The 119661-nt window shown below is 42.4% G+C and overlaps 11 protein-coding genes and 8 non-coding genes across 22 annotated transcripts; 8 read left to right on the plus strand and 11 right to left on the minus strand.

Moving 5' to 3' along the window:
* Positions 1 to 14756: 14756 nt before the first annotated feature.
* si:dkey-185m8.2 (trichohyalin) lies at positions 14757 to 22461 on the minus strand. Its single transcript, XM_068728334.1, has 3 exons — positions 22374 to 22461; positions 21265 to 22089; positions 14757 to 20708 (listed from the first exon to the last, which is right to left on the minus strand). The coding sequence occupies exons 1-3, from the start codon at positions 22420 to 22422 to the stop codon at positions 15469 to 15471; spliced, it is 6114 nt and encodes a 2037-aa protein (XP_068584435.1). The 5' UTR covers positions 22423 to 22461; the 3' UTR covers positions 14757 to 15468.
* Positions 22462 to 25817: 3356 nt separating this feature from the next.
* Positions 25818 to 35190, plus strand: f13a1b (coagulation factor XIII, A1 polypeptide b). Its single transcript, XM_068728335.1, has 15 exons — positions 25818 to 26025; positions 28903 to 29162; positions 29891 to 30079; positions 30195 to 30443; positions 30527 to 30645; positions 30722 to 30829; positions 31016 to 31190; positions 31451 to 31589; positions 32015 to 32118; positions 32241 to 32329; positions 32437 to 32590; positions 32766 to 33041; positions 33202 to 33362; positions 33471 to 33607; positions 34380 to 35190. The coding sequence occupies exons 2-15, from the start codon at positions 28940 to 28942 to the stop codon at positions 34519 to 34521; spliced, it is 2265 nt and encodes a 754-aa protein (XP_068584436.1). The 5' UTR covers positions 25818 to 26025; positions 28903 to 28939; the 3' UTR covers positions 34522 to 35190.
* A 209-nt stretch (positions 35191 to 35399) lies between these two features.
* LOC137885968 (protein mono-ADP-ribosyltransferase PARP15) lies at positions 35400 to 37330 on the minus strand. Its single transcript, XM_068728336.1, has 4 exons — positions 37246 to 37330; positions 36997 to 37133; positions 36665 to 36845; positions 35400 to 35881 (listed from the first exon to the last, which is right to left on the minus strand). Exons 1-4 carry the CDS (start codon positions 37307 to 37309, stop codon positions 35595 to 35597), a joined length of 669 nt encoding a protein of 222 aa, XP_068584437.1. The 5' UTR covers positions 37310 to 37330; the 3' UTR covers positions 35400 to 35594.
* Positions 37331 to 37350: 20 nt separating this feature from the next.
* LOC137885838 (uncharacterized) lies at positions 37351 to 42626 on the minus strand. The gene is made up of 12 exons (XM_068728143.1): positions 42400 to 42626; positions 42173 to 42297; positions 40339 to 41925; positions 40015 to 40251; positions 39529 to 39753; positions 39383 to 39437; positions 39144 to 39290; positions 38510 to 38572; positions 38249 to 38425; positions 37987 to 38169; positions 37448 to 37869; positions 37351 to 37359 (listed from the first exon to the last, which is right to left on the minus strand). The coding sequence occupies exons 1-12, from the start codon at positions 42569 to 42571 to the stop codon at positions 37351 to 37353; spliced, it is 3402 nt and encodes a 1133-aa protein (XP_068584244.1). The 5' UTR covers positions 42572 to 42626.
* Positions 42627 to 45241: 2615 nt separating this feature from the next.
* On the minus strand, positions 45242 to 55150 carry LOC137885961 (protein mono-ADP-ribosyltransferase PARP14-like). Its single transcript, XM_068728328.1, has 14 exons — positions 54916 to 55150; positions 54690 to 54814; positions 52814 to 54442; positions 52489 to 52725; positions 52003 to 52227; positions 51857 to 51911; positions 51546 to 51692; positions 51057 to 51119; positions 50796 to 50972; positions 50520 to 50702; positions 49778 to 50401; positions 49529 to 49665; positions 49197 to 49377; positions 45242 to 46261 (listed from the first exon to the last, which is right to left on the minus strand). The coding sequence occupies exons 1-14, from the start codon at positions 55085 to 55087 to the stop codon at positions 45975 to 45977; spliced, it is 4242 nt and encodes a 1413-aa protein (XP_068584429.1). The 5' UTR covers positions 55088 to 55150; the 3' UTR covers positions 45242 to 45974.
* A 3435-nt stretch (positions 55151 to 58585) lies between these two features.
* On the plus strand, positions 58586 to 60478 carry LOC137885922 (interleukin-8-like). Its single transcript, XM_068728272.1, has 4 exons — positions 58586 to 58830; positions 59025 to 59133; positions 59241 to 59321; positions 59755 to 60478. The coding sequence occupies exons 1-4, from the start codon at positions 58770 to 58772 to the stop codon at positions 59852 to 59854; spliced, it is 351 nt and encodes a 116-aa protein (XP_068584373.1). The 5' UTR covers positions 58586 to 58769; the 3' UTR covers positions 59855 to 60478.
* Positions 60479 to 62873: 2395 nt separating this feature from the next.
* cxcl19 (chemokine (C-X-C motif) ligand 19) lies at positions 62874 to 65322 on the plus strand. Its single transcript, XM_068728254.1, has 3 exons — positions 62874 to 63056; positions 64397 to 64532; positions 64717 to 65322. The coding sequence occupies exons 1-3, from the start codon at positions 63005 to 63007 to the stop codon at positions 64844 to 64846; spliced, it is 318 nt and encodes a 105-aa protein (XP_068584355.1). The 5' UTR covers positions 62874 to 63004; the 3' UTR covers positions 64847 to 65322.
* A 1357-nt stretch (positions 65323 to 66679) lies between these two features.
* trmt10b (tRNA methyltransferase 10B) lies at positions 66680 to 70365 on the minus strand. Of its 2 annotated transcripts, none has more exons than XM_068728239.1 (9): positions 70324 to 70365; positions 69997 to 70177; positions 69421 to 69529; positions 69148 to 69281; positions 68876 to 69028; positions 68554 to 68632; positions 68022 to 68089; positions 67702 to 67825; positions 66680 to 67614 (listed from the first exon to the last, which is right to left on the minus strand). In XM_068728239.1, the coding sequence occupies exons 2-9, from the start codon at positions 70126 to 70128 to the stop codon at positions 67478 to 67480; spliced, it is 936 nt and encodes a 311-aa protein (XP_068584340.1). In that variant the 5' UTR covers positions 70129 to 70177; positions 70324 to 70365; the 3' UTR covers positions 66680 to 67477. The 2 variants fall into 2 exon arrangements, with proteins under 2 accessions (XP_068584340.1, XP_068584341.1); XM_068728240.1 differs by having other exon boundaries at positions 70304 to 70341.
* A 2604-nt stretch (positions 70366 to 72969) lies between these two features.
* On the plus strand, positions 72970 to 73186 carry LOC137886027 (small nucleolar RNA U3). Its single transcript, XR_011104937.1, has one exon. It is a non-coding gene; the product is annotated as a small nucleolar RNA U3 (small nucleolar RNA).
* A 1224-nt stretch (positions 73187 to 74410) lies between these two features.
* On the plus strand, positions 74411 to 74627 carry LOC137886026 (small nucleolar RNA U3). The gene has a single exon (XR_011104936.1). It is a non-coding gene; the product is annotated as a small nucleolar RNA U3 (small nucleolar RNA).
* A 361-nt stretch (positions 74628 to 74988) lies between these two features.
* intu (inturned planar cell polarity protein) lies at positions 74989 to 107310 on the plus strand. 2 transcript variants are annotated; one of them, XM_068728128.1, is made up of 17 exons: positions 74989 to 75245; positions 76645 to 77264; positions 77807 to 77892; positions 80281 to 80502; positions 82939 to 83057; positions 84027 to 84116; positions 84747 to 84824; positions 85027 to 85213; positions 85561 to 85614; positions 86114 to 86176; positions 86624 to 86842; positions 86943 to 87035; positions 87726 to 88157; positions 90084 to 90178; positions 90274 to 90463; positions 106983 to 107125; positions 107199 to 107310. In XM_068728128.1, the coding sequence occupies exons 1-17, from the start codon at positions 75160 to 75162 to the stop codon at positions 107308 to 107310; spliced, it is 2889 nt and encodes a 962-aa protein (XP_068584229.1). In that variant the 5' UTR covers positions 74989 to 75159. The 2 variants fall into 2 exon arrangements, with proteins under 2 accessions (XP_068584229.1, XP_068584228.1); XM_068728127.1 differs by having other exon boundaries at positions 106983 to 107249.
* trnan-guu (transfer RNA asparagine (anticodon GUU)) lies at positions 81044 to 81117 on the plus strand. The gene has a single exon. It is a non-coding gene; the product is annotated as a tRNA-Asn (tRNA).
* Positions 87211 to 87282, minus strand: trnad-guc (transfer RNA aspartic acid (anticodon GUC)). Its single transcript has one exon. It is a non-coding gene; the product is annotated as a tRNA-Asp (tRNA).
* trnad-guc (transfer RNA aspartic acid (anticodon GUC)) lies at positions 90624 to 90695 on the minus strand. Its single transcript has one exon. It is a non-coding gene; the product is annotated as a tRNA-Asp (tRNA).
* trnad-guc (transfer RNA aspartic acid (anticodon GUC)) lies at positions 90960 to 91031 on the minus strand. The gene has a single exon. It is a non-coding gene; the product is annotated as a tRNA-Asp (tRNA).
* trnad-guc (transfer RNA aspartic acid (anticodon GUC)) lies at positions 91554 to 91625 on the minus strand. Its single transcript has one exon. It is a non-coding gene; the product is annotated as a tRNA-Asp (tRNA).
* trnad-guc (transfer RNA aspartic acid (anticodon GUC)) lies at positions 92545 to 92616 on the minus strand. Its single transcript has one exon. It is a non-coding gene; the product is annotated as a tRNA-Asp (tRNA).
* A 416-nt stretch (positions 107311 to 107726) lies between the features above and the next one.
* Positions 107727 to 111372, minus strand: ino80b (INO80 complex subunit B). 2 transcript variants are annotated; one of them, XM_068728135.1, is made up of 5 exons: positions 110570 to 111372; positions 109827 to 110001; positions 109573 to 109727; positions 108682 to 108818; positions 107727 to 108592 (listed from the first exon to the last, which is right to left on the minus strand). In XM_068728135.1, the coding sequence occupies exons 1-5, from the start codon at positions 110607 to 110609 to the stop codon at positions 108137 to 108139; spliced, it is 963 nt and encodes a 320-aa protein (XP_068584236.1). In that variant the 5' UTR covers positions 110610 to 111372; the 3' UTR covers positions 107727 to 108136. The 2 variants fall into 2 exon arrangements, with proteins under 2 accessions (XP_068584236.1, XP_068584235.1); XM_068728134.1 differs by having other exon boundaries at positions 108682 to 108854.
* Positions 111272 to 116985, plus strand: aadat (aminoadipate aminotransferase). Its single transcript, XM_068728133.1, is given in 16 exon segments — positions 111272 to 111292; positions 111606 to 111677; positions 112094 to 112262; positions 112650 to 112758; positions 112922 to 112996; positions 113146 to 113355; positions 113515 to 113580; positions 113658 to 113740; positions 113874 to 113970; positions 114586 to 114647; positions 114761 to 114825; positions 115233 to 115281; positions 115283 to 115337; positions 116429 to 116507; positions 116510 to 116529; positions 116660 to 116985. Coding segments are annotated over 15 exon segments (1269 nt in total). The 5' UTR covers positions 111272 to 111292; positions 111606 to 111610; the 3' UTR covers positions 116723 to 116985.
* The last annotated feature ends 2676 nt before the right edge of the window (positions 116986 to 119661 follow it).

Raw genomic sequence — 119661 nt, forward strand, 5'->3', positions numbered from 1 at the left:
TGTGTGTGTGTGAGAGAGAGAGAGTTTTTTTGTATCTGTTACAGCGGCAGATGTGTTTTTCTAACACATCCATCCAGTTGTGTGTTTCTCTGATGTCACACACATACTGTATATACATCATCAATCGCCACATGGGGTGTTGAGCCATATGGCTCAGATACTCTGTGTCAAATGTACTTTTAATCATGTGTGTGTGTGTGTGATCTTCACTCCCCTATATGATCTTATTTAATCTAATTTGAAAATGTGCGGACACGATACACGTGCGTCCTCATGCGTTCACATCTGTCTGGCGTTAAAGTGTGCAGGCCTTCGTGTGCACTATTATTATTATTATGAATACTGTGTGTGTGTGTGTGTGTGTGTGTGTGTGTGCGTGTGCACTCCCTCGGGGAGGGGGGATGTGATCCGTACAGCATGCTCGGTGTTGCCTCCCCCGAGTTGGGTGAGGGTACGTCTCCACATGCTTGACCCCGGGGGTCGCCTTCACAATTTGCGATCGAAGTGCGAAAAGAAGTCCCGGGCATGAGGAATCGGGGGTTAAATCACACCCCGGACCGGAGTCTGGCTCCTCTGGTTCCCAGGTGTCCTCTCACCTCAGAGAATGCAAATGTGCAGAGAAGAAAAAACCCCCGATTTTGAAAGGATCCTGGTTGTTGTCGTAACAGGAAAGGATAAAGAGATGGTGTTAAAGGGCACCATTGTTCTCATGTACCATCCCCCTGGAGCCTGGCCTGAGGCACCGTAGAGAATAAGCTGGACAGCATCTGCATGAAGATGCAGAAGGGGAAACACCTGCGCAGATGCAGAATATGAATATACTCGCGGAATATTGAGCTTGATGCACTTCATGACAACATTTTGCAAACAATGTTTCCTTCGGGTGAAGGAGCAACTCTGTTGGGGCTGTGGTCAGAACTGCGCTCTGATGCGCCTGACAACACAGCAACGGTGATGTCACGGCAACAAGGGGAGAAGCTGAACCCGGTAACAGCTGGTAAAAAAAAAAAAAAAAAAGCAGTTTTTAAGCTGCTGTTAAATTTCTCTTTATGGTTTCAGTTGACCACAGTAACCAAATTGGAATTATTGGGTAATGTTACGTTTTTGAAATTGTTCCGATAAAACGAGGGGAAGAAAACTCGATCTGATAGTGACGATGGGTCACAAGTAGACATTGTTTCATTTGATTGGTTACAGGAAAAAAAAACTTTTATGCGAAAGCTTTTATTATTAAATGCAAAGAAAAGACGTACTTGCTTGAAAACTGCTGTTTTGAATACAGTTGGTGTTGTGAACTGAGTCCCCGTCAATAACATTGGTCAAGAACCAATGTTTTGCACCTTCGTCCTCCTCCTCCTCCTCCTCCTCCTCCTCCTCCTCCTCCTCCTCCTCGTCTACCTGCCGCCCGTCAGCTGCTGCTGAGGCGCTGCGTGCTTTTATATCACTGCGACGGCGCTCTCAGGCAGTGAGAGGAAATGACATCTCACCTCAGCCACACAGCCAACACAGGCTTTTAAAACCCTCTGCGGTCCGTTCCCTCAGCCAATATTACACCGCCAGCCTAAGAGCTGCGCTCCCTGCTCTGCTCTGACCTAATGGGCTGTGAAGCAGCGAGGGGGGGAGAGGGGGGAAGGGGGGGGGAGGGGAGGCGACTGACTACCTCTCACCTCCATCTGTCTTCATCTGTGCCTCTTTTCCTATTTTTGGGTTTGATTTCTATAGTTTGTTCTCTAAAAATAACAAAAACCTGTATTAATTTTGGTGTTATCTGGGATTCTCGCTCTATTAATGCAATATTCTTTCAGATTGGAAAGCTGAAAGACTATGAGGGCGTAAAGGAGGGATTCAACCCCCCTAATGATTTAACAATGACTTTCCTTCAGATTTGTGTGTGCATGCAGTAACATACAGTAAAATGGTGCAATGGGTACGAAAACGCAGTAAAAATCAGTATTTATTTTGGTTTTGATTTGTTTTTCTTACTGACTTGGATCGGTCTTGATCTTGCTCACATTGAACTGAGGAAACATGATGGCTTTTGGCAACTTTTGGGCAATGATTTGCAATTTTTCTATTTTTATGTGCTGATTGTACGGGTGCTGTAGGAGGACTGATAGATGGCAGATCAGCGTTGGACATAGAACCACATCTCATGCTTACAAACTCCTTATTGATCGTCCACACACTGATTATTGACTATTTGAACTTTTGATGAGTCGTAGTCTCGACTTGCTTTCAACCCTCATCAAGCTTCATCTCCACTGTAAAGGTGCTCTGTGATGACCTGCCGGTTAGGTCAGATAAGCACAAGCTTTGATACGACAGCTGTACGTCACAGTCATGGGTTTGAGAGGTTTTATATTTTGCACAACCGCAATCCATAAAGCGGAAGAGCAGGGAGAAGCTCTTTTTAGTGGCCTCGAAATCAAACCGCATTTATAGAGAGGCAGCCTCTCCCCTCTGTGCTTCCCGCTGGCTGGGCAGAGTGGCGTCATTAGACCACTCCGTTAAGCCCAAGACATCCAGAAAGAGATCTCATGATGGACGATATAGTGGGCCTGAAAGCTCAGGCCTCGGGGATGTTTGCCCGCAGGACACGAAACGGCAGCGCCTCAGGAGCCGGTCCGGTCCGGTCCGGGGGTGGGGGGGGGGGGGGTCAGAGTTCAAGGGCCAAACGTCGCCCTGTTCTGAGAGACATCTGGGGGCTGAAATGACCTGACGGCACTTGATGCACTTGCTGCCACATAAGCGATGTGGAAAAACTGCGGAGCTGTTTTTTTTTTTTCTGCTGATGCTAATTTGCTCTGTGTTAGGGCCCCGGTTCACAGCTCGGTCAGCCTTCCCTGATACTATATTCCCGTTTGTTTCAGTAAAGGTTCTCCCGTCACATCGCATTTAGGTCGAGATGCCTGTGAACTGTGAATGCACCGCACACAGGGACCCGGCTCACGCTGAGGATTCTGGGTCCCTGAGTCCGTCGATTTCAGGGAGGATCTCCCCACGTTGAGGGGGTTGTCAGTGTTTCTGTATGATGAAGGTGATGATTAAGAGTGGGAGGTCTTTTTTTTTTAAAAAAAATTTCTTTCTTTTTCGTGTGCATGTGAAGGAAAATTAAAAATTTTAAATCCCACTTGATTAAATTGCTTCTAAAAAGGTTTACATTTTTTTTTTTTGCAATTAATAAAATATGAACAAATAACATGCAATGAAATATGGAATTTTGACAAATTTAATATTTTCTACAATTTTTTTCAAAGCAAATTAAGGTATTTTTCAACATATTATTTTCATATATAAAAATGTAATAATACCATTGTAAATCAGCTGTTTTTAAGATAAAAAAAATATTTTTATTCAGAAAAATACAATGCAAAAATACAGAAGATGCTAATGGTGTCAGTGTAAGTTAGATCTGTTAGATATTTAAGAGTAGAAGGTACCTGGTTTGAGCAGCTGTGTCCACCAAGCAGCAGCAGGCTGACTGTGTGTCGTCTCAGGAAGGCAGCAGTGACTCCTGTCTTTAAACCAATCCCTCCTCACTGGGCAAGCTGATCCCTTCATCCTCCTTCTTGTTAACTCTGATTTCATGAATAATTCATCGCGCAATCACAACCGCAAAATGAGCACGTTAATTGGTGCCTTTTTTTTTTTTTTATCATCATCATCATCATCATCATTATTATTGTTATTATTCCAATCTCCAGTGCGTACGATTAAACATGCAATTAAATTAATGTGATGGTGAGAAAAATGTTTTTCCAATAGACCTGCATTAACGCTCTTGTTAATTTGAAAACAGATTTAGGGAAATTCATTTTAAATTTGAACGCAGTTTGTGAGGGCAAGAAAAAAAAAAGGAAAAAAACCCCCCCTCCAAACAAGCTAATTTAAGTATTAATTTGTGTAATAGCTCAATTTGTTTGCCAGTGGAGATATGCTGATATTTCTTTTCAAACGAGTCGAGAGGAGAAGAGATTCAACAGAGTTTAGAAATAACATGAATACAACTAGATGCGCTATGATGATGTGTGTATGCAGGGGTCTCATCAGGCCTATAGCAGAGTTGTTACATCATCCCCTCTTCAGTACTCTCTGATTTATGTCCAGTGGGTTATTCTTTCATTAAATTGGCTTTCCAGTGGTGCATACATAACAATAACCCTTTCGGCTGCATTAGCTGTGTGTGTGTGTGTGTGTTCCCCTTTAAGCAGCCAGAAGGTGAGTGTGTGTGTGTGTGTGTGTGTGTGTGTGTGTGTGTGTGTGTGTGCGCCTTACAGTGAAGCGGTTAAACGGAGGTTAACACGTGTTGAGGCAGAATACAAACATTATTAGGTCGCATTAAGTTCATGACTTAGTGAGTATATTTCCTATGTGTGTATGTGTGTAAGGTTTGAATCGAGGTCAAAGGATGTTGAAATAGAAAAAGAAGGCTTTGAAGTTGCATTTAAAATTGATGTAACAACTGTACTCACTGCATCCTGCTGAAGGATCTCTCGTTCACTTCTTCTTCGCTCTACATGCACAGATAAGCCTCACTAGCTTCATGCATCTCTTAGTATGTTGAGGGAATGCAATGAGTTTCTTATTTTCCATTAATGCTGCCTGTTTTGTGTATAAATAAATGGTCCTGCATCATCGCTGCATCGCCTAAATACTATAGCAAGTTAAGGAATTATTCGAGAGAGTATTCGGGAATGTAATTGTTTCTGTGTTTCTCTGCAGAGCATGTGCGAGAATGACGTCTCTGAATTCTATATTTTCATTCTATCGCAACGTCAACCAACCTGCAGCCGAACTGCGTTACGCCAACGTTTGCGTCAGTCGGACGGCGCACCGACACGTGCAAAACTGACGGCAGAAGTGACTCGTAGAGCGTCACAGTTACTATCGCTGAACGAGCTACGAACGTTTGCCGCTAGCACACTAACATGTCCGTTACTTGTACATAACAATTAACCTAAATGTAAACAAAACGGGTCGAAAACTAGTACAAAAAACCACAACTCTGTACAGCTAACCTTGGCTGTTATAACCAATGATAATGGGTCAGAATAGCTCAGGTTACGTTGGCTACCTTACATGCAGTTGAGTCATACCATGTATGTATACATGCTTATGGACGTCGTAATGTTTGCCACTTGTTCTGTAAATTGCATTGATCAGCTGTTTTTGATTCGTGTTACATTTGCTGAACACAGGCTATATTGTGATATATATATATATATATATATATATATATATATATATATATAATCTATCTCTTGCTATTCAGATATAAAATGACCCAATCGCCCAGCGCTATTGTAGAATATCCTTGAATGCTGCAATCACAAATGAATACATTTCTTGAGCATTAGCATAATAACACTATTCTGTGGTTCCATAATGTACACCTCTGCACACCTCTTTCCCCTCCTGGAGCAGGGGAATGAGATGCGCTCCGATGTGTTGGAAAACCACTTGTAATAGTCCGGTTGTGTGAGAGGATTAAGGACCCGAGACCCGCAGTGCTCCTGAAAAGTGGGCGTCGCTGCTCTTCAGTTGGCGTCAAAACGCATTAAAATGCACCTGCAGCAATAAAAAAAAAAGTCTCTCTCTCTCTCTCTCTCTCTCTCTCTCTCTCTCTCTCTCTCTCTCTCTCTCTCTCTCTCTCTCTCTCTCTCTCTCTCTCTCCTCCTCTCTACATCTGTCAGGCAGCAGCAGCCAGTTGCCATGGCAACAGAAGCAGATGTTGAGGGGCTTCTCCTGTGTGATGTGATGTGAACTATTGACCTCGGCCTTTAAAAAAAAAAAAAAAAAAAAATAGAGATGGCAGTAATGGATATGGATTTGTGTGTGTGTGTGTGTGTGTGTGTGTGTGTGTGTGTGTGTGTGGGCTGTAGCTACACTGCCTCTAACTTAGCTTGGCACACCATATGCCGCTGTATGCATTTTTTATGATGTGGGCCTACTTACTTGCAGAGGTTGAACGATTTACCTCGCTCTCGGGCTCTGGGGGCTTTGCAGCAGAACACTCACACACACGCACACACACACACACACACACACACACACACACACACACACACACACACACACACACACACACACACGCACGCCGTGTGTTGAAACTATACAGGATGAACTGTGTCTTCACCTCCCTCTGTATATAGACGTGAGGACAATAGGCGGTTGTGCAACTTTTTATAAGCAACAGGTTCTACCACCAAGACAAATCTGTGTGTGTGTGTGTGTGTGTGTGTGTAAGATGTAAATTAAAAGTATATTGAAGCGAATATAGTACAGCTCCGGCTTACATGTGAATGAAATCGACTAATCTGGTACATGTGACTCACACACACACAGCTAAACTAATTTGACAGATTAGAATGTGCATATGCATTAATGGCTTTGGGCACAATGTGAGTCAGAGCAATGCTGCGGCGACCACAAGGGTCTTCTTCTTCTGCAGGCTTCACGTAAACAAAGACGTACTTAACCGGCTGCTGTTGCGTCGACTGTCTCTTTTTGTTGACCGTTTCTGTCGCTCTTCCTGCAGCAGGCCGATCTTGAATGCTGTCACGGAGCGCTGCGTCCTTGGTACCAAACATGTTTTTTTTTAATACTTTATTGAATCTATGAAGAGGGAGAGTAAACAAACAAGTAGAGCCGGCTACTTAACGAGTAGTTAAAATACATAAAAGATATTATAACACAGCATACTTTCTCTTCAAAGAACTAATACGAGGTTTGTGTCCATTCAATCGGACGTTTAAAGGTCCACAATTAAAGTGAGCTGAAGTGAGCTGCTGAAATATTTCGTTTTAAATGTGTCATTCTTGTGGTTGGAGGTAGGATGGGTGCGTAGCGAACCTCCCTTTTAACCTCCCCCAGTGGAGAGTAGCAGAAAATACAGGATAGGCCAAGTTCCTTTCAGTTTAAACTTGGAGGTTCAGGGTTCTGTTTTGAAATTCTTTCAGCTCATGCAGAGGAGCAACGTGACCAAATGTTGAAGCTGTGATATTGACGTTACGGGATTGCTTCTTTTATCATGAGGTCGTGTTAAATGTGACTTGTCGTGCCCTCCTTACAGTGGCCTTGTACGGATCCAAATATGAAGAAAGGGTTTTATTTAAAATGAGAGAATTTAGTGTTTATTTGAAGAAGAAAAAAAAAGTGGATTGAATGGAACATATTTTCTATTTACAAAATAGAAAATGACACAAACTGCTTTCAATGTTGTTTCAAGTCATCATGAAAGGGTCATTGTCGAAGTGTAAACAAAAATATGGAGTATGAATTAATTTCAGTACTAAACAACAACCAATAACTTTTTACCAAGTAATTAGAGCACCAATAGAGTTATAGGAACAAGCCAACAATAAGATAACAATAAGCCCCTGATGAGGACTACAGTGAGGTCGCTGTTTTGCCCCAAAGAAAAAAACGGATTAAATCCTACTTGGTATGCTGTAATTCAAGTCATGAACTTTGTGGAGTTGAACATTAGACCTTTCTGCTAGAAGAAAAGCCTCCTGGTCTTTGAGGAATAAAGAAAAGTGCGTTTTTTATCTGGTGGTGAGGTCTGGAGACGGTGGAAGACGGTTCACTTCATTCTGGCAGCCTTGTATAGAGGCCTGCTCATGTCGGACTGCAGCAACGGCACAAGGGAAAGAGGCAAAATGTTCTCCATGCTGTGTTGTGACCACGCAGAGAAATCATCTGACCCCGAGGCCTCCTTTGGCGCTCTGCAGGTAGAACCTGGTGTTGATGTGGGATATAAAAAAAAAAAAAAAAAGGATGACAAAACAGCTAATCAGATCATCTTTCTGTATCGTCAGTGTTCACAGGTTTCCAGTTTTTGCTGCAGAGGTTGTGATTCAGGTCGTGGCCTTGAAATCAAGACGGAGTAAAGCCGTTGAATCAAGAGAAAAGACACTTTATCTTTTTTTTTTTTTTTTTATTGAAAACTAGCAGAAAGTATTTCATCAAACTACAGCAGATCTTTTCACATGATCTCTTCCTTCATTCCTCCTTTCCTTCCTTCTTTCCTCCCTTCATTCCTTCTCTACAAGTTAAGAACCAGCGACTTGCCTCATTTGACTTCTATTATTTGCCACGTTTTATGTTAATAAAATGCCTCGTTCAAAGCTAAAACGATGCATTCAATCAAGCTGTAAAGTCCTTCTGGGTGTTTTGGCTAACCCTTTGTATATTTATTTCTCCAGACACGACACTATTGACCTAAGCAGAAGTAAACACTTCTTCCAAGATTGACTTCATTATACACACACACACACACACACACACACACACACACACACACACACAATTAATCTTTAATCTGCTCCTCACCTCCATCTGGAGCTGTGACTCCCGCTCTCTGCCGGCCCATCAAACTTTCATAAGGGTAATCGAGATAAACCTGAAATGGAACAACCGCTCCGGTCATATAATCCCAGAGGAAAGGTGAAAGAAAACAGTTACGAGGTGCCAGACGGCTCTCTGATTTACCTTTTTCCACCCAAAGCTGCAGCCCGGACGGCCAGCGACTGGGTAGAGTGTAAGTGTATTCCGATAGAATATATTCCGTGTGTGTGTGTGTGTGTGTGTGTCCGGATGTTTGAGATTAGGTCTATGATGCATAAACTTGGGAAGTTTTTTTTCCTAAAACATTAGAGCTGTTGGTCGTTTCTATCAAGAGATTATGAAGGTAGGGAGTTCAGACGAGGTTCAATTGTGGCAGTTGTCACAATCGAGCTAGAGAGAGTGTGTTGTTGTTGTTGTGTGTCTTGTGTGTGCGTAATACGTTTGTACAGCTAGTTTGTCTTTTTTCTTCTTCTTCGCAGTCTTATATAATGTAGCTCAGATAAGGTGATCTAGGATCTGCTGGGAGCTTCCGTACTTCTGTGGATGAAGCAAAGAGCAGGGGGGCGGAAAAAAAAAAAAATCATACATGTAAAGAATTAAGGCATGATGCAAAACACAGGACAATAAACATGGCCCGAGGGTGTGCGTTCACGCATGTGTGCGTCTGTACAGAGTTTACATCTGCATGCGTTAAATAATGAGCAGAGCGCAGGACGCGCTGCACAGATGGGACGCCGCTAGAGAGCGCTCGTCCTCCCGTGAACTTTTCACCCCTGCTGCTGGACCACCATCTCGTCTGTTATTATGCGATCCAGCTCTGATTAATTAGGCGACTCAAACGGCACACACTCGACTCTGTGACCGTCCAAATGATGGGGAACGCCTGACGTCGGACATTTTCGAAGGGGCAAAGCAAACGGAGCTTGACGTGAACGGGAGGGAGAGAGGGGGAGGGATGGGAGAGAGGAGGGAGAGGGGAGCTGACAGCGGTGGTCATGGATGCGAGTGTGTTCCGCTCGATGTACTTCGACACTCAAAGACATGTTGCTCCGACGGTGCGGATTCAAAATACGCCGCAGCTTTCTTGTCTCTCACAGCGGACCCCAGATCTGCACCATCCTGCAAGTCGGTAGCATCAACGTGTTCCTCTTTCTTTATTTCTTTATTGTTGAACGGGCTGTGTGGTCATCGAAGGGTTGATTTTCTTCATCAAAGTTAGACCAGAAGCGACTCCAGAGGGACGCAAGACGAACACAAAGACACGCAAATTGTCAACAGAGACACACAAGTGACCTCAAAGAGACACCAAACAACCACAAAGACGCACAGAGCGACTACAAACAGACGCAGCCAAGTCATTTAGTGTCTCCTTCAGTGTGGATGTCTTGCTCCTGTGTAAAAGGGGTTGGAGGCCTTTTACATGTCCATGCCCAGGGACAAATTGTCCTAGAATCCATCCGGGCTTTCTACCCCACATCCTGAGGTCACATCTTCTACTTCCCTCCTGGTTGTAGCCATACCCTCTTCCTCCTCTCTCTTTTTTTTTTTTTTTCTGCCCTTCTTCAGCCTTCAGGCATCTGCCACCATGAGCTGATCAGAGGACGCTTACTTCCGACCTGAAATGGTCTCCCTTCCCCTTTTTGCATCCTGACCTGCAGATGAACTCGCCTCACAGCTCCGAGGACGCCGCTGAGGCAGAGAAGCAAAATGTCAAAGATGGGGTGAAAAAGCGGCTGGTTCGGCTTTTTCCACATCCGTTTTTTTTTCTCGACTGTGGTACTTTTCTAATGTCTTGAACTTGCCTTGCAGCTTGTCCTCCTTCGGGCAGAGTAGTATTTCAGATACAAGTCCCCCGATTATATAAACATTTAAAACATCGGTCACAGCTCATGAATATGTTCCTCTCTGCACTAAATGTCCAGATTGGGTCACGGACAGTTTATCCCGGTCAAAGTGCAACTAAAATATTTGTAGAACATTCCAGATGAGAGGTTCTGCCTTTTGCTCTCAGTAAAAAATACTATATTTTATTTATGCTGCAAGATACACAACATGTCGCATTCATTGTCAAAGGCCCTCCTCAGATATCTCACTGAATAAATAACATCTACTGTATATGTTATTTATTTTTTTTTCGGGGAGGGGAAGTAAGCTGTCGTGTCTTTAGTTGATGCGTTTCACTTTCATGAGAAACTGAAGGAGGGAATGAATCCCGGAAAGATGATTCCCTGTAGATGCGTCGTAACTTATTCAGCCATAAAAGGGAAGCTTTAAATATGAAAGATGAAATATAGTAAACCTGCTGTGGATACAAATTTGGTGTATTAAATTGCATCAGATACAGTACGAGTAATCATTCTTTATTTAAAAAAGTAAAGGAAAAAAAGAAACCATGCGCACAGAAAAGATTAAAGTAATTTTTTTTTTTTAAATCTTCAGATTCAACCTGTGTTTTTTTAAAATATAATTTAGCAAATGTTAGCTTGAGTATACATTTCACTCCGCTCATTTAGCTTCTTTACTGTGTGCCACGCCGGATAAGAACACTGAGAGCTTTGATTTGCAACACGCTCTGACAGCTGCTTGCACAGGACTCCGTCAGCCAATTGTCTCGTCCGCTGCCAGCCTCTCGGCCAATAGGACGCAGCGGGGCCCTCGGGGGGGTGTGTCTCATTAGCTAGATTCCAGGACCTGGCTCCGGCCCACTGGATGCACTCGGCTGGAAAGAATGCAGTCCAGAGGGGGATTCATCATCTGCAGCCTCGCCTCCTCTTCCTCGCTCTTTCTCCCCTCCCTCTTTTGGGGGAGGAGTGGGCAGGGGGAGGCGAGGAAGTAGAGCACACAGAGGAGTACGAAAAAAATGACAGAATCAAGTATTTTTTGTTTAAAATCTTCAACACTCGGTTATTTGAAAAACTCAAATTTGAAGTTTAAGCGTTTGTTCTCGCAGACATCCGGCCACGTCTTTACCACAGCAGGAACATTTTGTGCTCTTGTGGCCCTCCCTCGCGCAAAAACTATTTTGGGTACAGATTTCAGAAGGCCTGTGTGGGGCCACGGGTGGTTTACGTAACTGGTCAGAGCGAGCTATCTAATTCTGAAAGGCTAACGTTTTCTAAATGTACCCCCTGGGAGGAGGCCGAGGTGGGGCCAGAGCTGGAACTCCGCGTGGTCCATCAGGTTCAATATAAATCCTCGCCCTCGAGGGGACCAGCGTTGACCTTTACAGCCACGATCATGCAGATACCTACCTGTCCAACACACTTCGGGCTTTGCCTGCCGTTTCCTGAGCGGTGACTTCTGCAAAAAAAAGGAATTGTTAAATGGTAATGTTCTAAATTCATCAGGAAGTCCCTTAAAATGGACTATTTGACCACATCTGAACAAAGCACATTTATCAAAGACTTATTTACATGAAGTCATACTGTAAAGTGGTCAAATTAGTCCATTTTAGGGGACTTGTTGCTGAGTTGAACAGATGGCTGAAAAGACAGTAACTATATTACTTACAGATTATAAACCCCTTATGAGCTGTACTGTAACAGGAAGTGAAAACTACAAAGAAACTTTAAAAATTTAAGACAGAATTGCCATAAAAGATCAAAATCAACACAGTTTCATCCAAAGCGAAATACACTTTGATTAAAACACGAGTCATTCTGAAACGCAGTGAACTAAATAATTATGTATTTAATGACAAAATGATTCTTGTTTTGTTTTTTTAAAGTGCTGACTTCTAGGTATTCCTTCCTCACAATAGCTTTGCAGTTTTTTTGTTGTTGTAATGAGACCAACACCTTTTTTTTCCGGCAACATCCAAACGCACAATCAGAACATGATTTATCATTAACTAGCACCGCTGCCACGCTAATTATGGCGTGTCAGAAATAAACCTCGAGTATTAAAGCCACTTGAATATTAATGGAGGTGTTAAAGCGGAATCACATTTATTTCCCTCCTGGGTCAAGTACTGAAAAGAAAAAACAATGTCGGAAGCACCATTATTCAAATGAGAGTGCACAGACCTTAATAGAAATATCAGTCCAACCATTAACTTCTGTTTTAACACAGCCCAGTAATTTTGTTTCCAACATTTGTGGACATGATTGACTGCGCTGTTCCTGTCTATTGTAGAGCATGTTAATGTGCTCCCATCCATATTTCCCAAAAAGCCTCATTCAGGACCTTAAAAGGCTCCAAATAAAGATAAATTAGGGTTACCATGTTGCCTTAATCTGAACTAATGCCGGCTAAAACCGAAATGAGTGCCCAAGAGTGGTTTCATCATTCACTGTCTGCTGATGTGGAGCAAGGATTCACCTCTGAACTCACAGATACGGTGGTGGTTTTTGTTTCCTGAATGGCCTTGAATGATGGCTGTTGGGATCAAAGTTTACCTTAAAAACAAAAACCAACAACACATTTTACATGCGTATACTTGTTAATTCCTCGCGCCTAAACCTCTCTGACCTCGGTGTTAATAAACTTTTTTGATATTCAGTTCATTCAGCTCAGGTTAAGGAATGTGTTTTTATTAAATAGACACGGCGGTGCTTAAAATAAAAAAAAAAAGAAAACATCCGCATAACCTGTAATTTCTTGTTCCAACAACAAGCAAAACATTCAAAACATTAGGACACCATGTATTTTTAGGCGACACTCGTGAAATAGAAAAGTACTATATCCTGAGTGACTAATGCATGATTATAAAGACATCTTTTTAGGAAAATACTCTTATACAGCCAGCGAACATAGCCACTGGTTTAACCACTGTTGTTGTGCAGAATGAGATATGTGTGTATCATTGGGCCTCAGAGTTGCTGTTTTTTTTTGTTACTTTCGACAGAATCATGCTAGCTGTTTACCTCCGTTTCCCAATCTTGTATGCTAGGCTATGCTAACCGGCTGCATGGCTTCACATTTAGCTAACGCACAAGAGTGGTATCAATCTAATCCAACTCTCGGCAAGAAAACTAGTAAGTATATTTTCCAAAAATGTCCAACTATTTGTTTGATACCACTCTCAAAACAGGCCCATTAGTTAAACGTGAATCTACAGCCAGCAGCCTGTTAGCCTAGCTTAGCACAAAGACTGAATATGGGGAAACGGCAATATTGCTCTGTCCAAAGGAAACAAAATGCAGCGCCTCTAAAGCTCACTAATTAACATTTATATATTGGTTGTTTAATCTGTATAAAAACCATCGGGTAAGAACAAAGATCTATGGTTTAACAGAGGTCCCTTTGCTAAGCTACGCTAACCTGCTGCTCGCTGTAGCTTCATATTTGCTGTACAGACATGAGACATAAGCATGAACTAGATTTCCCAAAATGGCCAACTGTAGCCCAATATTTAGCAAACGAGATATTTGGTATTTTTGATAACATTGTAGTCTCTACGATATAGAATAAAGCCTTCTTTGCTCATTATTCTATCTCAGGACTGGGTATCTACCGGTCTGTCATTTGGCTGTGCAACATGCATTTATAATGATGCACTCAAAAAGTTTTTTGTCTTGCAGCGTTGCCGAGGTTAAAACTTCAAACAGCCTAAAACATTTAAAACTGAACCACTAATAACCATGTCTTTGAATTTAGCAGAAAACCATCATGCACTCTGTAATCAATCCAAGCTTATAATCAATAAATCAAGTGTTGTGATACTATAAATGAGCTATGCGAAGTCTAAGGATTTAGAAATGAAAACGGGCGTCGCCTAATACATTTTGTGTTGGATATGTTTAAAACATTATGCTAAAATGTACGAAAATTATGTCTGCGTCAACTGCAATTTGACAACTTTTTTTCTTTTTTTTTTCCCCCCCTTCTTAATTTCTCCCCAGACGCTTTGAAAACAGTCACACCCTGCAGGGATAATCAAAGAAGCAGGGGATCCATCTTGACACAACACCTTCTCATCTCGCCTCTAAAGGCAGCTCGCATTGAAAGGACAGATTAAAAAAACATTGCTGCCATGTTAGATACAGACCAGCACTCACACTCCATAATTATTAGCCTGATGATTGCACACGAGTGTTTTCGGCTGTTGCATCTGGCCCCGCGGATGATGGAAGTTGTTGTATGTATCCACCCGCATTTTTCCCCGGCTGTCAAAAATTGCATTCTGAGAAAGCCGTACTCCTCTCATCAAGAGTCATAATTTACTTGTCAAAGCAGGGGTCCTCTCAGCGTGCGGGAGGCTCCCCGGGGTTATAATTGCGAGACGGTTTGGTTCTCCTGAAATGCCTCCAGTCAGGATGGAGCGCGGGACCGCTAGTCAGGCTTTGTGTACGCTTTCCTTTTAAAAGTAGCCATTTACACAGAAAATTGTAAAACGCGGTTAAACCCCCCCACCGCCACCACCACCACCACCACCACCAACACTTGACTAGCTTCACTATACTTTCACCATCAACTCCTTGTCATCATTGACTTTCAACTACTGTGGTGCTCAGAGAGTCGTCTCTACGCCGACACGAGGTCCCCATCTTGTGGAAAGAGGATGGAAGTCTTTTTTTCCCCGAGTTCAGGTCAGCTGAGGTCCGCTGCAGATATCAGGCTGGGTTTTGCAGCTCATGCAGAATTTTGTATGATTTTTTTTTTTTTTAAAGCATTGAATAAGTGATTTATATGAATCATTCAGAAAGCAGGATATTAAATTCAGTTATTCTAATGTACTGTACGCAAGTACTATTTTTAAGTACTTGGAGTATTTCCATTTTCTGTTGCTTTATACTTCTACTCTACTACGTTTCAGAGGGAATTATTGTACTTTTCACTCTACTACATTCATTTGACAACTGGTTACTTTTCAGATTAAGATTACACATAAAAAAAACACATGATGCGCCTAAACATTTCAACAAAAAAAAGTGAAAATTAGAAAAAAATACAGATACAGATTTGTGTTGCAGAAATGTTCTCTTCTGCTCCATTAATCATCTAAAAACCAGATTTACTCGAACAACTCTCCTTAAATCAAAACATTTTCTTTGTGATATTTGTAGTTTGACAGACTGTAAATAAAGAATCGGAGTACTTCTTGCACCACATTTTTTAATTTATTCAAATATATTCACACAAACAAAATTAGACACTATTCTTGCATGATAAAATTCATCACAGTTCTCCGCTGTTCAAAGCCACCACATCCTCCATCTTTTCTAACAACCCCTCGATCGAAGCGTCGCTTCTCTTGTTGCTCAGCACATGGTACCGGCCCCCGCATCGCTCCACCAGCCCCGTCAGCTCCCCGTTCCTCAGGACGTGCTGCTCGGCGCGCTCCCCTAACGTCTCCCCCCACGTGAACAGCACCAGCGTGCGCCGCCAAACGCCTTCCCCGAGCAAGCCCACGTGCTCCTCCGCTGCTCTCCTGTACCTCCGCGTGCAGGTCAGGAAGGCCGGCATGAGCAGGAGGACCACGTGTGGTCCCGGGCGACACCAGGAGACGCTGTCCAGGACGCTTGTCCTCTGCGCCGCGTCGGTCGGGTCCGGTCCGTCTCGCCACCTCAGGCCCAGCGGTTCCGCGACGGCTAGTCGGCGTCCGGCGACCTGACCTCTCCAGGGCCTGAACGTAGACGCGTCCGGTTCTGACGCCTCCCCGCACAGGAGGGTGACTCCGGCGGGGCAGCGGGACGACCAGGACTCCCCTAACACCACCACCCTCAAGTCCGACCCAGGAAGGTTTGAGCTTCTGTGACCCTGACTTGCTGATAAAAAGGTGAAATCTTGAATGACTTCTCTGGCCTTTTGCCTCCTCGTCCCTCCTCCTCCCCCTCTCCTCCCTTCCTTTCCCTCAGCCGTCTCTATCTCCTTTAGTGTTTCAAGGTGACAGTTATTTCTCTCTGCAGCTGACGATGCCGTTTCCATCCTCTGATCCTCCCTTTCCTTGTCTCCTCTGTCTGACTCTCTTCCTCTTCCCGTTTCCCTCCTCTCGCTGACCTCCCGGTACATTAAGGCCAAGTCGTGCTCTGAGCTCTCGACTGCAGCCGTCTGATGGAAGGGATCCCTCTCGTCGTCTCCCACATTGTCGTCGACCTCACGCCGTCCATTCTCCAAACCCCCCCTCTCTCTTTTGTGCAACCCTTCCTCCCGTTCTTTGAGATCCCGTTCCCACTTGCCCAGTTTCCTCAGCGACACCTTTAGGTTTCTCTCCTTGTTGTGAAGCTCTTCCTTCAGCAGAGCCAGGTCCCTCCCCATCTCATCCAGCTGCTGCGTCGTGGAGTTCACGCGCTCGTTCTGCATCTGCAACTCTGACTTCCAGCTGAGCAGCTCCTGCTCTTCACTTCTTAAGTAGTGCTCCCTGTCTTTCAGCTCCTTCCCGTGGTCTTTCAGCCCTCTCACCTTCTCCTGAAGATCCTGCCCGTGATAATTCAGTTCTTTCTGTCGGCCCTCCAGAGCTCCGAGCAAGCTCTCTAGCTCCCTTTCCCTTTTCTCTATATGTTGTGCTCTCATGCTCACTTCTTGCTCGTATTTGTCCGTTTCCTCCTGCTCTTTTTGTTGCCTTTCTAGACTTGCTTCCCATTTGCCGAGTTCCTCTTCCTTATTTTCTAACTTAACCTCTTTTTCAACCAGCTCTGTCTCTCTGGCATCAAGTTCATGTCCTCTTCTGCTCAGAAGCTGCTCCCTTTCTCCTATTTTGTTTTCTCTTTTCAAGAATTCCTCATCCTTTGCTGTGAGCTCACTTTGTTTCTGGAAACACTCTCTCATTTCATTGAACTGCCTTTCTGCCTCACCCTGCCCCTCTCTCATCCTCTCTATCTCTACTTGCAGTTTGTTATTTTCCTCCTTTAATCCCTCGACCTCCACGTCTCTCTCTTTAAGAATACCTTGCGCCTGCTCTTCATACCCCCTGAGATGTTTCCTAACTTCTTCTTCTCCCTCCCTCTTCAGCTCCTCGCACTTTACTTCGAGGCGTTCCGTCTCCTTTCTCATCTTCTCGTTTTGCTCCTGCAGCTCCTCGACTCTCCTCCGGCTTTCCTCATATTTGTCCGAGGCTTCCTCCGAGCGACTTGTCGCGCGATCCCTCTCCTTCGCGACGGATTCCGCGCTCTCGTTGCTTCTCGCGATCTCCCTTTCGTACTCCCGGATCATGCTCGTCATCTCCTTCTCCATCTTGTCCGTGAGCTCCTTCAGCTCGGACTTCGTCTGCTCGATTATCAGCCTCAGCTGGATGACCTCTCTCTCGTTTTCTCCGTCTCTGAGCCTCAGCTCTTCTTCTTTCTCCTGAAGTTTTTCCATCATTTCCGCATCTTTTTTCCTCTCCTGCTCTGTGTGATGCTGCTTCATCTCCATGATGCTGGACGTCAGCTCTTCAACTTCTTTTAAGTAGTTTGCACATGTCTTTTTTGCCTCATCAATCTCACCGTCTCTGTCCAGAAGAAGACATTGTGCTTGTGTTATTTCCTTTGTGTTCTTGTCAATGATCTCTAACAGTCGGTTTAACTCGTCTTCTCCCGTCTCGTCCTTCTTCCTCTGCTCTTCCCTCCATCTTCTCTCCCTGGAGTCGGCCTGCTGTTTGACACTTTCAATCTCGCTTTCCTTTTCTTTCAGTTTTCTCTCCGCGTCGTTTAAAAGCTCGAGCTTCATCTCCTCCATCTCTCGTTCTCTGTCCTGCAGTCGCTGCTCCGCCTCTTTCTTTTGATTCAGAATAATTTCTCCTCTCTCTTCGTCTTTCCTCTGCAGGATTTCGTCGATGTCCTTTATATGCTGATTCAAGTTTTCTACCACTCGTTTGTGTTGTTTGAGTTTTTGCTCCATCTGTTTCTTGTGATTTAAATGATCTCTTTCTCTTTCCTCCTCTGTCTGCCGCAATTGTTGCTTGAGTTCTTTTGAATGTGCTTTCATCACTTCTGTTTCTCTCTCCCTCTCCTCCAGTCTTTGCTCCACGTCTTGCTTGAAATTTAAATGATCTATTTCTTTCTCTTCCTTTTGTTGCAGCTTCTCCTTCATTCCTCTCACGTTCAGTTTCATCTCCTCTGTTTCTTTTTCCTTTTCCTCCAGTCTGTGCTCCATCTCTTTCTTGAGATTCATAACCAGCCTTTCCTTTTCCTGGTCGCTCTCTTGCATTAGTTCTTTCATTTCATTCATGTGCCGACATTTTAACTCCTCTATTCTCTCTTCTGTTTGGGCTGCGTGCTTTTGCTCCAACTCTCTTCTCTCTCTTTCTCTTTCCTGCAATTGTTTCTCAATTTCTTCTGCAAACTGTTGTTTCAGCTCTTGAATCTCTCCTTGTCTTTCTTGCTCCATGTCCCTTATTTTATCAGCGGACTGTTGTTGGGCCCTTTCCACAGCTTCCTCCTTCTCTTTCACTGTTCTATCTATTTCCTCCTGGTGCACAGCACTCCTCGTCTCCATTACTTCTTCCGTTTCTTTCATTTTTCTTGCCATTTCTTCCTGATGCTGCAGTTTTAACACTTCTAGCTCTTTTTCTCTCTCTTGCATCTTCTGTGCCATGTCTTTTTTGTAATCGAGATGAATCCTTTCCTTCTCCTTTTCATTTTCCAGCGTTTGGACGAGATACCTTTGCTCTAACTCTGCTATCTCTCTCTTTTTTGCCTGCTTTTGTTCCTCTGTTTCTTTTTCAAACTGCTCTTTCAGCTCAGCAATCTCTCTGAGTTGTTCTTGTTGTGTGTCCTGTATTTCATTGTGATGCTGTTGTTTGACTCTTTCTATATCTTCTTTATTGTCTTTCAACCTCTGATCAATTTCTTCTTGATGTCGAACTTTCATTGTCTCCACCATTTTTCCGATTTCACAGATTCTTCTGGCCGTCTCTTCCTGATGTTGCAGTTTTATGCCTTTTATCTCCGTCTCGTGCATTTGTCTCTCCATCTCTTTATGATGTTGTAACTTCATTTCTTCAACTTTCCTCTGCATATCTTTTTCATATTGCTTTGCGTTGTCGAGAGTTATCTGCTTTTCCTCTGATGCCTTCTCTCTCATTTCTTCTCTCTCTTTATCTTTTTCAAGTAGTTTTATTTCCATCTCTCGTTTTAGTTTTTCTTCCATCTCTGCCATCTTCCTGTTTTTTTCTTCTTCTTTTCTCTCGAGAATATCATCGTGGCGTCTTTTCGTCTCGTCCATTTCTGTTTTTAAACAAGCAACTTTTTCCATCCACTCTGCTTTCTCTTTTCCCTGCAACTCTATGTTTTCTTCCAATTTCTTAACCTCACTCATCCACTCTTGTTTCTTCGCTTTAATGGTGTCTTCCCTCTGTTTTCTCTCGTGTTCATTTTCTACGACGGCACGTTCAAGGTCGAGCAGCTTCAGTTGCTGCTCGTCAATTCTTTCCGTCAGTTCCTCGATCTCTCTCTCTTTTCGCTCCAGGTTGAGCGTCGCCTTGTGCGTTTCTCCTCGTCTCTGGTTTAGCGCCGCGCCGATTCTCTCATTTTCTATGCTCAGATCCTGAATTTCTCTCTCCTTATCCTCGGTCAGCCATCGCATCCTCTCCTCTAGCTCCCCGATATCATTCTTCCTTTCGCCCATCCTCCTCTCCTCCTCCTCCTCTTCCCTTTGAACGTCGGCCTTCCCGGGTGACTTCACCTTTTTCTTCCTGTCAAAAAACCACCTGATTCTTTTCATCTCCCTGTCTCGCATATTTTTCAACTCGTCCTCCTGACGAAGCATTTTGTCTCCCATGTCCTTCAGGCGCTGGTTGAACTTCTCGTTCCTGTGCCGGCTCAGATCCCTGACCTCCTGCACCAGGCCGGAGAAAGCCTCGCACCTGTTCATCGCTGCCGTCTTTTCCACCTTCTGCAGGAGCTCCGTCACCTCGCCGGAGCCTCCGTTTCCCCTTCCTCCTCCGTCTGCGCTGCTGATGACGTGGTACCGGCCCCTGCACTTGTCCAGCAGCCACTGGAGGTCCCTGCCCCCGCCCTGGACGTGCCGCTCGATGTCCACCCCCTCTCGAAGCTGATCCCCGTGGGTGAACAGCAGTATCGTGTGTCTCCACACACCATCTCCGAGGAGCTCCAGATGTTCCCTCACGTGCGCGGCCCGCACCAGTGTGTCCACCCTCAGGGTCAGCAGGAGGGCGTGGGGCCCCGGAGGACACAAGGCCACGCTGCTGACTATCTCCCTCTTGACCCTCTCGGGCGTGGCACCCGCTACGCCTCCCTCCCAGCCCGGAGTGTCCACCACCGTCACCAGCCGCATGCCCACCTCCGCTTGCTGACGGACGCACTCCTCCGTCACCGCCCCGGCCTGGAAGAAGACCATTTCGCCCAGGATGGTGTTTCCCGCAGAGCTCTTTCCTGTCTCACGCTCGCCCAGGAGAACCAGTCTGACCTCCGGTAGACGTCGGGGAGCCCTGGAGAACGACTGGTGGGCGTCTAACTCGGAGCCCTGGAGACCCTCGCCTGGAAGGGAGAAAGGTACAGATTCGTGAGGAAACATGTTTTGTGTTTGCTCATACAAATTAAATATGAAAGAAGTTTGGCAGCTCGGGGCCAGAAAAACATGAAAACAAGCCAACAGACACACAGCCGCTACTAGCTTCTTGGCTTTATAAGTTGTATTTGCTAATGTGTTGGCAAACAAGTTACCTACACATTACTTTCGGACCTAATATTCATTGCAAACTGATGAATTCTGGTCCAATAGTCACTCTACTTTTAGCATTTGTTCTCCACCAACTCCTGAGGGAAATATCTGTCTGTTTAGCTGCTAACAGCTGCCTGCTGGAAATGACCCTGAACCCAAACTATGAATTAAACCTTAAATACCTTAAAACTCGTTATAGAGCTGAGAGTTGGATGGTAATTATTTCTCGGTTTGACACATTTCACACCCAGTCATTTGATCCACAAATAAAACTTATTAGTGATTTATATTGTTTCAATAAGAATACATTCAGCAGGTTTTTAGTGTCTGCGATGTGATCTTGTGTATTTAAGAGGACTTTTAAAAACTCACTCGTTAGGGCAGCTTTGATGGTCCCTCTCTGCATCTGCGCCTCCATCTGCCTCTGTTTCTTCCTCCTCTCCCTCGCTCTCCTCTTCCCGTCTGCCTCCAGACCCGCCAGCGCCGCATTCTCCATCTCTAAATGTCCGCTTCCGTCCTTCTTGCCCTCCACCATCTCCTCCAGCTTCCTCATCAGCTCTGCGACCTGCGTCCCATCTCCTTTGCTCCAGTTGTTCACGACGTGGTATCTGTTCCCGCACTTCTGGAGGAGTCTCTGGAGTCCCGGGCCGCTCGTCAAGATGCGCTGCTCCATGGACACCAGGCCCAGCTCGTCCCCCCTGGTGAACAGCAGCATGGTGTGCTCCCAGACTCCTTTCCCCAGCGGCTCCAGGTGCTCCTCGATCTCACTGATGTAGTCCTCCGTTATTGAGGAGCAGGATCGCACCACCAGGAGCACGGCGTGGGGTCCGGAAGGGCAAAGCGTCACACTCCGTAAAGTCTCTCTCCTCACCCAGTTGGGGGTGCTGTTGAGCGGGTAGTACCACTCCCAACCCGGCGTGTCCACCACCGTGACTCTCCTCCCCGCCACATCGGCTCGCCGTTTCACGCACTCCTCCGTGGGCTTGCCGCTCTCGAAGCCTCCCGCTGGCCCCAGGATGGTGTTGCCTGCAGCGCTCTTCCCGGCTCCTTTCCTGCCCAGGAGGACCAGCCTGAGCTCCGGGAGAGCCGGGGGGACGCCGCGCGAGTCGGGGGGGAGCTGCGAGTCCATGGCGGCCTGCTGACTCTCATCTGTGATGAAAGGGAGAAGCACTTCCTCTGTGCACCGTACCGGATAAGCTGAGTGACACAAAGCACAGAAGTGTGACATTGATCAGTCATCTAGTCTCTGCTTTACACTTCAAACTGCACTTTAAACCACATTTTCACTCTTTGACTTCAACCATAATGAGATTGTGTACTTGCAAATGAATCTTATTCAACCATCATAAAATACATAAACATTAAACTGCATTTGCTGTCAGAAAGTATATATTTGTATTATTCACTTCACACACTATCACACAAGCTTATTTAAACATTATAATACTGAAGCAGACAAAGAGTGTAAGAGCTCCACTCACCACCATTCGTGACGATGACTGGACCGCAGTTCTCATCTGTCCTGTCCATCACCACTACGTTTGCGCTCTTCCTCTTGTCCTTCCTCTTCCTCTTTTCACAGGAAGCGTTTATTCACCGTCATTGTGTGAAAGAAAACGCGAACACCCTCGTAGCGAGTTGATAAAGATACCGACTGAACTCAGAAACTGGAAGACTTGTCGTGTCACGTGAACAACATGTGGTTTTGTAACGCGCTCTCGTTCAAGACGACAGGAAGTCAAACAACGGCTTCTCTGACACATTGGAGTGCGCATGCTGGCATGACGCGCACCGATGCACAGGTGCACACAGTTGAAGAAGATGAATTTGTGTATATGCACATAGAGAACATGTGTATGCATGCTGAGGAACACATGCAGGCTTCACAATGAGAGCTGCAGAGCTCATTACCGTGAGACGCTGCTCTGTTGTAAATGTGTGGCACTTCTGTTTCCTTTACCCTGCAGAGTGAGGCGGAGCTCACTCTGCCTCGAATTAGGAAAAATTTATGTGAAGGACAAGAGTGAGCAAACAAGTTACTCAATACAAAGTGAGAATTATGAAATTTATGAAAGATTGTTTTTATCAAATCTTTAGTTTCAACATGCAGAACTACTTTTTTTTTTGTCACAAATAAACTGAAAGTAACAGCAACACTTCAGAGCATCTAAATATACTGTACTGTCTGTTTCATTTTAAAATGAAGCCAGTTACCAGTTCCTTATATTTACATTACACAAATATTATTGTATAAAAAGTATATTCTTGAACTTGGAAACAGGAGTTGACACAATAATCTCACCACAAGCTCCGTTTAGCAATTGTTCTGAAGCGTTCAATCAAACTTCAAACCATTATAAATTCATATAAAATGCCAAATAAGCGGTTAAAGTAAAGTGCTACTTATCACTTTTGATTTTCCAAAATCTGCATCTCCTTTCAGAGTTTGTGTCTTTATGCAAACATTAGATATGTTTATCCACTATAAGTGTAAGGGAGTAAAACCTAAATGAACACTGGTTCATATAAGATCAGGACAGCCAATGATTGATCGGCGTTTTGTGTGACGTACCTTTTCATCCCGTCTGCCTGCTGTCACTGCAGCTTTGGCTGTGCGCTGTGTTCCCTGGCTGCATACATGGTACAACATGTTCTCATGTCCGGCCCCATGAAAACGCACAACGCACATTAGATCACGTCCCTTTTTATGATTCACACTTTCCCTCAGCACTGGTCTGGGTTGATAAAAACAAACCCTGTTTATGGAACATGGACTGAATCAGCCGTATTGATTTGGCTCCATTAACCCCAGTAGAGTTGTTTTGAGGTCTGTAAAGTGTTGGGTGAATATTACCATGATGGATGTCTTTTCACATGTGTGCTGCTTTTTGTGAATGTCAAATGAATTACTTTTTATTGGCCTCCCTGCAGCAGCAGCAGCAGCAGCAGCAGCAGCAGCAGCAGCAGCAGCAGCAGCAGCTCTTCCCTCCAAATATGAGCCGTCTAAAAGACTCCATATCATGAATAAAAAACAGCCCCAAAGCCTCACAGTGGTTCTCATTTGCATTGGTATTTGCTGATTAGTTTGCCCCTGGAATTTACTGGTCAATCAAGAAGATAAGTGGTGGAAATGGGAAACACGGAAACACACAGTACAGTGTTTCCTCTGTAATTTTATTCTGTGGGTATTTTTTTTTTTTTTAGCTGTGCTTCCACATCTGCCGCTGACTTCGAATCAGTTTTAAAGTAAAGCTTGTGCATCCAATCATTTCAAGACATCAGAAGCGTGCATCTTTTGTGCTTTTAGATGGAAATTAAACTTTATTGTATGCTAATGTTTTGGGTAGTACTGATGGAAAGTCTGTCTCAGGGTAGCGGCAGATGGTTTAAATGAACGAATGAAAAGGACGTCTTGTGCACAGTGCGGCGGCTCAGTTCTTCCTCTTTAATACACTTCAACACGTGTGTCAGCGTGGAAAACTGAAAGCAGAACACGTTCTTAGAAGTAAAGTATCAGAGGAAGTACAACAGTGATGTAGCAGCAGCAGCAGCAGTGAGAGGAGGTGATATACGGGGTAGTACTAGCATCAGTAATAGTAGTAGTAGTAACGGTGAAAGAGTTAATACAACAGTAAGCAGTAGTTGTTGCAGTTTAACACCTGCAGACAGATTTGAGCCGATTGGTGTTGGCACATCTGGCTGTGTTCCGGCACCAGAAGACAAACTGTGAGCCAACAACTACATCAGAGTTTTGGACCACTGGTAGTACTATGGAGTAATGTTTGGCCCTGTTCTTTTTTTTTTTCTTTTTTTAAAAATTAGATCCACAGTTTGCAGCCAAGAAAAAAAACGGGCCAAGAAATTCAGGCGGAACTAAAACTAGGCAGTGCAGAAGAAGCAAGCAAACATGTAAACAAAAAAGGTTTTAAACTCTTCCAAACATTGACTTTGCAAATTAATGAAATGTATAAATCAAGTCTATTAGGCCTCAATAAGCTAAGCTAGCCAAATTTCGGTTAAGGTTGGTCTTGAACCAGAGAGGTGCACTCGTGTCAATTCAGTCCTTCATCACAAGTCAGGCACGAGTTCAGTAAACAGGCACTTATTAGTGAAATTCCAAGTCGCATACCAGGAATTACCAACTGAACAGTCGGTGTGGCTTAACTTCCAAAAATCCCGCCCTCTTTATTTAGAACAGAGGAAGAGGAGAGGGAGGTACACAGGTAGGATACCTGTGTGAAGAGAACCAACACCCCAGATAAAAGCATCACCCCACAAACCATCAAAAGAGAGTGGACTCCCAGCACACCGACCACACACTGGAGGCTGGAAACAAGAGGGACAGAATTCAAATATTTCAATCAAACCCCGAAATAAGCAAGATCAGCAATTTTTAAAATAGAGCAGTCGGAGTTTTTTTTGTGAGATAAACATGAATTATTAGCAACACAAAATAAAGACATTACATATCAGGTAACCGTCAATTTTCTTTCTTCAGCTTCTCAACCTTGTGTAAAAGTCATGGACGACTCTTGTAAAGTAGTAATGAAGGCTGTGTTAAGCTATTGCAACTCGTCCTCTGGGGACCATGAATGTGCAAAATGTCTTGGCAATCCATGCGGTACCGCTGGCATGGCTAACGAAAATGCAACAAATCGAAACAAAATAAAGACGCGTGTCCTCTTTATCATCGGTAATATGATGGAGATAGTCGTCTTTGTCACGTTAAACCTTTGTTTATATCAAACGGTGACCAATCAGAAGGCTGCAGAGCTCAAACATCAGAGTGACTTCATCTGTCATCCAGCTGTGGTTTGGACAGAGATGGTAGATTCCACATCCTGCTCCGAAGTTGGACTGACTGTTACACCCTCGACGGGCACTATTTCCCCTGCAGAGGTCTTACACACACACACACACACACACACACACACACACACACACACACACACACACACACACACACACACACACACACACACACACACACACAGTTTCACACTCATGGATGGCTCTTCCTTTCCCTGTAGGGTATAAAAGCAGAAGCAGAAGTTTCCCAAGACGGAGCAGCAGCAGCAGCAGCAGCAGCAGCAGACCGACTCCAACCAACGTCAGCTTCTCTCTTCATCTCAGGTGAGTCCACTCTGTACCTAAACTTAGTTTACAGACGCAAAGTTCGCATTCATTTTTAAGAACTTCGCTGGGGTGCAACAAATTTAATCGTACCGACACATTCCTCAGCAGCTTGGTCATTTTGTTTTGTTTTATACCTTCCAGATGTGAGGATGCACATAAATGATGCCACATGTGAAAGTCATTTAAAACATTCCGCGTTTGTTGTTGTGCAATCTTTGAAACTGTTCCGGTTAAACAAACTCAAACAAAGCCTATTGTGCATTATGATTATTTTAATATTGATGCACTTTTCTGTCATGTAAATTTGATGGAATGGCTGCTTTAGGTCAATCCAGATGTTACTACCTGAATACTAGCAGTACTAACAATGCCAGTGGACTGAAGAATCAAGAGGCTTTTACCTGAATATTATAGTTACTGTAGTAGTAACACTAACCATAAAACAAAAAAGGTTTATGTCCAAAAAGTTTATGATACACGCAAAACCTGGTTCATTAACTCTTTTGCTGGGGAAAGTACGGTCTTGGCAGAGAGTTTAATGGTGAGCAGAAAAAGGCTCAGTCTGTGTGCGGATGTTTCTCAGCATTTGCCACAGTGTTAAAAACATGTGTGTGCATGTTTATGAAACGTGTCTCAGAACTGGTTAAGTGATGTTATTTCATTTCATTTAATCACCGGAGTATTTCTTCCACCAATGCACATACGTTTGACTTTATTTAACGTGGATCTTGTAGGTTATCCAGGACTTGCATGGTTCTGTGAAACCAGCAATTACTAAACTTTGGACTTTTTATGTGATGTAACCGTGGTGGAAGAAGTACTTTACAGAAGTAAAAGTACTTGTGACCCCTGTGACTTATACCATTATTATATTGTAGATTCCGATTAATCAATTTATAAGTAACATTTAACTTTTTTGGAGCGAGTTTGAACTGCTTAAACAATATTTAGGTTGTTTATTCCAGTGAGTATCTGATAAGATAATTAAGTTATTTTGGTTTTACCTCTTTGGGCCCTAAAGTATTTACTTTAATGAAACCATCTGAAAATCCCTGGTAACACCTCATACACACCTGGAATGTGACAATGAGCTTTAATAGTATGTTACATCTTAATATAAGCTCATCATGTGTTTTCATGTAAAATCCTAATCTGAGAAGTAACCAGAGCTGACAAAAAGATGTGGTCGATTTAAAAAAAAAAACCACAATATTTTCCTCTGGAGTTAAAGTGAAGTACAAGTACCTGAAAGTCGTGTCTTTTCCACCACTGTGCCGTCTGTCTGTCTGCAGAAGGTAAGCATGTGTCTCTGTGCCACCGGTGCTTGAGGTGAAAACAGAGCTTTCTCTGTGCTAAACGGTGACTCACGCAGCCAAGCGTCGTCCCGAACGTCTCTCCTCCACCAGCACACGGCTGCATTGTGCGACAGTGAGCCTCCTTCTCAGGCAGGTGTCTGGAACAGAAACCCGACGTTCCGTGTGCACTTTCTGCTCGCACCTTCTGAAACCAGCTGTTGTGTATTTAATGGTTACGTCATGCTTACATAACCGTCAAGGCAGTGACTTTAAGCTGCTGGGTGTCGTATGTGGGCTGAAGGGTTGATGTCATCTCGAGTTCTGTTTGGTGGATTTAATGAGTCATCCTGAGTGAACTGAGGTTCTTTGTTTACATCGGTTTGATGCGTTCACACCCAAGGTTTACCCTGCTACAGTGGTCAGATTGTTGATCGTTTTCAACTTTCTTTGGTTTTAGAAATAAATAGTTTGGGAGGCTTTAACAATCTTCTTTTTACCTGCTAGTATCACTTGTGCTGTAGAAGTACTGTCAGCAGCGAGGCTTGTGTTTTTAATCAATAGTACATTAACACTTCTAGGGCCGCGCCTCACCGTTATTTTCATTATCGAGCAAAACATACAAATAAATAAATAAATGTTTAAAATAAAAAAAATACCAAATAAGAAATAGGAAGACATGTACGCACTATTGTTTACATGCAAATCATTCATACTGTGTTTCTCAACTAAGTGGTGAATTGTTTGGTCTTGTATGTCAAGTAATATCCTTTTTTTCGTCCAATCAACAGCCCAAAACCCCAAAGATATTCAATTAATTATCTTAAAGGGACTAATAAACCACCACATATTCATTCTAGGCCACAAACAGTATAATAAGAATATGAGTAATGTCTTTATTTTGATACATACTGTGAAGATTTCCTGTTGGTACAAGTTCTCTCGCCGCTACCAATAATACAACTTTGATCATTGTTAGTAATACTTTTAATTAGATTACCTCTACTGCTAGTTCTACCATCAGTAGGTCCATAATAATGTCCCACAGAGGACCCGCTGTGGTTTCCCTTCAGGGTTTCCCGCGTTCCTTTAAAAGACATGATTAATGTTTCTCTCTCTGTGACCACAAAAATATACAAACACCATATTTGTGAAATGAAAATAAATCACCAAACACTAAAAGTGTCTTTCTTTACCAGCATCGTACATGAAGAGGAGTGACTGTAAACTCCCCTCAAAACACACACATGGGAACCACATGTGATCCAAAAGTACTATTATCTCATTATTCACAAGCTTTAATATTTTCATGCACTTTGCTTTAATGGCCTTTCCAATATTAAAATATGTCCTCCTTGAATAAAAGGTCAGGAGTGTTTGCAGTTTTTCCACAGATGCAAAGCAGATGAGTTTTAAAACCGTCCATGCGAGACGAACGGAGCATGATGGCCTTAAAAAAAACATGAAGACACTAACTAGTGGCATATTAAAAATGTGAACTCAGATTTATTGCAAACATACAAAAAGTCAGAGTCAGAGTTTAAAAAAAAATGTGTGTTTTCCATCCCTTCTCCTCTTCCAGTCCTGCGACGGATCCTCCACCCTGAACTATCGCCATCATGTCCGATCAAGGTGGCGCCCCCATCTCCTCTCTGCCCCCCCCTGCTCCCAGCGGACCCATCTCCTCTCTGCCCCCCCCTGCTCCCAGCGGACCCCCCCCCAAGGTGACGAACCGCGGCCGCAGCGCAGATCCCCTCCCCAGCTCCAACTCTGAGTCGACGGACATCCCGGAGTTTGAGCCCTTTGGTCTGCCGGGCCCGAGAGGATTCCCACCCATGACTGGTGAGGAAGAGCGCAGTACAACTTGATGAGTGGAGTCATTCAAGCGAATAGTTTGAAACCATTAACTAATAGATGTCACAATGAAACTTTCCCAGTTCATTACTGACATTAAGACAGCTATTTCTTTGTATTACAAGTGTTGTGAAATTGTATGTTTAAGTATAAAGAATTTGTATTATTGTTTTCTTTCCACTCGACTGAAAGAAGACGCAAAATAGCCCAAAATCGCAAAATTGACCATAAATGATGTTGGGTTTTTTTTGCCTGGGGTGTCTTCTCCTTTTAAGGGCAGAAGACAGATGTCATCTCTTGGTCTTTTTCTCGACATTGCCACAGTTTCCTGTAGTTTCTCCACATGATTGACACATGATTGACTCATGATCGATGTCCAAATAGGATACATTCTGCTCACTTCCTGCAGCTTGTCACTACTCTCCACCCTGTGTTATTGTCAGAAAGCTGCTCAGTGAGAGATATCCACATGTGACAGGAGTTTATGAATGCAGTGACTGGAATTTTGTGATATGTCTGCAAACAATCACAAATGAGTGTTTATAGGGATACACGTCACCGTGGTGAACTGATGAAACCCCCAACTGCTGACACATTTCTAGAGCATCGGAAGATAGGATTTAACAAAAGGTCTCATTCTACCACTGGGCTAGAAAGCAATGATTTCCATGTTTTTGAGACGCTCTGTCTCTGTCTTCCTCTCTGTGTCCATTCAGAGTATCTGGACATTGTGGAAGTGGACATGATGAAGAGGCCGGATGAGAGCAACAGGATGCAGCACCACACCATGTTGTTCAACTCCAATAATCTCATCGTCCGTCGAGGACAAGAGTTCCAGGTCAAGATCGGGTTCAACCGTCCCTACAATCCTGCTTCAGACAAGTTCGCTGTGGAGTTTGTCATCGGTGAGCTGAGCATACTGTAATTAGAATAGCTTTAAAAGTGGTATTTTACACCCAGCGTTTATAAACTCTGGACCTTGTGGTCTGTCCGGTTCACATTCTCTCCCTGTTCTTTCAGGCTCCAGCCCTCAGTACAGCAAGGGCACCTATATGCCCGTCTTCACCAGCAAGGAGCGCCAAAGCTCCTGGGAAGGCCGCATCACAGCCACCGCCGACAACGCGGTCACCATGGGCGTCACCCCCGCGGCAAACTGCATCGTGGGGAAGTACCACATGTACGTCGCCGTGATGACGCCCTTCGGCATCCGCAGAACCAGACGGGACAACAGCCGAGACCTCTACATCCTCTTCAATCCCTGGGCGTCGGGTCGGTTTACGCTTCTCGACCACGATTTATTTTTTGCCATTTTATTGGCTTTTGTCTCACTTTCCGCTCCGTGAAATTCTCAGATGATGCTGTGTTTCTGGATGATGAGACCGAGAGGCAGGAGTGTGTGATGACTGAGATGGGGATCATCTACCACGGCACCAACGACGACGTCGCTGAGAGAAACTGGAACTATGGACAGGTAGAAGAAAACAAAAAACACTTCAAGAAGAGTTCAGGACTGAATCTCCTAACGGTTTTTATTCTTGTTTTCCTAGTTTAACTACGGAGTCCTGGATGCCTGTCTGTACATCATGGACCGGGCTGACATGCCCATCCCCAACAGAGGAGACCCCATCAGGGTGACCAGAAAGGCTTCTGCTATGGTGAGAAACTATTCATGGACATCCACTAAAAATATATTTTTATTTCCTGAATATTTAACTGCAAATGTAATAAAAATGTATTATTTCTTGTGATTTTAAGGCAAGTGGAAAAACATCTTAAATATAGTGGTTTTCAAAGGGGACCTTTTCCATAAATGTCTAAAATCTGCTCGCTGTCGCACTCAGCTGAACTCTCGTGATGACGAGGGCGTGCTGGTGGGGAACTGGAGCGGCGACTACACCTACGGAGTGGCGCCCACTTCCTGGACCGGCAGCACAGACATCCTGCTCACCTACGCCAGCAGCAAGATGCCCGTCTGCTACGCTCAGTGCTGGGTCTACGCCGCCGTCTTCAACACCTGTGAGACCTTTACTGGATCCAAGTAGCAAAAAAAAAAAAAAAAAGTGTATATTTATCTTCTCCAGTCCGATTCCAAGTGTTTTCTTGCCCTCAATGGAGAATGTTGTAAGAAGATGAAAACAGGGCAACCATGTTGCTTTAAATTAACGTACGCCAGGAGATAGGAAAGGAAAGAAAGAGACACATTTACAGTCGCCCCAGATGTACTCTAATCATGACTTCTGTTTTCCGTCTTTGCTCGTTAAATGTGTTGCCTCCAGTCCTGCGCTGTCTGGGAATCCCATCGCGGATCGTCACCAACTTCTTCTCGGCTCACGACAACGATGGAAACCTGAGGACCGACATCATCCTGGACGACAACGGCAGGATTGACCGCGGCCGCACCAAAGACTCTGTCTGGTAAAACATCTTCAATGTAGCTCGCCATAATGCCGAGATCTTGACTTTTGGTGAGACTTAGACTGCCATAACGTTTGTTATGAACATGCATGGTCCCCAGAGGATGAATCCTCATGGTTTTGGTGACTCCCTGACTTTTTCTTTAACGTCAGCATCGGGCCGAAATTTCCACGTGCTTAAAGGGAATATAAAAAACGTTCACCAGTTTGCTATGGGATTTTTTTTTCCAGCATGTTCGTGCTCCTCAGAAGATGAACCCCTTACATGCTGAGCACTCCACTTTTAGTGCCATCCGCAGAGCATTTTTTCTGTTTTCCTTTCTATTTAAGGTCCTCCACTAGTAACACACACGTTTAGACAATAACAAACCAGGACTTGTTTAATACTGAAGTCTATAATGATATTTGAAATAATGTTTTCATCAGGAACTATCACTGCTGGAATGAGTGCTTCATGTCCAGACCAGACCTCCCAACTGGCTTTGGAGGCTGGCAGATTGTGGATGCAACACCACAGGAGACCAGCGACGGTAAGTAATAATAATAAAATAAAATAATTGCAGGCTTTATAATAACAGGTTATGGGTTATTAAGAATCCAATTATTCCCAGAAATCACAGAATATTAATCTTATTCTCCATTATCCATAAAGGCATGTACAGATGTGGCCCTGCATCAGTCCAGGCCATAAAACACGGGCAGATATGCTTCCCGTTTGATGCTGCCTTTGTGTTTGCAGAGGTGAGTCTTTATATTACGTTGTTTCAGTGGGAGTCTCTGTAAAAAGAGTTTCTTATTTATGTCTGTAGTTGCTGAGAGCCAGTGTGTGTCTGTGTGTCTCCCGACAGGTCAACAGCGATGTGGTGTTTTACACCCGGAGTAAAGACGGGGCCTTGGAGCCAGTCAAGGTGAACCGGACTCATGTCGGCCGCAAGGTTTTGACCAAGAATCCGGGAGACATGAACCGTCGAGACATTACCAACCAATACAAGTTCCCTGAAGGTCAGAGACAAATCAGTGTTTTGAGACTGCAGCCTCGGCTACCAGATATCTCCAAATACGCTGACATTTTTCAGATAACCAGGATGGCAAAACCTGTTGATAAATACATTGATACTTTCCTTTTAAATTAAAGAAATGTGCAAACAAACAAATGTGTTTCAATCCTTCATTCTAGGCAGCGCAGAGGAGCGGACCGTCCTGGAAAAAGCGGAGGAGTACGGCTGTCAACGAGAGAAGTCCGACCTTCCCGTGGCTGACGTGGACCTGGTCCTGCCCACCCTGGAGGTCAGCGTGGGCGACGACTTCGAGCTGAGCCTGGAGTTCATAAACAGCAGCGACCAGAGCCGCACCGTGGACGCCTACATCAGCGGGAGCGTGGTGTACTACACCGGAGTCACCAGCTCCGAGTTCCTGTTCAGGAATCCCACGGTGACCATTGAACCCAACAAAAGTGAGAAGACGGACGAGATCAAATAGATGATCAAGAATATGTAGGCAGTAAAAGTGTCACGATTGAACACATGAAAGCACTCAGTAGAGTTCAGTTATAATAAAGACAAACATTAAAGGTCAATGCAGAGAGACCAGAGTTGTATTTTCGTGTTCTCCAGGTGTGAAGGAGTCGGTGACGGTGGACTCCAAGAAATACATGAAGAACCTCGTGGAACAGGCCAACCTCCACTTCATCGCCACCGGGAAGGTCAAGGAGACCGGCCAGATCGTCACCGCCATGAAAGTGGTCACCCTGCACAATCCCAAACTCACCGTCACGGTCTGTTGCTTTCATTCTGTCTCGTGCAAAAAGTTTATTTCTACAAGTTTCTACTTTCTTTCCGCTTTAAGACCTTTTTTGTAAGCGGATTTTGTTTTTTTCCTTCAGGTGTCCGACGGCGGTAAAGTGAATGAAGAGATGACGGCGACTGTGGAGTTTACGAACCCCTTCACCTTCAGCCTGGAGGGCGTCTACATTCGCATGGAGGGACCCGGGATCATGCTGCCCATGTCCAAGTATTACGGGTGAGTTCAGCGCAGAAGAAACAGGCGTAATCTCTGTCTTTTTTACTCATTTGTTGTGTTAGCCACACAAACCTGCAGCTGAAGTGAAAATCACTCAGTTTCACATAAAAACATCTTTTTTTTTTAAATGTCACAGCCTTCATTCATCTGTTCAAATATATGCGTGGGTTCTGTAGCACAACATTTTGCACGATAGGCTGCAGAGATTCTTACAAATGCGCATTTTAAAAGAAATCCACCGCCTGAATTGAAACTCCATTGTGCCGCAAACCATTACTGTTCTGATATTCAAATTACAAAAACTTCTAAAATAGTATTTGTTATAAAAAATTATTATTTTCTGTTTAAAATGTGAGCCTAGATGTGTTGAATTATAACCAACCGACTGTGTTCATTTGCCCCAAAAGAAGAAATGTTTGATTCTTGGGTAACACTTTACAATAAGGAGCTCAGTGTATAGATAACTTATGAATCACTAATAATGATTTTAAAGCATCAATGAATACAGGATGTGTCATGAATTCCTGTTTTTCGCTATTAAGAAATATTCAGTTGTCTTGTGTCTGAAACGCCCTTTTCTATGAAACAAATTCCAGATAATTTGGCAGCATATAAATGAATGTATGAAGCAACTTAACTTTCATTCATTGATGATAAGTCAATGTTGTGTTCACAAGACCAAAGAAATCAGTTATTGCAGGTTTAAGCATTATTTTTGTACCCTTATAATAAAGTCTTACTGGCCTCTAACTCTTAACCCTGCTGGTTTCAGTCTGATCACAGGAGGCTCCTCTCTGACCTGGTCCGAGTTTTTCATCCCGCAGAGGGCCGGCAGCAGCAGGTTGATCGCTTCTCTGGACTGTCCTGCTCTCAGGCAGGTCTACGGCACGGCGTCCGTCACCATCGAGCCCTGAAGGATCACTGTAGGATCACTGACGCCAGACGATATTCAACTCACTTACAACATATAAACCTATAACATAGTTACGTAACGGTAGGTTTACAACAGCTTAACAGGTGTAGCTTCAGCATTTATGATGAGAATGGGGATAAGTTTTAGTCATAAGAAAAAAAGATCTTTGATCTACAAAATACAGCAAGCATATTGAATATTTTGACAGTTAAAAGGAACAGTGTGTAGCATTTAAGGGGCTCTATTGGCATTTTTTCTTTAGTGTATAATCAGAAGAGAAGTTTCAGTTGCTAGATGTCGCCAAATACTGCAAAGAATCAATCCAAAAGCTTAATTGATATTCTCTTTATTTGTGGTTGAAAAAAGTACATATTAAGTCAAAACTACACCAGTATGCTGTGAGTACAGCTGTCTCTGACATCACTCCCTCATTTAATCATTCAATACTCTTGATAAGGACAATGAATACCATCCATACTTTACTCTAGAGTGAAGTGGTAAACAGAGATTTATGACAATAATAAATGATCCAAGATGTACTCCCACTATGTAACTATTAAAGCTCTTTACACCTTTTTAATATCAAGCTTTAAATTCTGTTTCTTCACATTTTTCTTTGTACCAGAACATATGCAAATATCAACCAAATAAAAGATGAATAACCGCATAATTTTGTGACAATATATTCCCCAGAAGTGTGTCTATGTGAGTCAGTGCTCATAATTGGTTGGCATCATTCCATCTTTACTTCATGAGCAACAAAGACTAAGATTATACAATAAAAGAGCAACCATCAATGAATCTGAATTATATCAATCTTATCACTAAAGCAATGATTTCCAAAAACAAATTCAAAACTGTCTACAAAGCATAGAAGTAGCATAGAAAACAAAAGTGCAAAAGTAAAACATCCTCATTCCTGGAGAAATACTAACCCTCAAACATACTCTGTGGAACCATAACTTGAATTAAACATACACAAAAACATCTCAAAATCAAAGCTTATCTTTTACTTCATTCTGCGGACACTTATCTAACTTGCACAGTGTAAAATGCATACATTTTCCCTCATAGTCACTTGAAGGTGATGAGGTACTCTGGGTACGCTTGGTTATCATGGAACACTACGTACATGCTGGGGTTGGCTATGTTATCCACCACACTGTCGTAGCGGTCGCTGGACTGCTGGTCACTGCGAGCAGGAGGAGTCTTCAGGTTGCTGTGACCCAGAGTGGAGACGCCGGTCAGGACTCGCACCACAAACATTAACTGGGAACCGTCAGCAGCTGGCTTGGAGTAGGTAGGGTGGGCTGAGTAGCTGGCGTCCACGGCAAAGTAGCTTCCGTGACCGTATGAGGTCGCTGAAAATAAGAGGAAATAGACAATTAACAAGTCCTCATACCTAAAAAAAAAAAGTGCCACATCTATAGATAAAAGGTTTGGTTTAGGCAACTAAAACTAGTTGGTTAGGGAAAGATTATCATGGTTTAAGAAACTGTTGCTGGACGGGATGCAAACGTCATTTTGACCAGTAAACCTTAAGAGCTATAGCTGGTCAGGAAAATGTAAGCATTAAAAGGTAATTTTAAGCCTTTCAATAAATGACTGATACTAATATTTTTCTGGTGAGGACAGTCTCTGAATGACCGTTTCAGAGGAGAACTTTGTCACAGAGGTAAGTGTCACTATAGCTGCTTTGAGAAAATTCCAACCGTATACCAAAAGAAAAGTCTGTACAACTTTAAAATTCAATTTTCTGTCATCTTCTATTTCCCTACCTGAAAGTCCTTTTTGTGTTGGCCTAAAGTTAGTTTTATTTATTTATTTGAATATAAAATAAGTACCTAGTGTGTAAGTTTCAGCTGTACAATGTAAAACCCAAGATCCCCCGAATTCAAGATATCAGAGTCGTCAATGTTTCCTACGACCCTACTCTCTGTCACCAACTAGTAATTAGTCCATAGGTTAACGAACATGTTCTCCTTTAAACTTCTATTAACAGGTCCGCTGCGTCATCGGTAGGAAGCGATGCTTTTTAAAAAAAAAAAAAAAAAGGCAACAGCAGCTCTGAATGAATAAAAAGAAGTGAAGGACCACATTCTGAATCTACTCTGCTGAAGCAAAGACGACAAGCAGATCTTTACCGTTCTGCCCAGAAAAGCTCCTGTTGAACCCAGTTTTCATGATGGAGTCACAATTGTCCCGAGTCGTCCCGTGGTACAGAAGTTTTTCACCCGCTCCACCCGGGTGTTTGTTCTTATCAGAGATGTGTTGCTTCTGCGCTTCATAGACGCGTCGCAGATGGACATCCTGCAAGCGCTCGATCTGTTAAAAACAAGAAAATAATGAGTTGCAAAATTTACCTTGGAAGGATGTAAATAACTTTTCAAATGCATTGTGTTCATTATACTATATGGAAATAACATTTTTAAGTAAAAGCTTCATTCATATAGCTGAAAGCTGTTAAGCTGCCCACCTTCATCACAGTCTTCTGGACCGTTCGTTTGAAGGCCTCCTTCACTGTTCGGTACTCTGCGGAGGACGGCTGCAGTGCAACCTTCTTGAAAGCTTCACCGGCGGCCATGTTGTCCCAGTTCAGAGGGAAGGTGAAGTCTGACAAAATAGTTAGAAAAATGATCAGAGTAAATGTGCTTTGTTTCTTTAAATACATTTGTAACACTACAACATGTTCTCAGTTGCAATGAAATCAAAAGGAATATCTCACCTGAGAGATGCTCCAGTCGTTTCAGCTTCGCCGTCTGTCCAGGTAATCGCCTTGTGGCCTCCATCCTCTGTAGATCCACGGACCACTGGACGCTTTGTGCGTCTACTATCCCTCCTACCACATCATTGTTTTCCAGGTTGTGATTGGCTGTCTTGGGGAGTCTCTCCCAGTTACCGCCATGTCCCAGGATGCACCAAGCCACACGGGCGAACAGATCCTCCTCCTCCCTGACTCTCACCTCTCTTCTGAGGCTGCCATGAAGGGAGGCGTTAATCATCTGCACCGCCATGTTGACCCCATCTTTTAATCCGCTCACTGTTAAGGTGCCCCGGCCGGACTGGTTCTTCTGCATGTACAGACCCTCGGTGTCCACCAGCTGCTTCAGATCCTTCATGTTGTTCTGGGTGAGGCCTGCCAGCTCCTCCTTCTCGAAGGTTTTAGTGGAGCACTGAGCGTGATACAGATCCATCAGCTTTGTCATGGCATCCTCAACATCCTTTCTGGAGAGACCCAGGAACCAGAAGACAGACTGCTGACTTGCAGAGCTGGTGAAGAGGATGCTTGGATCTGCTCTCTCAGACAAAGGAGGTTGTTGTTGTACACGAGGCAACTGAGGTACTGACACTGCAGGGTGGGTCAAACAATAGCAATCAGTGGAAATCCCAATAAAATGATATAATCTTGATTAAAAAAGACAGATTTCTAAGCAACCACAAAAGAAGAACGCTGTTTGTGAATCACCTCTGTTGACTACAGCAATGGGAAACATTTGCATTGCTTCCTCTTTAAAGGCCAAGAAGACTTTAATTTGAATCAGGACAATGCGGATGTTAGTGAGACAATGAAGAGGAGTGGACGAAGTGGCTCCCATGACCCCTCGGAGGATGGCACCTGCCACGACACCAGGGTCCAATCCACCAACTCCTGCAAAAGAATTACATTTTTAAAACTTAAACTTTTTTTTTTTTAATTAAACATCTATAACGTCTTACAAAATACTCACCAGCACAGATGGCAGGAATGGCGACAGACTTGAAGTTACGCGTTTCACACCGATCAACGATGCGACACACCAGTTGTTCAATGAGGAGAACATCCTTTTCACCACAGACATGAAAAATGGCTGAACAGGGGAACGATCCAGACTGGGAAACAAAGACTTCTCCTCGGATCTGTTTTGCTACACAAGACACAACAGACGAGATGAGTAAGAAGCTGTAAGTGTGTGTTGCTTGTAAATGTCTAGCTGGTCCTCTTTTCTCACCTGCTCTGAGTTCAGCCTCCACCGCTGGTCCAGCTACGGTTAGGATGTCTTTGCACACACCATCTGTAGGATAAAGATCATATTTATAATTAGTGGTGGAATGTAACTTAACCACAATGTAAACTTAATTTACTCAAGTTGCAGGTAGCTATCCCAATATTATGTAAGTAAGCTAACTTTAAGTGACAAAAATCTAACATTGCCAAAGCCCTTCTTGGCAAAGCGCTATATTAAAAGACAAATGTTGAAATATGTGTGTCGAAATATTTTTCTGCTGCTGGTGACACTAGATGAAATGGCAGGGCATTACCAAAGTCATCCTCAGCTGTGGCTGGGCCATATGGAAAGAAATAATATTGTAGGGTTGACAATTGGTACATTTACAATTTACACAATGAGATGTTTGATAATCATCAGTAATGTGGATATAATGACTTAGTGGGTAAAGAACAGCTACGGTCTATCAAGTACAGATAATAACATAAATTTACTGTATTGCAGCTTTTAAAACCCGTAAATGAAAACAGTTCTGTCATTTTACCATATCCAACATCTAAGACGATATTTGGTCTGATATCACAATATCAATATAATGTTGATATACTGCCCAGCCTTGTCCTCGGCTCTCACGCACCGTCCTGAAAATGAATGAAGTCGGTCGTGTTCACCACAGCATCTGTAGTCTCATTAGTGATGTCACCGAACACCAGCTGCAGTTTAACCCCGCTTCCCACTGTCATTGTGATGTCATCGAGGTCACTGGTGAGGGACCTGAAGATCGCTACGAGAAAGAAAGGTCACAATATATTCCATATATGTCTGATATTTAAACTGTAAATGTAAATGGTGGAATTAGTATTCTAAGCAGTTTACCTTGGCCTCCCTGGTTCATATTGAAGCTGAGGTGCCTGTAGACCTCATGGTAGCACTGTAAATAAAAGCATCAGCATTAAGCACTTCAATCAATAAATCATACATGCACGCAAAGTACGAACCAGTTGTTGAGTGTTGATAGTCACCTCCTCAGAGTCAGGGTTGTCTGGTTTGATGACGATGTGGATGGTGGAGAGAGACCCAGAGGATGCAGTTAATCCAAACTGGCGAATGTTGTCAGTCAGCACTTGAATGGCTTCTCTCAGCGGGTATTTCAAAACAATTCCAGGTCCGATAACAGGGAAGGCCACTGAGCACAAGCCCTGCTTTACACAAAGGTCCAAACACCTCTTCAGCCCATCGTTAAGGACCTGGAAATCAAAAATCAGACATTTCAGACAGTGTTTTCAAAAGTTACACCTGCATTGTAAGTTGCTTTCTAAAATGTGTGAAGTAAGCAAACATAGAGAAGATTTCAGTTTTGTAGAGTTAAAGTTCAACTAAAAGTAAAGTTTTTAAGCCACTCATTGGATTTTAACATCTCCCATCGGTTTTAAGGGAACCTTGAATTAGAACTCATCTTTTGCCCTCACCCATAGTGTGTTCAAAACTTCTGATGTATTTCACTTTACCTGCACACTCCGCCCTCTGCCTCCATCCCACGGCAAGCACTCAACGAAGAAGAGCTTGATGCAGCCCAGAGATGGAGGCGCACCGACCTGCAGAACATCACCAGGGACAAGAGTACCATTCGCTGCCGTCGAGTCAAACTTTGACTTGATCGCATTCCCGGCTTTCTTCAACAGGCATTTACCAATTTTAGTAGAAGTTAGCTGCCCGTTGAGCATGGGCACCACTAACACATTCACCTGCGGAAAGAAGGTGGAAAAAAGCAATGTGAGTGACTGCATCGCTCCTGTATGATTCAATGTAAAGTAGAACAGAAATTGTTGGACCTGCTCATCCACCAAACTGCCAAGCCGGATCTCCAGACTTGTCTGGTTTACTGGAATACTCCCAACAGTGCTGCTGCGCAATCTGGAGATAGGTTGGGGTGCTAAGCTCATGGTGCTGCTGGGGAAGTGGCTGGTGCTGCTGGGAAAGAGGCTGGTGCTGCTGGCAAAGCTGCTGGTGCTCTTGATGCTTCGTGTTTTAGTTTCCACAATTGGAGAGTACACACTTTGCTGTTCCTTGATTAGAACCTGACAGGAGCTCTCTACCAGCTCCTTGCCCACTCTACCCTCTGCTTGGAAGTACCGTTGAGCCCCTGGTCCATCTAGAATCAATGTGTCTGACATCAGACTCGCTAGAGCTGAGATTAGGGCCTGCTTTATCTCCTGGACCAGACAACGGGGACCAGACATGAGCACACATGGGTGTGGGAGTCGGGAGGTCTTTAAGGTCACTTTGGTCTGCTTCATGCCAATCAGGCTTAAAAATTTATGAAAACAGTCAAGCAGTTCAGGATGCAGTAGGCTCAGCATCTCTTGTGTCTCGACTTGGTTCATCTGGTAGTCATGCAGAACCTCTTTGAGCTTGTTCACATTTTCACTGTAGCCCACCAGTCGTACTTTGGCGGTTGCGGTTCCACCAACTTCTGGGATGAAGCTGACATCCACTCTGAGCTCTGGAGAGTTGGCCTTGTTCTTGGCTTTGTTGAGGATGTCCTTCACGATGTCTAGGTCTGGAGGTACAGCTGCAGATCCCTGCAGCGGCACATCGTCCACAGTAAGGTCTCTCTGCAGTGCTGCCTTGGCCTCGTCCAGGGCATCAGAGGACAAGCTGGACAGGACCAGGTCGGACCCTGCCTCTAGGGAAACGGGACTTCTGAGGCTCTGCTGGAAGCGAGCCTCGTACTTGGAGATGACATCACTGGACGTTATAAAGTCCATTAAAGCGGTGGAGAGTTTAACTCTCTTTTCCTTTACCTTTTTGATTAGTTCATCAAGTTTCGTAGCTCCTGACTGCACCTCTATGTCAGGGCCCTCCAAGGTGATCATAGCGCGTCCTTTGAGGATTTTTACTTTTGGGTAATGCTCACGTATTTCTCGACAGAACTCTTCTTCCACCAGTTTGAACTGCTTCTCCGCAATTGGTAATTCCTTCCGGGTTGGCAGGCTGTTTTCCAGGATTGAAATCCTCTCATTCACAGCCTCAACCTCTCCCACAACCACAACATAACCGCTCTCTCTGTACACTTTGATATCGTCTGTAACAAAGGAGAGGTCCTGCAGTAGGATTTTGACTTTTTTTGGCTCAACCACAGTGTAGCAGAGGTAGCTCTCGGTAAGACTGATGAAGACCCGATCCACCTGGATCTCCCATTTCTCTGCTGCACCAAAAGCTCCTCCAGGGCCCTTCTCAATATCCCCCCTAACCACTGCCTCCTCTTTGACAAAATCCAACTCCACCGTGCAGCCAATAGAAGAGAGTTGCTTCTGTAAGACTTTATTTGCTTTCTGGTTGTCTCTCAGGAAATACAGGAGGTAAATATCTAGCTTGAAAATCTTCTCAAGGCCTTTTGTGCTTGCTTTTGTGAATGTCTGTCGAAGAAAAGCAATATCAAACAAATCAATTAATTTGTAGTAATGTAAGTGATAAAAACATAGATGATATTTTATAATGTATAAAAATGTATCATTAAAAATAGTCAACTTTCTTTCATTAGATGTTGACTCTGCTCAAAAATTCCCCCAAACTGGTCTATCCAGATTATTGGTCTGTGACGTTTGTGTTTCCTGAAATCATGAATGATTCAGTTAAAGTGTCCAGAGAGCAATATTACATCACCTGTGAGTGACTAGAGGATGGCTGATCGGTGGTCTGTGGTGAAATGGTTCGGCTCACTGTCAGACCTATTTCCCCACAAGGAAGGGAGACGGTGTGAAACTTCCTCTGCAAAACCCTTTCCTGGTCTGTAAAAAACAAAGTTGAAGGTCTCAACAAAATTCTAGATTTAAATTTACTGAAAAGTATATTCTAACTATAATTCCTTTGAAGTAAATGAGATTCCTTACCTTCTTTTTCCTTGAAACAGATTTTATAGGTGTTGCCTTCTGCTTTTTCAATCATTCCACAATCACCTCCACCTGAATCTCTTTTCTTCTGAAAGTGCCTCCTGACTTTCTCCTTCTCTCTGTCTGTCAGATCTTTCGCTTCAAAGAACAGCGGATGTTGGTATTCACCCATTTTAGGTAAATTCTGATCTTAAAAAGTTCATAAGTAAAGCACTAATTTGTATGCAACCGTGCCTTGTCGGGCACTGGTGAATCTGGTTTCACTTTCACCTGTCTTCAGTTCTCATGTTTCAGTATTTTCATTTGTCACGCCCAAATAGTAACAGTTCCGGTAATTGTGATGATGGCACCATTTCACACATTTTGGTTTCTCATGAAGATAAAAAATAAATCCACAGGAGTTAATAATAGAAGACTGAAGCAAAACAATAAATAAGCCATAATACAGAAAAAAAATCTGAGCTGAAAGTGGCCAAAAAGCTGCTGCAGAGTTGAGCGATACATGTTTGTGTGTTCTTCATTGGATTCAGTGTTACATTTTTAGTCATACAAAAACATTGAGTAGTGCTTTAATCTATACAAACTTATAAAATTGGGTGCCAATATTCATCCATTTTACTTCCAAAGTCTTAATTTCTAGTATGGCAGCTGTCACTCAGCTCCTCATTGAAATATGAACTCTGAAGGGAAAATATCTGTCAATAGTTTCTGTGTTGTGATTTCACGTCACAGTAAAATGGAAAAAACAAAAAAGAGACTACAGGAAGTAGCACAGACATACTGCGGCATTACCAGTTCAAACCCTTAGATGTCCTACTTAGACTAAAAACTATACTGGTGCACTGACTACAACGCAGCAGCAGCTGTCAGCCTGCCAACGAAGTGAACCTTTACAAACTCATATAGTGACTTTTTTTATTTATTTTTATTTTGTTAAACTATATTTATCCCGTTAAGGGGGGAATTTTTCTCTGCATTTGACCCATCCCTGTACCAGGGAGCAGTGGGCTGCCCATGACAGGCAGCCCAGTAAAATTTGTACAGACGATGATGAACCTATTATATACAGCAGTGGTGGGCCGTCAGGGCCAGCAAAGCCTTCTCTGCTGGCCGAAACAGAATCACAAAGTTATAGCTATTTTATAATTTAATATTGTTTCATGTATTATATATGTTTTTTTTAATATTTTCCCCATTTTCTTATTTTCTCATTGCACAGCTACTGTCTTCCTCTGTTGCTCGGCTTCCAGCACAGCTTGTTTTAAGAGCTTTTATCTAATCAGATTTCACCTCTATGCTGTCTCTAGGTAAAAAGAGAGGCCCGAGGCCTTCAGACTCACAAGTGAATGCTTCTACAGTTTAAGTAAATGGGAACGATATTGTTGATTGTCATCTTCTTCAACCAATCAGATCTTTAGTTTGACATGTTGGGCGTATTCTTTGACGTGCCAGAGCCTGCTAGCTGGCCTACAAGTACGTCAGCATTAACGTGCAGCTCAGTATTAAGGTCAGCGCTGCAGTAAGGAGCAGCGTGCGCTGTGATTGATCAGTGGGCGAGCACGTGACTATTGTGAAATGAAACTTAAGGTAGCCACCAGAGCTTAGTTGGAGTAGAAGAGTTCAAATTGAAAGATATGGAAGAAATTATGACATTTTTAGGGTTTTGCTTGGTGTAGATCCTTTTTTTTTTTTTTAACCTAGCTTTGTTTTTTTATCACTCAATGGCTGAAGGAGGATTTGGGAGTTACTGACTTTGTTAACAAACAAAGGAGGATGGACTTTGTCTTTAAGTGAAGGCAGCTTTGGTAAGTGAACTGCTTTTGTTTTTTTACATCTGCAGTAGCATTACTACTGTGTTAATTTGTCTATCGTGTCGTTTTTATGAATAATAGGAATGGCTCGTGCTCTAGCGCTGCAGCGTTACTGGGTTGATTTGTTATGCTTTGTTGTTTTAAGCCTGCCCGTTTTATTCATAACCAACCGACTGTGTTCATTTGCCCCAAAAGAAGAAATGTTTGATTCTTGGGTAACACTTTACAATAAGGAGCTCAATGTATAAATAACTTATGAATCACTAATAATGATTTTAAAGCATCAATAAGTACAGGATGTGTCATGAATTCCTGTTTTTCACTATTAAGAAATATTCAGTTGTCTTGTGTCTGAAACGCCCTTTTCTATGAAACAAATTCCAGATAATTTGGCAGCATATAAATGAATGTATGAAGCAACTTAACTTTCATTCATTGATGATAAGTCAATGTTGTGTTCACAAGACCAAAGAAATCAGTTATTGCAGGTTTAAGCATTATTTTTGTACCCTTATAATAAAGTCTTACTGGCCTCTAACTCTTAACCCTGCTGGTTTCAGTCTGATCACAGGAGGCTCCTCTCTGACCTGGTCCGAGTTTTTCATCCCGCAGAGGGCCGGCAGCAGCAGGTTGATCGCTTCTCTGGACTGTCCTGCTCTCAGGCAGGTCTACGGCACGGCGTCCGTCACCATCGAGCCCTGAAGGATCACTGTAGGATCACTGACGCCAGACGATATTCAACTCACTTACAACATATAAACCTATAACATAGTTATGTAACGGTAGGTTTACAACAGCTTAACAGGTGTAGCTTCAGCATTTATGATGAGAATGGGGATAAGTTTTAGTCATAAGAAAAAAAGATCTTTGATCTACAAAATACAGCAAGCGTATTGAATATTTTGACAGTTAAAAGGAACAGTGTGTAGCATTTAAGGGGCTCTATTGGCATTTTTTCTTTAGTGTATAATCAGAAGAGAAGTTTCAGTTGCTAGATGTCGCCAAATACTGCAAAGAATCCATCCAAAAGCTTAATTGATATTCTCTTTATTTGTGGTTGAAAAAAGTACATATTAAGTCAAAACTACACCAGTATGCTGTGAGTACAGCTGTCTCTGACATCACTCCCTCATTTAATCATTCAATACTCCTGATAAGGACAATGAATACCATCCATACTTTACTCTCGAGTGAAGTGGTAAACAGAGATTTATGACAATAATAAATGATCCAAGATGTACTCCCACTATGTAACTATTGAAGCTCTTTACACCTTTTTAATATCAAGCTATAAATGCTGTTTCTTCACATTTTTCTTTGTACCAGAACATATGCAAATATCAACCAAATAAAAGATTAATAACTGCATAATTTTGTCTGAATATTTTGAATATATTCCCCAGAAGTGTGTCTATGTGAGTCAGTGCTCATAATTGGTTGGCATCATTCCATCTTTACTTCATGAGCAGCAAAGACTAAGATTATACAATAAAAGAGCAACCATCAATGAATCTGAATTATATCAATCTTATCACTAAAGCAATGATTTCCAAAAACAAATTCAAAACTGTCTCCAAAGCATAGAAGTAGCATAGAAAACAAAAGTGCAAAAGTAAAACATCCTCACTCAAACATCCTCTGTGGAACTATAACTTTAATTTAAAAAAATCAAAGCTTATCTTTTACTTTATTCTGCGGACTTTCCGCATACACACACATATATAAAACTTGCACAGTATAAAATTCATAAATTTTCCCTCATAGTCACTTGAAGGTGATGAGGTACTCTGGGTACGCTTGGTTATCATGGAACACTACGTACATTCTGGGGTTGGCTATGTTATCCACCACACTGTCGTAGCGGTCGCTGGACTGCTGGTCACTGCGAGCAGGAGGAATCCTCAGATTGCTGTGACCCAGAGTGTAGACGCCGGTCAGGACTCGCACCACAAACATTAACTGGGAACCGTCAGCAGCTGGCTTGGAGTAGGTAGGGTTGGCTGAGTAGCTGGCGTTCACGGCAAAGTAGGTTCCGTGACCGTATGAGGTCGCTGAAAATAAGAGGAAATAGACAATTAAAAAGAGAAAGATTATCATGGTTTAAGAAACTGTTGCCGGACGGGATGCAAACGACAAACACGTTGACCGCTAAGCCTTAAGAGCTATAGCTGGTCAGGAAAATGTAAGCATTAAAAGGTCATTTTAAGCCTTTCAATAAATGACTGATACTAATATTTTTCTGGTGAGGACAGTCTCTGAATGACAGTTTCAGAGGAGAATTTTGCCACAGAAATAAGTGTCACTATAGCTGCTTTCAGAAAATTCCAACCGTATACCAAAAGAACAGTCTGTACAACTTTAAAATTCAATTTTCTGTCATCTTCTATTTCCCTACCTGAAAGTCCTTTTTGTGTTGGCCTAAAGTTCGTTTTTTTAATTTTTTTATTTAAATATAGAAAATCAAAAACCCAGTGGAAAATCAAAGAAGAGTCGGGGAGACCCTGCCTGGAGGAAGACCGGAGGAAGCCCACGTCTGGAGCCAGGCCCAGTCGGAGGGCCCTACAGCGAGCGCCTGGTGGCCGGGTTTGACACGGAGCCCGGCCGGCACAGCCTGAAGTAGCAACGTAGCACCCCCCTCCTCTCCATCCTGTGGGCTCACCACCTGCGGGAGGAGCCGCTGGGGTCGGGTGCGCTGCCCCATGGGTGGTAGTGAAAGCCAGAGACCTCGATGGACCAGACCCGGGCGGCAAAGGCTGGCTCTGGGGACGTGGAACGTCACCTCTCTGTGGGGGTAGTGCGGGCAAACTGGGAACGTCTGGAGGAGGCCCCTGTCCGGGAGATCTTCAACTCACACCTCCGGCGGAGCTTTTCTAACATTCCTGTGGAGGTTGGGGGCATCGAACAGGAATGGACGATGTTCAAAGCTTCTATTGCCAAAGCTACGGTGGTGAGCTGTGATCTCAAGGTCTTAGGTGCCTCAAGGGGCGGTAACCCTCGAACACCGTGGTGGACACCGGTGGTCAGGGAAGCCGTCAGTCTGAAGAAAGAGGCCTTCCGGGATATGTTATCCCGGAGGACTCCTGAGGCAGTTGCAAGGTACCGACAGACCCGAAGGGCTACAGCCGCTGCCGTGAAGGAGGCAAAGCAGCGGGTGTGGGAGGAGTTCGGAGTAGCCATAGAGAAGGACTTTTGGTCGGCACCAAGGTGTTTCTGGAAAACCGTCCAGAACCTCAGGAGGGGGCAACATCCAAGCTGTATACAGTAAGGATGGGACTCTGTTGACTTCAACTGAGAGGGTAATCGGGCGGTGGAAGGAGCACTTTGAGGAACTCCTGAATCCGACTAATACGCCCTCTACTGTAGAGGCAGAGCTGGAGGCTGATGGGGGAGCATCATCAATTTCCCTGGTGGAAGTCACTGAGATAGTCAAACAACTCCACAGTGGTAAAGCCCCAGGGATTGATGAGATCCGTCCAGAAATGCTGAAGGCACTGGGTGTGGAGGGGCTGTCTTGGATGACACGTCTCTTCAACATTGTGTGGAGGTCTGGGACGGTGCCTAGGGAGTGGCAGACCGGGGTGGTGGATCCCCTGTTCAAAAAGGGGGACCAGAGGGTGTGTGCCAATTATTGCGGTATCACACTACTCAGCCTGGTAAAGTCTACTCCAAGGTGCTGGAAAGGAGGGTTCGGCCGATAGTCGAACCTCGGATTGAAGAGGAACAATGCGGATTTCCGGTGAGGGTTGGCCTCCGCCAGGGCTGCGCTTTGTCACCAATCCTGTTTGTGGTATTCATGGACAGGATATCGAGGCGTAGTCGTGGGGAGGAGTGTTTACAGTTCGGTGGGCTGAGGATTGCATTGCTGCTTTTTGCTGATGATGTGGTCCTGATGTCTTCATCGGGCTGTGTCCTCCAGCACTCACTGGATCGGTTCGCAGCCGAGTGTGAAGCGGTTGGGATGAGGATCAGCCCCTCTAAATCTGAGACCATGGTTCTCAGCAGGACACCGGGGGATTGCCTACTCCGGGAAGGGAATGAGTCCTTGCCCCTAGTGAAGGAGTTCAAGTACCTTGGGGTCTTGTTCGCGAGTGAGGGAACAATGGAATGTGAGATTGGCCTGAGAATCGGAGCAGCTGGGGCGGTATTGCAGTCGCTTTACTGCACCGTTGTGACGAAAAGAGAGCTGAGCCGCAAGGCAAAGCTCTCCATCTACAGAGCAATCTTCGTTCCTACCCTCACCTATGGTCATGTGAACTGGGTCATGACCAAAAGAATTAGATCGCTGGTACAAGCGGCTGAAATGGGTTTCCTCAGGAGGGTGGCGGGCATCTCCCTTAGAGATAGGGTGAGAAGTTCGGTCATCCATGAGGGACTCGGAGTAGAGCCGCTGCTCCTTTGCGTGGAAAGGAGCCAGTTGAGGTGGTTCGGGCATCTGGTAAGGATGCCACCTGGGCACTTCCCTAGGGAGGTGTTCCAGGCACGACCAGCTGGGAGGAGACCCCGAGGGAGGCCCAGGACCAGGTGGAGGGACTATATCTCCAAACTGGCCTGGGAGCACCTCAGGATCCCCCAGTCAGAGCTGGCTGATGTGGCCCGGGAAAGGGAAGTTTGGGGTCCCCTGATGGAGCTGTTGCCCCCGCGACCCAATCCCGGATAAGCGGTTGAAGATGAGATGAGAGATAGAATAAGTACCTAGTGTGTAAGTTTCAACTGTACAATGTAAAACCCAAGATCCCCCGAATTCAAGATATCAGAGTCGTCAATGTTTCCTACGACCCTACTCTCTGTCACCAACTAATAATTAGTCCATAGATTAACAAACATGTTCTTCTTTAAACTCCTATTAATAGCTTCGCTGCGGTAGGAAGTGAGGCTTTTTTAAAAACAGAGGTAACGACAGTGAATTGCTTTGAATAAATAGAAAGAAGTGAAGGACCACATTCTGAATCTACACTGCTGAAGCAAAGACGACTAGCAGATCTTTACCGTTCTGCCCAGAAAAACGCCTGTTGAACCCAGTTTTCATGATGGAGTCACAATTGTCCCGAGTCGTCCCGTGGTACAGAAGTTTTTCACCCGCTCCACCCGGGTATTTGTTCTTATCAGAGATGTGTTGCTTCTGCGCTTCATAGACGCGTCGCAGATGGACATCCTGCAAGCGCTCGATCTGTCAAAAACAAGAAAATAATGAGCTGCAAAATTTACCTTGGAAGGATGTAAATAACTTTTCAAATGCATTGTGTTCATTATACTATATGGAAATAACATTTTTAAGTAAAAGCTTCATTCATATAGCTGAAAGCTGTTAAGCTGCCCACCTTCATCACAGTCTTCTGGACCGTTCGATTGAAGGCCTCCTTCACTGTTCGGTACTCTGTGGAGGACGGCTGCAGTGCAACCTTCTTGAAAGCTTCACCGGCGGCCATGTTGTCCCAGTTCAGAGGGAAGGTGAAGTCTGACAAAATAGTTAGAAAAATGATCAGAGTAAATGTGCTTTGTTTCTTTAAATACATTTGTAACACTACAACATGTTCTCAGTTGCAATGAAATCAAAAGGAATATCTCACCTGAGAGATGCTCCAGTCGTTTCAGCTTCGCCGTCTGTCCAGGTAATCGCCTTGTGGCCTCCATCCTCTGTAGATCCACGGACCACTGGACGCTTTGTGCGTCTACTATCCCTCCTGCCACATCATTGTTTTCCAGGTTGTGATTGGCTGTCTTGGGGAGTCTCTCCCAGTTACCGCCATGTCCCAGGATGCACCAAGCCACACGGGCGAACAGATCCTCCTCCTCCCTGACTCTCACCTCTCTTCTGAGGCTGCCATGAAGGGAGGCGTTAATCATCTGCACCACCATGTTGACCCCATCTTTTAACCCGCTCACTGTTAAGGTGCCCCGGCCGGACTGGTTTTTCTGCATGTACAGACCCTCGGTGTCCACCAGCTGCTTCAGATCCTTCATGTTGTTCTGGGTGAGGCCTGCCAGCTCCTCCTTCTTGAAGGTTTTAGTGGAGCACTGAGCGTGATACAGATCCATCAGCTTTGTCATGGCATCCTCAACATCCTTTCTGGAGAGACCCAGGAACCAGAAGACAGACTGCTGACTTGCAGAGCTGGTGAAGAGGAGGCTTGGATCTGCTCTCTCAGACAAAGGAGGCTGTTGTTGTACACGAGGCAACTGAGGTACTGACACTGCAGGGTGGGTCAAACAATAGCAATCAGTGGAAATTCCAATAAAATTATATAATCTTGATTAAAAAATGACAGTTTTCTAAGCAACCACAAAAGAAGAACGCTGTTTGTGAATCACTTCTGTTGACTACAGCAGTGGGAAACATTTGCATTGCTTCCTCTTTAAAGGCCAAGAAGACTTTAATTTGAATCAGGACGATGCGGATGTTAGTGAGACAATGAAGAGGAGTGGACGAAGTGGCCGCCATGACCCCTCGGAGGATGGCACCTGCCACGACACCAGGGTCCAATCCACCAACTCCTGCAAAAGAATTACATTTTTAAAACTGACAGACATTTACATTTAGTGTGTTTTTTCAAATTAAACATCTATAACGTCTTACAAAATACTCACCAGCACAGATGGCAGGAATGGCGACAGACTTGAACTCAAACGTTTCACAATAGTCAACGATGCGACACACCAGTTGTTCAATGAGGAGTACATCCTTTTCACCACAGACATGAAAAATGGCTGAGCATGGGAACGATCCAGACTGGGATACAAAAACGTCTCCTCGGATCCGTTTCGCTACACAAGACACAACAGACGAGATGAGTAAGAAGCTGTAAGTGTGTGTTGCTTGTAAATGTCTAGCTGGTCCTCTTTTCTCACCTGCTCTGAGTTCAGCCTCCACCGCTGGTCCAGCTACGGTTAGGATGTCTTTGCACACACCATCTGTAGGATAAAGATCATATTTATAATTAGTGGTGGAATGTAAATTAACCACAATGTAAACTTAATTTACTCAAGTTGCAGGTAGCTATCCCAATATTATGTAAGTAAGCTAACTTTAAGTGACAAAAATCTAACATTGCCAAAGCCCTTCTTGGCAAAGCGCTATATTGAAAGACAAAAACCGGTTGCTAGCAGCGTCAGGTTGCTTTCCAGGACTTATTCAAGCTGTTGTGTATCTCTTATTTAGTCATTGTCTATCAAGTACAGATAATAACATAAATTTACTGTATTGCAGCTTTTAAAACCCGTAAATGAAAACACATGTCATTTTACCATATCCAACATCTAAGACGATATCTGGTCTGATATCACAATATCAATATAATGTTGATATACTGCCCAGCGCTACCCTCGGCTTTCACTCACCGTCCTGAAAATCAGTGAAGTCGGTGTTGTTCACCACAGCATCTGTAGTCTCATTTGTGATGTCACCGAACACCAGCTGCAGTTTAACCCCGCTTCCCACTGTCATTGTAATGTCATCGAGGTCACTGGTGAGGGACCTGAAGATCACTAAGAGGAAGAAAGGTAAAAATATATTCCATATATGTCTGATATTTAAGCTGTAAATGTAAATGGTGGAATATTAAATCGCTAATGAATAAATACTTTACAGTTTACAAATGCATCGCTGTATTTGTAATTAACAGTAACTCAAAGTATTCTAAGTAGTTTACCTTGGCCTCCCTGGTACATATTTAAGCTGATGTGCCTGTAGACCTCACGGTAGCACTGTAAATAAAAGCGTCAGCATTAAGCACTTCAATCAATAAATCATACATGCACGCATAGTACGAACCAGTTGTTGAGTGTTGATAGTCACCTCCTCAGAGTCAGGGTTGTCTGGTTTGATGACGATGTGGATGGTGGAGAGAGACCCAGAGGATGCAGTTAATCCAAACTGGCGAATGTTGTCAGTCAGCACTTGAATGGCTTCTCTCAGCGGGTATTTCAAAACAATTCCAGGTCCGATAACAGGGAAGGCCACTGAGCACAAGCCCTGCTGTACACAAAGGTCCAAACACCTCTTCAGCCCATCGCTAAGGACCTGGAAAACAAAAATCAGACATTTCAGACAGTGTTTTCAAAATGTACCCCTGCATTGTACATTGCTTTCTAAAATGTGTGAAGTAAGCAAACATAGAGAAGATTTCAGTTTTGTAGAGTTAAAGTTCAACTAAAAGTAAAGTTTTTAAGCCACTCATTGGATTTTAACATCTCCCATCGGTTTTAAGGGAACCTTGAATTAGAACTCATCTTTTGCCCTCACCCATAGTGTGTTCAAAACTTCTGATGTATTTCACTTTACCTGCACACTCCGCCCTCTGCCTCCATCCCACGGCAAGCACTCAACGAAGAAGAACTTGGTGCAGCCCAGAGATGATGACACACCGACCTGCAGAACATCACCAGGGACGAGGGTACCATTCGCTGCCATCGAGTCAAACTTTGACTTGATCGCATTCCCGGCTTTCCTCAACAGGCATTTACCAATTTTAGTAGAAGTTAGCTGCCCGTTGAGCATGGGCACCACTAACACATTCACCTGCGGAAAGAAGGTGGAAAAAAAGCAATGTGAGTGACTGCATCGCTCCTGTATGATTCAATGTAAAGTAGAACAGAAATTGTTGGACCTGCTCATCCACCAAGCTGCCAAGACGGATCTCCAGACTTGTCTGGTTTACTGGAATACTCCCAACAGTGCTGCTGCGCAATCTGGAGATAGGTTGGGGTGCTAAGCTCATGGTGCTGCTGGGGAAGAGGCTGGTGCTGCTGGGGAAGAGGCTGGTGCTGCTGGGGAAGTGGTTGGTGTTGCTGGGGAAGAGGCTGGTGCTGCTGGCAAAGCTGCTGGTACTCTTGATGCTTCGTGGTTTAGTTTCCACAATTGGAGAGTACACACTTTGCTGTTCCTTGATTAGAACCTGACAGGAGCTCTCTACCAGCTCCTTGCCCACTCTACCCTCTGCTTGGAAGTACCGTTGAGCCCCTGGTCCATCTAGAACCAACGTGTCTGACATCAGACTCGCTAGAGCTGAGATTAGGGCCTGCTTGGTCTCCTGGACCAGACGACGGGGACCAGACATGAGCACACATGGGTGTGGGAGTCGGGAGGTCTTTAAGGTCACTTTGGTCTGCTTCATGCCAATCAGACTTAAAAATTTATGAAAACAGTCAAGCAGTTCAGGATGCGGTAGGCTCAGCATCTCTTGTGTCTCAACTTGGTTCATCTGGTAGTCATGCAGAACCTCTTTGAGCTTGTTCACATTTTCACTGTAGCCCACCAGTCGTACTTTGGCGGTTGCAGTTCCACCAACTTCTGGGATGAAGCTGACATCCACTCTGAGCTCTGGAGAGTTGGCCTTGTTCTTGGCTTTGTTGAGGATGTCCTTCACAATGTCTAGGTCTGGAGGCACAGCTGCAGATCCCTGCAGCGGCACATCGTCCACAGTAAGGTCTCTCTGCAGCGCTGCCTCAACCTCGTCCAGGGCATCAGAGGACAAGCTGGACAGGACCAGGTCGGACCCTGCCTCTAGGGAAACGGGACTTCTGAGGCTCTGCTGGAAGCGAGCCTCGTACTTGGAGATGACATCACTGGACGTTATAAAGTCCATTAAAGCGGTGGAGAGTTTAACTCTCTTTTCCTTTACCTTTTTGATTAGTTCATCAAGTTTCATAGCTCCTGACTGCACCTCCATGTTAGCGCCCTCCAAGGTGATCATAGCGCGTTCTTTGAGGATTTTTACTTTTGGGTAATGCTCACGTATTTCTCGACAGAACTCTTCTTCCACCAGTTTGAACTGCTTCTCCACAATTGGTAATTCCTTCCAGGTTGGCAGGCTCTTTTCCAGGATTGAAATCGTCTCATTCACAGCCTCAACCTCTCCCACAACCACAGCATAACCGCTCTCTGTGTACACTTTGATATCGTCTGTCACAAAGGAGAGGTCCTGCTGTAGGATTTTGACTTTTTCTGGCTCAACCACAGTGTAGCAGAGGTACCTCTCGGTAAGACTGATGAAGACCCGATCCACCTGTATCTCCCATTTCTCTGCTGCACCGAAGGCTCCTCCAGGGCCCTTCTCAATATCCCCCCTAACCACTGCCTCCTCTTCAACAGAATCAAACTCCACCGTGCAGCCAATAGAAGAGAGTTGCTTCTGTAAGACTTTATTTGCTTTCTGGTTGTCTCTCAGGAAATACAGGAGGTAAATATCTAGCTTGAAAATCTTCTCAAGGCCTTTTGTGCTTGCTTTTGTGAATGTCTGTCGAAGAAAAGCAATATCAAACAAATCAATTAATTTGTAGTAATGTAAGTGATAAAAACATAGATGATATTTTATAATATATAAAAATGTATCATTAAAAATAGTCAACTTTCTTTTATTAAATGTTGACTTTGCTCACCAATTCCCCCAAACTGGTCTATCCAGATTATTTGGATGTGATGTTTGTGTTTCCTGCAATCATGAATGAGTCAGTTAAAGTGTCCAGAGAGCAATATTACATCACCTGTGGGTGACTAGGGGATGGCCGATTGGTGGTCTGTGGTGAAATGGTTCGGCTCACTGTCAGACCTACTTCCCCACAAGGAAGGGAGACGGTGTGAAACTTCCTCTGCAAAACCCTTTCCTGGTCTGTAAAAAACAAAGTTGAAGGTCTCAACAAATCCTAGATTTAAACTTACTGAAAAGTATTTTCTAACTATAATTCCTTTGAAGTAAATGGGATTCCTTACCTTCTTTTTCCTTGAAACAGATTTTATAGGTGTTGCCTTCTGCTTTTTCAATCATCCCACAATCACCTCCACCTGAATCTCTTTTCTTCTGAAAGTGCCTCCTGACTTTCTCCTTCTCTCTGTCTGTCAGATCTTTCGCTTCAAAGAACAGCGGATGTTGGTATTCATCCATTTTAGGTAAATTCTGATCTTAAAAACTTGATAAGTAAAGCACTTCTTACTATGCAACCGTGCCTCGTCGGGCACACGTGAATCTGGTTTCACTTTCACCTGTCTTCAGTTCTCATGTTTCAGTATTTGCATTTGCCACACCCAATTACACAAATAGTAACAATTCCGGTAATTGTGATGATGGCACCATTTCACACATTTTGGTTTCTCGTGATGATAAAAAATAAATCCACAGGAGTTAATAGTAGAAGACTGAAGCAAAACAATAAATAAGCCATAATACGGAAAAAAAATAAATCTGAGCTGAAAGTGGCCAAAAAGCTCCAAAGAGCTGCAGAGTTGGTTGGTACCTGTTTGTGTGTTCATCATTGGATTCAGTGTTACATTTTAGTCATACAAAAACATTGAGTAGTGCTTTAATCTTTACAAACTTATAAAATTGGGTGCCAATATTCATCCATTTTACTTCCAAAGTCTTAATTTCTAGTATGGCAGCTGTCACTCAGCTCCTCATTGAAATATGAACTCTGAAGGGAAAGTATCTGTCAATAGTTTCTGTGTTGTGATTTCACGTCACAGTAAAATGGAAAAAACTGAAAAGAGACTACAGGAAGTAACACAGACATACTGCGGCATTACCAGTTCAAACCCTTAGATGTCCTACTTAGACTAAAAACTATACTGGTGCACTGACTACAACGCAGCAGCAGCTGTCAGCCTGCCAACGAAGTGAACCTTTACAAACTCATATAGTGACTTTAACAGCCCAGTGAAATTTGTACAGACGATAATAAACACTAAGGCAAGAAAAATTGTTGTTCATCGTGTTTTTTACATTGTGTATTAATGTTATGGTCTTATGTGGTTAACCAGTATTTTAGTGTTTTATTATGTTCACATGTTCACAGTTATGTTCATCAGCATTTCTTCTCAAAACCAAGACCATATTCATTGGTTTTCATTGGGTTTTTTTTATGAATTAAGAGTAAGTGCTAGCATGTGGTGGACCCTGCTGTCTTATTGGAACCAGAACAGATGAATCCTAAAGAGTGACGGGGTGTCCAAAGGTCCAGAGGCAGGAACAGCTTTTTTCAGAGTGTAGGGTTTGATTTTGGCTCAGAGGTGGAAATAACTCCCTATAGAGGCCTTGATCTGAAAGTGAGGTACTAAAGGAAGCCACTTTGGAGAAGAAAATATGAGCGGTGAGGTTGAACACCAGACCGGATGCAGGCGCAGTGTTTCTGGTGAGGAGGGAGTTGGTCTCTGGTGAGACGAATCCTCCTGATATTGGACATGAGGACTTTACATGTGTGGGCTCCTGCTGCCAATGTTTCTCACCTCGCCAAGCTGGCATCAGTGTTGTCAGTGGTTTATGGGCAGGTCCTCAATCCATAATTCACTTTCACTGAAGCAATACAGGCTTATGCACGCATTGTGCAATTAAATTCACCCTGGAGATGTCTGGCACCAGTGGTGTAATATGAGAGCATTAACCTAGACACAGGAATGTTGCAGAAGTTTCCTCGCTGACAATGCTTTATTTGTTCGCTGAGATAAATTGAGCTGACTTAAAGCTTGAGAGAGAATGAAGTGGTGACACCTCAGTGGCAGTTTAGGGCACTTGGCCAGACCACATTTGTATTTGGGGAGCAGTCAGGTTGACCAGAACGTGGACCAAATACAGCAACACTTTGGAGGGGGGGCCACTTAGGCTGACTACAGGGGCATATGAGGGGCCAAATTCGGGGGAACTTGGACAAGGCCCCTGTAGCGCTATCTTGCTACCCCGGTGGGTCTTGGGAGCACAATGATGTTGTCAGACTCGGAGAGGCGTTCACAAACGTTCTTTATTGTTATATATTAACAGACTGGACCTGGCCGTGTGTTCTCCTGCCTTGCCTCCGAGCACACGCCGCGGGAGTTTGGTGTGTTCCGCCGTCCTGCTTGTGCCACAACCAGTCTGTGTCTCTCTCTCCGAGCCCTCTCGCGCCTCCATCACTAGTGGGGTTTAAATGCAACACAGTGAGGCCAAAATCAGGATGCGTTTCAGCTGGGCCTAATTAAGTCTCTTCCCGGCCCCGTTCCCTGAACCACTCCCCCACTCTGTCCCCTCTGCAGCTGAGCCCACGCACACCCCGCCGCCACAGCCCCTGTAGTGAGAAGTTTACAAACAACTCAACTGTTAGAACGTTCGTCTCTCTTGAAAACATTCTTTATGGTAGTGAGGAAATATTATTCTGACTCTTGTAGCACACTTTTAATGGTGTTTAAACTACTGAAGCCAAGGAAGCAGCAACATGTTATTTTATAGTTGATATATTTGAAACATGTTCAGTACTATGTTTTCAAACATTACAGAGCTTCCCACGTTTTGGGAAAGTTTATGTTAAAACAACATGTTTAACAAAATGTTAAATCGCTGTGGTTGTGCTGTACGTTGTGCTCTTCTTCTACAACCATTATCACTATCGAGGTGTGAGGTGGAGCTAAATCTTGATATTTTGCTACACATCTACTTGATTATCACATTTTTTGGGGGCTTCTGAAGACACGTGAAGAGCAAAGATAAAGCAACTTTAATGTTTAACTCCTAGCTGAATTCTAGGCTGAACTGTTGATTAACACCCCCACACACATTCACACACCCACGTCGACACACAAAGCTGTCCAGCCACTCCCCCTTTACTCTACTGCCAGTTACTTGGAAGTCTCTTTTTTTTTTTTTTTTTCATATCAGGTTTATCCACGAGTGTTTCCCAACATGACAGCATGTTGCAAGACACAATAACTCCAACCTGTTCCATTATACCCGAGTGTAGGTCAAAGGAAAATAGGGAGTAGTTAGACAAGAACGTATCTTTACAAGAGGTCCATTTACTAGCTTTTTCCAGAGCTTTCCCATCACATCTTGCAGTCTTCCTCAGCAGATGGAGTTTGCTCAGTTGTCAAAGATGGTCTCCACTATTACTACAACAGCATTCATTCAAAACTGTTGCCAAATGTATAACCGACATGGCTAATTACCTCTATTACATACATACATATTTCTAAATAGAAGTATTCGATTAGGTTTATTTTGAATGGGCAGATACATAAGTATAAACTGCTTACGTAGTACGTATACATACACAACACAATTAATATAAAGGGGCAATTACAATGAAATTCCCATAAGAAAATGCCTCATCGCTCCAAAGAAACTATTTCAACATAGTTTTAAAATAATCCCAGTTATAAACATTTTGAGTTCCAAGGAAAAGAGAAAGATTTTTTGTCCACGGTCAGTCAAGTGACTGATGAGCAACGCAAAGTGAGTTCCAATCATGTAACAACCCGCAGCACTGACAAACAAGATGACACGCAGGAAGTGAAACGTGACATCAACAGTTGATACAGAGGAAAAGCGCTCGGATGTCAAAAGCTGGATCAGTTTCAGCGTGAGGCAATAGGGCTGTCTGATTTTTTTTACCATTTCTCTGGAAACCGTGTCCTCACAACTGCAAGGGTATAAAAAAGGAGGAGCAGAAAACATGGGGCTCATATTCCTGCACACTCAGAGAAGAACACACACACACAGCAGGGGGGAGATTCTTCAAATCTGAGAAGAGAACATCACCGCACTGAAAAGCCACAGGGATTCGTCTTTGAAGATAACTCTCTAACCTCCATCATTTAAGACAACGATGAATACTGCAATCCGGTGCATCGTTCTCCTGGCCTGCATTACCATTTGCACTTCAAGCTGTAAGTGTGCTATTTTCTTTTTAATATGAAAAGCTGTATTTATGCATTTAGGCTTTTATTGAGGTAAACTTTGACTTAAAACATCTCCCTCTCTGTGTTTCTTTTGCTGGGCTTAAAATAACAGTAACATGTGAAAGGTGAACTGTAGCTGTCCATAGATTATTTACACTGTTGTCTTCATTTTTTTTTTTCAGCATTTGTGTACTGCCGATGTGTAAAAACAAGAAATGCCGTGTTGCCCTCGCTCATCGCTCATGTAGAAGTGTATGAGCCTCGTCCATACTGCAACAAGAAAGAAGTCATGTAAGTATCTACGGTAACAACAAATAGACCACATAGTCGCTTATTTTTTTTATTTTTCATCGTTTATAGAGTTGTTTTTCATTTAAAGCTTTCTCTTTCTCCTTTAGTGTCATACTGAAAGACGGGAAGAGATGGTGCCTTGACCCCAAAGGAAAATTTGCCCAATTAATCCTGCAAGCACAACAAAAGTAAGTGCAAAGCTTTTTCTTCTTCACATGGTGCACTTTCATTCGCCAATTGTTCAACACAGCGTGCACTGATGTGATTAGATGAGAGAACGCTTGCCAAATAAAGTGCACGGGAAGGTTGAACAACATAAGTGTGACATCACTGTCGGTGTGTGTGGAAGACGGAGGGAGTGACATGTCATTTATCCTGCAACTACTTAGGCAGCTAGAGGCTTCTAATAAGATGTTTTAAGCTTTAAAAAAAACATTTCTGCAATGCAATTTTCTAGTGTACCACCAAGTATATTCACTTTGTTTAAATTTGCTGATGAGGGGTCACAACTAGACATAGCATCTTTTTAAGGGGCCAAAAAAAAAGGCTGTAAACCAACCACCGTTTCAGATGATTGAAATGTTCCAATCAAAGGTTAAACATGATATGCTTTCTCTACAGGCAGAGGGCGCTCCGTGCTGACAAGATGAACACCACCAGCCCCAAAATAAGCACAACACCGGCCCCAGCGTTGGCCACAGTAACGCCAACATCATCATAATAAAACTGTCGATCATCGCTGCGATTAAACTGAAGTATCCAAGTTGTAAATTCGCACACCTTCCCATAGTAAAGGGATGGATGGTGCAGTTCCTGCAGAGGTGAACTTGTTTCACACCACTTGTTTTCGTAGCTTTGCACACTGGGAGCTGAAAGTGACGGCAAGATGTAAAAATGTGAAATGTCTCAATACTCCAGCAGCTATAATGGAGCGTTGGCACATTTAGGAGTCAGTTTGTGAAGTCAGGGAAGTGTCCTTAGCCAGAATATTCATCAGGGTGAACAGGGTGCGTGTTTGAGGTGCTCTGGTGTTATGTACACCGATGAGACCTCAAATACTGCCTTGACATTCAATCCACGGTTAATGAGAAGTGGTTGTTTTTTTACTGTGACTGCGTTGTATTTAATACGTCTACGTCTGTCTATCTTAATGTATTTCAAGCTGGCAGATGTGTGAAGATTAGTAAATGTGAACTATGTTTTTTATATCACAAATATGTTTGTATTTTTGTGTGTATACGTCATACTGTATGTATTTTCTTAAGGCTGACATCATAATGTACAGCACTGACTCTTGACACTAGTTGAAGGAATGCAAAACTGCAATAAACGTGTATATGAAAATAAAAAAAAAAGACATCTTGGCATTTTATTTTAAATAACATTTCAAAGCAGCCAGTGAAATGGTTTCCAGCAACGTTGAGACGTCACAGTCAGTAGAACTAAAAGACAAACTAAGAGACTAAACCAGACTGTGAGTCTACAGCAGAGCTGTGAGGCTTTACTGGGCTTAATGCTAACGTCAGCATGCTAACGTCAGCATGCTAACGTGCACACAGAGACGATGCTTACATGCTGACGTTAAGCAGGTGTAATGTTTACCAAGTTCACCATCTTTAGCCAACAATTTGGCGATAAATATAAAATACAGCTGAAGCAGATGGGGATGCCATTAGCTCGGTGGGTATTTGGTCATAAATCACAACAATGGAATTTAGTTATTAAACATTCCACACAAAACCAGAAATGTTAACTGGCTGATGGTGTTAGATGAAATATCAGGGGATCAGCAACGTCATTGGGGTTTATCCTCTGGGGGCCGTGAATGTCTTACAACATGTTATAACCGTTCATCTAGTTCTTGTTGGGATATTTCAGTCTGGACCAAAGTGGTGGACCGAACTACCAACAATGTCGTAGAGCCAAAACACATAATAAGACACTAAATATATAGCCTATGTATTCAATTTGTAATGCTGTTGGAAAGCAGGTTTCTGTCTGTCTGTCTTGTTTTCAGACAGTCACTCTTGCTGTCTCTTTTTGTGTCTCGCTGTCTGTCTGTCTGTCTGTCTGTCTCGCTGGCTGTCTGTCTCGCTGTCTGTCTGTCTCGCTGGCTGTCTGTCTCGCTGTCTGTCTGTCTCGCTGTCATGCTTTCTTAAAAGGAGAAGTGTCAACTCTTTCATCACTGACACCTTCTGTTGCAATTCTTATTGGAACAATGCTGATAAATCATATTTGCTCCAAAGCAGGTTTCTGGTTTTGGTCCGCAATCAACATGAGTAACAAAGTCACATTTTATCAACAGAAACAAACTTTTAGCTCATGACAGCGTCTTAAACTTAGTCATTTTGTGCTCTGGGTTGTAAAATTCCCGTTAAAAGTCTCCAAGATTGTTTTTCAAAAGATGACAAGTTTTGCCGAGTCATACTGTAATATTTCATTTTTTTACGGTCATGTGCCTTTGAGGCTTCGCCTGATGACCCACTCTTATCCCACATTTATGTTGCGACGTCTGATAAAGACACATGCCTTCAATCATAAGGGAGTAATATTTCCCAAGTCAAGCCAGTAAGCGCTTTGTCATTAAAAAGAGGATTTCAGCTGTTTTCTTTATCACTTATTATATTATATGTTTCTAATGATACTCGGTGAACAAATACATGTAGACCCTATTATGGAATTTCAACTTCCTGACTAATTAGCAAAAAAAAAAAAAAGAGACTTTAGTGTCAGTTAATCAGTTTAACCTCAGAACAGCAGCAGTGTGGATGGCGGTTAATCTGGTTCATATCATAAGAATGAATATTTATCATGCTGTTCTTTTACTCATCTTTACAAACAAATGGATGCTCTAGTTTACAGTAATTACTTTTATGTTTACCCAATCCAACATCATACACATTGTGATTATGGGTACTATTGTGAAATAAAACTGAAGTGAAAGTGTTAAACATAAAAAAATGAAAAACATAAAAATAGACTAAAATAGAAATGGCACATGAAAAAGAAAAACTGAACTGAGATGTTTTTCATTTTCATTCTTTTGTGCAGTTGTGAAAATTTGGGGGTATTTTTTACACAATGCTAATTTAAAACAGGTCAAGAACAACAACTACCAAACTACATGAAGCTGGATTAATCACTCTTTTTTTTTGGGCCTCAAAACGTAATAACTTCACAACGAGCTAAACATCACACAGGCTGATTGTGGCCTTATAAATTCATAATGTCTTCGCAAACAGTCGCCTTTATAGACGTTCATTATAACTCATTCAGAGTTGTGTTTCAACAACACGACTGCTGTTCTCTCACATAGTATCTCCATTATGCTGTCTATGCAGGGTCACTTGTATTACACTACCTCACAGTGTCATGTGCTGCAGCCACAAGTCAAACCCTGTTTGTTCTCAGAAAAGTATCTGTTGATCATTTTTCATCATTTTCTCCTCTTTCGCAGTCGGAGGGAGAATACAGAGTTGAGTACGTCTGCAGAGCTGCGACGAGCAGAAGAGAAACGAGGCTGTTGGCCCGACGGTCCAGACAGACACGCTCCGTCTGTGTGACTCATTTCTCTGCCCGACAACCGCAAGTACGCCATCTTTTAACCTTAACGGGGCCTCTCGTCTGTCCCTTCACTCACCGTCCCATGACTACCTTCTGCTGCACATGTGAATGCACCAAAGTGAAACCATAATTCCCGCACACACACACACACACACACACACACACACACACACACAAACACACGCACACACACACGGCTTAAGAAGAGCACATGATCTCTGTGTACATAAATATTGGCGAGCAGAAAGTATATAAGCAGTCCCAAACAGCTGTATGATATCTGTCTGCAAACAGCTGCTGAAACAAGATGAAGCTCTGCATCCTGCTCGTTTTCGGGACCCTGTTTGTCCTCATTGACGGTAAGAGCATCGTTGCATGATGGGATGGTTTCTGTGTGACTGGTTTTGTGAAATGGTAGCTTACTACAGCTCAGGAGTTTGGAATGACTTGAATGAGATGGGCTGTTGGAGGTCGTTTCCTGCAGAGTTGTGCCAGAATAGATCATTATTGACCTGGAAACCGTACTTTAATGGGACATTTAAGCCTAGACCAGTTTCTATTCTTTTCTTTGTTTTATGAAAATCAACTTGCAGAGACGTAAAACTCGGACGTGCTGATCTAAAAAAAAACATTGCTGAATTATTACAACAAAATAAGGTAACCAGAGGTGGAAGAAGTATTCAGATCCTTTAGTAATGGTGATAAATGACTCCATTACAACAACAACAAAATCTGCATTCAAAACTTGACTCCAGTAAAAGTACTATACTGTTATTGTACCTTAAGTATTAAAAGTAAAAGTACTATACTGTGATCGGCTATAGGCAAGTATTAAAAGTAAAAGTACTCGTTTATCAGAATTATCTTGTTTGGTATGTTATTGTTATATTCTGTAATATTGAATATTGCTAAAATAAATAGTTGTTGTAAAAATCTGTAAGAAGAATGGAGGGAGGTGGAGCTAGTGTCACCATTTTATCTATAAATATGCATCATATTTAATTACATGATTCTGTACAATTGTAATCTGCACAGTAACTAACCTTAAGATAAATGTAGTGCAGTAAAAACCACAATATACTTAAACTCCACTAAATTTCAGAAGGAAACAAAGTACCATAAGATGGAAATAAAGTAAAAGTACCTCAAAATTGTGTCCTGCAATAAATGTATTTAGCCATATTTTAATGACCGAATATTAGACCAAAACAAGATGCAGGCATGACGTTCACCAATGTTTTACCTATAAGTGAATGAATGAATGTTGTAGCAATGGCTGTATATTACGGTAACACAGCCAAGCGCTTCAGTGAACTTTGCCGCACCGTGACTGATCGTTTAAGTAGTAGAGAACAGGAAGCTTACTGGAAGAGAAAAGGGAAGTGCCCAGTGTAACAGTAGCACAACACCGAGGCTGGTGGTTGTGAAGAAAGCCTTCCGTTAGAAAGTGTCTCGTCAGCATCTGATTCATGGATTAATGAGCACACACACACACACACACACACACACACACACATCAAGTCCAACACCATCATTATGATGCAAATTGAAAACATCTGCATGTTCTTGACCCCTTGAACTCCCCAAATTGTTGGGGAGTTCAAGTTTATTTTCACGGGTTATTTAGAAAAACTCTGCCAAGAACGAGAAGCCATGTGGTTTGTGTTAAAAGTTTAAAGTGGTGAAATCTCACTGACAGGAATGCCGCCGATCAGCAGAGACTACAACACACACTGCCGGTGCCTTCAGGTGGAGTCGAGGATCATCCCTCCAGACAACCTGAGGAGCATCAAGCTCGTCCCCGAAGGGCCTCACTGCCCAGACATTGAGGTCATGTAAGTAAAACAAAGAAAAAAATCATGTGAACTTGTATTGGACTTTGTCTCACAGATAAGCTTAATATGTTTGGTTGCTTGCCAGAGCTTCCAGGAAGGAGTCGGGGGGGGCTCTTGGCCTCATGGTGTCAGTGTTTACCACGTGGCTCTAATTGCGTAACACTTTTTTCGTTCTTTTGACCAGAGCCGGACTGTCGAACGGGGAGAAGGTGTGCCTGAACCCTCGGTCCTCCTGGGTGAAGAAGCTGATCCACTTTGTTCTGGAGAAACAACTTCATCAGCAGGCAGCAGCACTCCCCAAAAATCGAGGATAAGATCATGATACAAATTTTTTAAAAAACAACACGTTGCAATTAAAGCTGTTTAGACTTAACTCCTTTCTGCAACTATGAGCCATGCTGTTTCACTTTAATGAATAACACACAGGGTGTGTAATTCAAATAGCTTCTTTTTTCGTTGTACCTTATTGATGCTGGATTGATATTGTCTAAGTGTTAGGAGAGATAAGTGTGTGATTATGTAATGGGAGTAAATGGAAAGTAAGCAAGAGGTGGAAGACTTTGTGTGCGGACGGTATTTAATTGTGTGACTCTGCGTAGAAGGTTTAATTGTATGACCTTTTTTGAAAGCAGACGACTGTAGCATGAAATCTGCAATATTCTAATATGTAACATCGTTTCTGTGTAACACTGTGTGGGCCTTCTTCAACAATAGCAAGGCAATATCACTTGCTTTGTTGAATCCCAATCCCTATGTGAGGCCTAAAAGGAAAATAAAAATGTTTAAAAAGTAAAAAGAGACTTGCTTGTATTCCATTCTTACAGCTGCGTTTGCTCTGTGAATCCTCTTGTACCATACTTTAATGTTGAAGTTGAAAGCTGTGCTTCAGCTTCTACTTTATTGCAATCCCTGGAGCTACGCTGTGAGCATGGCCGGAAAAAAACAACAACATACGCTAAAACAAACGACACGCTTCAAACGATGTGAATCAAGTGACGACGCGATACGGCCTGCACTGTTCAGCCATCATCAGTGAACCCAGTCATCAGCATCGTCACCCACTGATGGGAGGGTTATCTGCATGGTGGGAGACTTCCAGAGAACAGTAAAGCTGTATTTATTTATCGGTCGTCCCTCAAGCGCAACAAATTCCCCCGGTCCATTCCCTGAGAAAACCAGAGCTCTGACTCCCCACTTAGCTGTTGCTTTGATAAGAAAATATGTGACGGTACCTTCTGGCCTCCGGCTCTCAGGAAACGTTTACACACGTGTATCTTTACAGATATAATTAATTCTGCTTCTTTGGTTGTTCCCCTTTATTCCCAGCGAAGCAACATTTCAGGTATATATGGTTTCAGTGCGCTGAGGCTCATGAAACGATAGAGAGTGATGGGATTTCTTCCAGATATTTATAAAATCCCTTGCTGGTGTCTGTCTCAAGAGCCAGAGGGAAGTGTTATGTATCTGCAGAAGAGCTGTAAGGTCATCTTGTGACTACTATGTGTTGTGCTTAAGTTTGAATTGGTTAATAATCCCCTCTTCAAATGTGAATAGAAGGCATTCAGTGCAAAGCATCGGTGATTTAGGGATGTGTTCGTATTTACTCAAAAATACCGGAAACTCTTAAGAACTATATGTTTTGACGAGACGAGTAGTAAAACAACAATTACCGAAATTGTCCCACGCAAAAAAAAAAACAAGCCCTCATTAACCTCCAGGCTCAGGAAAACAAACAGCCGTGGATAAAGAGCGTTCTGACGTAAGATACTTCTTTTTCAACTAGTAATGTTTTAAACCTGTACAATAAAATATGAATATTTAAATAATTCCATATTGAACACTCTCCTATGGTTATATACCGGCTGTGAAACCGTTGAACAATGTATTTGAAACAAAGTGAAATAACACGTAAAAGAGGTTCTGTGCCTTGGATGAAAACACATAAAAAAAAAGTCTGTGATATTAAAATCTCCCCTTTAATTAACTGGCGATCAGATATTTCAAACAAATTAACGAGCGAGGTACGTAAATGTACACGTACAGAGATAAATCCAGCTCCAACTGCGTCCCCCTCCTTTCAGGTCGTGACCGTCACCGTTAACCAAAACCCTTTGAAAAATAAACGGATATCAGGCAGAAGTGTTTGTCTAGCATGTTTATCAGCAAAAAAAGTCTGTAAGAGTGCAATGACGCTGCTTTACGGTAAAACATACAAGAAGACAAAACAAGGGATTACAGGAGGCATCCAACAAATACAATAGTTGATGTGCAACGACCCAAACAAAGAGCGCCACAGGATGCCTCTTTTATCATTTAATTAACAAGCAGCTTTCAGAAAATTCATTAAGAGAAAAAAAAAGACCAACAATCATTCGGACATTCTTCACTTAATTAAAGGTCAACATTGTGAATAACGTTTTGTTTCATTCCGTGTTGATTTTCTGTTGCGAAATACTTTCCTACGTGACAACATTGTGCGGCCGTGTTATATTATTCAACCCAAAAACTAATTAAGATTTCATGTTCGAAAAGTGATGAGACAAATAGTGTTCCAAGGACATCGTTCTCTGAAGAACACAAAAGAAGCAATCTCCCTGTGAAGATGATTATGGCTTTGATGTTTATCTTATTAAGCTCCAGGGATTCATCAAACATAAAGAAATGTCATCGTTCACGAGAATAAGAGACTCCTGAGAACGTTAAAAAGTACAAAAGTTTCTCTGTTTTATTCAATTCTTGAATTCAGACGAGAACTAATAAACATCTCCAGCATCAAAATAGGACATTTCTTGTGTTTCAATGTAAACAATACCACGAAATGTTGGACAAAAGTTGTTGTTTTTTTAAAAACAGGCACTTATCGCATTGTAGCAACTCCCCTCAGGTAAGTGAGATGGACGCTAAGAGAGTTCTGTATAAAGCATGAAGGGAAATGAATCCACATGCTAGGTTTCTGACTGAGACACAGGAAGTGGTGGGCAATCCTCTAGCGCAACAACATAACCCTTCCCCGGGGGGAACCAGGCCTGCAGGGCTTCTGTCCAGCTGCCGGTGTTGCAGAAAGTCAGTAAGATGTCAAACACTGAGGACAAAGAGAGACGCGATCATTGATTAACACAGAACTGCTTCAGTTGTCTGGAAAACAAAAACAAAAAAAAGTATGGCTCACCTTGATTAACAGCCAGGATCTTGGAGTGGAAATTCTTGGCATTGTGTTTCTTCGCCATGTACTCGTCTATGGGCAGCCTCGCCGTGCGGACGCTCAGTTCTCTGGCTCTGGAGAAGCTCAACTTCTGCAGAAGAGACGCGGGAGAAATTTAATTACAAATCCCACATGCAAGGAAATCACACTGATATCAAAAGCTAATGGATTTTATTTGACCTGAAGTGAAATGAGGGTTATATACGGATTTAAAAAGACAGAAAAGAAAACTAGCATCTAATCAGTCGGACTGAATGAGTTGCAGTTTTAGTCTTAATGTAGAATACCTTCTGGATGCTTTCATCCACAAGGCCACCGAGGACGTACACCATGTCAGCATCCACTGTTTCTAACGCTGGAATAAAGAAAGATTTGAAAAACGGTGTCAAAGGAAATCAAAGTGAATGTGGACATGAGGTGAATATATGTTGCATTATGTAGCTTTGCTTTGAAAACAGTTTTTTGTCTAATTTTCCATGTATTCATTTAGCTTTCATTGAACCTCTTTGTTTTACTGTGTTTATGTATGAAGACATCCGTTACTAAAGTGCTCGTCTTTATAGTAGTGATCGGTTATGGACACATGAATGTGGTCACAATGTGACCCCTGCTGGCCAAAAGATGCACTTCAACTTAAATCTTCTTTCTTTTTTCATACTCTTTATTTGTTGAGTTGTGAACCCTTTCCAGTAGTTATCTCTTAGAAAATAATAAATATTAAGTATGCAAACAACTTTAGAATAGCTACTTTACATCCCTCCCAGCCAAACCAAAAATGGTTTAAAAAATATATATCAACTTTTGAGAGGTTCATCAAACCTTCTTCGGCATCTGGTGTGAGGTAGACGACAGTTTCTGGAGGAAAAAGGTCCAGACAGCTTTCTTCTGTTATGTCCATCTGAAATAAACATGCAAAAGGGAATTAAAAAAAGAAACTTGCTTGCTAAATATTCAAACTATTCCCCGTCCAGACTTCTTATGTATCCAGTTTTAGAATAAAAACACTTAAAATACTTGTCTGCAGGTTAACTTCAAAGCTTTTAATGAGGCAAAACAACCACTATTAGAGGGATTTCCTGCTTTGTCCCTCCCTTTAAAAAGTATTCACCAGAGAATCCAGAGCGTGAACAACAATAATCACCACGTAGTTGAGGAAGCCTTCGTTCATTCGAAGGCACTCTCTGTAGAGCCGGCCGTCCTCCCTCAGGTCCGTCAGGAGAAGGTGAAACGGCCGAGTCGCCTTCTTGTTCGACCCGTACAGCCTTCTTAACTGGCCGGCCAGGCGACTTACCTCCTGAACCACACAAACATGCACAGTAGAGATATTTGAAACAGAACCAGCTGTTTTGTGCTCTAGAATTCTGAGAAACAGGCTTTTTTTGAGAGTTAATGATGGTGTTTTGAGGCCTCTACCTTGTCAGACATGCTGTCGGTCATACTCAGGTCAACACAGACTTTGAGCCCTGTGGACTGAGCCTCGGCTAAACGTTCTTTGCTGATCGCTTTCATGACCCGTTTGGTAAGCTGAGGATTATCTGCGGTGGCAGCTGTATGACAAAAAAAAACAACACAGGAAAGACAGGTGTTCTGGTTATAGAGGCTGGAGTGAAAACGTCAATTATTTTTTCCTTTCGATCTCCACGCAAAAGCAGAATGAGCGTTTGATTGTCTTCACTGGATCTGTACCCGACTCGTGCTCACGGTTGAGCTTCCTCCTCTGCTTCTCTTCTTTCCTCTTGCTTTTCTTCGCTGCCAGCTGCCTCTCCCAGTGCCGCTGCTTCCTCAACACGTTCCTCTGTTAACAAGGCGACGCAGACATTGTATCAGTCCAAGTAATCTAAAAACATAGATTATTTCTAAAGTAAGAGAAGTGAAGTTGTATGGTCATTTAGAAGATCTTAGATCATTTAGGAGATATCAGACACTCGGCTGATTTATTGCATTCATGTTATTGATGCACCTGCACACTTTAGTTGTTTTTATATTTTGTGTTGCTGTTTCCATGTTCTATTAGATGTTTTCTCCAGATTTTATGCTGTAGTCCTGAGAGAAGCAATACTTATTTTAAGTATGGCTGAAATGACTCTGGAAACGTGAAATTCATATGTTTTTGTTCTTTAAATAAATTTTACAGAATTAATAATTATGTAATCAACAAAATAATGGTTGAATAAAATAACGAATAGTTACTCTGCTACCCTGGAAACCCATGCAAGCTTGAAGAGATGTATTAAAAAATGAAGGACTAGTAAACAAGCTTACAGAAAACGGTGCAGCTTCTCTGCCTGGCCTGTCTTCCACCACATCCGTCTCCACGTCTATTCGAAGCAGATCCATCTCCTCTGAGACTCCATTCAGCGGCGTCTCACACACATCTGATCCACTATGAGCCATCTCAGTCTGGAGCTGCTCTCCTCTGCAACACTGACTTAAGATGCATCACCTAAAAGAAAAGAAAAAATAGGTTATTTGTGACTAACGGTAATTTATTTGATCATCTTCGGGTGTGTTTTCTTTCTTAAATCCACTAAGTGACACATTAAAGTCAGAATATTAGTGATTCAAATACCAAAAGAGAGGAAAACATGCCTATGGCGTCGCTTCCCGTGTTCCATGTGAGCGGCGCATGCGAATGACGTCAGAGTAAACAAAGTGGAGGGGGGCGGGGACAACAGGATGAATTTGTGAATTTGGAGGAACAATGAAGGTCTATTCAGGCAGCCAGACGTCGCATTTCTGGTATTTTGTGTTGTTTGTGAGATGTTTAAAATAACTGCAAAAATATACTTGGGGGTCAGTAGCAGTGTGGTAGTTTACATTTCCACCAACACGCCAGAAGAGGGCAGTGTAATACCGATATAACCACAGATATTTATGAATACAACTCCATAACTACAAATACGTTTCACTAATAGATACTTGGGAAACCAACATACACTAGATGAAACAATATTAATCATACATTTGGTCCCATATGTTCATTAGCGTTCATTCATTAATATTCAGAAACATATACAGTACATAGGCTTAACACGTTACTATACCAAATACTGCTGTTATTCATTCATTCTTTATTCATTATTTGGATCCTGATTAACTTCCATAAACGTGCTGGGGTCATCCTGGGGTTCCACACAAAAACAACAACCATAAAAACATATTAAAATCTAACGGTGTCAATAAAACAAGAAAAGGCAAAACAGGCCAAATAGTAAGGATTAGAAAATGTGTGTTATGGAGCATATTCCAAGGAGGAGAAGATCCATAAAGAACAGTTGGTCTGTTTTCCATAAGAAAGAAAATGTAATAAATAACAACTGCATGTTGACTTTTTCTTTGTTATGGACATTTGTTTGGTTTCATTACATTTCTGCCAAAGCACTTGATTGTGTGAATGAGAAGCAAAGTGTTATAAATCTGAGCATTCCTTTTCCTCAAAGCAATTCAGACGTTAAAAAATGAAAGCTTTAGGTCAAATGGTGTCAGCTATAGAGTAAAGGCTATTTAACACATTGCAGTGTTATTGTATAATCCAAAGTAATTACATCAAATGTAATGTTATTATTATTTTACAATACTGATTTATTACACTTCAAACTGCATCGTCAACTCTTTTTTATAAATAACACCAAATAATTAACTGTCTGAACAAAAAGAGCACACAATGAACATTTTACTTTAACTTGACCTAACTTAAACTTTCTCTTCCTGTCTCAATCGCGCATGCGCAATGGGGCTCGATTAAGTGACTGCCATTTCACCGTAATTATTCGCACAGGTGGTGAGTAAATGCCGTTGATTATAATTTGTTATGTATAACTACTCAAAACTACTCAAAACTACGACTTAAACATATGTCGCATCTAAAGCTGAGAAATAACACAAGTTAAGGCAAACGGTTGTCCAGTTATCGTTTACTTTAGGTAATTGTAGCTACGTCACGGTCGTGGTGGACTGCTAGCTAGCAGCTAACGCTATGTAAATGTGCCGTTGAGTTAGCGTTAGCTAGGTTAGCCTAGCGTTAGCACACCTGTGTCGGCGGTCGTGCTAATTGAGGATTACCACGTGGCACGAGGGCTTCATATTCTGTTAATAGTCAGTTTGAAAATGTTGCAGCTAAACTTTATGATGAACACATTATTGGGACAGTCCACCTGGTACCACTTATTAATGATTTAAAATGAATAAGCTAATTTAATAGACTAATGACCTAAAAACGGAAGACAACCTGTTCTGTTTTTTTTTACCTAAACTACTGCTTTAAAAAATGGAAATGAATCCATATTGTATTGGCTTTGTGTCTCTGCTTCCAGCATGTAATTTACCAAAAACAGCGAATTGTTTTGTTTAAAAAAAAAGTAAAATGAACAAGAACATATTTTAAAAGCAAATCTTCATAATTTTAAATATTGTGCTATAGTGAGATAACGTTTTAAAATATGTTCTGTATGTTATTGTTTTCTTCTTTAGTCACTTAAATGTGTTGAAATGATTTCTTAACTGTTTCGTCATGCCGCCTTTATTTTGTCACGTAAAGGAACTATCGTGCAAGCTCGTTTGAGGTCGGACGCTAGAAAGGGGTGCACACTAAGCCTACTTTACTTGCTGGCACTTCTCAACGTTAAAGTGGGATTTTTTCGTCTCTTCCGCTGTGACATTAGTTTCGTATTAAGCTGCTTTGCACAATGTGACACCAGTATTTAGCAAATGTACATATATTGATGATTGTCTAAAATATGGGCTTTAAAAACAACGGTTATCTCCTGTTATTGTTAGCATGTGAGGCTAACATGCTGCCATGCAGGATCACAGCAGCCAATAAAAGGCTCTGAGGAGGTATATGCCACCAGAGAGCATTGTGGGTATTCTAAATACATATATTGTATAGTTAATTTAATAGTTTATATAAGCTTTTATCGTGGGAACAGTTCTCATGTATACGCTGTTCTCTGTAATGTCAGCAGAACAGTGTTAAGATGTGTATTATGTATATTGATACATTTAGGTTATAATTATGCGTTTTAAATGTTGCTATATCTTGTTGACAAAAATATATTTATGTACATTGTGTGGCTTTTATTCGGTGTTGTTCGCTCCTATTTGGATGTTATTTGTGATCATTTGTGATCATTTTGTCGGTATAAAACATCTGGTGGTCATTGTTAAACATCAGCACCATGACAGAGGAGCACGTGTTCCTCATACTACTAGTAGGAGGAGAGCAGTATTCAGGTTAAGACTATACTTTCAGGGATCATTTCTATAGTTTTTGACTTGAGAAATGTGTTTCTAAATTGATTGGTCTCGCTAACCACGATGAAGAGATGGTGATACTCTTTCCTGAGCGCGAAACGGGCGGACAGTCATGATTAAGTTCATATGCTGTCTGTTATTGATGACCGTTCATTGTCTCCTTTGGGGACATTGAGGGAAGGAGTATGATCAGAGTGGTAGTGCAATTCTGTCAATAATAAATATAGCGTTAACTAGAATCATTGACGATCCGTTTAGCCGTTGTAGATTTTTGATTTTAAATGTATGGATTCTTCATCTTTGTTACAGTGGGAGATACTTTGTGCATTTTGCCTCACTCCATATATTAATTACTTTGTTGTTATTCTATTATTCTCTTAGCTGCTAGTTAATAGAATAAACAACCAAACTGTAGATAAAATGAATGTTTCTTAAATATGTCTTGAATCAGTAATAATATAATGCTAAAAAACTACTCCAGCTGTAGGATAAATGTTGTTTGGAGATGTTTTGATAATGACATAACTCCCTGAAAGAGGTATTCTGCATTGAGTGAGTACTTTTAAAACTAAGTATAAGTACTTAAACTCGTGATTTTGAATGCATGATTTTTTTATTTTTATGATCTGGTATTGGTACTTCCTGCATTGACGCCCTATTAATAAACATCATATGGCAACATTCAAAAGTGGAACCACTTTAAACAGAATTATAGACATGTTGCTTGATAAGTTTTGTGCAATTTAATACTTATACTATTAATACTACATTGCAAATACATCTCCCCCCACAACATGTATCTCACAGCTGTAGCAACTTTATTTTAGCTTGAATAAAATCATCTTAAGTGCTTAAACATTGTCTCCAGGATATTGTTTGTAAAACTGATGGAAACCACGTGGTGAAGTAATGTTATTCCTCCACACTTGAGTCTTTTAGAAATAGAAGAAGCCTACATGTGTTTAGGTTTAGTCAGCTGAGCTTTTTGTTGGTAGTGGGCGTGTCTTACACTCACACTTTCACTCTGAGGAGGGATAGCCACCAGAGGGCATTGTGGGTAAATAAATATATTGTATAGATCATTTAATAGTTTATATAAGATTTTATCGTGGGAACAGTTCTCTTGTATACGCTGTTCTCTACTGTCAGCAGAACAGTGTTAAGATGTGTATTATGTATATTGATACATTTAGGTTATAATTATGCGTTTTAAATGTTGCTATATCTTGTTGACAAAAATATATTTATGTACATTGTGTGGCTTTTATTCGGTGTTGTTCGCTCCTATTTGGACGTTATTTGTGATCATTTGTGATCATTTTGTCGGTATAAAACATCTGGTGGTCATTGTTAAACATCAGCACCATGACAGAGGAGCACGTGTTCCTCATACTACTAGTAGGAGGAGAGCAGTATTTAGGTTAAGACTATACTTTCAGGGATCATTTCTATAGTGTTTGACTTGAGAAATGTGTTTCTAAATTGTTTGGTCTCGCTAACCACGATGAAGAGATGGTGATACTCTTTCCTGAGCGCGAAGCGGGTGGACAGTCATGATTAAGTTCATATGCTGTCTGTCATTGATGACCGTTCATTGTCTCCTTTGGGGACATTGAGGGAAGGAGTATGATCAGAGTGGTAGTGCTACACTGTCAATAATAAACCATATTAATACTCTAGGTATAAACTTCTGTATTTACTAGTCAATAGAACATTCAATATTTGTGCGCTTTGTTTCTTAACTATAATATTATTATTTTTATAGCTGTAATGATATCACTAGTTCTTGGACGTTCTCTCCAGGATATTGTCTGTAAAACCGATAGAAACTACGCGGTGAGTTAACGTTATTCCTCCACACTTGAGTCTTTTAGAAATAGAAGTAGCCTACAAGTGTGGGTTTGTCAGCAGAGCTTTTTTTGTTGGTAGTGGGCGTGTTTTTAGTCCACCTGCCAAGAAGACCGCTGGGACAAATTCCACTCGGCTGTGCCTGGAGAAACATTGAGAAGCTTCATACGGAGCAGAGGAGAGGAATTATTTGGACAACTTGTTTTGTTTTTTTGAAAGCTTTTCTTTTTGGCCACTCTTGGAGTTTTAAATTGCAATTGTATAAACTGGACAATTTAAGTCACTGCAGTGTTTGTTGGCCCGGAGAAAACATGAAACACACAAATGATGTTTAACATTTCTGCAGACGGAGGTTCATTTTCTAAAAACTTAGAGGATTTTGACTCTATTCGCAGCGTTCTGCTTTACAGGTCAGTGGAGTACGAGTACTTTTATTTTAAAGCATGCTGTTGTTTGGTCAGAGGTGCAGACGTTTGCTAAATACCGGAGGGGATTTAAAAAAAAAAAAAAAAAAAAGCCACCCCGGTGGAGAGAAAGGGGGCAACAAAATAAAAGTTCAAATGTGCTTTTATTTTGAAATTCAGTAGACGAAGGCAACTAACGGTCCTTTCTTTATTTTAATATCATGTCGGTGTTTATTTCCAAACGGTTAAACTTTAATACATGTTTCCTGTAACTATAATATGAGCGGGTATGTGGTGTTGTCTGTGTCGTTACTGCATTATTTAACGTGGACGAGAGTCTCGTGCTGCCAGGTAGCAAGAAGAGTCACCCAAAGTTTCTGCGTTGTTAGGGGCAACTGCGCCGTCCGCCAATCAGATTGGCCCCGTTCTTGCCACGTGACCACACCCACCGCAGCGCGCTCATCAGTGCTTCCAACATGGCGAGCGAGCGAGCGTCGCCGTTCGTTTTTCTTTTTAAAGTTAAGCTTTTAGCTACGAACTCCGAAAATTAAAAACACGTGAAATAAAAATGGCCTTTGCGAACGCGCGCACGCTTACCGAAGAAACTCTTTATAGCGGTCGGGAGGAAGAAGACGGCGAGCACGGCACCGACCGCGACCCAGCATCATCAAGTGTCAACAGCTCCGACTACTCTGAGTAAGAAGATAGTTTGACTCCGCGCGACTAGTAAACAAACAAACAAACAGTCTCCGCACGTGCACGTGGTAATATGAGACCACGTGGAGCTACTGGAGGTTGTGCGTGAGATAAAGTCGAACTGGAAAAGTTTGTGCGGAGGAGATGTAACGTGACACTTTGAACAGTCACTATGATGGTTTACATTGTAGATATAAAACGCTTTAGATTCATCCAGTTTACTACACATATATAATACGTTGTTTTTAAATACAAGTGCTTCTAAATGTCAGGAAGCGTCATCCCAGCCTCTCTCCTTCCTTGTGCTTTTCATGGCTTTAGGGTGTGTTCTCAATTTGGGAGGTAAACCTTCTTAAATAATTGTATGCTGCCTGTCATCCTCAGTAGATTTATAGATATCACTTCCAAGCTGCCCACCGCAGGTTTAAAAAGGGAGAAACCAAAAACATCTCCTTTTTTAGTTCCACCCTTTTGGTCAAGCATGTGATTACACTTAAAAACAAATACATACAGTAGTTTCTACTGTAGGGTTATAAACGCATGCAATAACTGATACTGTAAAACTGTATTTGACTCCGTGTTTGGATACAAGTTTGGCACAAAAAAATGCCCCAAAAGCTTAAACTGTGCAAAATGTCAAATGATATCTAGTCACATACCACTGATCCCACTGTGCCTTTTGACACTACATGTCTTTCAATGCTCTCAGTGACCTGGAACCAGAATGGCTTGATGACATCCAGAAGAACGGCGAGCTCTTCTACCTGGAACTGAGTGAGGGCGAAGAGGAGGCCGCGTTGGCCCAAGCCGCCGCCGCCGCCGCCGGCAGCCAAGGTGTGTCCACCAACCACGTTCGCTTCAGCGAGGAGGAGGCCGAGATCATCACCGAGCAAAGCAAGAAGCAGCGATGCGGGTCGAGGACGAAAGGTGAGCCGGCGCTGAAGAGGTTAGCCAGGATCCTGAGGAGAAAACGCCGGCCATCTCAGCGCAGAGGAGGAGGAGGAAAAGGAGGGAAGGATGGAGGTAAAGACAACTCGACTTCATCTCCTCCGGCATCCATCCTGAAGAACCAGCCGGGTCAAAGGCAGGGCGTGACGGTTCAGCAGCAGCAGCTGAAGGAAGTGTGCGTCTACCTCAACCCTAAACGTCTCGGAGGTTCCTCAACACCTCTGTCTGACGGAGGAGGCCTTCTGGAAGCTCTGCTGGGGGTGGTGCATCGCCCGTCCTGGAGCAGAGGAAACACTGCATCGGTCAGTCAGGAGGAGAGGCTGACTGTTCATGGACTAATACCCAACAGCCCGGCCATCAAATGTGGCCAAATTCTGATCGGTAAGACTATGAATCCAACAGTTGGCTGGTATTTACTAGAATACAAATCTACAAAAATATCTCAGTTTCTTTACTTGTGTCAGCGGCCATCTTAAATACCGTCACAGTGTTTTCTATACAGTTTTGAAAAGGCACGTGAAGCCCTATAATACAAAAACAAGTATATTCCGTCTAAGTGTAACTTTCAGCACACAGTCACTCATAGAGTGAATGAAACTCTTCAAGTTCAGGTCTGGTTCTGTAAAAATGCTAATCTGTCCGTTTGAAAGCAGGGTTTCTCCAGAGTGATTTATTTTCTTCTATCTAATGATCGGACAGCTTTCACTAGCAGACGGAGGAACTCGCCACAAATGACTGCCCACATGAGTTACTGTTTAGCGGCCCGGCTCCATGCTCAAACAATTAAGAGTGGTTTAAATACCTGGAATAGCTCTGTGACTGAGACGCGGGTCAGGTGAAGCTCTTAAATGGCCTTTTTTACTGGGTCTACTCAGCCAGGTGCACGGGTCAGCAGGGTTCTTACTGACTGCTGCTGTGTTCAGGTGACGTGCTGGTAGCGGTGGACGATGTGGACGTGACGTCTGAAAACATCGAGAGGGTTCTGTCCTGCATCCCAGGACCGACACAGGTCAGTGTTAGTGGTTTTCCTTTTAGTATCGATATTGATATTCACCAATACTGGGAGCTCCGTTTTTTTTTTTATTTCTAAGGCCGCATTTTCGTCTTTTTCGGATCCCGGCTCGTCACAAACTGCAAACTAGGACGGTACAAATAGACGTTAAGTTACTTTGGCTTTTTCTAAGCTGCTAAAATGTGAATAGAAAGCAGAAGTCAGTGCTGTTTAACGTTAGAAAACCCCTCAATTAGAGAAAGGATCCTTTGAGCAGTAACTTAAAAAAAAAAAAAAAAAAATCCATAGTCTGCGCCTCAGTCGTGCATTTTCACCCAAAAAAAAAAGCAGACCATCAAAAAGCAGGAATTTGCAAATGACAGAGTGCGCCTGGGTTGACGGCGGATAGACGCGACTGCGGTGTGACGCCACAGGAAGCTGTTGTGGGATTTGGAAGCTCAGCTGATTAGAAGATGTTGTCGGAAACTAAAATACATTGTCGGGAAAGAGCGACGGAAGATTTTCCTCTCTCGAAAAAGTGGAAATAGAGTTGTGTTGGTGACAGAATGATTGTTTTGTGTGTGTGTGTGTGTGTGTGTGTGTGTGTGTGTGTGTGTGTGTGTGTGTGTGTGTGTTGGATGATGGTTTGTCTGTGTGCCAGCCCTCCCAGATGGAACGCAGACGGTACTTATTATGTTCTGAGGAACAAATATTAGTATCGGAGTTAGTCCACCGTGCCCTCTGTAGCTGAACAAGCCTCAGTTAGTCCTCCGCTCGTGTTGTCGAGTGCCTGTGTCCACCTATAATGACTGACATCAACGGGCTGGAATTCCAGTGAGAGCACACTCCAGTCTCACCACATCCTTATTATTTATGATGAGAGAAAGCGCTGCAGTTAGCCCACTCAGCCTCTTTACCCAGGGACTTCTCAAATTTAGGCCTTTGCCCCATTTGAAAGTTTTCTACCTTTTTTTTTTTCCTCGTCTGAAGTTGATTCCCTCAGCTCAATCTACCCGAAGCCACTTCTCGCATCCTGCGCGAATTCAAAAAAAATATTGACCTCTCGAGTGTCGGGAGTCACCAGTTGAAAGGTGCGTCACGTGGTTGTTCCACCGCTGCTCCGCTCGTCTTTAATAATACCCCTGGAATTGGCTAAAATGGCGGGCAGCCCAGATGCAGGCGCCTGCTGGGGCGGCGGGTGTCCTGTGGTTAGTGCTGACAGACCTTGGAGGGTTCTGGGAGCGATCGCCGGATTAGAAAAATACAGTTTCAACATTTCCTCTCTTCAACATCGAGGACTACCCACGTTTGTTTGAAAGTAATGACCACAACACCTCATTTATTTCTTGGAGCATATGACTTTTTCTTAGGTTAGTTACAGACTCGGAACAATGCTCGGGTCAGGACCTGGACCTCCACGGTTCTGCCTTCGTTCCGCTGGTTTTTTCCCCCCCTAAATGTCTCCATAAGGGAAAACTCCTCAGACCTACTGGATCGTCTTTATAGGACATTCCCCTTGTGTCGGGGTTACGTGGCGTTATTCCTTCTAGAAATAAAACCTGCACCAAACCCAAATGCAGTGATGGTTGCTGGTTCAGATTAGAGATGCTGACCTGATGACGTGGATCGTGCATTGCTGCTCTTTTTTCCACATCTGGACTCTGGTTCTGATATCCTTGAATCGCTGACGGGTCTCAGCCCAGTCAGCTCACTGTTTATAGATACGCCACGGCAGCGTGTCGACAATGTACATTGTTTTTTGTTGCTAGAGAAGTGTGTTTGCATCAATTATGTGCAAGTTTAAACAACAACAATGCGTGGGATGTAGTTCCAGCAGCAGTATTACTGGGTCACTTGTGATGTATGGTATTTGTGAGTTCTTTGCCGACACACTTTCTCTGCTACGGTGACTTTCTAGGAATGCCAGTATTAAATGGAGAACTGGGGCATGAACAAGAGAAGATGGACTGTCTTGTTGTCCTGCCGCTGTTTCTTTGAGTAGCAGACGTCTGGTTATAATTAGTCAAACACACACACACACACACACACACACACACAGATCCCTGCTCTTTGTTCTGCTGCGGTGAGGTCTGGCTGTTGGTGTCACTTTCTTTCTCTCTGACAATCACGTCCTGCTTTTCGCTTTTCAGCCTTTTTCAATGAATGTGTAATGATTGACGTTTTTTTGGCAGCACGGCACACGTGCACACCTCTATTTTCCTACGACAGACACATGAGCACTGTTAAAATGTCTTGCCAAGTATAATAATGTGGTTCCGTAGTGGCTGATTTTTTTTTTTTTATATAAATGAATGAACTCTGAGAAGGACTGGTAGGAAAGCTGATGCAATGAAATGACGTAACAGGATATAAATCTGTTCTTATTTTGCGCCTCTCCTCCTCCAGGTGAGGCTGACGTTGGAGACGGTAGCTCGGGGCGACGGCGACGGCAGTGCGAGCGACACTTCATCGGACCGTAAGACGAAGGCCTCTTCTCCTCCAGTCAGCCAGCTGGTGCGTCTGCTGTGGGGAGAGGACACCGCCGAACTTCAGATGTCCATAGGACACATCCCGCACGTTGTCCTGTACCTCTCGCTGAAACTGGACTCGGCATCGCCGCAGGAAGAGGTCAGTCTGTGACCTCTTCCTGAAATGTCTGATGAAACACGTATGGGTATTTAAACCTCATCTTGGCCATTTTGACCAAAAGTCTGAGGAAATGAAGTGCAGGCTTCACCTGCGTCTCTATTGCGTCTTAAGCCCCACAAAAATCATGCTTATTAGTCGGTTGACACATCAAAAAGTGATCACTGCACGCAATTTTCCTTGCAGCAATAAAGCGACAACAATAGTGCCATTGAGATTGAAGTTGGATGTTGAGCTGTAGAGAGAGAGACAGATTTAAAACGCTAGAAATGCAGTCTGAGATCATAAAATCTCCTCTTTGTTTTAAGTCCAACATTAACCATAAAGAAGTCAAAGAGCTTAGAAACAAAACGCAGATTTTGCTGTGGAGAAGTGGAGTGTATTTGATTAGTCAGTGACATTCAGTGCTGGAAGCCCCACCCCAAAGCTCCTGCAAGTTATAGATGTCATAAATGAGTTATAGTGCATAATCATAATTGTTAGGAGTTTATACCAATCTCCACCAGAAGGGTGCAGCAGAGCTGTCTCTGTGGCGCAATTGGTTAGCGCGTTCGGCTGTTAACCGAAAGGTTGGTGGTTCGAGCCCACCCAGGGACGTTCAGTTTTTGTTCTTAAATAAAATATGGCGTCGTGTAAATCAGTAACTTGGTGTCTGTGATCAGGGGTCAGGGTCAGATAAACCAGGAGCAAGAGTGTGACTGCTTTCTTTTGCATTTAGACGGTCAGAATGTAGAAAAGTTCACGGAGTTCCTCTGTGGAAACTGTTAATAAAGAGCAACGAGGAGGGAGCTTTGAACAGAGCGAGCCTCGTGTGCAGTCAGTGCTGACGGAGGAAAAACAAAAGCTAAATATGGCCATTAAATTTAAGATGAATGGAACTGACTGTTGAGATCTGTACCCTGGATGACCACATGTTTTTCCATCCCTTTGGAACGATAGCGGGTCTCTGGGAAACCCGATCGCGACTTTGTGGTCAACAGCACACCGACTCCGAGAGTGTGTTTGAAACATTGACCCGTACAGACGTACGGAGGAGAGTTCTGATAATTGAGTGTTAAGAAATGACCTGAGGTGTGCGGGAAATCCCCGATTCCAGGAATGGAAAGCTTCCCTTTGACTTTATCTGACGCGACTCAGACTCTCTCAGCGAACTACCGCTCTGGACGGTTTCCACTGACCGAAACAACAAGAGAGCCGGGGGGAGAAGTTAAGGCGCTCTGCCCCGAGCAAACCTTTAATGCTGTGAACTTTATTCTCTTGTTCTACTCTGAATCCACACTTCCTTTTGGCTGTAGTGCAGCAGTCTATTAACACAATATATCCATCTTTTTTTATTCACATGTATTCAAGTGTTAATCCCACAGTGTGTGTGTGTGTGTGTGTGTGTGTGTGTGTGTGTGTTCTCGCAAACGACACCTCCTCCGCTGTAATTCCATTTTTCCCCCCGTGGACGTTGATTGGCAGGTTCATATTTTCTTTACGGTTGAGCTTCACGGTCTGCAGTTCCATTTTGTGTATCTGCTCGCCAGATTTTCTTTCTTCCTTGACATTAACAGCGGTGCAGAGTGCCGGGTTGTCTGTCATTTATTTTCTAAATGACAGTGTCGTGTATGAACGTCGACTTTGATTTTTTATTTTTTTTTGATTGCTGGGTAGCAGAAATTGGAGAGGTTCAGCAGGTGGTATTTTTGAGTCTTAGCTGTGTGAGAATTTTAGTGATCCGAGATGTAACTGAAGCGTTGTACTGCGTTGCTTTGTCGCCTCGTTTCTTTGTCCTGGTTGGCAAAGCCTGCAAGGACCCCTTCATGAATGTTTTTCACCCCCTCACCCACCACCTCCTCTGATCCCCTCAGCGGCTCTTATCCGCCCCGTTTCCTTTAAAGTGTCCAGCGTGCTGAGACGAATACTAATGTCACCAAAGATTCACCGAGTCCGCCCGGAGCGCTCCCTCGTCTCTTGTGAGGTGCTTGTGTTTCGTCCGGGGATGAAGACAAAATCACAAAATAGTTTGGTTGCACACTATTTGGAAGTGCGTGCTGTAGGTTCCAGAAGAGCAGCTGAGAGTTTCTGTGAGCTTCAGACAAATTCCTGTATTTCCTGAATCTGACTTCTCTTTACTCTGGAAAGTCAAACATGTAAAATCGTCATCTTTAAAGTGGCATCTTTGTGTGAAAACGGGTTGAAACATCGATTGAGGTGACAGAATAAACCTCCAGTGGTTCATGTGTTGATCTTTGCTTTCCATGAATCAGAGGAGAAACGATTTTGGTGACTCCAGCATCCGACGGCAGATATTTCACATTTTGATGTGACATTTTTTTGGTTGAGAGGCTCACCAGAGTGGTTTCCTTCTGCTGGATGTATCATTGTCATGACACAGTTAACCAGATATTCGTATGTGTGTGCTCGTGTCTGCAGGAGGAGATCTTGTACCAGTACCCCGTGTCTGAGGCGTCCGGCCAGCTGAAAGGAGTGAGGGGCATCTTCCTCACTCTGTGCGACATGCTGGAGAACGTCACAGGAGGGCAAATACTCAGGTAGGGGAAGCAGCATGGGGAAAAAATACAAATGCAACTTTTTTCTGTTACATGTGGAGGATTTAATCCCCACTTTATTTATTAAACCAACCAGATGCTTTGATTCCAACTGGTTCTTTATCAAATCAGACTATGTTCTTTCTGAAAATGGCTATAATACTGTTTTATTTTCTCTTATATCATATTTTATGGTTTGAAAACATAAAAAAATAATGAAAGAATCCTATTTCAAGGTCTGTGAGCCTAACAGGATGTCTTTAAATGTCTTGTTTTGTCCGACCAAATGTCAAAAACTAAAAGATATTCATTCTACATCCATGTAAAACACTTAAAACAGTGATTTCTAACCGATTTTTCGCCCATAATGAAGCTCCTATACTTACATATAATATCTTTAGTAGACCATATTAGTTGTATACGATACCATTGATACTGTAAAGTGTCATTTTTTCTCAAAATCAAGTCCACATTGTGTCTGAACCCTTGATCTTTGTCAGACACAGAGCTGGTTCTTCCATGAAGAGGCATATTCAGTGCAGAGTTATGAATGTTTCCATCCTTTTTTTCATCTCCTCCTCCTTCTGCTAATAAAAAAAGAAAAAAGCGCTGGCACAAGAAAGGGTGCCGTTTATAGGCAGATATTTATTTATTTATAATGGCCTCTTATATAAAAACAAAATTCTGAGGAATCAAGATGAATGTGGTGGTGATGAATTCCCAAAATGTTGTTATTGTAGCTCCTTCAAATTCCTAACTTTTCTGCCAGTTGGATGTTTTGAATATCAACACAATTCCCAGTTGAGTTTAAAACCACAGTGAGCCTGGAAAAAAAGGTCTGGCGACTGGATGTCAAGACTGTAACAATCAGGTTGTATTTACTGTATGTTAACGGCGCCGTCCTCATTGTTTTGTTCTATTCGTCACTTTGTTTTTTTGTTTTTTTTGTCTTTTCACCGTTTCTCCTTTTAGTTCTTCTCTGCTGCTCGGGAAACAGCTGGTCCATGTGGGCTACTGGAAGGAGAGCAACAACCTGTTGGTCATCGGTCTTCCTGCCGAGAGGTAGAGGGAGGCAGCGTCAAACATTCTGCACTCTGATTGTTACGCTGTGACGTAGCCCCGCCTCCACCACATTTCATTTGAAGTGCGGCCTTTTAGCAGCTGAGAAACAGACAACGCAGACATCACCCGAAAAAAAGAAATTGTCAGGAGATCATTTTTAACAATCAAGGTGCCGATGTTGATGCGGTGATGAGTTCTCTGAGCGGGACGTGAGCCCGAGAAATGAACTGTTTCAACCGTATTTCAGAGCACAATCTGTAAAAACAATTTCAGCGTTCACACGTGCTTCTTTTTGTCCTTTGTTGGCAGGATGAATGCCTTTTTTTTTTTTTTTTTTAAGGAGCACGTGGCTGTTCATGAGATGAGTCATATTGCCCAAACCTTTTTCACTTTTAGTCATCAAGGCAGCCCGATCAATCGTCGTCTCGGTTGACAAATAATCCCATTCATGCTTAAAAAAACACACAGATTGATTTTTGAGGAACACCCACGCGTAGAAAGAAAAAAAACACAAACTGACTTTTATCAATGTTTTTGCTTCACGGCTCCTGGCAGTTAGTCCAAATATTTGATAAGATCTGCTGAAGTTTATTCACGTTCTGTGTTTGACATTTCTCCGGTTGCCTCCAGGGTTCCACTGCTGTATTTGCAGACGGTGGTGGGAGACGTAGTCCGGACTCTCAAAGTGATGTACGGCTCCTTAGACAAGTGAGTCGCTCAAAAAAATGTGTTTCACTAATTCAAAGCAAAGGTTTTCCAGCTGAATTTGACACAAGAGTCTTCATTGTCTCACTCTCTTAACCCCCTTTTCTTTGCTCTCAAATATCCTTCCCTTCTTCCATTTCTTTATTCTTGAAATTGAATCGTTCTTCTCTAGTTCATTTTCATATCTTCATTGTGTCCTCCGCAGTGCGTTCTGTAAGGTGGACCACACGCCCAGGTTGGACCACTTCTTCTGCCTGTTCTTCCAGCAGCTCATCCAGCCGTCTCGCTTGAGGGACGGCTCCTCAGCGCCACCGGTCCCCGATGTCTCGGGGACCCTTTTTCTTGACGGACTGCCGGCGGTCCGATGGCTGACGCTGCCTCCGGAAATCAAGGTGAGTGTGTGTGTGTGTGTGTGTGTGTGTGTGTGTGTGTGTGTGTGTGTGTGTGTGTGGACTGAGACAAGAATATTATTTATTGATCAATATTTGTGTTGGATCATAAGTAAATAAAGTAATAACAGATATTTGAATATCATTTTGTTACGTTTCCTCAACAATTGAATGTGATAATGTTGACATAAATGAAGCTATGGCGTCCTCTAGTGTCCACTGTTGAAAATTACACAAAATTAAAATTGTCCATGAGCATATTCAATGTGTGTGCCCACAATGAACGCATATTGTTGTTGTGACAATAATGAAATGCTGTTAAGCTTATATTTCATTTTCTCTGTCTCCAGATGGAGGTGGATACTGTTCTCTCTGATTTTGAGTCTTCTGATTTTGGAGAAATGGTGAGAAAACACTGAATTACTTTTTAAAAGTATGTCACCTGTTAGTGATGGACAATTGTCTTGAAAAAAAAAATGACAAATGAGTGTTGTTAGACTAAAGAGTCACATCAGCGGTTCATGTTGCGTTATGACCCCCGAAGATACAAGTCAGCTGAGCAGCTTTATGTCTTCTAGCCTCAGCAGGGGAGAGGAGAAGGTTAGACTATTTTTAGAAGTGGGGGGGGGGGGGGGGCAGGATTATTGATGCAGGAGCTAGTTAAGTAAAGTCAATGGTCATTTAACAACTTGGAGTTTTCATATGATCATGGTGAGCTTTGTCAAGTATACTTATTTCTTTGGTTCACTGTTTTCAAGTTTTATTCCTTAAATAATACAGATGACAACCAGTTGAATAATGCCTCATCTGCTACATACAGACATTCATTCATTGGTCAAACTTAAAACAACAGTGTGTGTATGTGTTCACTGTCTTGTATTTTTTATCTTTGTCCTTTAACAGTCCGAGGACTTTTTTGGCCTGAGGCGTCTGTATGTAATTCTTGGCTCCTGTTTGTTCTACAAGGTACGAATCTCAATCAAGAGAAACACACACACACACACACACACACACACACACACACACACACACAGGCCTCAGCCTTATCATATTTATATCCTCCCCTGATGGCACCACACTGTCTAGACAACAATAGAAGACCCGGCTGACAGAATATGACCTTTCAGACATGATGGCGTGACGAGCCTATTCTGTGGCTCAGTGACAATTCATCAACCTAATCTGTTAAATTATTAACCAAGGAGAGAAGGAGGGCAGTGAGCAGCGCACTGTGTTGTTACTGTGGGATGTTCCAAAATCTATTATCACCATTTACTAGATGTATATTTTTATGTGCGTCCTCGGTCTGCAACTGTGTCGGTAAAGAAAGAAATTCAAACATGAAGAGAAGAAGTTGATCTTTTGTATTTTTTAAATGTATTTTACTACATCATCCACATGCTCACCGTCCAGTCCTACCTGATTGCCAACCACCTGCCTAAAGAGGACCTGCTGGACGTGTGCCTGTACTGCCAGCACTACTGCCTGCTGCCGCTGGCGTCTGAGCAGCGGGTGGGTCAGCTGGTCATCTGGAGGGAGGTGTTTCCCCAGCAGAGAGCTAACGGCGGCAGCAGCACAGTGCCGGGCTACAGCCAGCCTCAAGGACGTCACTTCCTCCTCATAGTGGGATTGGTAAGGAGACGAATCACTGATTGGATTTGTTCTCGTCCAGTATCTATTCATAGTATTCTTTGTTTATCTTTGCTTGTATGTCTGTATCTCTCCCCCTCAGAGGCACTTCATGCAGTGTGTGCTGTTGGAGGCAGGTGGCTGTGCTTCTGCAGCTTTGGGCTCTACAGGACCCGATTGTGTTTACGTAGATCAGGTGAACTTTACAGGAGATTCCTAACATACCATACAAACACACTGATCCTCTACTTGAACAAAAGCTAGTACGTCCTCCTTCTTTTGTCTGGTGGTTTTAAGCTTTACTTCCGCAACCGTGAGAAACGTCAATGTGCTCAAGAATTCTGAGTCAGTTGCTCCTGGAACAATAAATTCTCCCCGTCGGGGAATCGAACCCCGGTCTTCCGCGTGACAGGCGGAGATACTGTCCACTATACTAACGAGGAGGGATACTGTTCTTGAAGACAGACATGTCTTTTATATGGACAACATGGGACAAGGACATACAAGCATTAGGACTATATCAAACAATATTTATTGATGTTAATCTCCCTGAGATCCTCCATTGTTCAGGTGGAGACACTGTCTACTATACTAACAAGGAGGGACAATGTCCAAAAAGACATGGCTGTCTTTTATATGGACAACATAGGACAATGACGTACAAGCATTAAGACTACATCAAACAATATTTATTAATGGTAAAGTGCAATGAATTCTCCCTGTCGGGGAATCGAACCCTAGTCTTCTGCTCAATCAACGGAAATACTGCCCACCATAATAACAAGGAAGGTCAATGTGCCAAATAACAACCTCTCCTTATAGAAGAAAATCACAATCTGTTGATCGCCACAATATAAAGGTACTCTCTCTTGCACCCTGAATCCAGGTGAAGGCCACCTTGCTGCAACTGGAGGTGTTGGAAGCAGGTATTGAGGAGCGTCTCAATGCTCCGCCTGCTCCCTGCCTGTCCTGCGCCGACTGGTTCCTCCCTGCTGCCACGGCCCGCGACCGCCTGGACAGCCTGGCCTCTTCCTCCCCCGTCTTCAGCAAGCTAGCAGGGGCTGTCAAAGGCTCCTCCTCCGGGTCCAGAGGCCGTAGCCTGTTTGGGGAGAAGGCCCGGAGGTCCAGCCCCCAGAGGAGCCTGTCTGACAGTGGGAGTGAGGGACAGATGGATGCTGGGTCAGGGTTTGTTTCATCAATGGCTCCAGGCCTCAGTCCACATTCCACCCCAGACTCAGGGAGGAAGCTGGGGGGGCGTCGGGACTCGCTGGGATCTGGAGGGTCGGATGGGAGTGGAGGCAGCGGAGGTCTCTTCAAGGTACACTTGTAGTCTTTTATCAATTCTAATATTTGGTCCTATTTGGTTCTTTTCTTTGTTAAACGGTTAGTTAGCAGGTTATCTAGAAAACTTAAGAAGGTGTGGGGATACTCACGAGCCTCCGGCTGAGCGCTGCTGTGTTGGAGTTTTTCCCCGGGGAACGAGAGGGTTGCCTTTATGTGAGTTGCTGAGGATAGGCCTCTGACTGTTGTTTGTGCCTATGCACCGAACAACAGTTTGGAGTACCCGGCCTTTTTGGAGTCTCTGCTTTGCGTTCTGGAAAGGGCGCAGAGTGGGGACTCGATAGTTTTGCTGGGGGACTTCAACGCTCGTGTGGGTATCAATGGAGAAACCTGGAGGGGGGTGATTGGGAGGAACAGCCTGCCTGATCTAAACCCAAGTGGTGCTTTTGTTGTTGGACTCTCTGTGCTAGTCATGGATTGGCCATAACAAACACCATGTTTGAGCATAGGGCGGTTCATAAGTGTACTTGGTACCAGACCACCCTCGGCCAAAGATCTATGATCGACTTTGTGGTCATATCATCAGATATCTGTGGCCGTATGTCTTGGACGCTCGGGTGAAGAGAGGAGTAGAGCTGTCAACTGATCACCTGGTGGTGAGTTGGATCAGATGGCAGGGGAGGCTGCCGGACAGACCTGGAAACCCAAGCGTGTGGTCAAGGTGAACTGGGAATGTCTGGCTGAGGCCCCTGTCCGCGAGATCTTCAACTCCCACCTTCGGAAGAATTTCTCCTGCATCCCGGGGGAGGCTGTGGACGTGGATTCCGAGTGGGCCATGTTCAGAGCCTCCATTGCTAGAAGCTGTGGTCACAAGGTAATCGGTGCCTGTCATGGCGGCAACCTGAGGACCCTCTGGTAGACACCAGAGGTGAAGGAGGCTGTCAAGTTGAAGAAGGAGGCCTTTGAGGCTTGGCTGGCTCCAAGGGTCTCTGGAAACAGCAGACAGGTACCGGTTAGCCAGAAGAGCTGCAGCTGTGGCGGTTGCCAAGGCAAAAACCCGGGTGTGGGAGGAGTTCGGGGAGACCATGGAGAAGGACTTTCGGTTGTCTGGCAAAGCGTTAGACGATTCAGAAAGGGAAAACAGGGCTTGTCTCAGGCTGTGTTCAGCAGGGGACGAGAACTGCGAACCCGGATTCTGTCCTGGCCGTAGAACAGTGGACCAGCTCTTTATCCTTGCAGGTCTGTTGGAGGGGTCATGGGAGTTTGCCCGTCCAGTCTACATGTGTTTTGTGGACTTGGAGAAGGCCTACGACCGTGTCCCTCTGGGAGTCCTCTCGGGGGTACTGCGGGAATACGAGGTACCTGGGTCGTTGCTACGAACCATACGGTATGACCAAAGTGAGAGCTGTGTCCAGATACTTGGCACAAAGTCAAGCACGTTTCCAGTGCGAGCTGGCCTCTACCAGGGCTGTCCCTTGTGGGGAGGACACTGTCCGTTTTGGGGACCTCAGAATTGCATCCCTGCTTTTTGCAGATGATGTGGTTCTATTGGCTCCTTCAGAACGTGACATTCAGCACGCACTGGGACGGTTTGCAGCCCAGTGTGAAGCGGTCGGGATGAAAATCAGTACCTCCAAGTCTGAGGCCATGGTTCTCTGCCGGAAAATGGTGAATTGCACCCTCCGGGTTGGTAGTGCTGAGGTGGTTCGGGCATCTGATCACGATGCCTCCTGGACGTATCCCTTTTTGAAGTTTTCCAGGCTTGTCCAACTGGTAAGAGGCTCCGGGGTAGACCCAGAACACACTGGAGAGATTACATATCTCGTCTGGCCTGGGAACGCCTCAGGGTTTCCCAGGAGGAGCAAGAAAGCGTTGCTGCAAAGCCAGCTGACCCGGCTCCGGGTAAGCGGATAGATGGTGTTGTCATGTTTTGTCTTATGCTTTTTGCACGCTTCGACATCAGATTCCCAGAATGAAGCACCCAAACCCATTCTACCTAGGCACCCTAAAGAAGACCCTGAATGAAAGGGAGACAGAGGAGATGTACAACACCATCAAGTGGGTGATGGGAAATAATAATTTTCTTTCATCCTAACTGCATATATAATTAATGTTGGCTAGAACTAAAAACCCACATTTTCCTATTATGACAGACTGACTTCAGGTGCAGAGAACACCTTGTTCCACTATGTCTTAATGGAAACAGTTCAGGGGATCTTCATCGCTCCGACTCACAGAGAGGTGGCTCAGCTCAGCGGCTCCATCCACCCACAGCTCATCCGCAACTTCCACCACTGCTGCCTCTCCATACGGGCCGCATTCCAGCAGAGCCTGCCAGCCAGGGTGAGTCAGAGTTTACTCGTAAATGAATATAGTCTCAACCTCATCCCTTATCTCGCCTAACGACACAGTTAACACTAATCGTGGTTAACGGTTTGAGATAGTAAAGGAGACGTGTGTTACAACTATCAATTATTTATGAATGCTCCTCGAGCAATAAATACTCCCCGTCGGGGAATCGAACCCCGGTCTTCCGCGTGACAGGCGGAGATACTGTCCACTATACTAACGAGGAAGGACACTGTTTACAGGGACAGTCATATTTTTTGAAAGGACAATAGAATAAGGACAAATATAGGACAATGCCAAACAAGCATTAGGACTACATCTAACAATATGTATTCATGTTAATCTCCCTGTAATCACCGGTGGAAATGAGAAACGATTGCAGAGTCGTCAGAGAACTTTTGCAGGTGGCAGTTAGCAGAGTTGTGTTTGAAGTCCAAAAGTGTAATGTGCTCAAGAATAACCGCGTCAGTGTCTCCTCGGGCAATAAATACTCCCCGTCGGGGAATCGAACCCCGGTCTTCCGCGTGACAGGCGGAGATACTGTCCACTATACTAACGAGGAAGGACACTTTCTACAGGGACAGTCATATTTTTGGGTTGGGGGGGGTGGGGGCCTGTGTGCTGTAGGTTGTTGGAGGGGGGGACGGACGCTGGTCATGGAGTGTAGTGAATGAGGATTGTGGAGAGGAGCCAAGTGTTGTGGGGAAGGGGGGGGGGGGGCAATCTACAGGGGGTGCAGACAATGGAGGTTGCAGCAACAGGGAGGACTGGATGGGTGGAGGGGTGGATGACTGATTGAATCTGATAAAGAATAGGTTCAGGTCATTCACCCACTTTTGGTCCCCTGTAGGCTGTTGTTTCAGTGTCTATATGTCCCCTGTCTCTAAGAACGGCTATCCCATTCTGTTGGTTGGGCCCCTTGTAAATCCCTAACATACCCTACAAACACATTAATCATCGACATGAAGTTAAGGTTCGACTTTGTACTTCTTTTGTCTTGTGGTTTTAGCTTTACTTCTGCACCCATGAGAAATGCTAATGTGCTCAAGAATAACAACGTCAGTAGGTCCTCGGGCAATAAATTCTCCCCGTCGGGGAATCGAACCCCGGTCTTCCGCGTGACAGGCGGAGATACTGTCCACTATACTAACGAGGAGGGACGCTATGAAGTGGGACAGACATGTTTTTTGAAAGGACAACATAGGACAATGTCATACAAGCATTAGGACTACATCTAACAATATGTATTAATGTTAATCTCCCTGAGATCCTCAAATGTTCCCTTTAAATCCAGAGGTTGCAAACAGAGGCTTTTCTGTCACCGTCCCTGGGCTTTGGAATGATTTACCTGAGGACATCAGGGCAGCATCTGAATTTCCTGATAAATCACATTTAAAACTCACTTTTTCAAATTAGCTTTTTTTGTTTGTTTTAATGTTTCAGTGTTGTCTATATGTCCATTCGTCCCTAAGAACGTAACCCAATTGTCATGTAGAAAGTCGGATCTCGCCATGAGGGAAATTTTTGCAAATTTAGCACAAAGGTCCACTTAGACTCAAGCGTGAACGAATTAGAATTTCCTACGTCTTGTAGTTTTAGTTTTACTACTCAGTTGTGAGGGACAAGTTGGGGGTTGGGAGCTGTGTGCCATAGGTTGTTGGAGGGGGGGGTGCTGGTCAATGGAGTGTAGTGTATGAGGAATGTGGAGGGGAGCAGAGTACTGTGGGGAAGGGGGTGCAGACAGTGGAGGTTGCAGCAACAGGGAGGACTGGATGGGGGAGGGGTGGATGACTGATTGAATCTGATAAAGAATAGGTTCAGGTCATTCACCCACTTGTGGTCCCCCGTAGGCTGTTGGTTGGGCTTTTTGTAGTTTTTTTAGACCCCGCTGATGTTGTTCTGCTGCAGCCGGTCTACAACTGTACATACTTTACAAAAATATTAATCATCGACATAAAGATGAGGTTTGACTTCGTACTTCTTTTGTCTTGTGGTTTAAGCTTTACTTCTGCAACAATGAGAAATGCTAATGTGCTCAAGAATAGCGGCCTCAGTGTGTCCTCGGGCAATAAATACTCCCCGTCGGGGAATCGAACCCCGGTCTTCCGCGTGACAGGCGGAGATACTGTCCACTATACTAACGAGGAAGGGTTAAGACCATGACCGGAACCATGTCTTTTATATGGACAACATAAGACATTGACATACATGCTAAAGTATTATATTAAAGTGAAAAACAGTCATAGTATAGCATGTCGAAAAAAGTCAAAAAACAATCATAGTATATTATGTCGAAAACAGTCATAGAATAGCCTGTCAATAACAGTCATAGTATAGCCTGTCGAAAAAAAGTGAAAAACGGTCATAGTATAGCATGTCGAAAAAAGTCAAAAACAATCATAGTATATTATGTCGAAAACAGTCATAGAATAGTCTGTCGATAACAGTCATAGTACAGCCTGTCGAAAAAAGTGAAAAACGGTCATAGTATAGCATGTCAAAAAATTTTAAAAACGGTCATAGTATAGCATGTTGAAAAAACTCAAAAAACAATCATAGTATATTATGCCGAAAACAGTCATAGAATAGCCTGTCGATAACAGTCATAGTATAGCTTGTCAAAAAAGTCAAAAAATGGTCATAGTATATTATGTCGAAAACAGTTATAGAATAGCCTGTTGATAACAGTCATAGTATAGTTTGTCGAAAAAATTAAAAAACGGTCATAGTATAGCATGTCAAAAAAATTAAAAAACGGTCATAGTATAGCATGTCGAAAAAAGTCAAAAAACAATCATAGTATATTATGCCGAAAACAGTCATAGAATAGCCTGTCGATAACAGTCATAGTAGAGCCTGTCGAAAAAATTGAAAAACGGTCATAGTATAGCCTGTCGAAAAAAGTAAAAAAAACAATCATAGTATATTATGTCGAAAACAGTCATAGTATAGCCTGTCGAAAAAAGTGAAAAACGGTCTTTATATAGCATGTCAAAAAAATAAAAAAAAAATGGTCATAGTATAGCGTGTCGAAAAGAGTCAAAAAACAGTCATAGTATATTATGTCGAAAACAGTCATAGTATAGTTTGTCGAAAAAATTTAAAAACGGTCAAAGTATAGCCTGTCGAAAAAAGTGAAAAACGATCATAGTATATTATGCCGAAAACAGTCATAGAATAGCCTATCGATAACAGTCATAGTATAGACTGTCGAAAAAAGTGAAAAACGGTAATAGTATAGCCTGTCGAAAAATCAGAAAAACGGTCATAGTATATTATGTCGAAAACAGTCATAGAATAGTCTGTCGATAACAGTCATAGTATAGCCTGTCGAAAAAAGTGAAAAACGGTCATAGTATAGCATGTCGAAAAAATTTAAAAACGGTCATAGGAGAGCTTGTCGAAAAAAGTCAAAAAACAATCATAGTATATTATGTCGAAAACAGTCATAGTATAGCCTGTCGAAAGCAGTCATAGTATAGCCTGTCAAAAAAAGTAAAAAACGGTCTTGATATAGCTTGTCAAAAAATTAAAAAAAAAACGGTCATAGTATAGCATGTCGAAAAAAGTAAAAAAACAATCGTAGTATATTATGTCGAAAACAGTCATAGAATAGCCTGTCGATAACAGTCATAGTACAGCCTGTCGAAAAAAGTGAAAAACGGTCATAGTATAGCATGTCAAAAAAATTTAAAAACGGTCATAGTATAGCATGTCGAAAAAAGTCAAAAAACAATCATAGTATATTATGCCGAAAACAGTCATAGAATAGCCTGTCGATAACAGTCATAGTATAGCTTGTCGAAAAATCAGAATATAGCATGTCAAAAAAGTCAAAAAATTGTCATAGTATATTATGTCGAAAACAGTCATAGAATAGCCTGTTGATAACAGTCATAGTATAGTTTGTCGAAAAAATTTAAAAACGGTCAAAGTATAGCCCGTCGAAAAAAGTGAAAAACGGTCATAGTATATAAAGTTTAAAAAAAAACGGTCATAGTATAGCATGTCGAAAAAAGTCAAAAACAATCATAGTATATTATGTCGAAAACAGTCATAGTATAGTCTGTCGAAAACAGTCATAGTATAGCCTGTCGAAAAAAGTGAAAAACGATCAGAGTATAGCATGTCGAAAAAAGTAAAAAAACAGTCAGAGTATATTATGTCGAAAACAGTCATAGAATAGCCTGTCGATAACAGTCATAGTACAGCCTGTCGAAAAAAGTGAAAAACGGTCATAGTATAGCATGTCAAAAAAATTAAAAAACGGTCATAGTATAGCATGTCGAAAAAAGTCAAAAAACAATCATAGTATATTATGCCGAAAACAGTCATAGAATAGCCTGTCGATAACAGTCATAGTAGAGCCTGTCGAAAAAATTGAAAAACGGTCATAGTATAGCCTGTCGAAAAAAGTAAAAAAAACAATCATAGTATATTATGTCGAAAACAGTCATAGTATAGCCTGTCGAAAAAAGTGAAAAACGGTCTTTATATAGCATGTCAAAAAAATAAAAAAAAAATGGTCATAGTATAGCGTGTCGAAAAGAGTCAAAAAACAGTCATAGTATATTATGTCGAAAACAGTCATAGTATAGCCTGTCGAAAGCAGTCATAGTATAGTTTGTCGAAAAAATTTAAAAACGGTCAAAGTATAGCCTGTCGAAAAAAGTGAAAAACGATCATAGTATATTATGCCGAAAACAGTCATAGAATAGCCTATCGATAACAGTCATAGTATAGACTGTCGAAAAAAGTGAAAAACGGTAATAGTATAGCCTGTCGAAAAATCAGAAAAACGGTCATAGTATATTATGTCGAAAACAGTCATAGAATAGTCTGTCGATAACAGTCATAGTATAGCCTGTCGAAAAAAGTGAAAAACGGTCATAGTATAGCATGTCGAAAAAATTTAAAAACGGTCATAGGAGAGCTTGTCGAAAAAAGTCAAAAAACAATCATAGTATATTATGTCGAAAACAGTCATAGTATAGCCTGTCGAAAGCAGTCATAGTATAGCCTGTCAAAAAAAGTAAAAAACGGTCTTGATATAGCTTGTCAAAAAATTAAAAAAAAAACGGTCATAGTATAGCATGTCGAAAAAAGTAAAAAAACAATCGTAGTATATTATGTCGAAAACAGTCATAGAATAGCCTGTCGATAACAGTCATAGTACAGCCTGTCGAAAAAAGTGAAAAACGGTCATAGTATAGCATGTCGAAAAAAGTCAAAAAACAATCATAGTATATTATGCCGAAAACAGTCATAGAATAGCCTGTCGATAACAGTCATAGTATAGCTTGTCGAAAAATCAGAATATAGCATGTCAAAAAAGTCAAAAAATTGTCATAGTATATTATGTCGAAAACAGTCATAGAATAGCCTGTTGATAACAGTCATAGTATAGTTTGTCGAAAAAATTTAAAAACGGTCAAAGTATAGCCCGTCGAAAAAAGTGAAAAACGGTCATAGTATATAAAGTTTAAAAAAAAACGGTCATAGTATAGCATGTCGAAAAAAGTCAAAAACAATCATAGTATATTATGTCGAAAACAGTCATAGTATAGTCTGTCGAAAACAGTCATAGTATAGCCTGTCGAAAAAAGTGAAAAACGATCAGAGTATAGCATGTCGAAAAAAGTAAAAAAACAGTCAGAGTATATTATGTCGAAAACAGTCATAGAATAGCCTGTCGAAAAAATTGAAAAACGGTCATAGTATAGCCTGTCGAAAAAAGTAAAAAAACCAATCATAGTATATTATGTCGAAAACAGTCATAGTATAGCCTGTCGAAAGCAGTCATAGTATAGCCTGTCAAAAAAAGTGAAAAACGGTCTTTTTAAAAAAAATTTTTTGACAAGCTATATAAACGGTCATAGTATAGCATGTCAAAAAAAGTAAAAAAACAATCGTAGTATATTATGTCGAAAACAGTCATAGAATAGCCTGTCGATAACAGTCATAGTACAGCCTGTCGAAAAAATTGAAAAACGGTCATAGTATAGCATGTCGAAAAAAGTCAAAAAACAATCATAGTATATTATGTCGAAAACAGTCATAGAATAGTCTGTCGATAACAGTCATAGTACAGCCTGTCGAAAAAATTGAAAAACGGTCATAGTATAGCATGTCGAAAAAATAAAAAAACGGTCATAGTATAGCATGTCGAAAAAAGTCAAAAACAATCATAGTATATTATGTCGAAAACAGTCATAGTATAGCCTGTCAAAAACAGTCATAGTATAGCCTGTCGAAAAAAGTGAAAAACGGTCTTTATATAGCTTGTCAAAAAATTAAAAAAAAAACGGTCATAGTATAGCATGTCGAAAAAAGTAAAAAAACAATCGTAGTATATTATGTCGAAAACAGTCATAGAATAGCCTGTCGATAACAGTCATAGTAAAGCCTGTCGAAAAAAGTGAAAAACGGTCATAGTATAGCATATCAAAAAAATTTAAAAACGGTCATAGTATAGCATGTCGAAAAAAGTCAAAAAACAATCATAGTATATTATGCCGAAAACAGTCATAGAATAGCCTGTCGATAACAGTCATAGTATAGCTTGTCGAAAAATCAGAATATAGCATGTCAAAAAAGTCAAAAAATTGTCATAGTATATTATGTCGAAAACAGTCATAGAATAGCCTGTTGATAACAGTCATAGTATAGTTTGTCGAAAAAATTTAAAAACGGTCAAAGTATAGCCTGTCGAAAAAAGTGAAAAACGGTCATAGTATATAAAGTTTAAAAAAAAACGGTCATAGTATAGCATGTCGAAAAAAGTCAAAAACAATCATAGTATATTATGTCGAAAACAGTCATAGTATAGTCTGTCGAAAACAGTCATAGTATAGCCTGTCGAAAAAAGTGAAAAACGATCATAGTATAGCATGTCGAAAAAAGTAAAAAAACAGTCAGAGTATATTATGTCGAAAACAGTCATAGTATAGCCTGTCGAAAAAAGTGAAAAACGTTTTTTATATAGCTTGTCAAAAAATTAAAAAAAAAACGGTCATAGTATAGCATGTCGAAAAAAGTAAAAAAAACAATCGTAGTATATTATGTCGAAAACAGTCATAGAATAGCCTGTCGATAACAGTCATAGTACAGCCTGTCGAAAAAAGTGAAAAACGGTCATAGTATAGCATGTCGAAAAAATTTAAAAACGTTCATAGGAGAGCTTGTCGAAAAAAGTCAAAAAACAATCATAGTATATTATGCCGAAAACAATCATAGAATAGCCTATCGATAACAGTCATAGTATAGACTGTCGAAAAAAGTGAAAAACGGTAATAGTATAGCCTGTCGAAAAATCAGAAAAACAGTCATAGTATAGCATGTCGAAAAAAGTCAAAAAACAATCATAGTATATTATGTCGAAAACAGTCATAGAATAGTCTGTCGATAACAGTCATAGTACAGCCTGTCGAAAAAATTGAAAAACGGTCATAGTATATTATGCCGAAAACAGTCATAGATTAGCCTGTCGAAAACAGTCATAGTATAGCCTGTCGAAAACAGTCATAGTATAGCCTGTCGAAAAAAGTGAAAAACGGTTTTTATATAGCTTGTCAAAAAATAAAAAAAAAAACGGTCATAGTATAGCATGTCGAAAAAAGTAAAAAAAACAATCGTAGTATATTATGTCGAAAACAGTCATAGAATAGCCTGTCGATAACAGTCATAGTACAGCCTGTCGAAAAAAGTGAAAAACGGTCATAGTATAGCATGTCGAAAAAATTTAAAAACGGTCATAGGAGAGCTTGTCGAAAAAAGTCAAAAAACAATCATAGTATATTATGCCGACAACAGTCATAAAATATCCTGTCGATAACAGTCATAGTATAGCCTGTCGAAAAAAGTGAAAAACAGTCATAGTATAGCATGTCGAAAAAATTGAAAAACGATCATAGTATAGCATGTCGAAAAAAGTCAAAAACAATCATAGTATATTATGCCGAAAACAGTCATAGAATAGCCTATCGATAACAGTCATAGTAGAGCCTGTCGAAAAAATTGAAAAACGGTCATAGTATAGCCTGTCGAAAAAAGTAAAAAAAACAATCATAGTATATTATGTCGAAAACAGTCATAGTATAGCCTGTCGAAAAAAGTGAAAAATGGTCTTTATATAGCATGTCAAAAAAATTTAAAAAAAATGGTCATAGTATAGCGTGTCGAAAAGAGTCAAAAAACAGTCATAGTATATTATGTCGAAAACAGTCATAGTATAGCCTGTCGAAAGCAGTCATAGTATAGTTTGTCGAAAAAATTTAAAAACGGTCAAAGTATAGCCTGTCGAAAAAGTGAAAAACGATCATAGTATATTATGCCGAAAACAGTCATAGAATAGCCTATCGATAACAGTCATAGTATAGACTGTCGAAAAAAGTGAAAAACGGTAATAGTATAGCCTGTCGAAAAATCAGAAAAACGGTCATAGTATATTATGTCGAAAACAGTCATAGAATAGTCTGTCGATAACAGTCATAGTATAGCCTGTCAAAAAAAGTGAAAAACGGTCTTTATATAGCTTGTCAAAAAAATTTTTTTAAAAACGGTCATAGTATAGCATGTCGAAAAAAGTAAAAAAACAATCGTAGTATATTATGTCAAAAACAGTCATAGAATAACCTGTCGATAACAGTCATAGTACAGCCTGTCGAAAAAAGTGAAAAACGGTCATAGTATAGCATGTCGAAAAAAGTCAAAAAACAGTCATAGTATATTATGTCGAAAACAGTCATAGTATAGCCTGTTGAAAAAAGTGAAAAACGGTCATAGTGTAGCATGTCGAAAAAATTGAAAAACAGTCATAGTATATTATGTCGAAAACAGTCATAGTATAGCCTGTTAACCTTTACAAGGATCAAAATCACAATCTCTCGGGTTGCGATAACTCCGCCATCCGCCTGAGCTCTTCGACTCTACACACTTCTATTGTTGTTTGTCGCATTTGACTCTGCGATTGCGCGTCCATCCTCAAAACCTGTCGCCCCTTATAAGGATCGAACCCCCAGTCTCTCAGGTTGCAGACCTTCTGTCATCCACCTGAGCTATTCCACACCAGATGCATCTATTGTTGTTTGTCGTACTTGAGTCTGCGATTGCGCGTCCATCCTTAAAAACTTTCACCCCTTATAAGGTTCGAACCCCCAGTCTCTCAGATTGCAATACTTCTGCTTTCCACCTGAGCTATTCCACACCACATACTTCCATTGTTGTTTGTCGTACTTGACTCTGCGATTGCGCGTCCATCCTTAAAAACCTTCGTTCCTTATAAGGATCGAACCCCCAGTCTGTCAGGTTGCAGCCCTTCTGCCATCCACCTGAGCTATTCCACACCACACACTTCTATAGTTGTTTGTCGTATTTGACTCTGCGATTGCGCGTCCATCCTTAAAAACCTTCACCCCTTATAAGAATTGAAACGCCAGTCTCAGGTTGCACCCCTTCGGCACCTCCTCCATCCGCCTAAGCTATTCCACACCACTTTCTTCAATTATTGTTTGTCGTATTTGAGTCTGCGATTGCACGTATTTGACTTTGTGATTAGATGATGGACCTCAAAAAACGTAGACGCAATCTTCAGGGTTCTAGCCAGTTGGCCATTACCTTGAGCTAATCGACCCAACGCACTTAAGAGGTTTCTTGGTGTATTTGACTTCTTGTTTGGTCATTAGACCTTTAAAACACACAAACCCACAACTTCTTGCCTCCTACTCCTAACCACTCTTCTTTTTTCGACAGGCTATACTCTGACTGTTTTCGACAGGCTATACTATGACTGTTTTCGAACATAATATACTATGACTGTTTTCGACAGGCTATACTATGACTGTTTTCGACATAAAATACGATGACTGTTTTCAACATGATAAACTGACTGTTTTTTTACTTTTTTCGACATGCTATACTATGACCGTTTTTACATTTTTTCAACATGCTATACTATGACCGTTTTTCACTTTTTTCGACAGGCTATACAATGACTGTTTTCAACATGCTATACTATGACTGTTTTCATTATAATATACTATGACTTTTTTTGACTTTTTTCGACATGCTATACTATGACCGTTTTTCACTTTTTTCGACAGGCATAGTATGACTGTTTTCAACAGGCTATACTATGACTGTTTTCGACATAATATACTTTGACCGTTTTTAAATTTTTTCAACATGCTATACTATGACCGTTTTTCACTTTTTTCGACAGGCTATACTATGACTGTTTTCGACAGGCTATACTATGACTGTTTTCAACATAATATGCTATGACTGTTTTTTGACTTTTTTCGACATGCTATACTATGACCGTTTTTCACTTTTTTCGACAGGCATAGTATGACTGTTTTCAACAGGCTATACTATGACTGTTTTCGACATAATATACTATGACTGTTTTTTGACTTTTTTCGACATGCTATACTATGACCGTTTTTCAATTTTTTCGACATGCTATGACCGTTTTTCACTTTTTTCGACAGGCTATACTACGACTGTTTTAGACAGGCTATACTATGACTGTTTTCGACATAATATACTATGACCGTTTTTCACCTTTTTCAACAGGCTATACTATGACTGTTTTCAACATAATATGCTATGACTGTTTTTTGACTTTTTTCGACATGCTATACTATGATTGTTTTCAACAGGCTATACAATGACTGTTTTCAACATATTATACTATGACTTTTTTTTACTTTTTTCGACATGCTATACTATGACAGTTTTTCACTTTTTTCGACAGGCTATACTATGACTGTTTTAGACAGGCTATATTAAGACTGTTTTCGACATAATATACTATGACTGTTTTTTGACTTTTTTTGACATGCTATACTATGACCGTTTTTCACTTTTTTCAACATGCTATACTATGACTGTTTTTTCGACAGGCTATACTATGACTGTTTTCAACATAATATACTATGACTGTTTTCAACATAATATACTATGACTTATTTTGACTTTTTTCGACATGCTATACTATGACAGTTTTTCAATTTTTTCAACATCCTATACTATGACCGTTTTTCACTTTTTTCGACAGGCTATACTATGATTGTTTTCAACAGGCTATACTATGACTGTTTTCAACATAATATGCTATGACTGTTTTTTGACTTTTTTCGACATGCTATACTATGACCGTTTTTCAATTTTTTCAACATGCTATACTATGACCGTTTTTCACTTTTTTCGACAGGCTATACTATGACTGTTTTCGACAGGCTATACTGTGACTGTTTTCAACATAATATGCTATGACTGTTTTTTGACTTATTTGGACATGCTATACTATGACCGTTTTTCAATTTTTTCGACAGGCTATACTATGACCGTTTTAGACAGGCTATACTGTGACTGTTTACGACATAATATACTATGACTGTTTTTTGACTTTTTTCGACATGCTATACTATGACCGTTTTTCAATTTTTTTCAACATGCTATACTATGACCGTTTTTCACTTTTTTCGACAGGCATAGTATGACTGTTTTCAACAGGCTATACTATGACTGTTTTCGACATAATATACTATGACCGTTTTTCACTTTTTTCGACATGCTATGACCGTTTTTCACTTTTTTCGACAGGCTATACTACGACTGTTTTAGACAGGCTATACTATGACTGTTTTCGACATAATATACTATGACAGTTTTTCAATTTTTTCAACATGCTATTCTATGACCGTTTTTCACTTTTTTCGACAGGCTATACTATGATTGTTTTAGACAGGCTATACTGTGACTGTTTTCGACATAATATGCTATGACTGTTTTTTGACTTATTTGGACATGCTATACTATGACCGTTTTTCAATTTTTTCGACAGGCTATACTATGACTGTTTTTCACTTTTTTCAACATGCTATACAATGACCGTTTTTCACTTTTTTCGACAGGCTATACTATGACTGTTTTCAACAGGCTATACTATGACTGTTTTCAACATAATATGCTATGACTGTTTTTTGACTTTTTTCGACATGCTATACTATGACCGTTTTTCAATTTTTTCGACATGCTATACTATGACCGTTTTTCACTTTTTTGACAGGCATAGTATGACTGTTTTCAACAGGCTATACTATGACTGTTTTTGACATAATATACTTTGACTGTTTTTTTACTTTTTTCGACATGCTATACTATGACCGTTTTTCAATTTTTTCGACATGCTATACTATGACTGTTTTCGACAGGCTATACTGTGACTGTTTTCGACATAATATACTATGACTGTTTTTTGACTTTTTTCGACATGCTATACTATGACCGTTTTTCAATTTTTTCAACATCCTATACTATGACCGTTTTTCACTTTTTTCGACAGGCTATACTATGACTGTTTTAGACAGGCTATATTAAGACTGTTTTCGACATAATATACTATGACTGTTTTTTGACTTTTTTTGACATGCTATACTATGACCGTTTTTCACTTTTTTCAACATGCTATACTATGACTGTTTTTTCGACAGGCTATACTATGACTGTTTTCAACAGGCTATACTATGACTGTTTTCAACATAATATACTATGACTGTTTTCAACATAATATACTATGACTTATTTTGACTTTTTTCGACATGCTATACTATGACAGTTTTTCAATTTTTTCAACATGCTATACTATGACCGTTTTTCACTTTTTTCGACAGGCTATACTATGATTGTTTTAGACAGGCTATACTGTGACTGTTTTCGACATAATATGCTATGACTGTTTTTTGACTTATTTGGACATGCTATACTATGACCGTTTTTCAATTTTTTCGACAGGCTATACTATGACTGTTTTAGACAGGCTATACTGTGACTGTTTTCGACATAATATACTATGACTGTTTTTTGACTTTTTTCGACATGCTATACTATGATCTTTTTTCACTTTTTTTCGACAGGCTATACTATGACTGTTTTCAACAGGCTATACTATGACTGTTTTCGACATAATATACTATGACTGTTTTTTGACTTTTTTCGACATGCTATACTATGACCGTTTTTCACTTTTTTCGACAGGCTATACTATGACTGTTTTCGACAGGCTATACTATGACTGTTTTCAACATAATATGCTATGACTGTTTTTTGACTTTTTTCAACATCCTATACTATGACCGTTTTTCACTTTTTTCGACAGGCTATACTATGACTGTTTTAGACAGGCTATATTAAGACTGTTTTCGACATAATATACTATGACTGTTTTTTGACTTTTTTTGACATGCTATACTATGACCGTTTTTCACTTTTTTCAACATGCTATACTATGACTGTTTTTTCGACAGGCTATACTATGACTGTTTTCAACAGGCTATACTATGACTGTTTTCAACATAATATACTATGACTGTTTTCAACATAATATACTATGACTTATTTTGACTTTTTTCGACATGCTATACTATGACAGTTTTTCAATTTTTTCAACATGCTATACTATGACCGTTTTTCACTTTTTTCGACAGGCATAGTATGACTGTTTTCAACAGGCTATACTATGACTGTTTTCGACATAATATACTATGACTGTTTTTTGACTTTTTTCGACATGCTATACTATGACCGTTTTTCACTTTTTTCGACAGGCATAGTATGACTGTTTTCAACAGGCTATACTATGACTGTTTTCGACATAATATACTATGACTGTTTTTTGACTTTTTTCGACATGCTATACTATGACCGTTTTTCACTTTTTTCGACAGGCATAGTATGACTGTTTTCAACAGGCTATACTATGACCGTTTTTCACTTTTTTCGACATGCTATGACCGTTTTTCACTTTTTTCGACAGGCTATACTACGACTGTTTTAGACAGGCTATACTATGACTGTTTTCGACATAATATACTATGACAGTTTTTCAATTTTTTCAACATGCTATTCTATGACCGTTTTTCACTTTTTTCGACAGGCTATACTATGATTGTTTTAGACAGGCTATACTGTGACTGTTTTCGACATAATATGCTATGACTGTTTTTTGACTTATTTGGACATGCTATACTATGACCGTTTTTCAATTTTTTCGACAGGCTATACTATGACTGTTTTTCACTTTTTTCAACATGCTATACAATGACCGTTTTTCACTTTTTTCGACAGGCTATACTATGACTGTTTTCGACAGGCTATACTATGACTGTTTTCAACATAATATGCTATGACTGTTTTTTGACTTTTTTCGACATGCTATACTATGACCGTTTTTCACTTTTTTCGACAGGCATAGTATGACTGTTTTCAACAGGCTATACTATGACTGTTTTCGACATAATATACTATGACTGTTTTTTGACTTTTTTCGACATGCTATACTATGACCGTTTTTCACTTTTTTCGACAGGCTATACTACGACTGTTTTAGACAGGCTATACTATGACTGTTTTCGACATAATATACTATGACCGTTTTTCACCTTTTTCAACAGGCTATACTATGACTGTTTTCAACATAATATGCTATGACTGTTTTTTGACTTATTTGGACATGCTATACTATGACCGTTTTTCAATTTTTTCAACATGCTATACTATGACCGTTTTTCACTTTTTTCGACAGGCTATACTATGACTGTTTTCAACAGGCTATACTATGACTGTTTTCGACATAATATACTATTACTGTTTTTTTACTTTTTTCGACATGCTATACTATGACCGTTTTTAAATTTTTTCAACATGCTATACTATGACCGTTTTTCACTTTTTTCGACAGGCTATACTATGACTGTTTTCGACAGGCTATACTATGACTGTTTTCAACATAATATGCTATGACTGTTTTTTGACTTTTTTCGACATGCTATACTATGACCGTTTTTCACTTTTTTCGACAGGCATAGTATGACTGTTTTCAACAGGCTATACTATGACTGTTTTCGACATAATATATTATGACTGTTTGTTGACTTTTTTCGACATGCTATACTATGACCGTTTTTAAAAAAATTTCAACATGCTATACTATGACCGTTTTTCACTTTTTTCGACAGGCTATACTATGACTGTGTTCAACAGGCTATACAATGACTGTTTTCAACAGGCTATACTATGACTGTTTTCATTATAATATACTATGACTTTTTTTGACTTTTTTCGACATGCTATACTATGACCGTTTTTCACTTTTTTCGACAGGCTATACTACGACTGTTTTCGACATAATATACTATGACTGTTTTCTGACTTTTTTCGACATGCTATACTATGACCGTTTTTAAATTTTTTCAACATGCTATACTTATGACCGTTTTTCACTTTTTTCAACAGGCTATACTATGACCGTTTTTCACTTTTTTCGACAGGCTATACTACGACTGTTTTAGACAGGCTATACTATGACTGTTTTCAACATAATATGCTATGACTGTTTTTTGACTTTTTTCGACAGGCTATACTATGACTGTTTTCGACATAATATACTATGACTGTTTTTTGACTTTTTTCGACAGGCTATACTATGACTGTTTTCGACATAATATACTATGACTTTTTTTTTACTTTTTTCGACATGCTATATTATGACCGTTTTTCAATTTTTTCAACATGCTATACTATGACTGTTTTCAACAGGCTATACAATGACTGTTTTCAACAGGCTATACTATGACTGTTTTCATTATAATATACTATGACTTTTTTTCAATTTTTTCGACATGCTATACTATGACCGTTTTTCACTTTTTTCGACAGGCTATATTATGACTGTTTTCTACATAATATACTATGACTGTGTTTTGACTTTTTTCGACATGCTATACTATGACTGTTTTCGACATAAAATACTATGACATTTTTCGTTATTTTATTAGAAATGATTCTCTATTCATGATCTCTTATTTCCTCAATAACTTTTATTATGGATACAGGTAAAGTCAGAGAGCTTTTTACATTTCATTCAGCCACATGAGGCTGATAATTCATGAGTGTCGGGTTTGATAAATTATATAATTTCAATTTCCCCCGAAACATGGATAATAAATCAATGCCAGTATTCAAGAAAAACCATGATCATATTCTGGGTTATTTAATAATGACGTCACAATCAGAATTTTAAAACATACAGATGCAAATAATTCATGAGTAAGACAAACGCATTCTGACGGTAGAAATCTATTCTGCGTTTATAAACAGGACACAGAACATAGTATAGTATTTTTAAAGAGTAACAGGCTACAGAGAGAAAACACCTCTACTCTGGCAGTGATGAGAACTTTCCTTAACGTCTCTTCATTCATCCCTGGTGAGACTGACTTAGATGGGTAACGGGGATGCAATTAAGAGATTTTGGATGTACCCAAGTTATAGCATGTCGAATAAAGTCATTGTACAGCATGTCGGGGAAAAAAAAGTATAGTCAAAATGTTCCTGAGGTCGGCCACTCTTTCAGAAGCCTCGACTCTTCTCCTTCATTCATGGAGAAAGAACCTTCTCTACATTGATGCTTTTAATGAATCGAATGATCGTGTCGTTTTCTCTCCTGCAGGGCCGTCGGGCTGTAGACCGGCCTCAGGGCGGTGGTTGGGGTCTGGGTCCCGTGAAGGAACACGGCGTCCTGTTTCAGTGTAAACCTGAGAACTGGACCGACCAGAGGAAGCCTGCCCCCACCATGACGTACTGGGTCATCGGGTACGTCGGCTTTCACTATCTTTTCACTATGTCCCAGCCTTTTCCTCATGTGATAATCTTCGTTTTTCCCCAGGCGGATGTTGCTGGAGCCCGTCCCTCAGGAGTTCTACGTGTGTTTCCATGACTCGGTGGCAGAAGTTCCAGTAGAGATGGCCTTCAGACTCTCCTTCGGCCTGGCCCTGTGACTACTACATCCGTGACAATGGACTCTCACATTACGTTTCTCCTTCTGTTCCACTCTCAGGAAAAACAAATCAAACTGAGGCGCTTCTTGAAAGAACCCGACAAGAAATGTGGGGAATTTAAAGCAACTGCTTTTTGGGCCTCATTGCTCACCGTAGATGTGTGCAAGAGTCTTTGTGTAGATAGAAAGCCACTCAGTTTGTGAATACCTCAGACACGTTGGTGTGAACCTCTGCTTAGAGCAGTTAGCGGCTGTAAAGTTCACTAAGCTAAACCAATTAAAACTACGCTGTTGCACGAGTCTCTCCATGTAGACCGGACAAATAAGGTTGTATTGATATTGTCACAATGTGTTACCTAATTTAAGATGTACAGTTTTGTATGAAATTGAGTCATTTGTTACAAAATTGAGATTAAAGAAGGAATACAGTTTCTCTTTTATTCTTTAACAACCTTTACGTCTCTAAACATAATTTTACATTATTGACAAAATGATAAATAAACCAAGGAAGTGGAAATAATGGTACTCTTTCTCCAAACTTAACAAAAACATTCATTTTGCGTAGTCTTCAACAAATGAAAATCATGTCTTTGGTACTAATGTTTCTAGTTCTGATAATGTACATAATTGAGTTGTGTAACCAGCATCTCTGCTGGGAAAACCATTATTATGAATATGACAATGACAATGTAAAGTCCAAATTACACACATCTGTACAGTGTAAATGTTAAATGTTATCCATACGACCACATGGACGGTACCCACCTCCTCCACATCCCGGCGCAGTAACGACTACATTTGTGTCCATTTGGAATTCATCCGCCCCGTTACAGTTCGAGCAGCAGGTTCCTCTTGTAACACTGGAGGCTGCAGAGAGGAACCCCGGTCTTTGAGCAGCAGTACTTCTTGAGGTTGGTGCAGCCGCTGACCCCGCAGTTCACCGGGGCTGCCGGTGGAGGACGGGGAGCCGCCGGTGCCGGAGGGGGGACCCCCGAGGGGAAGGACACGGCAATGCCCTGGACGCAGTCGCTGTACCGGATCATGGGACACTGATTGAGCTTGGACTTCCTCTCTCTCATGCTCTTGATCTTGGCCTTGCTGGTTTTCGTCAGTCTCTCTATCGTCTGGTTCTTGCTGTCTTCCGCCTTCTTGGCCGCCTGCAGGCGCCTCTTCCGGGCTCGTTCCTCCCGCTTCTGCATCATCTCTACGGTCATCTCTTTCTCCTTGTAGCCCATGGGCAGCTCCAGGAGAGGCTGGCTCTGCTGCTTGTGAAGCAGGGCTTTCTGAACATCAACACAAACAAAAACACTCGGGGATAAATGATTCCAGCCACATTACGGTGGACTGAAGTACACGTTTCCTGCTTCCTCACCTGTCTGGCCGTGAGCAGAGACTCGTCCACCTCCTTCTTCAGCTCCCCGTTGTCGTCGAGCTCTCCCTTCTCCAGAGCGTCCAGCCACCTCTCCTCCTCGTCCACGGGAACCCCCAGCATGCAGTCTGAGTCTATGTCTGGCATAGGGGATGTGGCCAGGTTACTGTCTTCATCTGATACAGAACAAACATGAACGTGTTGTTTAACCACGGCCGGAACGTTGTCTCGACCATGCTACATAAAAAAAAACAAAAAAAAACACTAATATGAAGGTGACTTGCATTCTGGATTTGAATGAAGGAGAATTCATTAATCCGTTAAGAATTATATTTAGCATTCAGTGGACATTGTCTTCATTAATGCCATCCACATTAGAGCTGTTTTTGCATGTTTAAGTTAACTTTATTAAATGTGATATAATTAATGCTCTTAGTTGTATTTCCCCTCCTGTTCTAGGGCTCCATTGACTTCCATTCATTTCCACACATCAGTGTTTTCCTATTGTTTCGCCACGTGACCACTTCAAATGAAATAAAGTTACTCCCCGACCTCCGTGTGGAAATGACTGGTCCAGAGAGTTTTCTGTCTCAGATTGTCGTGTTGGAAATAACAAATAACCATAACTCTGTGACCCCCTTAGGTTCTCTTTGGACTCTATGTGGTGTTGGGACCCCCATGTTGGGAACCACAGCCATTCAGTACGAACTGACTCAACTTGTTGCGACACTGTCAACAAAATGAACTCTGAACGAGGGGTGACAACTATGCATTCACTAATATTTTGGTCCATGACTCTTCATATTTTTCTGTATACGGTATAGAATATAACAGAATAGAACTTTTCATGAAGCTCCAGATAAAGTATCTCAGTATTAAACTACTGGAACGTACCCAGCCAGGCCCGATACTGCTCCAAAGGCACAGAGGGCTCATCGTCGTCATCGTCCTCATCATCATCGTCGTCGTCGTCGTCATCGACATTATTAATAATCATCAAGGGAGAGGGAGGACAAGCCACACCGGGATGCACGGTGAAGGTGGGAACACTGTCGCAGACAGGAGACAGAAGCTCACCGAGTGATCGTGGGTTTAGATGAAAATGAGCGCCGACGCTAAAACGTTCACAACCAAACCTCCCGCCTCACCTCTTGGTCCCCAGCGTCTGTCCTCCCAGTTTGATCTTGAGGCGGAGCTGTGGCGGAGGACGAGGGACCACGATGGGCTCCGGGAGCTCGGGGAAGCTGTGGTGCTTCCTCTTGTGCTTCTTGTGCTTCTTGTGTTTCCGCTTGTGAACGCTGTGCAGGCTGGAGCCGCCTTCACCTGCAGAGGACGAGAGGAGAGCAACACGCGGATACAATCAACTCGTAAATAAACGGTTGCTTTTGGACTGATTTGCCATTTCCAGCCCACAATACTTCCACCGCCCCAAAACCCTCTAAACCCCAAGAGCTGAGCCCAGAACAGAGTCCAGAACAGAGTCCACTATGTCAGCTGGTGTTGAGGCCTCTCAGACAACACTGCTCTACCAACACCAATCAGAGCCAAACAAAGTAGAACACAGTGTAAAGAAAACTATTTACAACATCGGGAAGAAGAAACAAAAAGCCAAAGTAGATTAGAACGTTATCAGGCCCGAAAAATATATTATGAATTTGCATAATAGTCCCGCCAATAAAGCCACATTGAATTGAATCAACCACACTAGATGATGTGATAGAGTTCATTTAGATTTACATGCGTCCATCATATGTGTGTTTTCTCTCAGAGTAGATATTTAAAATGCATGAGAGAAGCAGTATTTCTGTTGTTTTCCTCAATTGTTGTTGAAACTTTTTAAACAGGTGTTGCCTCAACTGTTTGGTGGTTCTCATACATCACATATACTCACCAAGAAACCTGGGGTGAATCATGTCTTTTCTTTTCCCCATTGAAACGACGACGGGGACGTAGAAGCTAAGAACAGGACCGTCAGTCTGCAGCAGACATCTCAACGTGATTCACCCGAGGAGAGAAACACACCTGTTCTCTTAGCACTGGATTCAATGCAATGATACAGGTTGACTTGAACAAGGCCGTTAGCTTTACGGTACCGTATTTAGCCGAGAGAGCGCGCACGTTCTCTAGTGTGCACCCAACGCCCGAACAAAACTCCCATCGAATAAAAAGATTAACGTCGAGCGAAAATGACGCGACATAAACTGTAAACCCGAGGCTATTTTTAACTGTAACCGATTAAAAATTGTCTTGAGTAGCTAGTTAGCTCGACTACGCTAAGAAAACAACACGGAAGTTCTTCCGCTTCGTCACTTCCGGTCTGTTTGAGCCGTTACTTTTGATTGACTGCCATCTAGTGGAGAAAAACAATAGTTAATAACCGGCGGTTTTAATCGGTTTTCTTTATTGTGAATGAATCAAACGAGTTATGTGACATCGACTCCAACAAGAACATGTACAACATATAAGCGACGTAAATGAATTGCTAGCTATAAATGTGGTTTTTTTTTTGGTTAAACATCTTGGGTAATGTAGTTCACGTTACGAACACGACTAATGTAAATCAAGAAATACGTTACCCAGAAGCCACCGGGGCGCTTCAGCCGAGATACGCAAGGTCAGTTACACAGCTGAGTGTGGTCGAGTTTAAACCGTAATTTGTTCAGTATACGTCACGTTAACGTGCGGGTTGTAGTGTGCGCGTGTCTCACTGTAACACCGTTTACTGTACATTAATCCAACGTTACGGTGCTGCTGCTCTTACCTTCTCAAAAGTAGGGATTACAGGTGAGCAACGCAGGCATGTGCAGCGTGGAAACTATTCTAAGTTTCTCTATTAAGTTGCAACGTTTTGTATTAAACACTTAACGACACAGTGTATACATCGATATGTGGGGGTTAAATGTTTATGATTTTTTATAATTTCGCAGGAATCATGAATTACGCTCGGTTTCTCACCGCCGTGAGCGCAGCTAGAAAGCCCTCCCCTATCCGGATGCTGAGTAAGTGTTTATTTATTACTAGTGCGGTGCAGGCATGCTTTCTGCAGAGCCCCTGACGTCACAATTACCACGTCAGCTAACGTGAAGGCTTCAGTGATGCATAATGTCTCACACGTGTCAATTTATTTAGCACCAGCCAGTTGACCCACAGTCGGAGGCTAAAGCCATATATTACTTGGAAAGTGTTAACTTGGTACATTGAATCACTGTCTATTAGGCAGGCAGACACACACACACACACACACACACACACACACACACACACACACACACACACACACACACACACACACACACACACACACACACACACGAATTAATACATATATAAATTGCAGGTTGTTTTTGCCTTATTTTAGCCTAAATGTGTATTCGATTTGTTTTTCCATCTCATCTATTTCTCCACCCGCATGAAGCCGAGCTGCAGCAGCGGTCGCCTCCGTCCCTGATCTCTCTGGCCGGAGGATCGCCCAACCCCAACACCTTCCCCTTCCAGTCGGCCTCCATCAAGGTGAAGAACGGGCCGACGCTCGCCTTCGACGAGGCGACGATGAAGAGGGCCCTGCAGTACTCTGCCTCTAACGGGTGAGGCGTCACCACGGGAACCCAGAGACACCGGAAAAAGTCTGTTCAGTTCCATTTATTGTGCATCGCCCCCAAAATCACAAATTTGCCTCAGAGGGCTTTACGATGTGTAAACATCGTAAAGGTTATCATTCTGCAAACAGCCGTTATCTTTATTTTTTAAATTTTTTTTTTTACAACCTCTGTAAACTCGAGTGACTCGCTCCACCTGCCGATCCAACGGTTGAGTAAGCAGCGATAACAGATATGAGGGTTCCTAGAGAGCAAGACGCCAACCGTGAAATCACAACATCTCGTCTCTCTCTCTCTCTCTCTTTCCCTCTAAACACCACGCATTACAGTGAGGAGTGTTTCTGTGCAGCGAGTGTAACCTCCATTCCTACGTAGAATACCCGAGCTGCTGACGTGGATGAAGAGCCTGCAGAAGGACCTCCACGACCCGCCGGCCCAGACGGACATGTGTGTGACCACGGGGAGCCAGGAAGGACTCTGCAAGGTGCCGACTGCTCCAGCTGCAGCGCTGCCCTTTTACTGCCTCGCGCTGTTTCTGTAGCCAGGGTCGAATGTTACAAACAATGCATCGTATGAAGACGTTATATATAATATATTTTTTTTAATTGCTTACAAACATGATTTTGAAAGATGTCTTTGTGTTTTAGGTGTTTGAGATGCTGGTGAACCCCAGAGACAACGTTCTGCTGGATGCACCCACGTATTCAGGCACACTGGCAGCGGTGAGAGCGCTTTCTTCACACACACACACACACACACACACACACACACACACACACACACACACACACACACACACACACACACACACACACACACACACACACACACACTTTTCTGTGACCCTCTCCCCTTTGTCGTTCCTCTGTAGCTCCAGCCGCTCGGTTGCAACTTGATCAACGTCCCCAGCGACCAGCACGGCATGATCCCCGCGGCGCTGAAGGAGGTTCTGTCTCGGTGGGACCCCTCGGAGGTCCAAAAGCCCGGCAGCACCGCCCCCAAGGTCCTGTACACCATCCCCAACGGAGGAAACCCCACCGGGGCCTCCATGAGCACTCAGAGGAAGCAGGAAGTGTACGAGGTTCGTCGCCTCCCTCCCCCCCCCCCGCAAAGTCACAAAACAAAGACTCATTCAGTCCTGCATATGATTTATGAATCATTTTTCTTATTTACGCAGTCAGTGAACATCTGATTCTGCTAATTAGAGTCGTTTTCCACTAACGAGCCGTCTGTTTGATAGCTGGCCAGGCAGTACGACATGCTCATCATCGAGGACGACCCCTACTACTTCCTGCAGTTTGACAAGGTACAAGAGTTCACTCACCTCGTCACCGATCCAAACTGATCCATTGTTTATCGATTCATGTTGTTATTGTTTGGCAGCCGTGGGCTCCCACGTTTCTCTCCATGGACGTTGACGGGAGGATCATCAGGACAGACTCCTTCTCCAAGATCCTGTCTTCAGGGTGAGCGTGTTTTAATGTGCTCGTGTTACTCCCCACCGGTCACATCCGGTTCTCTCCAGTCGAGGTGAATCTTTGAGCCACACTGAGCTGAAATGCAGCAGCATGTTTATCTGACTCTGTCTGCGTGTTCCAGGCTGAGGATCGGTTTCGTAACCGGTCCCAAACCGCTGGTGGACCGGGTGGTGCTGCACATCCAGGCCTCGACAATGCACACCAGTAGCTTCACGCAGGTGAATGAAACATTAACCCCACACCCCCACCGCTCCGTCAACACCCTGCGGTGCTGGTTAACTGCTCCCTACTGTGTCCAGTAACTTTGTCTTTGTTTATTCCTGTACTTGTATTCATATTAAACTCTGTTGTCTGTGGAACTTGGCATCTAAAAACACAACATGTGATTATTATTATTATTACATTGCTTCACGGTGCAGACCTCCGTGCAGCAGCATGCACACATCAGGGCGGTGCAGCTTTGGAGTCTTTCCAGCTTCTGTTCCCGTCCCCTCAGGCACGCTAGATTTGCGTAATCTCACCAGCGAGAAGGAGAGTGTGTGTGTGTGTGTGTGTGTGTGTGTGTGTGTGTGTGTGTGTGTGTGCGTGTGCGTGTGCGTGTGTGTGCGCGTGTGTTGTCGTCACGCTACGGATGAAGCCATAAGAAGACGTCGCGGCGCGTCTGGATCAGCAGCAGCTGCAGAGGAGTTTTAAATAAGGAAGACAAGAGAGGAGATTAATTAGGATCTGCAAAGTGTCATTTTACAGTCAAACAATGTGGTTCCACTCGGGGCCTTCTTCAATCTTTTGCCAGTCATTACATTACATAACCTGCGTGCTGCCTCTCCTTTCAGCTCATGGTGTCTCAGTTGCTGCACAGCTGGGGCCAAGAGGGTTTCCTCCAACACACAGACGGGTACGTCCCGGGACCGTCCCTGCATGACCGGTTTGACCGGTTAAAGAAAAGCGATGAGATCCATTTCTTCCAATAGCGTAAGTCATTCACTCTGTTCGCGTTTCCTCTCGCAGGGTGATTGAGTTCTACAGGAAACAGCGCGACGCCATGATCAGCTCTGCAGACAAGTGGCTCAAAGGTGTGTGAAGAAAGTAAAAAAAAAAAAAAAAAAAGACCGACATTACCTAAACATTCTGGTGATTCTGGAGCTTTTTTTATCTTAATATACTGTGAATTAGCATTTCGTTAGGACACACTTGATGTAAACATGACTGTTGTTAGAGTTTGTGTGGCGTAAAGAAAGACGTCAGTAGTTTTCTTGTAGCCGCCACCTAGTGGCCATTATAGGAACTACATGTTAAGTCATTTCTACATTGACGTGTTGATTTATGTCACTTGTAACAACAACAACAACCACTACATTTGTGAAAGTGTAAACTGCCTAAATAGTCCAGATGTAGTGAAAGCACACACCCAGGCTTTTCTTCTTTTTTCTCCTAATGTGTGTGTTTATGTGTGTGTGTGTGTGTGTGTGTGTGTTAATAGATGTAGCAGAGTGGCACACCCCGTCGGCAGGTATGTTCCTGTGGATCAAGTGAAGGGCATAGCGACACCCAACAGCTCATCATGCAGAAAGCTTTGGAGAAAGAGGTTAGCGCACGTCCTGTTCTGTTGTGGTTCAGTCTAAACCCTCACATATTAATCTATTCCTGTGGATTAATACGGAAGCAAAACACAATTAACTCTGGCCACTGAAGGTTAACACACACACACACCCCACTGTACTCCTAACATACAAAGAATATGCAGGTACCCAGAATGCATTTCGGTCTCTCGCACCAGGCAGGTTTTGTGTCTGAATAGAGTGTAGGATGGTGTATTTAAAGTGGCCATTGTGTGCACTGTGAGTGGTTTAGCAACGGAGTGATTTCCTTCACACACACACACACACACACACCCACACACACACTTGTAAATCCCTGCCAGCGGGTAGCTGATTAGCTGAGGGGAACCATGAGTGGGTACAATCAGGCTTTTCCAAGGTTCTGCACAGTGTTCCTCCTGACAGCAGTTTTTAAGAGTCCCCAGTCTCGTCTCTCTCTCTCTCTCTCTCTCTCTCTCTCTCTCTCCTCTCTCCTCTCCTCTTCTCCTCTCCTCTCTCCCTCTCTCTCTCTCTCTCTCCTCCTCTCTCTCTCTCTCTCTCTCTCTCTCTCTCTCTCAGCAGGAAAAAAAAACGACCCTTCAGATTTGAAGAGAGTCGTTGTCACTGTTTTATCTTTCCCGTGATTCAAAGCTGTAATAATTGCCCTCAGGCGCCTCTCTCAGTGGGATCCGGTGGGTTGTAACAGGAGAACGGGGATTTTTTTTTTTTTAAATTGAAATATTTCCCAAAAGATTTTAAAAGAATAGTTCGACATTGCTACGAGTTAGATGAGGAGTTTGATAACACTCTCGTCTTTGTCGGTTACATATGAAGCTACAGCCAGCAGCGGGTTAGCTTAGCTTAGCACAAAGACTGGAAGCAGAGGGAGACAGCTAGCCTTGCTCTGTACAAGGAGAAAAAAATACAACTGAGATGAACAAAAGTACTGCAATCATGAAGTAGCCTGAGTCGTGTGTGTGTGTGTGTGTGTGTGTGTGTGTGTGTGTGTGTGTGTGTGTGTGTGTGTGTGTGTGTGTGTGTGTGTGTGTGTGTGTGTGTGTGTGTGTGTGTGTGTGTATAAATAAATAAATAAATCAAGGTACTGCTGGTTCCTGGAGGCGTCTTCATGATCAACAGCAGTGACCCCTGTCCCTACGTCAGAGCGGCCTTTTCTCTCTCCACCCAGAGCAGATGGACGAGGTACGTGTACACACACACACACACACACTACACACACACACACACAACACCACACACACACACACACACACACACACACACACACACACACACACACAATAATGACTCTAATCTCTCATGATTTCAACAGGCTTTCAGAAGACTCTCGTCTCTCATCAGAGAGGCTTGTGATCAAAGATCTTGTTTCCCCTGAAAGATGCTGTATTTTTGTAACTTATTGATGAAGGCTTCTATTCTCAAATATATTATTAAGCTTGAACATATTTTGATATGGTGTAACCTCTGGTTATGTCTACATAGTCCAGAGGAGGACGTTCTGTACTTGAATCATTGAATGTCATTGTAGCAAGGCTTGAGTTTTACTAAAGAATAAAGTACAGTGAGTTGCACCACATGGTGAGGATGTCTTTATGTTTTACATGTACAACAAAGTAAACTACTTTTTTTTAAAAATCATCTCGTCTTTTGAGTGTTTTTGTTTCTGCTGCTCCCTTAAAGATGTCAAATTACAAAACATTAGATCTCCCACCGTCTTCTTTGTCTCCTATTGTCGCACAATTCTAGCGATCAAATGTCGCTTTATTGTAATCTATCGAGCTCAACAGGCGCGTTTATGAAAGGGGTCAAAACAATACTTTACATCAAGAACAACTGTACTGTGAGACAGAAACTCAGTTGAAAGCCACAAGTGGTTTCACAGTAAAAGTTGTTCTTTAAACAGGTCATTTCCTCTTTATTTGTGCACCTTTTTCAAGTCGTTGAAAATGTGCCAGAAGCTCTGACTCCACTTCTGTGTCGTCTTTGACTTAAAGCGTTACAGCATCAGAGTTGTGTGAACTGAAGTAAACGTTCACCTTGGGGGTGTTGACCCTCTTTGTTTCACGACGACCTGAAGGAAAAACAAACCTGCGTGTTTAGTGATCGTGAACTGTAACCTGCTGACAACAACAAGGGTCTGTGTGTTTCCTTTTCCTTTAGTAAAGACGTTCTCCCCGGCGTGTTAATCGGTGGCCCTTTTGTGTAAAGCTGAAGCATTCACCCGTGAAGGAATAACCGGGTCAGAGGACTGGCTTAAAAAAAAAAACCCCAAACACTTATTTACTGTGAAGAGAAGAACATCTCACAAAATGGAAAGAACAGTGAAAGCACATGATGTAATGTTCCTAAACGACGGCAGCACACACACACACACACACGCACACACACACACACACACACACGTTCCCTCTAGATGTCCATACATAGACAGAGCATTATTGACTTCTTTATTGACTGTTTGCTGAGGCTTGGTCAGAGTGTCGATTTCAGACTTTAACCGTGGCTTCAAGGTCAGTGAGCCGTCAACTCTGGCACACTAACAAGCGGCCCGGTTAACCCCGACTCGGCCTTTATTTAGAGGCGCTTCTGTTCTGCCTTTCATTTCTTCCAGGAATGGGTTTTGTTTCAACGGGAATTGTGTCGTTTCCCCTCTGCTTTTTAACGCCCCTGGTTCTTCTAAGCCACATCACTACAGGCTGCCTAAGCTGCTTCTTCGCAGTCCAACCTTTTCAGCTTTAATTGATCATAATGGGTTTTCACCACAGTCCATCCACCTGTCATTACTTGCCTTGTCTGAAAGCAAATGTGCACTGAAAGGTGTCCGACCCGCACCACAACGTGAATTACCGTTAGGGCGAGCAGCGTTTCGAGGCCCCTCGGTCTTCATAGTGGTTCGACGACACACTGGGAAGCGGCCCTGATCCTCCAGGGAGCCTCAAGACCAGGCTGCACAAACACACTGCAGGAATACAGATGGGGGGGGGGACAAATTAAGTTACATAACAACCCCCCAAAAAAAGTGCCACAGTTAGCCTCAGTCTTTGGAATAGCCGTTTAGGATTTAGGCCCAAAATCTCTCTGAGATTTAAAGCTGCACTTAGTAGTGGGATGGGGAGTTGCTCATGACAAACAGAGAGGACATTATCACCAAATCTCCAGTTCTCCTCTGCTTTATGGAGCATTTACGGCAGGTAACAAGACAGAGAACACCCTCAGGACTCGAGTATATTGGACTTACAGTGGTCAGCTGGTCAGGAACATCACTCTAATTATTGTTTTAATGTTTCAGCATTGTGTGTTTACGGCTTGTTTTGCTGCCTCCAAGTGGCCAAAAAGTCCACTAATGCAGCTTTAAACCTGTTTGAGAGGGGAACAAACTTTAGTAGTCTTGTATATGTAATTGGGAGCATTTTGATTGCCTCTAAACGGCTCTCAACATGTCACTGTCACCATCTGTTCAGAGGGCAAACTACAAGTATGTCCTCTTGGAATGCACTCTACTGTAGTATTTACATGGATGTTGAACTATTTTAGAACAGTTTTAATATTCTAATTCACTGTCGTAATAGTATAATAGCCATGTGTTCACGTTATTGACTCTCTTGGCACTGGCAATGCAACCCAAGCAACTGGGCGATGTTGCCACCCCGGTCTGTTCTGGAGCGCAGCCGCGTTGCTGGTTTACATAGAGGTGGACTAGCGGTAGGGGGAGGATGGAGACGCGGAGTAACGACAGCTAACGACGGATCGACTCTGGTGTTCCCCACTAAACGTTAACAGCGACGGACCATGATGTGAGTATTAAACCCGTCATTAGTCCACCGGGTTGTGTGACATTTCACTGGTTTTAGTCGACGGTTGAGTCGCTAACGTCGACACTAAACCGGCCGTTTGCTGGACCGTTGGTCTCGCGCTGAGGACGTTACTGCGTTTCTCGGGCTAAATTCAGTGACTTGTTTTTTTTTAACGCTCTCTACCGATGATACCGACTATTATATACACTACACCCGCGGTGACATTTATCTTTACGTGTAGCGAAACGTTAACGGATGTTTAGTTGTGTAGCTTAATATGAAAAGTGCAACCTCTGTTCTATAAGGGTCCCGTGATATAAAATCCAGCACATAGCCGTGTCCCACGCCCTTGTTTTGTGATGTCCTATTTATTAAACGGCGCGTCGAGGCGACGGAATATTTAAAGCAATCTCACATACGGACTAATATGTTACTATAAACTAATAAGTCGTTACATCAATTTACGTTCACCAAATAGCTAACGGTGCTATCTTTCGTCTGTGCAACGAAACGAACCAGA

The sequence above is a fragment of the Cebidichthys violaceus genome, unplaced genomic scaffold (assembly GCF_023349555.1).
Source record: "Cebidichthys violaceus isolate CVI_PGR_0920_01 unplaced genomic scaffold, fCebVio1.0.p SCAF_41, whole genome shotgun sequence".
Lineage (NCBI taxonomy): Eukaryota > Metazoa > Chordata > Actinopteri > Perciformes > Stichaeidae > Cebidichthys > Cebidichthys violaceus.

Coding starts and splice junctions, on each gene's coding strand:
- si:dkey-185m8.2 (XM_068728334.1), bottom strand. CDS start 22,422: ATGGACAGGACAGATGAGAACTGCGGTCCAGTCATCGTCACGAATGGT. Junction 22,090..22,373: donor AGTCATCGTCACGAATGGTG/GTGAGTGGAGCT, acceptor TGTGTCACTCAG/CTTATCCGGTACGGTGCACA. Junction 20,709..21,264: donor CATCAAAGCTGCCCTAACGA/GTGAGTTTTTAA, acceptor TCTCCCTTCCAG/GCGAGGGTCTCCAGGGCTCC.
- f13a1b (XM_068728335.1), top strand. CDS start 28,940: ATGTCCGATCAAGGTGGCGCCCCCATCTCCTCTCTGCCCCCCCCTGCT. Junction 32,591..32,765: donor CCAATACAAGTTCCCTGAAG/GTCAGAGACAAA, acceptor CCTTCATTCTAG/GCAGCGCAGAGGAGCGGACC. Junction 33,363..33,470: donor ATCCCAAACTCACCGTCACG/GTCTGTTGCTTT, acceptor TTTTTCCTTCAG/GTGTCCGACGGCGGTAAAGT.
- LOC137885968 (XM_068728336.1), bottom strand. CDS start 37,309: ATGGAGGCCACAAGGCGATTACCTGGACAGACGGCGAAGCTGAAACGA. Junction 37,134..37,245: donor ACGACTGGAGCATCTCTCAG/GTGAGATATTCC, acceptor CTATTTTGTCAG/ACTTCACCTTCCCTCTGAAC. Junction 36,846..36,996: donor TCCAGAAGACTGTGATGAAG/GTGGGCAGCTTA, acceptor TGTTTTTAACAG/ATCGAGCGCTTGCAGGATGT.
- LOC137885838 (XM_068728143.1), bottom strand. CDS start 42,571: ATGGGTGAATACCAACATCCGCTGTTCTTTGAAGCGAAAGATCTGACA. Junction 41,926..42,172: donor CATCCTCTAGTCACTCACAG/GTGATGTAATAT, acceptor TTTCTTCGACAG/ACATTCACAAAAGCAAGCAC. Junction 38,573..39,143: donor CTTCATTCATTTTCAGGACG/GTGCGTGAGAGC, acceptor TTTATCCTACAG/ATGGTGTGTGCAAAGACATC.
- LOC137885961 (XM_068728328.1), bottom strand. CDS start 55,087: ATGGATGAATACCAACATCCGCTGTTCTTTGAAGCGAAAGATCTGACA. Junction 50,973..51,056: donor GGAGGCTGAACTCAGAGCAG/GTGAGAAAAGAG, acceptor TGTCTTGTGTAG/CGAAACGGATCCGAGGAGAC. Junction 49,666..49,777: donor ACGACTGGAGCATCTCTCAG/GTGAGATATTCC, acceptor CTATTTTGTCAG/ACTTCACCTTCCCTCTGAAC.
- LOC137885922 (XM_068728272.1), top strand. CDS start 58,770: ATGAATACTGCAATCCGGTGCATCGTTCTCCTGGCCTGCATTACCATT. Junction 59,134..59,240: donor TGCAACAAGAAAGAAGTCAT/GTAAGTATCTAC, acceptor TTTCTCCTTTAG/TGTCATACTGAAAGACGGGA. Junction 59,322..59,754: donor ATCCTGCAAGCACAACAAAA/GTAAGTGCAAAG, acceptor CTTTCTCTACAG/GCAGAGGGCGCTCCGTGCTG.
- cxcl19 (XM_068728254.1), top strand. CDS start 63,005: ATGAAGCTCTGCATCCTGCTCGTTTTCGGGACCCTGTTTGTCCTCATT. Junction 63,057..64,396: donor CCTGTTTGTCCTCATTGACG/GTAAGAGCATCG, acceptor TCTCACTGACAG/GAATGCCGCCGATCAGCAGA. Junction 64,533..64,716: donor TGCCCAGACATTGAGGTCAT/GTAAGTAAAACA, acceptor TCTTTTGACCAG/AGCCGGACTGTCGAACGGGG.
- trmt10b (XM_068728239.1), bottom strand. CDS start 70,128: ATGGCTCATAGTGGATCAGATGTGTGTGAGACGCCGCTGAATGGAGTC. Junction 69,530..69,996: donor GAGAAGCTGCACCGTTTTCT/GTAAGCTTGTTT, acceptor CCTTGTTAACAG/AGGAACGTGTTGAGGAAGCA. Junction 67,615..67,701: donor GATCCTGGCTGTTAATCAAG/GTGAGCCATACT, acceptor CTTTGTCCTCAG/TGTTTGACATCTTACTGACT.
- intu (XM_068728127.1), top strand. CDS start 75,160: ATGATGTTTAACATTTCTGCAGACGGAGGTTCATTTTCTAAAAACTTA. Junction 77,893..80,280: donor GCATCCCAGGACCGACACAG/GTCAGTGTTAGT, acceptor CTCCTCCTCCAG/GTGAGGCTGACGTTGGAGAC. Junction 90,179..90,273: donor GAGATGTACAACACCATCAA/GTGGGTGATGGG, acceptor CTATTATGACAG/ACTGACTTCAGGTGCAGAGA.
- ino80b (XM_068728134.1), bottom strand. CDS start 110,609: ATGGGGAAAAGAAAAGACATGATTCACCCCAGGTTTCTTG. Junction 109,728..109,826: donor CAGACGCTGGGGACCAAGAG/GTGAGGCGGGAG, acceptor TGTCTGCGACAG/TGTTCCCACCTTCACCGTGC. Junction 108,855..109,572: donor GCAGTATCGGGCCTGGCTGG/GTACGTTCCAGT, acceptor GTTCTGTATCAG/ATGAAGACAGTAACCTGGCC.